The sequence below is a fragment of the Pholcus phalangioides genome, unplaced genomic scaffold (assembly GCF_987345545.1).
Source record: "Pholcus phalangioides strain wild (caught in Gottingen) unplaced genomic scaffold, Ppha-v1.0 ptg000004l_1, whole genome shotgun sequence".
Taxonomy (NCBI): domain Eukaryota; kingdom Metazoa; phylum Arthropoda; class Arachnida; order Araneae; family Pholcidae; genus Pholcus; species Pholcus phalangioides.
In genome coordinates this window covers 36,399,856-36,529,028 of record NW_028301597.1, presented here as the reverse complement: position 1 = coordinate 36,529,028, position 129,173 = coordinate 36,399,856, and the positions used below count along the sequence as shown (strand labels likewise).

Below are 129,173 nucleotides of genomic sequence, written 5' to 3'. Positions count from 1 at the left end.
ATTAAAAAGGCATTTTAAATTCATAAAAATCGATTGAAACAGCATTTAAAGTTTTTTTTTTTTCGAATGTTACATTTTTTTACAATCTTTTGTTAATTTCTGATCATTTTGGGAGAAGGAGGAATGCATCGGGTTCCGTATCCCCCTTCTGCGTGTCTCTTAAAGAAGGGGACATCAGGGATTTTGTATTAGTTAGGAATAACGGAAAAAAATTTGGAAACCACTGGTCTACTATGATCATTCAGTCCTTGGGTTTTATTTCTTATGGGTCGTTCAAGTATTACGTCATCACCGATGGGGGGAAGGGGGTTTTCGATTTGCTGACTTTTGATGACAAGGGGGGGGGGGGGGTTCGGATAATGCTTACGTCAGCAACCACTCTTTATGAAAATATGAGTTAGGATTCAGAGGGGCAGAGCTGATGACGAAATTTTGCTGACAAGGGGCGGGGGAGGGGGTCAAAAATGGCTAAAAATTTGCTTACGTAATACTTAAACGGCCCCTTAATGATAAACACTGTCGAGTTTCATTTGAAAATAATGAAATCGAAAAGCAGAATCCTCTCCTCCTCATGAAGATGAAAATTAGGCGTCTGAATAAACATGGCCAAGATCGCCGGGCTTCTAATTTAGTATGTTTATACTGTAATCCAGTGTTTCCCAAAGGGGGCAATATCGCCCCTGTGGGAGATGGAACCACACCCTTCAGCAATTTTAGCAGTAATTAGCAAATTGCATTTAAAGTAATAAATTCATTTAAATCAATAAATTGCATTTGAAGCAATAAATTGCATTTGAAGCAATAAATAGCATTTGAAGCAATAAATAGCATTTGAAGCAATAAATAGCATTTGAAGCAATAAGTAGCAATTTTGGCAAAACTTTGTTTTGCCAAATTTTGCCAGCAATTTCCTACATTCTCCTCGATGGTGTAAGATGAACCTAAGAATGAATGAATGTATAATTTTATTCAACCCGTATGGATATTACTAATATTAATTGCAACGGATGAATAATTTTATCAAGTCTGCCTAAAGACCATAGGTTGAGAAACGTTGTTATAGTGGAAAAACGAGATTTCTAAAAAATGACCCGGTAAACGGAGTGTCGCGTTATCCGGATGACCCACTAACAAGGTTTGACTGCATATGGTATCTTAATCAATTTCTGTTCATTTAAAATGCTTTCTGAAAGTTAGTAACTAAAAATTTCTCTGAAAGAGGCTTCTTATGCCCATGGGCCCACTTAATGGATCAAGACCCCTAGGCTGAGATTTTTGACGTTCCCCCAAGAAAGTCTTTTCACGGATCCTTCTATAGTAAATTTATGGTATGAGAAAAAGCGAGAGAAAAAACAAAAAAAATTATGGTAATTTTGTCCCGGGACAAAGGGCTTGAGCCCTGTCAGCCCCACACTTGTGGAGGCCATGCTTCCCCCCTTCTCAAAAGGTCGATCTCGCATACGCCCCATCTAATAGTTGTTGAACCTAAATTATAACAAATAATAAATAATCCTAAATAAGGAGCAATCCTATTATTTTTTTACCTTTTCCAAGATTTTCCTTGGGGGGCTGTACGATTGAGAGGGGGGGGGGGCACAAGGAATATCTTTCAGAGGAAATTTTTAGTTAACCTTCAGAAAGCATTTAAATCAACAATAACTGGTTAAAATACAAGAAAAAGTTATATATTTTCTTTTGATATTTTAACCATTTCCCAAAAATATTAAAATATTAGAATTTTGGTCTTCTGGGGAGGACATGAACCATCTATACCCTCCTTCCGCACACGCCTCTGGTTCTTAGGACTGCAGTAGGTATCTGTCCCACCCTGCCCAAATAAATTTCCGGCTACGGCCTTGCCATGGTGACAGCAATAGATATTCCACGGAATTCTTGAGGTTTTCAACCTGACTGATAAAAAGACAAACAGAGAACTTCTATGTGTTTTTCTTTCATCCTCATTCAGATACTACTTGGAAACCTTGATGGGGGGGGGGGGGAAAGAAACCACACCGGAATTTTTTTTTATTTCACATATCCTTTCATATCTTATAAATCATATTTATCTCAATGATGTCGAGAACCAGAGTAAATACGTAAGAAAATGAAAAAAAAAATATATATATATAATAACGGTGTAAAATACGCTACTCATAATACATCTACACAAGGCTTGGATTAAACGGGAACAAACGCCTTGTCAGCGCTTATTTGCGTCACCGTCATCGAGCCAGCCAGCCAGCCAATGCAAACACAGACACTGACTATTCTCATTTCCGTTTGCAACTCAGCATAAAAAAAAAAAGAAAGATTCATTTTTTCCTATTTTATTTGATAAATATGTTATTTTATTTTAACCCGTGTAATGTACGAAAAAATAGGAAAAAAAGGATGAACACGTGAAAGATGTCCTGATTTAATGGGTCAACCTGTTCGCAAAACCAAAAAAAACCTGTAGGAGAGAGAGAGAGAGAAATAGAGACAGAGGAAAACCTTGACGTTACCTCATTACTACTTTTACCATGTGGTCGGTATAATTTCGTAATGTAACATAGACGACTATGGAATATTCATACCATGACTTAGTGGTATGTTTGCGCGAAATTCCTGCCTTGTTGTTTTTTTTTGGTTAGTGAGTGAGTCCGTGAACTGTGGTTTGTGAGAGAACTCGAGGGCAAGCTCGTCTTGCTTAAAATATTAACAGCACATGGTGGCTGTTCGAAAGAGAAAGAAACGAATTTTTATTACAATCCCTACTGCTGGGAGTTTCCGTATAATTTTTTTTTTTTTTTAACGATGTGCAATTGAAATGAGGAAGTTGTACGTGCCGAATGTCTGCGTGTAATAGGTTATTTTTAGGGTCGGTATAATGTCTGCGGTTGGATGTTGCGACACTGGTTTAAAATTAATCAGTCATCTGGGTATTACGGATGTAGTCCTGTGTTATAAACCTGCGATACAATATTAAAAAAGAACTTTTCACACTATTTCTTTCTCAAGAAAAGTTTTTTTCTTTTGTGAAAGAGAGAGAAATTGAGCCGAAAAATGATTGTTTGCAGTAAATTTTATAGCGCTGTAATATTATGCTATAGGTCAGGGTTTCCCAAACTTTTCGTTCCATAGTCCTTCTTAAATTTTTTTTCCTCATTGTCGCCCCCCCCCCTCCAAGATAACCCATAGAATCCTTTGTTATGCTCGTGGCTTCTATACCTTCTACCGCCCACCCCCATGGATCATTTCATCTCCCCTTCCCCACTAGGCGGTATTAGGCAACTTTAGGAGAAACGCTAGTGAAGGTTATTCGTATATTTGTAGTTGTTTGCTGCTCATGGCCTCCACGTCCTGAGGCGGGACTTTTATAAGCTCTTCTGATATTGATTCTGATATTGAATTTACAGTGTAAAAAAAAATTTTTAAAGAAAATTCCTCGTATGTATAATATATATAACAGTACCTATTCTTGAAAGTGCAGTGAAACTCTGTAGACCAAGAAAAAATATCGTTATAGTGGGATTCGTCGTTATATCGAGTATCGTTGTAGCGAGGTTTCACTGTATGTGCATTAGAATGTTGGAATGGAAAGGTTACAAACGTTAGCGTAGGTACTGCAGGAGTTCTCATAACCTTTTTCAGCCGCGACCCAACATCAATAACATGTGATCAGCTTCATGACTATTTTGAATTTAAAAAGGTTTATTAAATGTTCTAAAATAAGAAAATTTTTGGTTTTTCGAACTTTTAAAACCAATCATTGGGGTATTTACGGCTGTAAGAACGGGGCTTGAACCACTGCCCAGAATCAAACAGGGGCCAAAAATTATTGAAAACTTGCGCTGTTTATTATATATTACTTTCATTAATTTTAAATTTTCGTCAGTTCTGTGAATCTTTAACAAATTTTGTTCAGATTGTTGATATTTATGAGATATGATCCCGTTTATAGACTCGTGTCACATCCGGAAACTCGGAAATTGTGGGTTCATTTTGCGCGAGCGCAGTTTGTGACACCCGGGTGCTTTGAATGTCGAAGTGGTACTGGCATAAATTTTCATTTTTTTTTTCTCATTAAAAAGGAGATCAAGATTGTATTGCTATGTTAATTTTTTGCGCGTTGAAGTTTGAAATTTCTTCGACAGAAACTGTCGTTCAGTTAGGTTCTGTTGTTTTTCCACCCGACATATATTTTAAGGACGTTCCCACGGTGAAAAAAATTGATTTTTTTTTGAAAGAGGGACGTATGGTCCAGCGCATTTTGTTAGTTAAGGAATGGTGTGCAGCTCCAGACGGGTAAAAAAAAACTATGTTTATCCCAGAGTCACCATACCCTATCTATCACGAGGTATTAGCAGAGGGACCACGACCAAAGCCTCCTAGATACTACTAGGTACTTCTAGGAGGCTTTGCCACGACCCATACTTTATCACGAGGTATTCATAGCAGAGTGACCACTGGAAACATACTCTACAGCTGTGTTTCTTAACCTTTTTTTGCCCGTGGCCCCCCTTTGGATCATATTTTTTATTTCTCGAGGCTCCCCGTCTTACCCAGAGTCTTCGACCCTCATACAGAAGAGAGATCCTTCCTACGTACTGAATTGGTTTTTTCCCCTTAAATTTATACTGAACAGAAATTTTGTAACTAAGATTGGTCTCCGGTCCACTGGGCTAGAATTTATTGAGCTTCCCGCTCAGTCCGAGTTCTTCTCAGGGCCGTCTCAACATCATGAGCCTTTAGGCAAAGTAATGTCCTGGTAGCCCCATACATAGCCAGAAGTAGCAGGCAGTGCCATTTTAACTCATGGGCCCACCCGAGAGCCTCAAGAGAATAGGGCCTCAGAAAAATGAAAAGTAGTTAATTTTTTTGAGAATTTGCCACAGAAAAATCACTTGGCCCGAGGGCCCGTGATGCTTTTAAGACGGCCCTGGTAGCAGGCTACTTAATTACTACTTATTTTCAGAATTTATTGTACTGTACGAAATCTCATGAAGTGGGCTCACTTATGGATATGAAACTCCCGGGCATGGCCCCTCACAAGAGTGAGACTGACAGAGCCGCAGACCAGAGGCCCGATGTGATTCTCATTATTTTTTGTTTTTTCTCACTATAAATTTAATGTAAAGAGAGTCCATGGAAATTCTGGCCGGGGGCCTGCGAAAGACCCCATACCAGAGAACCTGCTACAAAGTATAGGGAGTCAGGCCGGGATGGGTCCAAGATAACCCTGGTTTTGTGGGTGGTTTTGCTGAACTCTGTCAGTAGTCCCACTTTCCCCCCCCCCCCTATCATATTTCACTTAAAAGCTTAACTTCTTCACACTTTAATTTTCCTTTTCAGCTCTCGTGGCCCTCCAAACCACCTGTCATGGACCTCTTTCTACTTCATTTTCTCCCGTGGCCCCCTTGAAATATCCCAGTACCACAAGGAGGCCATATGGCCCCCGGTTGAGAACTTCTGCTCTACAGGACCGGGTGTGGTGCACTCGGGCACCTGACCAAATGCCCTTTGATAGTGAATTGATTGCAATCCCTTTGGAAAGGGTTAAAAGGGTAAAAGGATCTCTGTAACATTAAGGGGGAGGGGACCAAAATGCGTTCTTCCACGGGCTAACGGAACAAGCTAGTTGAAGCCCTGCAACCAAGGCTATCTTTATATATAGTGGGCGGCATATAACGTTTTGCACCGGGGTGGGTCCAAATATAAGCTAGTTGTTGAGTGAGCTAGTAGAAGGCACTTCAACTTGGTGACGAGGGCATGAAAATATCAGGTGCTATCACCAAAAAATAGGTTCTCACGGGTAGAGGTTTTTCCTAGAGTCACCCCTGTCTCTGTATATTTTAATAATTTATTAGTGCATGTTTCGTTGTTACTATTACACCGATAAGATAATAAGCTATGTTTTGATAACATAGACTGAGTAACATCGTAAACTCATAATATCTGCTTTTCAGTAAAAACTGAAGATGACTAGTAATACCGCTAAAGCACACATGCACCTCGTCTGCATTCCTCTGCGGAATTTCTAACGAATTGGTGCATGTTGGAATGTGCGTGTACGTGTTGTGAACCTAATGCGGCCCTTTGCACTATGACTGGGTCCAGTCATCCTCCTCGGGCATCGGGGAAGCAATAATTTACGGCTTTCAATAAAAAGGCCATATAATAATGACGGAACGGAAGGTTTTCTCCCCCACTAAGCGTCTTTGAAATTTCCGCAAAAGTAGAGGAAAAAGTGACGCCGGTTGCGGTTGCCGATGGCATTTTAGCGTTTTACCTTTTATGTCCAACAAAGACTTTTTATTACCTTTCACCTTAATTATCTGACCCTGCGTCGGGACCCAGTCATAGCGAGAAGCGTGCTTACCCTGAAGTTTGTTACTGAGTAATGCTTGTTATGTGTGTGTAGTGCTGCCACCAATTTTTCTACCTATGAGTGAAGTGCAATGATTGAATAATTGTACCGTTGTAGAGACCTGTTGCTCTCTGTGGCGAGACTTTTTTAAAGAGGGGAGATGGGCTCACACTCACGCCTCGAAGTTAGGAACCACAGAAAACCAACTTCCGCCGACCACCACTGTGGCAACGGTGGGGTTCGAGACCGGGTCATCGGGATGTGAGTCCGTCACTATGACCACTCGACCATCACAGCGGCTAAGTTGAAGATACTGTTGATCTGAACATAGGATGTAAGTTAGCTGACATTTTTCACTTGCTACATCAGTGATTCCCAACGTGGGCGTTAACACCCCCTGGGGGCGATGGAATATTCTAGGGGGGCGGTAGAAGCTACAGGTATAACAAAGGATCCTATGGATTAGATTGCGTTGGTGGCGATGGAAGAAAAAAATTTGTGTAGAAGGGAGCGATTGGACAAAAAGGTTGGGAAACTACGTGCTTCATAAACGTATATTTATAATTACTTGGTTTTTTAATTGCATCTGAAAGTACTTTTAAAGTGTATTTTATTAAATACAAAAAAGTACCTTTGGTTACTATTATTTTTCATTTATCGACTCATATGGAATTAGTTCATACAAGACCATCTTAATAGCACCATGGACCTACAGGCAGAGGATGTATCCTCGGGGGGGCCTCTAACTAGCTGAAAGTGCTGTTAGGGATGTTAGGGGAGAAAAAAATGAGTAGTACTCTGAAGGTTGGCTGTGTTTCTGATTGATTTTTATGATAATTCAAATTACCTGGACGGATCATGTTGATCCCTTATGAATACGTGAAGATCACGTTATTTAAAATTAAAATTTAAAAAATTAATTTTGGCAACTATATATATATATCACGGGTAGCCCATATTTAGACCACCATTTGAAAAACTACGATTTTCGCAACTTTGGTAATTACATTTGTTATAAAATATAGGGAATAAATTTTAAGCACGTTTTCATCCTTACATGCTTTAGGTTGTGCTAATGTATAATAATCTTGAAAAGAAGACTGTAGCTAAACGTGCAGCTAGCCAAACCTCGAAATAAAACATGTAGCCCATATATTTGAGAACCTCCTCTATACTTTCCTTGACCTAACAGTTTCTATCGAGCATAACAAATTCGTTTCATCAACTTTCCTTGATGTTATTTTTCATACATCGCATCATGTTAATCGTTTTGTTTTCTTTCACAGCCTTTTCTGTTTTTATAAATTTTATTCGCCTTCTTGTATGTGTATACATATAGCGTGTAGGCGTGTGCGTGTGTGTGTGATATATCCCCCCTCTCTCTCTTGATACTCTGTCAATGTCACGTCACGGTAACAGATCGTGAAAACATAAAAAAAAAAAAGAGAAGACGGAGCGAAAGAGAGAGATTGTGTGTGTTAAAACAATGATGTGTGTGTGTCTGATACACGATTGTACAGTTCCTTTCAGAAGCGTTGAGAATCGATTCTGTTGTTCTTGCGTGTGTCGCGGACTTACATAATGTCAACGAATAATAATGAGAATTTATCTCAACGTAGGCATTATTTCCAAACGAGGAAACGTTGTCCTAATTTTCGATCATTTTACCCAGTCATTCCCCATGCATCCGAGTTATCCTAGGAGCAGGTTTATTTTGCTCGGCGTGAACCGAATCGGGCTATTTGATTGTGAGCAGAAACGTACAACTTTATGACGCTGCGCATTTATTTTCATAAAGCCTAATCCACACCCCTAAGTGTCACGCAGTTTTCATCAGCAGAAAAACTGGTTTTGAAGTATGGCTAGCACAGTGTGGAGATTTTAATTGTCGATTTTGCGTAGCCACGCTTCAAAACCGGCTTTTCCGAGGTTTGAAGCTGCGTAGCGCTCAGGTGTGGATTTGGCTTTGCAAGGAGCATCTGCTTTTTTGGTCGGACTCATACTACCATTCAACTGCTTTACAATTTGAGTTAAATTTCTGTGAAGAAACTTCTTTTGGAATTTGAAGAAATTTTTATCCACTTATACAAGAAAATACATAAGATATTATAAAATGAGGTGAATATGAATTGACATACAAGGGGTAACTTGGCTACCTATACTGACAACATACAATGTAGCTAAAATTAGAAGTCATCAAAAAAATTAGTATTACTGTGTTAAAATGCGGGAAAATGAAAAAAAAAAAGGCATATGTGTAAAATAAAATATATTATGTGAACAGTGAATATCGAAGAAAATACATGAACTAAGTATTAAAATGAAGTTGGTAGACACACACAGGTATTTATTTATAATAAAAAAAATAAGCAAATCGCTTTGGTGAAGCGCAATCTGTTTCCAATCACAATCAGTATAAATTTATGTCTGAGTATTAAATAAACTTCAATATTTGATATATTAGTAATGTATTGTTGAAGTCGTTTTTTAAAACCAGGAAACGGCGTTATATTTTGCAATTCAGTGGATAAAGTCTTATAGATATTAGAAGCGGTGTAAAAAAAAACGTTTGCAAAAAATATCTTTTCTATGTGAGGGAATTTCAAAGACCTCACGAGGTCGTCTCTAGGAAACATTCATTTTGGGTGGCAAATGTTTTGGTTTTTGCGCAGAAAAACTATTGCCTTATAGAAGACAAGTTTTTGTAAGTTTAGGATACATTTATCATATAAAGAAATATTTGAAGTTGAGTAGCCTAAAAACTTGAGAAATTTGTATTGAAAAGTTATAATTGGTAATAAGTTAGTCTTATGTAATCGCAGCCCCATGTAAGTAGTCCGTATCGTTATGATGAATGAACCTAGGCATAATAAACAAAGCGCAAGACAGTGTGATGAACAATTTTTCGCAAATGATAAAGCCCATATAAGAAAAATCTGAGTTTTTCGTGAGGAATTCCACATAAGATTTCCATTTCATATTAGAATCGACATAGATACCGAGATATTTCCACGGGGAGACTTCATTTAGACATTGCCAATTACAAGCGTGACGTGAACAATCTGGTGCATGAGATTTGAGAACAAGATTCGATCTGGAGCTTCCCCTGAGGCAAAAGTGAATAAATTTCGTTTTGTTGAGGTTTAATCTCACATCGTTCTGTGGAAACCAATCGTTAATAGTTAGATGATCTTGTTCAACCTGAGTTATCAATGAATTTTGATCGTCGCATGAATGAAGAATTACAGAATCATCAGCATATGTAAAAATTTTACCGAAAATTTTGAAAGTAAAAAAAATCATTGATGAAAATAATGTGAAAAGCAATAGACCCAAATGGATCCCGAGGAACTCCTCTATCAATGTTCGAGTAAGAACTGAATGAATTGTTAATTTCAGCATTTTGTTTTCTATTTCTTAATTATGATCTGAGCCAAAGAAGCGATTCACCTATTACGCCAGCACGATGACGTTTACTAATTAAAATATTGTGATATACGGAATCAAATGCCTTAGAGATATCAAGAAAAATAGCTGCTGTTTGTTAATTGACATCGATGCCTCTATAAGTGAATTTTCAAATGTTTAGTAAAGCATATTCAGTACTACGTCCCTGCAAAAATCCATATTGATTATACGCAAAGGAATTGTTTTCAAGTAGAAAACTATCATGTTATATATGTATATATATATGTACCAAACTATCATATATATATATATATATATATGTATCAAACTAACATGTTACATGTCTGATTTTCGTTGCGGATTCTATCAGTTAAGAAAAAATTGGTAAAATTAAAATAGGATAATATTTGCTCAAGTTATTTTTTCCTTCAGATTTGAAAATGAGAATCACAGTAGCATATTTTAGTGAACAAGGGAAGCTATTACGGTTTACGGAAAATTCACCGCCAACATTTCATCGACAGGAAATTCACCCCTGGAAAAATCCACCGACTAACAATTCACCGATAACAGTTCGACACGAGTCAGTGAACCAATAAGTTAGCGAGGGATGAGCGAGGATACAGTGGTTAGTGAGTGAGTGGGCGAGCGTCATAGTGAGCGACACAGTGGTAGACTGAGTGATCTATAGTGAGTGAGCGAGTGACAGAATGAGTGACTTGATGAGTAAGTGCATGAGCTGGTGATTGAGTGTGCGACGGAGTGAGCGACTTATTCACCAAAACAGTTTAATCTGCAATCGCCAGTGAAAAGACTGAAGATCGAAACGAATTGGTTAAATTGAGGATTTTGACCAATCCGTGTCGATCGCTAATACTTTAACCTGCGATTGTAGTTTAAACTCTGTCGGTGAATACGGCCATTAGTGAGTTTGTGATAAAATGAGCGATCAAATTTAAATAATAATTAATAATTTAAATAATAATAATTAATAATTTAAATAATAATAATTAATAATTTAAATAATAATAATTAATAATTTAAATAATAATAATTAATAATTTAAATAATAATAATTAATAATTTAAATAATAATCATTCTGTGTCTCTAGTCACAGAATGAGCAACCTAGCTAATAGCTAATGAGTAAGACAGTGACTTAGGAAGTAAGTGAGCGACATTGTGAGTGAGTGACCTAAGAAGAGGGTGATCTAGCGTGAGTGACCTAGTAAGTAAATGATATGCGGCCGTATTCACCGACAGAGTTTAAGCAACAATCGCAGGTTGAATGATTGTAGATCGACATGGATTGATTAAAATCCAGAATTTAACCAATCCGTGTCGATCTCCAATCCTTTCACCTGCAATTGTAGTTTAAACTATGTCGGTGAATACGGCCAATAATGAGCAACCTAGTGAGTGACTGACAGACCAGTGAGCAAATGAGCGAAACAGTGAGTGAGTGAGCGACAGACCAGTGAGCAAAGGAGCGGAACAGTGAGTGAGTGAGAATTAGAATGTGACAAGTAGAATGAGCTACCTAGTGATTGAGTGAGTGACCTCTCTCATTCGTTCATTCATTCACTGACTTTCCCACTTGATCATTCATTCCTGGAGGTCGACACGGATTGGTTAAATGCAGGATTTTAACCAATCCCTGTCGATCTCTAATCCTTCAACATGCGATTGTAGTTTAAACTCTGTCGGCGAATACGGCCGTTTGTGATCCACAAATTACACTTCAATATTTAAAAAAAAAACACACCATGAAACATTAAGCCCTGTTTTCCTAGGAGCAGGTTTCTACAGCGCGTGCAGCGTGAAACGCTGATTGGTCAAGAAACCTGAATTTCATGTTTTAAACCAATCATCGTTTTCACACTGCACGCGGCGCAACAATTTTGGCCCGGCTTGACTATTTTCCTACAGAGCGCAACATACAGTGCTGTTTTAACGCATGGGCCCACCCGGGCATGGCTTGGAGGCCTCAAGAGAAGAGGGGGTCTCATAAAAATGAGAAGTTGAATTTTTCGAGAATTTACCAAGTAGGGCCTTTGGAAAACGGCCTTTAGCCCGGGAGGCATATGATGCTCTTAAGACGGCCCTGGCAACACGCCCTACGCCAGCGTTTTACATCGGGAGCGATTGGCTGACTTGTTCTGAAGGAGTCAAGTGCGTCGTTCGTACGCCGCACGTTTCACCATTTTTGTTATGTTTAGTTTGGTTTTTATTGTGCAAAATATATGGCAAAAATACGTGGACATGCAGACGACACAACGGCTGATGCGTCGTCACGTTAGGAAAACACAAACGCGCAGCGGGATAGATCTGCACGTTTCTGCCAACCTGAAATGGTCGTATTCGGTTCACGCGGCGCAAGAAACTGGTTCCTGGGTAAATACGGATTTACACACGTCGGAAATATATGTACAGAGAAGATCCATTATATAAAGTGGCTGCGTACGTCGCAATAGTCTCTAGAATCAATAGAGTAATCACGTCCGAAAAAAAACGTTGGGGATGGGACGTGTTGCCAGAGCCGTGCTTGGGAATGTGCGACAGGTGCGGTCGCACCGGTCCCCGCGTTTGGAGGACGGGGGGTGCTCTTACTGTGATAATAATTTTATGGAATTCGAATTTTATCAATTTTGGACTAATTTTTTCATAAATTCTGAATTTTTCCAGTTGTCAAATTGCGCATTTTCATCTAGAAAAAAATATTTCTGGAATTATTTCTTTCATAAATTCTGAAGTTCCTTGAATTTAGGAATTGTTTCTGAATTTTCATCAGTTCTGGAATTCGGAATTTTTATCCATTCCATTTCTTTCATTTATTTTGAATTTTCATAAATTTCTGGAATTATTTCTTTCACTTATTCTGAACATTCTGAACTTACTGGTCTGTCAACTATTTCTCTTATTTTCGATTCATCGATTCTGAATTTTCATTAGTTCTCTGACAATTTCTGTCATAAAGGTACGACATTTTGTGTGATTGGTTGTGGAATAATTTCTTTCATCAATTTAAAGTTTTCTCTAGTTCGAAATTTTTCTTTAATATTTTTCGTTAATTTACATTCAATTGTGTTCAAATTTTTTTGTATGGGAATTTCACATCACTCTTGTATATGTTGTAATGTATGAATTTTCGGATTGATTTCCCTCTCCTACAGAATATATAAAATTGGGGCTGGGGGGGGGGGCGGCGAAATTGTCAAGATGCTTCTGGCACCACCATTGTTTTCGCACTGGGCCCCGTGTCTAGTATTGGTGGCCCAGCGTGTTGCGTTCTGTAGGAAAACAGTCATTCTAGCTTTCCCATTGGCGAGTAGACAGCGAGTTTCACGTTTTACGCAGGGGCGTATTTATGGGAGGGTGGCACTGTTGCCTAAGGTGGAAAGTTCAGAGGGGCGTCAAAGTTAGTGGAATGGGGGAAGGGCGGCAAAATTTGTACAGCCCATGGGCGGTAGAATCGTAAATCCACTGCCTAGAGAGTGAGGGGGACTAGGTCAGTGAGCGACCAAATAAATGACCAAAAGAGTAAACTATAGATCGAGGAACAAGACCAGTGAGTGATAAAAAGAGTGACTTAGAAGACAAGCGTATTTCATGGGGGCAAGAGCCAAGCGGGCTTTGCGCGGGCTTAACGACCTTTCCCCAGGGCCACAAATTTGAAGAATGAGCGGGTCAAGGAAATTAGATAAGGATGGGAGAATAGCGGCAAATTTGTGTAGGGGCCCCTGGGCGGCAAAATCAAAAATTCGCCTCTGATTGTACCAGGCGCAGAAAACCTGCTACTAGGGAAAGCACGGCTTAGGAAAAAAAAAAGTTTAGAGAAACTTCTCTATCTCTGAGCATCTTTTAACATTTCCTATCCAATGGCGCGATTAACCTATAAAAATATTCAAAATTCAGGATAATTCATAAATATTTTATTTCTTGGATGAATGTTTTACTCGTGTTTGTGTCCTGAGTCTTATCTTAAGACGCATAAGAAATATGTGTAAAGAAAATCTAGATCAGAGTCGGCTGTAGATCAAGATTATAGATTGATATGCCTGTCGGGGAACGGGTAAGTACGGGAACATTGACACACAGACAAAACAAGAACCTGTTTATTTTCCTGCTGATCGTATTAAAAACGATTATTTGGTTGTTTTTTGGTTTTTTTTTATATTTGAAATTCGAGTCTGATGGGAAATTTACAATGGTGAAATGGCATTTATGCACGTCGGGGATGAAATCGGTAATACAATCACGTACGCACGAGACATGAATATATCTTTACGGCAAAAACATGGAAAATATCTCGTGTACTAATTGCTGTGTCGTAATATTACACAAATGTTTTCCGAATTTTTTAGAATATTTCTCAGCAAAATTATAATTTGTTGAGAAAAATATTACACTATATATATAAAACCCCTCTTAACGGATACCCCCTCGAATGCGGTCATCCCTCTTTTACGGCCAAATAATAATTTTCCTTTATATTTCAAAAGTATGCATTTCAAACCCCTTATTAACGGTCACCCCCTATATTATGGACAAATTTTTTTTTGTCCCGTCGGTGTCCTTAAAAGAGAGGTTTTACTCTACTTAATTATTTTTCGAAAATTTGTATTTTTTTACAATTTTTTATCCTTGAAAAATTAAATTTTTTTTACAATTTTCTAGTAATTTTTCCCACCACTGATTTAAACAGACGTACGTTTTACTACAATTTCCTACAAGGGAAAGAATTATACAGTGGATCCCGCTTATTTCAAAACGTTTTTCAAGAAATTGTCATGAATAAACGTTGTAAGTGGGAAAACACTTTACAAGGGAGTTGAGACCACGAAAATAAGTCGTACTAAGAGTGGAAAAAAAGCGGCATCGACTGTAAATAAAAAAATATGATTATGATAACTATATTGAAAGTTCTTCCTAGATTATTCGTTGTTTTTTTTATGAATACATTCTGTCAATGAATATGAAGGATAGTGTTGGTTTTTTTTCCTCTTAACCTAGGTTTATCAGATAATAAGTCTTGCCAACTACAATGATTGACTAGCTAAAAATATTCTTCCGAGAATGATTTGGTTGATAGTGGTGCTCTTTTTTGCAGAGCCCCCTGTCTGGCTAAAACGACCAGCCCTTATCAATTTACATACTGTCTGAAATTATGGTATTCGATCTCATTATCAGGGTACGTCCATGTATATGAGGCCCTGACCCACTCCGGGTGAGGCTATGCATTAAGGCAGCGGTTCTCAATCTTTATTGGCTCGCCTTTTTAGTATATAATTTATATTGTGGGGATAGGCCTCTTTTTTTCTTTATTCATCAAATTTGGATTTATTTTAGTTTTCCTCGAATGGCTGCGAAGCACCCGGGAAATACATACTGAGCCCTGGAGGCTCCGTGGAGTACCAGCTGAGAGCCGCTGCATTAAAGGTGGCACTGCCAACATTGTTTCAAGCAATTGTTTGGGAGAAAATAGTTTTTCGACAATGAGTCCCAAACAACGTTTTTCCCTTGATTATTTTGATAGTAATGGACTTACCAACAATATAGTTTGAGTAAAATTATTTTTCTAGTAGAAATTCAAGTAAAATCCTCAGCAATGATCAGGGTAATGTCTTTCCTCTTCCTTCCTTCCAAGAATGACTTGCAACTGAAAAAAATCTCTCTTGAATTGAGCAATTATAAAAAAATATTTTTCCAGAAATTAAAAAAACATAGTTTCCAATAAAAAAATTTCTAACAACCAGGAAAAAAGTTTTTTCCTGAAAATTTGAGTAGTTTGTGCCTACACTTAGGAAAAAAAATTGTTTTTCAACAATTAGGGGAGAAAATGGTTTTCAAAAATTGGGAAAAAACAGTTTTAAACAATTAGGAAAAAAACCATTCACAAAAAATTACGAAAAGAAAAAAAATAGCTAGCAACTATTAATAAAAAAGTTTTCAACCAGCGCCACAACTAGATGCTTGGTCAATAGGGGCAAGTGCGCATTTTTAGCGCCCCCAGTAATGTTGAAGGAGATGTTTGTTGAAGATGTGTGAAATTTGTGCCCTCTCTGGTCCGGTACCCAGAGCACCAGATCCGCCTGCTTCCCCCACCAGTTGCGGTCTTGTTTGCAACAATTAAAAAAATAGTTTTACAGAAACTGTGGAAAAAGTAGTTTTAAAACAATTAGAAAAAAAATATTTTTCCACCCCAATCAAAAAAAAAAAATTTTAAATAAATAAAACCCACAACAATCACAACGGATTTTAAATTGTTTCTCATCAGTGATTCGGATGACAAGGCGTTGTCAACAATCATTCAAGTGAGACTGGCTTTCGAATAAAAATTCAAGTAAAATTCCCAACAACGTGTGCGTGATTTCGGCAATTACTCTCTCCCAGCTTTTGAAAAATAAAGTTTTCGAGCAATTAGGGAAAAATAATTTCAATAATTGAAGAAAAATAGTTTTCAACGTTTGGGAAAAAAATTGGTTTACAACGTTTGGGATAAAAATAGTTTGAACAATTGGGAAAAAAGTATTTTTTGACAATTTGGGCGGAAAAATAGTTTTTGACAATCAGGGAAAAAAAAAATAGTTTTTGATAATTAGGAAAAAAAAATGTTTTTGACAACTAGGGAAAAAAAAAAGTTTTTGACATTTAGGGAAAAAATAGTTTTTGACAATTAGGAAAAAAAATAGTTTTTGACAATTAGGAAAAAAAATAGTTTTTGACAATTAGGAAAAAAAATAGTTTTTCAACAATTAAAAAAAGTTTTTCAATAATTGGGGGAGAAGGGAGTTTAGGAACAATTATTAAAATAAAAAAGGTTTTCCAGCAATTAGGAAAAAAAGTAGTTTTCCAACCATGATTTGCCACTTAAACCCCACAACATCAACAGATTTGAGTAAAAATTGTTTCTCATCAAATCAAGCTAATAACCTTGCCAACGTGACAAAAAGCAAGCCTTCGTGGGGCTCAAGCCTTCATGACCTCATACTTGAGATCATACCACGAGCATAAGTTACAGGTCATATGGTGCAATAAATCATTAATCATGAATTAAAACAAGTGTTGGAAGTATCAATCCAAGTAATCAAACACTCGAGAGGGGAAAAAAAAAATCTATTATAAATTAAAAGTTCCATATAAAAAAACAAGACTCCACAATTCAGCACCCCATCCAATCTCTCCCATATGCACTGTTATATATAGGTTACGTCCTTGTTCCCGAATTTATACGGGTAAATAACTCACATCTATCTTCCAAACGCTGTATCAGAGAAGACAACAAAAAAAAGATAATGACAATAATATAACAATAATGATAATGCGCGCATATTTACGTAACCAACACGCGGAAAGTTCGGAAGCCAGACAATTCCGAAATTAGTATGTTCTGACAAAAAAAAAAGGTGAAGGCAGCTGAAAAGTTTATTAGCCTTCATAAAACGCCGCAAAATAAAGAAAATAAGTGGCACAAAAATAAAACAAACAGACAATATATGCTAGAGGACGTGGCGGCCATCGAACAATGAGTATATTCGTGACAGAGATAAAAAAAAAAAGCTGATGGAGTTAAGAGGAAAAAAAATGTCGAATAGTCGATTTTTCAACACGTTCTATCATTTTCGATGTTTCCTCGTCATTGTGTGGGGGCGTTAAGTGAATACATAAGCCACTGAAAAGACAAAAAGAAAATCGTTTCCTGTTTTTCATAATCATTATTTTGGATGGAGGCGTAAATAATCAATTTTCCTCTCTTTTTTTTTTTCTGAAACGAGACATGAGAAAAACATTACTAATGTTTTTCTCATGTAGGACTTTTCTTGTAGGAAGTAAGAAACATTAATTCTCGTAAAAAAAAATTACGATCATAATTATATCTGCTAATTGGTAGATTGCCGTGGAGTAGTTGTTGTAGTAGGGTCTTCACTGAGCTTGAAACTTTTGTCTTCAAGTAGCTATTTTTGTTATATATAACTAGTCTTATTTTTATTTTTCCATTCACGTTAGCAATTTTCATTTTTTGTAAAACTTCTATACTCACTCATTGAAGTGTTTTGCTATTAAAAAAAAGGAGGTAGCTTCACCGTCTTCAATTTTTACTAGGGCTGGTAATCAATTAAAATTTTTAACTGGTTAATCGAAGAATTAAAATCGATTAATCGAATTTAGATAGAATATAGTCGCAGGGCCGTCTTAAGAGCATCATGGGCCCCCGGGCCAAGTGGTTTTTTTTTGAGGCCCTACCTTATAAATTCTAGAAAATTTCAACCGGATCTCATTTTTGTGAGGCCCCTCTTCTCCTGGGGCTCCCGGGCCGTACCCGAGTGGGCCCATGCGTTAAGACGGCACTGTACAGTCGTCCATGGTGTATTTCGTGGGGAGCTACGTTCCGAGGATGGCAGTGAATACGGAAAATCCGCGAATAACGCAAACCAAAAACTTATGCATTTTCAGGCGTATTGTTTATGCAGTATCTACTTTGCGTGGAAGAAGTATAGGGGGAGGAGGATCCGGTGATTCTAGGCGATGTTTTCTGAAAGAACAACATGATGTCCGTCAGGCGTTTCTTCTAAATCCCAGTTAATTTTTTAAAGTATGGTAACAAGGATTCCTCTACGAATTTTCCTACGAGTGAAAAACGTTCCATAAATGGGTTTATTTCATGGAAACAATCCAATGTCAATTTAAACTTACGAAGCCCTGTCCCTGTTGCTCATAATAAACTTGTCTTCCACTTCTCAATATTTAACAGCTTCATGTTAAGAAGCGTCATTCATGTTCGGTTTCAAAAGCAGCCAGCTCGATTTATGCTTCTCTAATTTCTTCTATGTCTACATCAGTTAACCCTTTCTCTATTAACAATCCAGAAAAAAAGTGTTTTCGTAAAGTTTTTCTATTGTTCTTACAAAATACTGGGAGATGTGACTTATTCTTTCTCCCAATGCTCACGGATTTGTAGATTCAATAATGACGGTTATGTATCGCATAACTTTCATACCCTTCGCACCCACAGAAAAACAGCACTTTCTACAAGAGAGACATGTGGATGAAAGAGCTACATACAGTAGTAGTAGTAGTAGTTCTATTTGCAGCAACGGCTGATCAAATTTTAGGTTCTTATTTCTTGATATATTTGACTGTAGATTCATTGATGCGTAATAACGGGAAACCGTAGCAATGAAGCTCTAACCTTTGTCAATATTTCGGGATTTTTCACTTTCAGAAACATTTAAACATTTAGTCGTTTAGAAACATTTTCAGAAGCACCGGGAAAAACCTTTAGGAGATATTTTTAACACTGCAACCGATATTTTGTTCCGATTACAAGAATTAACATGGGCAATATTGGTTTTTAGAAAACTGGGGGAAAGAACGTGAATACCGAGGAGCAACTGTATTTTCAATTAAATATTCAAATACTATTACTTCATAACAAACTTATCAGGTAACTTTTTTTTAATTGATTGATACCACAAAAGTATATTTTATTAATTTCACTAACTTATTCGCTAGATATAAACAAATATTGGAATAGATTAAGAAACTAAGGCTGGCTCAACATTTTTGTCATCCCCGAATTTCTTTACTAGGGTCTTATCGTTTTTTTTATCGGCACTAATTTCATAACTATTTTTGATCTTCGTAATGTTGCTTTCTCCCTAGAAATTCCTCCTGAATGGTGCTGGGGAGCGGAGAAGGGGTGATTTTTTTCCCGTATATATACGAAAACTGCTATTCACAGTGAAGACAACAAATTTTGGTCTTGTCTGCTAAAACTTCCATCAAACCCAATTCAAAACTGCAATCATTGCCAGTTGAATCGACTTGTATTTCCCCCCGCCCCCCCCCATGTCGAAAAATTTGATAAAAAATATTGACTCAAGTATTTTTAAATATGGTCACTCATCTGAAATTTTATGTCTAGATATATAATTTAAGATATCTCTAATGGGTTTCGTCAAACAAATCAATACTGTATATATTATGAACTTTTAAATAAAAGTTTTAATCTAATTTTAATCTGATTCGATTAACTCAACTAAAATTTTTAAATGCAATTTACAATTGATCGATTAACCGACCCGATTAATCGATTCAGCCCTAATTTTTAGTAAACCAAAAAAAAAAAAATTAAAAAAATTGAATTCAAATTTCTACGTTGTGCCAATAATTTTTTCTCGGTTACCTTTCGATGCTTTTCATTCGACCTGGATCTATTAGCATGAAAAAAATCTGTAGGTCCCTGAGTGAATTTTCTAATTTTTTTTCCTACAAATTTAGGATTAATCATTTTCTGGAAGAATAATTTAGCATCAAAATCTCATAATATACGGAGTGAAAGTTCTTATGACAATTGGTTGATTTTTTTATTAATTTTTAAAATTTGTCCAGGACTTCTGACCACAGGCTGAAATGAACAGTTTCGCCACTGGATAAATGACAATCTACAGGAAAATGAGAAACTGAATATGTTGTTTTTATAATAAATTTCATACCTTTCGGGCTGTTATGCCGTGTTCCAGACTTCTATGAAGCAGACGTTTCGTCCACTACTGCGGTGAACATCTTCAGCGCTGTTTTTGACAAGGAGGAAAGGACGAAACGACCTCCTTGGACGACCGTTGTCCACTGACGCTTTTTGCTGAAGATGAGGAAGGATCAACCGCGTCGTTGTGACGTCGAGCAAGTGGTGTATTGATGTTGATGAATTGATGAAACGTGGCGACTTCTGATTGGGGGGTTGTGGGGAATCGGGGTCTTCAAATTTGATGGGGGGCTCGATATCCTTCAGCACTGAAGATGTCCACCGCAGTAGTGGACGAAACGACTGCTTCAAAGAAGCCTGGAACACAGCATAACAGCCCGAAAGTTATGAAGTTCATTATAATCTCCGGCCGTGAAAGCCTTACTTCCCTTTTTGAATACCGTTTTATTTTGCACTATATTCGCAACCCAGTCGGTTTTCTTAGGTGTCCTCTTATGGAATCTGGTCACAGCTAATTTACGTCTCATACATGCAGATGGAAAAGATATTCTCCTAGAATATCAGAATCCTAGAATGTTAAGTCTTGCAGTGAACGGAGAATGTGGGCACTTAAAACATTCATTCGTGTCTAGGCTCTTATTTTTTCAACCTTCCAGTGGGTAGCGTATGTAAGAGATTCGCGGATTAAAGGAGATCGCGTATCTTCTACAGACACACGCGCCAGCTGGAAGGTTAATGCATTTTTTTGCTGTGGAAAATGAAACACACACACAGGCACAAGCTAAAAACATTGTTCTGATTTTCGTGGGCTTCTCGAAACGTAAAAAAAAGTATCTTCGTAGAAATTTTATAAGATACCGGACCCCACGGGAACCAATAACTTATAGCAACAGTATAATTCCAGTGTGCTACTAGGAATCTTCATTTGTGCTGCAGTCTTTATATAATACAGCACGATGCTGACAAAACATGAAAATTCAAACATGTCCATCTTTACTTCAGAAAATGGAAGCCAGATAGCAGCATGAACACGAAACAAGCGCAACTCGACAACATAAATACGTTAGGGCCCAGCATACACTCAGTACACACATCCCGGCATGTGCCGATTTGTTAGAAATTCCGTAAATGAATGTGTACGATGTGCATGTTCGGTTTAGTCGTAGTATGTAGACTTTATATCATCTGGTATTGGTGCCTGGTAAAGTTAGATCTTGCAACTTAAACCATCTCTTGTTAGACCTTATAAAGTTTGCGCGTTGTGCATTTGTGCTGGATGACCTGTAAAAAAAAGCAGCGTGGTAATATAATTTCTTTGCGCTGTGTGTGTAGTAGTCTGTTTGCGGTTTGCATTCTAGTTTGGATAGTCGGCTCATGTGTTATGTCGAGCTTTTTGTGATGCAGCACCCATGGCCCCCCCACAAAGGTGGGGCTGACAAAGCTCCAGCCAGGACGTTCGGGACGATTCTTATCATTTTGTGTTTTTTCATGAAATAAATTCACTACATTGCGGGCCCGTAAAAAAATCGAACAACGGGGCCCACCAAAGATCCCAGCCTAGGGCCCCTGCCGTAGGATGTGGGAACTACAGCAGCACCATCTGTGTTGAAATTTGAAGTTTTTTTTTATTATTTATGTTAAAAAAGCTCAAGAGTCCTCGATAATTTTTTTTTGGTGCAAGCCACACCTTCTTATGTCAGTTGGCTGATTTTTTGAATTAATTTTGAAAATGTGTCCAGGACTTCTGACCGAAGGTTGAAATGAACGGCTTTGCAACTGGCTAATTGACAATGGACAATTTGTCCTTTTTTTTATAGCGCTGTTTGGTGTTTTATAAAACTTATATTCAAATTTTGGGCCGTACATGCAACGAATTAAGTGTTTGGCTAACGAATGTGATTCCTTTGTTAGCCGAGATATGACTGTATAACGACTAGAGTTACACTAAATTTCTGAGAAATCTGTTAGATTTGTCTCATAATCGAAGTAGGGAAAACGAACTGAAGATGGAGAGGGCAGAATCTAAAATGACATCATTATCTCTGAGAATGCGAACTAGAAAATGAAAACCACCAAAAAACATCCCGGGAGGTCTTCTTTCGTTGAACCGTAACATGGCAGCTGTTGAATCGAGGGCAGTGAGTAGTAATATGAGAGAGTCCCCTTTCAGTAAAAAACTAAAGCTTTTAAAGCATCCGGATTCGAATTAGTTTATGGCTTTTTCTCTTCACCGTGAAACTGAAAACTTTTCTCATGGATTTCTCATTTTTCTCTTCTTTTCTGTTTAGGATAAAATAAACTATCGATGAATTAAAAAGGAAGAAGAATAAAGGTTTATAGTGGAATCGTGAAAGTTAATGAAAATCTATACCAGAAACGAATCGAACCCTGGGTTTAGGGTTTCACTTTGGCTGATGATTGCCTTTATTCTCAAATTTCAACATTTTTCTCTAATCTTTCAACAGCTTATCACAATGGGGATGATCAACTCTTCCTTATCGTAACACAGGAGGAGGGGGGGGGGGAAATCATAATAACAATTATTTTTTTTCTGATTTTCCCATTAGCGTAACCTCGGTTATAGGCAGGAAATAACGATGTTTCAGAAATACCGAATGATTGATAATTATGTGTGTGTGTGTGAATTCCCACTGTGAAGTGAAAAGAATATAAAATCGCATTTTCTGTGAAAGAAAGGGTAGATACTTTTTTAAAACCAATTAGAATTCAAGTTTTATCGTTCGAATTTTGCGAATTTCAGGCAAAAATACTCTTATTGAACATTTCAAAACTCGGAGGAATATACATTATGGTTGAGGAAATTTGGAAATTTATGAATGATGAAGTTTAACAACTTTCACGATAATATAGGGCAATGGTGACCAGATGTCCCGGTTTCAAGGACGTTTTCTACCATTTCTACCTGTCCCTAAAGAATATTACATAATGCAGGCTGTCCTAGAAATTGTTTGCACAACACATATCTCTGCACTCGTTGACTTTAGAAACATACTTTCAACTACAAAAAGTTTCTAAATGTCCTACGGTTACTTAAAATCTCAAAATTTGTTCGAGTGGTCGGGTTCGAACCCCACAGAGGTGGTCGGCTGAAGTTGGTTTTCTGTGGTTCCCAACTTCAAGCCGCAAATGCGAGCCGATCTCCCCGTTAAAAAGTCTCGCCACAGAGAGTAACAGTCCTACAACGATAAATCATTCAATCATAACACTTCACTCATGGTTAGAAAAACTGGTGGCAGATGGCAGCACTACACATAACAAGCATTACAGAGAAACAAAAAAAAAACTTCACGTCAGGTTTCACTACACGTACACTCACATTCCCGCATGTACCGATTCGTTGGGGGTTCCGCGGAGGGGGGGATGTGTGGGCGGGGTGCATGTGTGGTGTAGCAGTAGTAGGTAAGGCCTCCAAAAAATGGCTCGGGGATCCATGATGTTCTTAAGTCAGCCACCTCATTGGGCAATTTGCCTGTTGTGGCGTTGTATTTGTATTTGTAATACATAAAAAAAATAAAGAAATTAACTTTTTATACAATGAGTCCCAGTGTGTTAAAACTTCCGATTATTCAAATGTAGATCTCGCTCTGGAAAGTCATTTGCGAAAAAAATTCATATTTTCAAATACAATATTTATGTATCGAGATATCAAATATGTAAAATCACTTTGTTTTGGCAACTTAACACTGTGCAGTTGCCAAGTATAACATAAGTAATTAACTTACTTAACTTACGTACTTACTTATATACGTATATATATATATAACTCAAGTAAGTTAGTAAGTTAAAAAGAGTTTAAACTTAATGTTTATAAACTTTAACAACCTTCAAACTTTTAACCAAACTTTAAACCTTTAAACAAACTTTAAACTTAAGTGACAAGTTTTCATTTCTTCAAAATTTGTTTTTTTAAAATGACTGTACACTAATAGAATGAACTCAACCATTTTATTTTTTACTCACAATAAACAACTACATTTTTTGACAATTACAGAATTTTTACAACTTCGAATTTAATTTGCGTTTCGCAATTTATGAACCACACCTTCAGTCATTGGCGATAAATGCTGAAAACTTCAGTCAAATATTTCCGTTAATAATGCATTCAAAAATATGAAGTTTTTTGTAAATGACTTCTCAAAGTCGCATTTATATTTTAGTAATTGAATGTTTCAGCACACAGGGCCTACACAAAAAAAAAGTTGATTTTTATATTATTTTGTATGACCCCTTGGGAAATTTAATACATTTTGAGTAACCGCATGTAACTTGAAAATATTTTGCAATTGAAATTATGTTACAGAAGTCAACGTTTTCAGAGATATCGCTGTGCAAACAAGTTGGGACAGTCTGTATACCCTGGCGGTGGTACTGATTGTTAACAGCCAATATTTGGTGAAAATTAGAGATGGTTAGCAAGAGCTAGCAGTATTTGACTGGAATAGACTTTTCATGTTCCGGCTTTATGACATTGAAATTTAGTCGCACTAGTCACAGTTGAATCCGTAGGTGCCGGAACCTAGGGGCTGAAGTCATTTGATCCTCCCCCCTCAAATAAATTTTGTAAGGAGGGTATGAGGCACAGTTATTTAGGAAGAAGCAATGTATGTATTCTCCCCTCTCCTGTGTACGTGACTAAGTCCCGTATATACGGGACGACCAGCAACTTTCAGCCCTCCCAATGTTTTCTTCATGTCGGCGTCTCTGGTTGAAGCATATAACAGAATTGCCTTACGGTTCGGGTACTCTTCTTCTGATGTTGCGTATAAATTTTGCTTGCGACTCAAAATAGGAAGACTTCCTGTTCGGAGCCGTCTTAACGCATGTACTCATTAAAGCACAGTCCTTAGTGTATGAATAATATATACTATATGTAACCTCACAAACATTGCATTGTAATTTGTATTAGTTTTGACAATCTTATACGGTCCCCAGCGTAGTGCTTCACCCAAGGTTACGTTAGTGATGCCTCTACCCTTGTCCTGAGAAAATCTCTCCTATATGAAACCATAAGCGGATACAAGCTCTTCGAACGGGGCGAGTGGGGGTATTTCCCATCCCCACCCGTCCGCCTTTGCTAATGATACAAATATTTTGGGGAACGGGGGAGGATCACCCCTGCCACCTATGTATCAAATACATATCAACAAAGTGGAAATGAGAAAGATGAATGTTGACAGTTCGATATTGCTCCAAAAAATATATATTTGCATGGAAAGAACTAGAAAGTGGAAAACAGAAATTGAACATCAAACCAAAACAACAACAACAAAAAAAGTATAAAAACGCACAGTAAACGATAAGCTTTCGTTAAGACGTTTGATTTCACATTACACCCAGTAGGCCTACTTTACGGTTTTGGTGAACTGCTAGTGTTTTCACCAGAGAAGCGACGACAGAGTTCATAACGTCTGGTCTCTTGGTTCTGATGGTGTTCACGATACCGTCCAGGTGATCGCCGAACCTGCAGGCGTTGGTACAGAAGTAGTTCAGAGCACTTTTCTTAAGACTTTCGATACTGTAAGTGTCGGCGAGAACGATCATGTCGGCCACTGTACCGTCGTCGACGGATTCCAGGAGATACGACGTACACAAGTCCTTCAGAGTAGGGATGTTGTACTTATCGGCTATGCCGAGGAGTTAATGAAAATCTATACCAGAAACGAATCGAACCCTGGGTTTAGGGTTTCACTTTGGCTGATGATTGCCTTTATTCTCAAATTTCAACATTTTTCTCTAATCTTTCAACAGCTTATCACAATGGGGATGATCAACTCTTCCTTATCGTAACACAGGAGGAGGGGGGGGGGAAATCATAATAACAATTATTTTTTTTCTGATTTTCCCATTAGCGTAACCTCGGTTATAGGCAGGAAATAACGATGTTTCAGAAATACCGAATGATTGATAATTATGTGTGTGTGTGTGAATTCCCACTGTGAAGTGAAAAGAATATAAAATCGCATTTTCTGTGAAAGAAAGGGTAGATACTTTTTTAAAACCAATTAGAATTCAAGTTTTATCGTTCGAATTTTGCGAATTTCAGGCAAAAATACTCTTATTGAACATTTCAAAACTCGGAGGAATATACATTATGGTTGAGGAAATTTGGAAATTTATGAATGATGAAGTTTAACAACTTTCACGATAATATAGGGCAATGGTGACCAGATGTCCCGGTTTCAAGGACGTTTTCTACCATTTCTACCTGTCCCTAAAGAATATTACATAATGCAGGCTGTCCTAGAAATTGTTTGCACAACACATATCTCTGCACTCGTTGACTTTAGAAACATACTTTCAACTACAAAAAGTTTCTAAATGTCCTACGGTTACTTAAAATCTCAAAATTTGTTCGAGTGGTCGGGTTCGAACCCCACAGAGGTGGTCGGCTGAAGTTGGTTTTCTGTGGTTCCCAACTTCAAGCCGCAAATGCGAGCCGATCTCCCCGTTAAAAAGTCTCGCCACAGAGAGTAACAGTCCTACAACGATAAATCATTCAATCATAACACTTCACTCATGGTTAGAAAAACTGGTGGCAGATGGCAGCACTACACATAACAAGCATTACAGAGAAACAAAAAAAAAACTTCACGTCAGGTTTCACTACACGTACACTCACATTCCCGCATGTACCGATTCGTTGGGGGTTCCGCGGAGGGGGGGATGTGTGGGCGGGGTGCATGTGTGGTGTAGCAGTAGTAGGTAAGGCCTCCAAAAAATGGCTCGGGGATCCATGATGTTCTTAAGTCAGCCACCTCATTGGGCAATTTGCCTGTTGTGGCGTTGTATTTGTATTTGTAATACATAAAAAAAATAAAGAAATTAACTTTTTATACAATGAGTCCCAGTGTGTTAAAACTTCCGATTATTCAAATGTAGATCTCGCTCTGGAAAGTCATTTGCGAAAAAAATTCATATTTTCAAATACAATATTTATGTATCGAGATATCAAATATGTAAAATCACTTTGTTTTGGCAACTTAACACTGTGCAGTTGCCAAGTATAACATAAGTAATTAACTTACTTAACTTACGTACTTACTTATATACGTATATATATATATAACTCAAGTAAGTTAGTAAGTTAAAAAGAGTTTAAACTTAATGTTTATAAACTTTAACAACCTTCAAACTTTTAACCAAACTTTAAACCTTTAAACAAACTTTAAACTTAAGTGACAAGTTTTCATTTCTTCAAAATTTGTTTTTTTAAAATGACTGTACACTAATAGAATGAACTCAACCATTTTATTTTTTACTCACAATAAACAACTACATTTTTTGACAATTACAGAATTTTTACAACTTCGAATTTAATTTGCGTTTCGCAATTTATGAACCACACCTTCAGTCATTGGCGATAAATGCTGAAAACTTCAGTCAAATATTTCCGTTAATAATGCATTCAAAAATATGAAGTTTTTTGTAAATGACTTCTCAAAGTCGCATTTATATTTTAGTAATTGAATGTTTCAGCACACAGGGCCTACACAAAAAAAAAGTTGATTTTTATATTATTTTGTATGACCCCTTGGGAAATTTAATACATTTTGAGTAACCGCATGTAACTTGAAAATATTTTGCAATTGAAATTATGTTACAGAAGTCAACGTTTTCAGAGATATCGCTGTGCAAACAAGTTGGGACAGTCTGTATACCCTGGCGGTGGTACTGATTGTTAACAGCCAATATTTGGTGAAAATTAGAGATGGTTAGCAAGAGCTAGCAGTATTTGACTGGAATAGACTTTTCATGTTCCGGCTTTATGACATTGAAATTTAGTCGCACTAGTCACAGTTGAATCCGTAGGTGCCGGAACCTAGGGGCTGAAGTCATTTGATCCTCCCCCCTCAAATAAATTTTGTAAGGAGGGTATGAGGCACAGTTATTTAGGAAGAAGCAATGTATGTATTCTCCCCTCTCCTGTGTACGTGACTAAGTCCCGTATATACGGGACGACCAGCAACTTTCAGCCCTCCCAATGTTTTCTTCATGTCGGCGTCTCTGGTTGAAGCATATAACAGAATTGCCTTACGGTTCGGGTACTCTTCTTCTGATGTTGCGTATAAATTTTGCTTGCGACTCAAAATAGGAAGACTTCCTGTTCGGAGCCGTCTTAACGCATGTACTCATTAAAGCACAGTCCTTAGTGTATGAATAATATATACTATATGTAACCTCACAAACATTGCATTGTAATTTGTATTAGTTTTGACAATCTTATACGGTCCCCAGCGTAGTGCTTCACCCAAGGTTACGTTAGTGATGCCTCTACCCTTGTCCTGAGAAAATCTCTCCTATATGAAACCATAAGCGGATACAAGCTCTTCGAACGGGGCGAGTGGGGGTATTTCCCATCCCCACCCGTCCGCCTTTGCTAATGATACAAATATTTTGGGGAACGGGGGAGGATCACCCCTGCCACCTATGTATCAAATACATATCAACAAAGTGGAAATGAGAAAGATGAATGTTGACAGTTCGATATTGCTCCAAAAAATATATATTTGCATGGAAAGAACTAGAAAGTGGAAAACAGAAATTGAACATCAAACCAAAACAACAACAACAAAAAAAGTATAAAAACGCACAGTAAACGATAAGCTTTCGTTAAGACGTTTGATTTCACATTACACCCAGTAGGCCTACTTTACGGTTTTGGTGAACTGCTAGTGTTTTCACCAGAGAAGCGACGACAGAGTTCATAACGTCTGGTCTCTTGGTTCTGATGGTGTTCACGATACCGTCCAGGTGATCGCCGAACCTGCAGGCGTTGGTACAGAAGTAGTTCAGAGCACTTTTCTTAAGACTTTCGATACTGTAAGTGTCGGCGAGAACGATCATGTCGGCCACTGTACCGTCGTCGACGGATTCCAGGAGATACGACGTACACAAGTCCTTCAGAGTAGGGATGTTGTACTTATCGGCTATGCCGAGGAGTTCGACGGCAGTTTTGTACGTCATGTCCGGTTTACTGCCCGCGTACATGAAAGATATCATCGCCTCGACGACTTGTGGCTCGAAATCAACAATGTCTATTCGCCCTTCGAGGTTCTCCTTCATGTCACGTTCGAACATGGCCGCAAACACTGGCGAGTGAGTTGCGAGAACGATGCGATGCGCAGGAATCGACTTGCTTCCGACAACTATTCGCATGTCGCTGAATTTCCTGTTGTCCAGGTAAGGTGAGAACGTAACGAAGTTCGGTCCGGATTTCCTCTCTTCGACATAAGCTTTTAGGACGACCTCCACTTCTAAAATCTCTGTAATCTTCGACTCGCTGGTGTGGCTAGACATGTAATGCCAGGGCGATGACACTCCAACCTTGAACTTGTGCACGCCCGTCACGACCTTACTCTGCGGAGCTAAACCGGTGACAGTCCTTGTCGTCTTCAAACTGTAGTCTGCTTCGACTAAATCTACAGCCAATGGACACGATTTCAAAACGATCGCGAAGGTGCTGAGGTTTCGTTGTTCTATGAACCAGTAATTGAACGTGTGACCATCCTTCCTGGGAAAGACCGGACTGCGAGTTGCGAAACAGCCATCGGCATTCTTCGTTAGTTTCCAGACGTAGGAGCAACGCTCGAACAAAACTAACGAGTGCTTACCCTTGATATCTTCTGTTTTGATCTTTTTCTTCGGTGGCATTATTTCGAGACAAATTGCAAATTCGTCGGGCGTCTTAGAAGCACAACCAACTTGCTCAGAAGTCTCAATCTATCGTTTTTGACCACAGTGTTCTTAGACGAGAAGGTCAACTTCAGTCTTTTCAAATGCCCTCATCTTCTGTGTTGCTACGAAGAAGTATAAAATAAAAAAATCGTGAATTCGTGAGCTCTTTTGCGACGAGGACACAATAGGTGTCATCACGAACGCTTTATGGAGTTAGTTAAACACAGGCAGGCCCCCCCCCCCCCCGTAGCCAGAAATTTCGTTCGGGGACGGGGGACGGGGGATGGACCACTTTTATTTCGGGGGGGGGGGAACCAAATAGATTTGGAAATCTTTTTCCCTTTTTTCGGTCATTTTTTCACATTTCAGGAGGGAACAGACCCCCAAGCCCCCAAGTCTCCCCCCCCCCTCCACAATGGCCTTGAACACAGGTGTTCTTGACCTTTTTCAGCCGCGACCCAAAATCAACATCTCGGTAAACTTCGCGACCCATCGGTCCATTTTATTTAAGAATTGTTGTTAAATATTCCTGATTAACAAAATGTTTAGTTTTAGAAATTAGTGATGCTAGTCGTGTGTTGTCAACAGGTGATCCAATAGGGCCTGAGCCCAGAGCTCGAATGGAACAGTTGGCCCCAAATTATTGAAAGTTTTCACTAATTCTGAAATTGATTCATTTTATTAATTCCGAATTTTCTGAAATTATTTTAATCAATCAATTTTCAATTATTTTTCATTAATTTTGGAATTATTTCTCATTAATTTTGGCATTATTTCTCATTAATTTTGGAATTATTTCTCATTAATTTCACTAACTTTCCATTAATTTCACTTAATTTTGATTACTTTCACTTACTTTTCATTGATTCTCGAGAATTATATATTTTTTTTCATGTGAAGTTCAAATTCTCATTAATTTTTCAATGTGTTTATGTTTTTGAATAGATTTTTTTTCAGTATTCCTGTGCATTCTGCAATAGTGATATGCAATTTTTGGGTGCCGACCTATCCCAAAAAAAAAAATATTGTACATAAAAACCATGGCTCACAAGATGACCTCCAAAAATATTTGGGACCCAGCCTAGGACGTCGAAATCGTTTCGACCCCTGAAACCAGTGACGCAACATATGAATTTATAATTGCATTGTTAAGTGGATTTATACGACCCATTTCAGGAGACCCTGAAACTTGGGTAGCGACCCATAGGTTAAGAACCCCTGGTTTAATACAATCAGGAGAAATGGAGTTATCAATGATATAGTTGACGGCTTGATTTTACGAACCTTCAATTTACGAAATGCACGTTTTACAACCCATTATACTTTGAACGTCTTTCCAATTTGCAAATTTCCGATTTTACGACCATATATCATTGAAACTGAACCGGGTTAATCGGCCAATCGTTATCGCTTATCGTCAGCCAATATTGTAATGAAAATGAAATTACGCCAAGAGAAAAAAAAATCTAATTAAAGACAAAAAACGAGCCAAATTTTTTAATCAAGTTTTTTTTAATTTCACTTCGTATCATTCATTTACAAATGAAATTGTGAAATTGGTATATTTTCAGTTTTATTATTATTATGTTTTTCGATTTGTGCGATCGATTGATGAACTTGATATTTCAAAAAAAAAAGAAGAATAAAAATACTCATAGGAGCCGGAACCTAATGGCTGAGACCATTTGAGTCCCCACCCCCAATAATTTCTGAAAAAAAGCAATGCAATGCACCTTCCTCCTCTTGCGTACGCGCTTGAATCCCGTATATACAGGACGACCAGCAACTTTCAGCCCCTTCAATGTTTTCTTCACGTCGGCGCCTCTGAAAACACTGACGTTTAAACTTATACGGTATGGATATGATACGAACACGATTCCTCAAAACACGGATGTATGGTAACCCTACAATAAATCGATCTCCACCTTACAAAACCCAAATTTCTCTCATCACATCATGAAAAATTCACAGATCCTATCAATGTAAATCTATCTAACGTGTTGATTGAACTTTTTTTTGTTTTTACAAAATGGATGTACATTAGTACTCTTGGCATATTTTTAATTTAAACAAAACACATCAACTCAGGAATTTAATTAATTAGAATTGGCTTTTTTTTAATATTTGATCATTTTTGTCGCACCACGGTCATTTTCTGCACACGAGGGCTAATTAGACTGAGACCTACAATTTTATTGCCGATTCCGAACACGGTAGCCATTTTTATACTCACCGAGAGGCTGGTGCACTAACCCCTGGATTGTGAAATGTATTTGTACGACCCATCTCTCGGGAGTCTCTGCAACCTGAGTTTGAGTTGCGACCCATGGGTTAAAAACCTCCAATGGCGTATCTACGGAGGGAGGTTAGTGGGCTACTACTTCATCAAACACCAACTCTGGCCATATCGCTATAGTGCAATTTACTGCCATTAGTGAGATGGGTTGGAAGTGAAGGCGCTGTCTATCGGTGGTCGCCTCGAGTTCGTTAGGGAAAATATCTTATCAATATCCTCCTCCCTTGGGTTCGAACCCGGGACCCTGACAACAACCTTCACGATGGTAGACGAGCATCTTACCACCTGTAGCTCAGGGAGACAAGTTCGGGGTGGGGCATCAAATATGTCGAATAAAAGGGTGCAAAACCACAAATCCACCATTCACCTCTGCCTGGAGAGTGAGGGACCACGTCAGTGAGTGACCAAATGAGTGATCTAGAGCATGTGCGAGCATGTGAATGAACCGAAAGAATAATCTAGAGAGAGAGAGAGAGAGAGAGAGAGCGATAAAAAGCATTACTTGAAGCTTGTGCAAGCATGTGAATGACCAAAAGGGTGATCTAGAAAGCTAGGGTCAGGTCAGTGAACCACCGAAAGAAAGACCTGGTGTGTGTGCAAACACGTGAGTGGCCAAAACAGCGTGCAAGCATGTGAATAACCAAAAGAATGACCTAGAGAGTGTCTGAACAAGGGAATAAGCCCAAAAGAGTGCGGAAGCATATGAGTGACCAAAAGAGTGAATTAGAGACGCAGGTATATTTACAGGATCAAGTTGCCAAGTGGATTGTAGTTCAGGGCAGGGATTTCAAGAAATATACAGACAAGAAAGTTAGACTAGCACGAGAGAAGGGCGTCAAGATTCGAGTGGCCCACAGGCGACAAAACCGCGAAACCGCCTCTGAGACCCTTCTGTGCTGTGGCATTATATTGAGAATTCAACAAAAAATTCGTAACACAGTATACTATATATATTACGGCAACACCGTCTTCTTTTCTTCTTCGAGTGCCTTGAATTTTTTTCACTTTCAAGTTATTTTTGTCCTCCGTAAAGCAATGAAAAAAGAAAGAAATTTTTTTTTACGTTTTTTTCCTTAAGTATGAAGAAAGTTATTTTCATATCCACTATCACTTGAAAGGAGTGTAAAACAAAATATATATCCGCACACATAACCGAAAGCACATACAATGTTGCAAAGCGACGCCGCACATAAACCATGAAAGTTTCTTTTTTTTGTTTTTGTCATTCATCCGCAGAACATAAATGAAAGTTCTTCCGCTATCTCTGGTGTAAGAAGAAAATATAGAGAAAAAAATTAATGTACGTCATTCCATTAAGGATATTATAAGAGAATAACGCGAAGGACATCTTTGAGGAAAGACAATGGCATTCGAGTTACGGAATGAGACACAGATGTATTGCGTGTGTGTGTGTGTGTGTGTGTGTATATGTGAAACGAAAACCGTGTTGTAAATTACATCTCACGGAGTTGAATGTCTTAAAAAGAGAAAGCGTAAAAAATATACTTAGTCACTGAATGCTAAATTTGTTTTTCAGTAAAAAAAACATTTATTGTTAACTAATTTTATCGTTTTACTAACATTCTTTTTGTTTTGGGCCGTTTCAACGAGTCCTGGGGGGGGGGGGATTGGGTTCCTGAATTAAAAATGATATCTACAGGGGAACTTCGGCTAACGAGTAATTGACATAACGAGCAAAAATTTTGAAAAAATTTTGATTCGATTAACGAGCAACTATTCGCATTACGACAAAAATTTTTTGCGCATTTTTTTAATTTATTGTCACGTTTTCTCACGTTTTGAGCCGATGGGTTTTCATTTTCGTCCACACACGTACTGTGGAACTGTGGGTTGTATTCCCCCCCCCCCCCCTACATTTTCCAGTCAGCGTGCCTTACTCGAAAAATGAACACCCGCGTACGGGATTGATTGCCAAACTAGATGTCGTATTGTAAACACGCGTATGTGAGCGCTTGAATTTTTTTTTTTTTATAAATTATGCTTATCTAGAATGTGACTGTAGACAAACTGATGGACCTTCATCGCCTGCAACAGCTAGCAAGATCTTATGGAGGGTCTTTTCTGAGGAAAAGAGAAGTGCCTCACTTCAAATAAGGTTAGAGAGATGTGTAAAATGCAGGAATCTGTGCAAAGTTCTGTGGAAAAGAACCTGTGAAATAAAGCTGTAGCACACAGTGTGCAAGAAGTGAATCTGTCCAAGAAAAATACAAATTCACCATTTTTGAGAAATCCTAAAAAGGAGACAAAAACAAGTGTCATTCGATACGTTTTTTTTCAAAGTCGAACAAAAAGAATAAGTTTATTATTGTTTTATTATTGAATGAAGCCATTTTTATGTATCAACATTAATAAAATTCTTGGTTAACTTGCGATTAGTGTTATATCCGAAGAAATAATTTTGCGGAGAATAATTTCACTCCTCTTCGAAATTTAGAGGGGTATTTTTCTGAAAAGAGGTTTATTTATTTATTTATACAATATTGTTTGACCAATGCTTATACAAGAGGATGAGGTGATGGGATTTGACATAGGCGATGGATGCTACATGCAAAATCAGAGATTGAAGTTGATTTCTAAATGAAAAACAGAGAAATAACTCTATTAAAAAAAATTACCTCAAACTTCCACTTCTCAATAAAATTTCGAGGAGTAAAATTGAATTTTGATACGTGAGTCACGCATCTAGATACGTATTGACGAACACTACTTGTGATCACTGTTCAAAACCTTAAATAGCTGAGGACCTGGAACCATTAAGACTGTTCCTGTTTTGTATTAGTCAAATTCGACGAATCAAATCCCTTTATTTTTTGAGACCGCTAAAGTAATGCAATATAGACCGTACACATCTGTATTTGCTTTTATAGTGTATATATCATTTAGCCTTTTTTTTTAGTCCTTAGCTCACAGGAGCAAGAACTTCAGCCCACGGGCCAATCTAGCCCTTTCAAAGATATAATCCGGTCCGTGAAATTATTTCGAAAAATATATATACGAAGTAGAATTCAATAATTTCCATCAGCAATAAGATGATGCATAAAAGTTTAAGGACAACTGAAAAACCGCCATATCTTAAAAACTTGTGTTTGTTAGATGCAAATTTTTAGAGTGATAGCTACAAATGGAACTAAGTATTTTCCTCTGAAAATAATTTTTGATGAGCACTGCATTTTTTCAGGAAAAAAAAAAAAATTGTTGAAATTATAGTAAAGGTCAGAACCCGGAAGAATGCATAAGGATACGCGTGTTTGCTGATGCCGAAGGAAGAAATTTGCATTTTTCTCATGTTGGCGTAACAGTAGAGACTGTTTTGATCAGTCATGCGCTGCGAAATAAATTTTTTTTTTCTGAAATTGCGAAGATGCCAAAGACAACATATTTATTGAACATTGAAGGGGATGAAAAGCTTGCTCTTAGAGAAAACTTGATGCCTGGTCATGAAATAGCGAAAAGAATAAAAAGATAGAAGACTGTTGGTTATAGTTTCATAAATGAATCCGAGAACTACAGACTAAAAGCTTGAACAGGCTTCCTTCTCTTACCATTTGCCTGAAAAAGACGATTATTCATAGATTTTACGCGCAAAAAGTCTCTTTAATGAAATTCAAAAGGAATAAATTTTGTCTTGCACACGTCGAACTGTGCCTAATGTGACAAAAAAAATCCAAATGTCTAGTATTCAGTACCGAAAAATGCAAACCTCTTTCCCTTATAAAACAGCACAGACAAAAGCAACGTGAATTACCAAAAAGCGTGTATCTTTTGATGCTGAGTGGGATGAGTATGCGTTCTTTGATGAGAAGCTATTTATATTGACTTGATAGTATAAAATATTACTGACCTATGCAATGACAGAGCAATATTTTGCATGTACAGTCAGGACCGCAACTGGGGGGGGGGGGGACAGGCGCATCTGGTGCGTGCCCCGGGCCCCAAACCAGAGGGGGCGCAAATTCCATCCTTTCATCTCTCCTCATACGAGGGAGCGCCGAAATGTGTGCTTGCCCCGGCTGTCAAAGAATCCAGTTGCAGGCCTTGGTATAGGTATATCAAGATAGTTTCTGTAGAATTTCTATTACTTGAGTCACCTCTCAAAACTTTTAGCCAGTTTTTATTCCAACAAGACAATGCGTCTGCACATATTTCAAAGTCTGATAGGTGGTGATTTGGAGCCAAATCAGTGGAACAACTTGAGTAGTCACCGAGAAGTCCTTCTCTCAATCCTGTAATGTACAATTAAAATTAAAACACACTCTTATGTATCATTTTCACTCACGAATCGTATAGAAATGGCATTCTATACGAAAACAAGCATGATATTATTGCAGTGATCAAACGAGCTTGGAAGATGATGGCACAAGTTATAAATTATTTCCATCAATAACACCCCGAACGGTAAAGATTATACAGAAAAAGGTGCTTAAAGCAACGTAGCACTCATCTAAATTATTTTTACTGGAACAAGCTTAGTTCCGCTTGTAGTTATTACTCTAAAATTTCCATACAAGCACAAATTTTCAAGATATGGCAGTTTTCGGCTGCACTTATCAATTTTTCCCCCACCACCTTAATACTCAGCTGCCTGGATTTTCTCTGTACCCAGAAGATCGAAGAAGTGTGAAAAAATATTGGAAAAAGATAAGCACGTTGAGAAACACACACATTGTTTAGAACAGTTGTTTCTCAACCTGGGGTCATATTGTCCCCTCCCAGGTACTAGGATATTCTAGGGGTCTGGGGAGGGGGGGGGGAACAGGTGAACATCACACGGAAGGGAGATCCACGACAAGTGATGAAGGGGGCCATAGAGAGCTGTGTGAATAACTAAAGCTTTCAAATAAAATATTGTGGTAAAAAAAATGTGAATTCTTTCAGAATCCAACAGAGCTGACCATACAACCAGGGCCATATTAACCCGTGGGCCCATGTGGGCATGACCCGGGGCCTCATATCAATGGAGGGGGCGACACATTGAGATCTGGGTACTGTATTTTACAAATGTAATTGTGTAATGTGTAAATATGTAAGCTGTTACTTGAGCAGCTTAGTATTGGGTCCGAGAACATCACTCTCCCCAGGGGCTCACAATGTTGAGACGGCCGCCAGCAAGCTCACTGAACTGTAGCCGGGGGGGGGGAGGGCACTGCTGTGGTGGTTGAGTGGTCAGAGGGACGAACTCCCATCCGGTTTAAACCCCACCGCCGCCACAGTGGTGGTCGGCTAGTTGATTTTCTGTGGTTCTCAACTTCGAGGCGCGAATGCGAGCCGATCTCAACGTTAAAAAGGTCGCGCCACGGAGGCAACAGGCCTACAACAGCACAAATATTCAAACATCACAATTTCACTTTGAGTTTGTAATATAGATAGCACCTAAAAATTCACACACAACACTATACACACACTTGGACTGTTAGGTACAGAAGAGAGGCTGACGAAGGAGTTCCATGATATATGCCCGCAAGCAATCCACATTTATTCTAGGATAAGAACTTTTATCAGAATTAAAAGTTTGAATTGTAAGGGGCCGTTCAAGTATTACGTCATCATCGATGGGGAGGGGTTTCCAATTTGCTGACTTTTGATGACAAGGGGGGGAGGGGGGGGGGTTGATAATGCTTACGTCAGCAACCACCCTTTATGAAAATATGAGTTAAGATTCAGAGGGGCAGAGCTGATGACGAAATTTTGCTGATAAGGACTGGGGGGGCCAAAAATGGCTAAAAATTTGCTTACGTAATACTTGAACGGCCGCTAAGTAATAAATGTCTTTTGATATTGACATTCAACCTGATAATAATAATGATAACTTCAAACATTTTATACTAGGATTTTTTTTACACTTACTTCCCATGTTTTTATGTTGCAGCTGCATTGTTAATAATGAAGTCCAAGTCTTTTAAAGGCTACACCTAATTCAAATTAAAACAAAAATAAAATAGAAATAATTAAAAATTTATTAATAGAAAGTCCAGAAGACCATTCAAATTATCTGTCTTGAGTTGACTTTCAATCAATGCAATAAAAATTAATGTACGTGCTTCCACTGAAATGACCCCGAGAAAACGACCTCATAAGCAAATGCAAAACTTCTTATTTGAAATGTTTAAATGGCTGAACGAAGCAAGCCAATAAATAAACAGACACTAATGAAAATAATCTAAAGGATAATTTTGGAACTAATTCAGTAAAATGGGCAGTACTGCAATTGTGCAAACTGCTGTAATTAACAAGGTAACAAGCCGAGAGCACTCGGTTCTGCAGGGGAATGACGTCACGCAGGGGGTAGCGACTCCAGCCTCCTCTCGAAACAGCCCTTGTTATATGGCCCTGGGTTCTATGGGCAGTTCTGCTAGATTTCGAAAGTTGTCACCATTTTTTTACAGGTTGTCATAATATTTCACTTAAAAATTTTATTTCTTCACACCTAAATTTCTTTGTTGCCCTTTCAGCCACCTGCAGGCTCCCTCTTCCACTTGGTTTTGGACCAAAATCTAGAGTCAGCCTATTATCTTCTTCTGTATATCGGCCAAGCATTTCGTTGTGGGCTAGAGGGCCACAAAATTTTCTCTGTCCTGAGTCTCCGACCATTTCGTCCGTGGGCAATAGGTATTGCATACATGGCTTAGAGGGTGGGTCGCAATGAATTTCTTAAAGAGCAGTTTTCAGTTAGCCTTCAACTTAGTCTTCAAATAACATTGAAATCAACAGAAATTGATTATAATAACGCGTATAAACGTATTTTCTTCCGAAATTTTAATTTTTTAAATCGAAAATATAAATCTTTGATCTTCTGCGGCACGGGGAGGGACACGAGCACCCTATGCCTCCCCTCGCGTATATCTCTGAACCCAATACGCGTTAGGAGGTCAGGGGAAGTGCTAACGAAATTTTGCTGACGGGGAAGGGGGGTCAGCATTTTGGTGACTTTTGCTGACCAGGGGGTCAAAAATGGGTAAAAATCTGCTGACGTAATGTTTGAACGACCCCCTAACTCTCAGTCAAACACAGGAGGTCCTCCCTCTGAAAATTTACCTTCAAATAATACTATAGCATTGTAAGTTGTTTTGAAACTTAAAACTCATATAAAATAAGTGTAAAAATGTACTTAATTTAAAACAAATAACTACTTTGCCCCCCCCCCCCCCTAATCCGTCATTAATGAAAGAAAACATGAAATATAAATTTTTCCGTTGGTTTCGATCCCAGATGAATAAAAGTCAATGTCAACTGTAGGCATTATGGTCTATCCACCATTGAAGACAAAAAATAATAATTCCTCATAAGATTAGTTAAATATAATTTCCGAAAAAAAAACTTAAAAATCAATAATAAAATGTTATTGAAAAATATTGAAATTTCGTCTATAATTAAAAAAGAAAACTTTTCATATAACTCTGAATAATAATAATATTTTTTTTTAATATATATTTTTTTTTTAGTTCTCGGGGTGTGGCAGCACTTCTCTCTCTTAACTCCATTGCATATCATCTGCTTGAGGGCGAGTACGGCCATTTTGTCCTTTTTCCCCCTATCGGTGTTTGAAAATTTCTGTGTCAGTACATTGGAATTTCGTCCTCGTTATCGGTGAGTAGAAGCGATCGTTATAATGAATTAAATAATTATTTGAGAATAGTTAATATCGATAGCCACGAGATTTGATTATTTGTTAGTATTCCTGTGCTCCCCCCCCCATGAGGTTGATAATGAATTTGGCCCGCCTAATTTTTTTTTCCCCTTCTTCCCATGAAGGTGTGGAGGATTCTTTAAGCCCTTAGAGAATCATTTAATTGAGTTTAGTTTAAAAATAATTAGTATTATTAGTAAGTTCATTAATTAATGAACGTAATATAGATAACTAGGGGGAGTTGTAATCGGTATAGAGGCCTTGTTTTTCCTGTTGAAGGTCTTGGTGTTTGCCGCGTCAGCCGGGAGTTAACACACCTTGTGGCTCTTTTTTTTTTTTCCTATTAGAATTAATATTGATATTAGAGTTTGTTTTTAAGGATCAGGTAAATATTTTAATGTTCTTTTATATATGTTACATTAATATTATTCGTAATATATATGTATATATATATATTTGTTGACGTCATGGGTTGATATTGCGCGACTTCCGGCACATAAACAAATGTTAAAGGGTTAAGTAATGGAGGTGGGAGTGTTGATTCTTTCTGTCCCCACTTCCATTGTTGGCTTGTTTTTAGATTGTGCCGGAATTATATATTGTAGTCGAACCCCGTTATAACGGACTTCGATGGACCGAAAACTTCGTTCGTTATATCCGAGCTGATGAGTGGGATGGGTTCAGAGATTTCGTTCGTTATATCCGGAAGTTCGCTATTAGCCGGGTTCGATTGTACGTTTGAATTTTGCTTGATTGCCTAGTGGCTTTTTATTCTTTTGTCTGTTACGGTTCTGCAAAATAGTAAGTGCCGAATTTCTTAGGAGCTAAGCATTATTTTGTTCCATAGGTGCTACAACCGGGTTCCTATGGGTGGGGGGAGGGGTGCTGTAATATATGAGATAACAAACTTTCAGTCCCCCTCCAGCTACAACACTAGATGCACAGACTGTTGAGTAAACACTCACACTTCCGGCATAACTCAGTATGGCAATAGACAAGTTGTGCTCGGTGTTTGGAAGAAAGCTCCAGGTGGCGTGGTGGTAAGATGCTTGTCTACCATTATGAAGGTTGCCGTCAAGCCCAAGGTTTAAACTGGAAGAGTATGTATCACATGATATTCTTCCTAATGAGTTTGAGTTGACCACCAATAGATGTCGCCATCATTTCCAAATGCATCTCATTAACAGCAGTAAAGCAATATGGCCAGAGTTGGTGTTCGGTGATGTAATTCTCAATGGCGCCTCTGTTTTGATCTAAAAGAACTGCTCTAACTGCAGTGAAACCTTGATGTAGCGATACTTTGTGGACCAAGTACAAATATTGTTGTAGAATTTATTGTAGAGGGATTATCGTTATATCAAAAAAGTAACGTAATCATCAGTCCCAAAATTTATGATGGCAAAGTTGCACAATATTTCAGGCGTACCAAAGGGATTGCATGCAGCTCTGAAAAATATTTCTTTAAAGAAAATATATATATATATATATATATATATATATATGCATTATATATAGGTCATGTAAAATGTAAGCAAATTCTATTTCTTAAAAGAAAAATATGGCAATCGGGAACGCCCCCACAAGATAATATGGACATTGGCAATTGTCATAAAGAAAAAGATGTTGCCAAATGTTAACTAAGTTGATATTTATCACTCAAATCACTGAAAAATCTCCAACTGCCAAATATGAAGCGCTACTGCAAATCACTGCAGATTAATCTATGATTTGTATGATTATAATAAATTAGTCTTTCGTCCCGGGGTTGACAAATAAAACATATTTTGATGCCTTTCTGTTCTATAATTGGGAATCAGTTTTGGCAAAGTTGATTTTTAAAGTCGGTGCAATGAAGGTTTTTTTTACATTAATAACAGTTTGTATTCTGAAACATGATTGGATGGACATATTTTAATTTATTCTGTTTTAAGGAGATATTCAATGATTTTTTTTGTGTGTTTTTAACATTAAATTTTTACATTGCTCTCTATTTCTTTTTTGCTAGGTGTGTAAAAACCATCCATTCATCATGCCGAAGCCAGTAAGTTTTTTCTTTTCTGAATAATTTAAGCTGCTATTTCATTTAAATTTATGTATTGGCCCACTTCCTTTAACTTGTTTATGTGGTTTTAACGTTTATATTTTGAACATTATTTGCTTTCAAAAGCATTATTGGCCTACAGTTGATGGATATGTTTCAATGATGTAATATAGATGTTAAGTCGTCTAGATTTTCCAGGAGGCTCCCAAATTTCAACCGCGATTGTAAAACTCCTTATTTTTGGAGGGGGGGGGGTTAAGATATTTTCAAAGAAAAGGAGGGGACGATGACAAAATTCGTCAAACAGTCAGCGTTAATACAGCTTTTCGACATCCAAAATAGGAGATGTCTTTCATCTGCTGATCATGTGTTCCTGTTGTGTCTGGCCTGTTTTGGGCCTTAGGATTTTTTGTACACGAGATCTAATGCGAGTAGTAATGACAGTAATTTGTAAATGTCTGAGGTAATTTAACCTACTAGTTTGCAGTGATTGGCGATTCGGTGTTAATTGTGATGGCGGGAATGACGCCATGTTTTTTACAAGGATAAAAAATTCCTATATTGTTTTCTAAAAGAATGTTTATATTGTTTCATGAATTTCAATCCATGTGAAAACCCTTAATTCCCATTATTTAAAGTTGGCATCTATGATGTAATGTCTTTAGGGCCTGTTGTAAAATTTTCGTGTGGGTTTATTTATGTGGGTCAATGTTTCCTAAACTGTCCCTTTCACGTTCTCTTTAAATCTGCAGTTTAAATGTCTGTTTGTTTATGTGATTTCAATATTTATATTTTGAACATTATTTGTTTTCACACAACTGTTATTGGCTTATTTTTTCTGTGTACCTCTTATATAAAGTTATGAATACAATAAAAAATTTTTTATGTACTCAGAGTTGTCACAACTGCTAGAAATGGCCGCAATAAACTGCAGAGTTACTGGAGACACTCATTACTATGGAAATTGGTTTTAAAAAAATCAGATCTTTGAATTTCTTGTGTTTAACTGATTTTTATTTTTTTTTAAATTTCCTTGATCTTGACCATAATGATGAATTCATGTGCACGTGTGAGAGAAGAAGATAGTTCGAGAGAAGACAAACTCAGAGCCGATCTGTTTTGTCTGTGAGTGGAAGGCAATCTGTAAAGCCGCATCTAAACCCGCCACTCTACTCGATGACCGAACGTGCAAAAACCTGTTTTCTGTCAAAATCATCCCATGCTGCGAGTTAAAAACATGTTTTTTCATGGTAGAGTGCACAGTTTTTCGCATTGGGTCTGGATCCAGCTTAATTTGCATAGTGCATGGTCGAGCTCATGGAACTTGTGTCTGAAAGAATCTTTCGTTGGAGGTGCCGTCAGAGCTCCAATATAAAGAAAATAGGGAGGGGTTCTAGGGTTGCTAGATATCCGTATATATGACCCACAAGAAAGGGGGAGGGTTGCCGGTTGGAATTACATTGGATATTCATGATTAATTATTAAGGGGGCTCGGACAAGCTTTAAGCCAATGTTGGCATGTCTGTGTACTTGTGATGCTGGAACTTTCATGAAGTTTTCAAAAGCAACTGCTTGGTGGAGAGAAACAATGTTTCATGATCAGCTAATGGTTGATGTCGCAAGAGAAAATCGCTTGGAATTTGCTGTACCATGTTATGTGCCACAGCTATTTTCCTTTGCTTGCAAATTTTGTATCGTGGCTTTTTTTGCCAGTAAACAATACATGGGAATACATTTTTGGTAGAACTTTTTTGATGCATTTCACTGTTGAAGAAAGACATGGTTCATGCTGTGATATTTTGCTGGGAATATACGTTTTTACTGAGTTTTGTAAGTTTTTGATACTATATATGTTGAGACAAGTAACTGAAAGCCTTGTATAATCACATTAAGTCTTTAAATGTCACCCATATTATGTCTTTTTTTCAATGTATGTTTATTATTTTACACGTAAATATTAAAAGAGATTGGGGAAACATTTTTTTCTACCTGAAAGTTAAAGTTAAAAAGTTCAATTTCCTTGAAAAAATTAACAGGAGTGAAAATGAATTTTGATTTGTGAGCTATGTATATTGGTGAATGCTGTCCCTCCTAGACATGTAAAATTCTCGGTAATAACCTTTTGGAAGAAGTATTCTTGAGAATATTTGATACATTCAGAGGCGCTCGCTGGGGAAGGGGGGGGGGGTGCGTGTCCCCAAGCTGACCAAAAGTTTATTTCAGTAAAAAAATTAAAACTATATAATTTCAATTCTCACGAAATTGATCTAAATAGTGTCCCCAAGCAGTTTAAATATTAAATATCTTTAACATAAAATTTTTTTTCAATCATTTTCTATTTATATTCCTCTTTCTAAAAAGTCGCCACTCTACTTTTAATTTTTTCATAAAGAGATTTTTAAAATTAGCTTGAACAAATTTTTACATTTGTTAAAGAAATCTTTCTCCTTGCTGTCCCCAGCATACTTTCGAAATTTTAAAATTATAATTTTCTATCTTAAAACAAAAATGTTCTTTTTTCAACAATATGTATTTTTAGGACCTTTTAGGTACTTTCATATTTAACTCTTATTAGTTTTAAATATTTTTTATCAATAGTTATAGTGAAATGAATTTTCTGTTCTGTTTTTATTTTCTCTGTTCATGACATTTGGGAATGATTGGTTTAAGTCCTATAACGCCAGTTGCCACTTATTAAATTTTGTGCTGAGAAGGTTAAAAAAATTTAGCCACTTGAGCCTTTTTTCAAATCAATTAAAATTGCAAATTAATTCACAAATGAGCTTATTCAGGAAAAAAAAACTTTTTATTAAATGTCTTTTTTTCTGGGGGCTATTTTGTTTGTGATAAAATATATAATTTAAATTTTTTACTTTACCATGTGTTTAAGTTCAGCCGTTTATTATTTCTGAAAAGCACATTCTCAACATGCTTAGTTTTTGATCTGTGTTGCAAAACATGTAAAAATGTCTTTCTCCTAGCATTAAGTAACCAGAAAAAAAGGTTTGATCATTAGTTGGGGGTGGGGGGAGGAAGTAAGCAAATTTCTTGGTTGCAACATCAAGCTGCAGTCCCCAAAGCAGAATATGCTAGACATGTCGCAGAACAATCTGGAAGAATATCGCGAAAAACGTTATTATGGGAATTATTTGTCGGAACTTTCCCAGTAAGCAGAGGGCTCATTGCAGAACAATGCAAAACATTCAGCTTTGGGGGTTGTAGTAATGTTTCATCTAAAAGCTTTGCTTTGAGAACGTAACTCGTGCTCTAGAAAAATGGACAAATTTGAGATCTACTGTCTCCGCAAGACTGATGGGGGGGGGGGTAAAGAGCTGGAAACAAAAATAAATAAAAATGCAACCAATAAAAAAATCATGCGATGCTTGTCCAAGTTGAAAATAAAATACCAAAATATATGGAACATGTTGCGAGTGTCAAACATAAATATCAAATTTAGTGCTGAAACAGGCAAATCCAACAAAGCATTTTGCCTATCCTTTAACATGGTTAAATTAAATTTTTTCATCATGGATTTTCTACAAACTACATTGCTGACTATATTAGCAGGTTAAGAAGCGTCCCTAAGAATTCTTTTGGTAACCTTTTTTTGTCTATTTTTTAAGAATGACTATTGAAAGAAAATACCTTTTCTAAAAACCAGTTTCTGTGCCATTAACCATTTATTTTAACTATTTCTGTTAATTTAAATGTTTTTTGAAGGGTGGTAACTACAAATTTCCCGGGAAGAAAATTTTTGTGCCCCCAAATCTTTTTGCCCTTCCAAAGGTTAATGCTACATACGCCCTCGAATGTATAATACATGTTCTCTATAAATAGAGCTTGAGAATACTCTCGTGGAAGAAAATATATTTAGGGAGGACTATTATTATAAATAACTTTACCTCAAAGGGTTTTGCTTGTGAATAAATAACATTTTATAAATATATATTTTAAATACATTAGGAATAAAGCCTGCATTTGGAAAAATAATTTATACAGTGAAACCTGCACGAAACGGAACCTTAAAAGACTGAAATAATCTGTTTTAGACAGATTTCCATTTTTACAAAGGCGCAAATCGAAGCACTAGTCATTGAACATACTATATTTTGATTTTGTTCTAAACACGTTTCAGTCTCATACAGTGTTTGTCTTAGACAGGTTTCACTGTTGTAGTTTGTCACGATTGATTTTTGTGTAATTACTGTGCAAAAAGTTTGCCTCTGAGAATGCACATTCTCAGAAGACGTAGAACTGTTGAATGTAGAACACTGTGAATCTAATTATATTCACAATGGTATGAGTAGGAATTAATATTTGAATTATAGATTGAGGTGTAATTTGGCCACATGTCTGAAAAATTTGTATTTTGCAAAGTCTTATTGTGAAATAGATTGAAATATATAGTGTGTGTGTGTGATTATGTATGTCAAACTGACAATCAGTATTGTTGCCGATTTTTTTTTTTTTTTCTGAAATTAACTAAAGGCTTGCGAAAACTTTCACCATCTTCATTCTTGAAAACTTAATTGAAAATAATATTTGAAGCTGTATAAAAGAAAAAGTATGATGTGAATTTCAGCACTAATAAGCATAGATCAGAATTCATTAATCACTTGACTACTGTAGAAGAGAATTCTTATAGAATTGCCCAAATATCGAGAAAAATGGTACTTTTCTTCCTGGAATTTATTTGCCCTTATCCAAGTTTTCCATTCTTTCATGAGAGGGTCAGTTTTGAAATTGGTAGGGTCAGGCGAGGAAAAATGGTCATAAAAAGATGTTTTCATCTTTGAAGGGGTATAGCCATATGAATTTTTCAAAAGTAGGATATCTTCTGGCTGATATTTTACATTACATTCTTAAAGAGTACATTAGCATATTTTTCAAAAGTATTTTTTTGAGTAACTTTTTTTCAGCAACTTTTTAAACCTCACTTTTATGACCATTTTACCCCACGGGGTGGGGTAAAGTGAGTAGTGCATGGAGTAAAATGGTCATACCAAATAATGAAATTTTAATAAAAATAATCAGTGGACATTGAAATTTTATGTTTGACACATTTATCAATCATTCTGTACTTTTAAGTTTGTAACTTTTAATGTACCCTATGGTTAGAACTTGGCTTCATTAGGATCTTCAAATACAACTGACTCCTTATTTCATCTATGTCCTCATTTTCTAGTACATCATAAAATGTTAATTTCAAAACAACTGCATCAAATGGCCGGTTCAAGAATTAAGAGGCCGAATGGACAGTCACAATTTGGCAAATTTGATCTTTTATTTATTTGCCAAATGAAATATTTTGGCGCAATGGTGATCGGTAGCAAGAACCCTGTCTATTCATGAAGTTGATTCTATCTTTATTTTCCTTGGTCATGAATTGTGAAAGTTCAATATCTACAAAAAAAAAGGGGGGGGGGGTTTGTTCATATTGAGCAAGAGATTTCAAGCTTTCAATACTAGTCTTCTTTGCATGTTAACCATGATTTTCTTCTAGAATCCTTTTCTTGACTTGTTAATGACCCATCTTTCTTAAGTGATATGGAATCTCGAACTTGTGTTCTTGCAGCTCACATGATACTCTAATGCTCTTTTCAACAGCTAGCAATGCTAACGGAAAAGTGTCATAGTACTGTTGTGTATTCTTTTCACATATAGGTTCAAACACCTATTTATCAAGCACATGTTTGCTCTGGAAAAGAAAAAAAAATGAACTGTATTAAGTAAAAAAAGTAAAGTAAAAAAAATTTACAAATTTAATTACATGTTAGGTGAAATACCTCGTAGCAAATAGGTGTTAAGCCTAATGCTATGACCACTTTACCCCATGTTTAAATTACTATAAAATATGAAGTATAATGATTATAACTTACCAGTGAATGAAATAATGTTCTTGAGTGTCCTACACAGCCAATCTATAAAATGTTTGAGCAACTAAAATGGTAGGGAGAAGTTATTCAGGCACTCAAAAATGGAACACAAGCTTGAACAACAAAAAATCTGTTTATTGCCATTAAAATGTTGCTTGACATAAAATTTTAAGTGAAAAACTTTGCTACTTGCAAGGGAAATTTAAATAAATTTGGTAGCAATATCAATTGCAAATCTGAAGTTATGTCATTTTATGTTCAGTATGACCATTTTATCCCACTTGACCCTATTCTTTTAAGACCACCCATGTAATCCTGCATGTTACACTGGATTTATCTTGAAACCATTCCAGAATGTGGTTACAGCTGTGTATCTGTATTTACATTGATTCCTTGAGATACCGGTTTTGTGCAGAACTTATTCGAGTTGATGTTAGTTTATTAGGAAAAGGTTATTACAAATTAGTCAATATCACTTCATATCGAGTTTCGTTTTCTCAATTATCAACTTTGAATCTTCACATAATGTGAATGACCTTGTCCTTAAGATGAGGAAATGTGCTTGCTTTGTCATCTTGCTCTGTGTAAATGCAGTTATCTGATCAGCATCATGTGTGTGTATACAGTATGTGTGTGTGTGTACAATACAGTTTCATAACATATCTATAAATTTATTTTCTTTAAATTAGGTGAATGTCCGGGTGATCACTATGGATGCAGAGCTGGAATTTGCAATCCAGCCGAACACCACTGGTAAACAGTTGTTTGATCAAGTGAGTGTGATGTTTTACTTTTTATTACGTTTGATTGAAACAATTGAGAAATGTGTATATAAATATTTAAGGTTTTTGTGGCCATCATTTGATGAAAATTGTCTGTTTGGATTCAAAGACTGTCGTCGGTTTGAGTCAGTTCTTAATGTTTCCCAACACTAGTGGTTGGCATCTTCAAAAGAATCTATAAAACTGGAACAAAAGTCAAGTTTTCCGGAGTCTTTGGTTGTATTTATGCCCTCAAGTGGCTTGGCCTATAAACAGTTTCTTCTTTTCTTATAACTGTTTTTGAAAAACAGCTATATTAGAAGGGAAGAAACTTTGAGATTGAGCAGATCTTGGACCCCAGCTCTCAGAAGAACAAGAACCTTCCCCTTCAAGATCCAGCAACAGAATTTCGACTACAGCCAGTCGGATAACTTTTCATCTCTCTGCCAATCAGATTCTTCCAACATAAGAAACATTTTCAATTCGCCACCAGCCATAAGATCAACTGACTAATCAGGAAAACAAAAGTGTAGGCCAAGACACTCAGGCATAAATACAACCTAAGACTCCAGGAAACTTGTCTTTTTCATATATGGAAAGTGGATCTCCCCCAGATCCCAGAGTCGGCGAGGATCCTGGAGCTCAAAACCATCGACCATCTTAAGATCAAGATTGAAAAATTCAAGAAAAAGAGTACACATAGGTTCATCATCTGTAACCACTGTCAACAATGGTGACACCATAGCTCTGGATGTGAGGCGCCTGTAAGATGTGTCAAGTGTATTCTCCCACATCCATCCAAGTCGTGCCCCAACGTACATGGAGGGGATAAACCACAGTGTATGAACTGCTTGTTGTACCACACAGCTAATTACCGGAAACGCTATTTTTCCCATAGCAGGGAGTACAAGAAAGCCGAAAATGAGGCCCAGTCTGCTCAAGGACCCTCCACCAGGCCTAAGGACACCTGCAACCCCAACTGATGTGGGGGAAAAGTCAAGAAAGGAGTGTAACTGCCCAAAGAAAATAGCATCGTCTAATTATTCACCGGGAACAAGCGTGGAAAGTAACGTTGACCCAGTTGACGAACTTGCCACTGAAATACAGCCCTTTATCATGAAATTTATAGGTGCAAACAGTGAACTAAGCCAAACTGAACTGGTTCAGCTGCTACAAGCCAGTGTTGTAAAATCTGCTTCAGTTATTTAGAAGTTGATGCCAGTAATTATGATGGACTAATTTTCTGAAATCAAGGGGTTTTTTTTTGCATTACAGCCCTTAAGGGCTGGTTTTTCCCCTTTTTTCCACCGCAGAACAAGGGATTAATCGACTTGAATCGAGGAAATCAAGTCATGGTGCTCTCTAGCCAATGAACAAGCTTCTGATTTGGACCAATGAGGAAGCTCCTGCTCTGGCGTCACATACTTCTCGAAGTGTTGTGGCAACATTTTTCCTCTGACCAAAATTGACCTTTCTTGACTTTGACAAAATTTTTCATTTTTACACAAACATGCACGTATTTACTGACAATTTTCTTCCCTCCTTCATAGGCCTGTCTTGGGCCCATTCTTAATCTCACAAACAGTCCCTTTGGCACTGGGCATAGGGGGTATAAAATCTGATGCTGGCTGCTGGACTTGTCGTCTTCAAATAATGTCCTAATGGGACAGTTTGTGACATGCCACCACCCTTTTAAGTGTTTTTTTTTAATTAGGACCCTCTTATTGACACCTTGAGCTCTCTTTTTGAAACCAGATAACTTACCCAAGTATGTGGGCACCTAATTTTTAACCTAGGCTATATATTTTATCTTTAGCACTTATACTAACCATTGTGTTGTGTTTAATGCACTGTCTCTTGAATGGCAAAGAGAGGATCCCAAGAGTATGTACTGTTTATTTGAGACTGGACCTCTGGGCAAAATAATCAAAAACTGGTCTTTTATTCTAGTTTTATCAATTCTCCTGAAGATAACCACTAGTGTTGGGGAAACGTTGAGAACTAACTCAAATGGATAACAGTCTTCAAACAGACAATCAAATGTGTATATGCTGAGATAAAAGTGAATATTATATAAATGTAGTGATTATGTTTAATAGCAGGTCTTTTTTGTAAGTTTGATAAATTTTGTTTAATTTTGCGGCTTTATCATATTAGCCAATGCTGTGATAATGCATAATCACAGGTTTATCCCTTTTACCACAATATATGTGCTCAAAAAATTTAGCTAAAATGTGAATGGAGCCAAGGAGTAACCTGTAATATTTACATAAGATGAAACTTTTTTTTGGAACATAATTGTGCCCCTAGTCATCTTAAAACATTCAGATATAATCTATTTTGGAGTATTCTTTCTTGACATCAGTTGAAGAGAATCTATTATATAAGTGTATTCAATAAGCTATATAGATCAATAAATAAAAAAAAGCATCTGTGCCTGAAATTTTCTATTTGCAATCACTAAATTGGTGTCTGAGAATGCGACAGAATTTGTTGGAATTTTGTTTCAAGTGTGTATTGACACAGCAAGCAGGCAACCTAGTCTGAAAAACATTATTTTGGATATTTAGATTGATTTTTAGGAAAGGTATTTTCTTTCAATAGTCATTCTTACAAAATAAACAAAAAAAGGTTACCAAAAAAAAAAGTCTACCAAAAGAATTCTTAGGGACGCTTCTTAACCTGCTAATATAGTCAGCAATGAAGTTTGTAAAAAATTTATGATGAAAAAATTAAATTTAACCATGTTAAGGGATAGGCAAAATGCTTTGTTGGATTTGCCTGTTTCAGCACTAAATTTGGTATTTATGCTTGACACTCGCAACATGTTCCATATATTTTGGTATTTTATTTTCAACTTCGAACATTATTTTGGCCTTATGAAATTCTCAAATGGTTCAGATTGGCCCATAGTGTATTGTAGTTTATGCTTTTATCAGAGCTGCACAAATCCAGAGAAAATCTAGGTGCCAAGCATGCCTCAAAGCAGAATGTGCCGAAATCTGCGACGTAAAGTCGCAAGAACAATTACTGCTATTGCAGAACAATTTGGAAGAATTTTAAGAAAAAGTGCAAAAAACGATTATATGTAGGAGAATTTTTACCGCAGAACATTTCCAGTCCGAGGGCTCGTCGCAGAACAGTGCTAAACATTCTGCTTTGGGGCAAGCATGTTTCTTTTGCCTGAGCTAGTATGTGTATAGAAAGGTTTTCTGCACCAATACCAATTTTTACCAGTGACCTGGCACCTGAGATAAAGCCCTACTGGCTTAACAAATGCTCATTTTTTGTTTCAATAGTAAATTCTCTGTTGAAAATTCTGTTTTAGTAATCTCATGACTTGATATCAATGTTTTCGTAGGTGGTCAAAACCATAGGATTGCGAGAAGTTTGGTTTTTTGGTTTGCAGTACACAGATTCGAAAGGGCTGACCACGTGGTTGAAACTGAGTAAAAAGGTATATATTCATCAATGGAGTTCATTAGATTTTTTTTCATGAATAAAACTAACATGATGTATTCCACCAAAGCAGAATTTGCCAAACATCAGTACTGGTGCAGAATGATCTTGATAAGAATTGAGAAAACAATCTTTTCTATGTAGAGAAATATTATTATAGGAATTTTTCTGCAGAACAATGCAAACAATTCCGCCTTGGTGAATAGGGGAGACTGCTCTAGTTATGGATAAAATTTACATTTTAAATTTTCCCAGCCGCTGGGAAATATATTTTCATTTAGTAAAATGTTCACTGGTTATGCTTTAAATCTTCGTGAATAAAGTTGTATTTTTTTAAAATCTAAAATTTTGAATAATGAATTTTTCAAAATTTGGAGATGTAATTTTTATCCTTGCCTACAACAACCTGATGTACTTATAGATACATTTGGATTTACCTAGGGACATGCTGCCACAAAATGTTTAATCAATTTTTTTTCCTCTAACAATCACAGCAATTTCGTGTGTAAAACCTCTCTTGCAGGTCTATAACTTCTTTAACTTTTACAATCATGTTATATGGTTTTTACAGAAAACCAAAAATAGAACAGTATTTTGTAGGGAAATTTGAAGAAAAACCAAAAATAAAGTACTAATTGTGAAAATTAATTAAAAAATGGACAATGTATTTGCAGACACAAAATGATTGTCTCCTAAGTTATATAGTTTCATTTTCTAAAGAGAGCAACAATTAGGTTAAGATTTCAATGAATTTAAAATAAAAATTAAATAAGAACCTTGATGATAAACTATGACTCTGGGACAGATAATCATAGAAAAATTAGAGGGAAAGGAAAAAAAGATTTAAATGAACAGATTTATGAAAGTAGAAATCCACTAGAATATAGAGGCTGGAACAGAATAACTAATTCTCATTTTTATAGTGTAGAAACAATGCAGGGTTAAAAAGTGTTTTTTATTGCCATGAAAATAACTTGACACATTGAATGATGGACTTCGTGATGTCGAATTTTATAACTTTCGAAATATAGGAACGTAATAATATGAAAAGCCTTTTATGTGTTAAGTATAATCTTGAAAAGTTTCATTGCTATCTGTAGGAACATTGATGTTGACAACAGGGATTTTTAATAACAGATTCGAGATACTGAAATTTATCTTAAATAAAATCATGAATGAAAGATATATATGTTGAAACATGTTCTTTGATTCTCTTTATGGACAAAATATTCATGAAAATAACTTAAGTGTGGAATGATGAACGTCAGTCTGTTAATTAGCAGGATCGGGTAAGCTGATTCATACATGATATTGTTTGTGTTAATGCATGCACACAGAAAATTCAGCATGGTCATCAGTATATATGGTCTGCAGCAAGTTTTGTAATTTTTGTCTGATACAATCTTTTGTAATTTTTTATTTAAAAAAATTTTCCCCCCTTTCCATTGTCTATTTCTCATTCTTATTTTTTCCTTATTGTAATGCACCTGCATATGCCATGAAGACCTTTCTCCAGAGAATGATGGTGAAGTTATCACTTTATTAATTTTTTTTTTCTTTTGTAGAAAGACTTTCATTTTTTCTATTGATGGTATTGAATGCATGCATATTGTCGAGAACCAGTGTATAATTTGATTTTGATAATCAAACACAATATTTATTTTGAGAGGCGTTATTCTGTAGTATCGAGGCATTGTGAAGTGATTATCATTATTTTGTTTTGTGAAAACTTAATTTCTACATAAATTTATTAAAAACCTTAAATTTATTCTTGGCATAGCAGATTTAGTTACATGTTTCATTTTCAATTCTCAATCTTAGTCATTCACACACTACATTCACTATAACAATCATTACACAGAAACAAGCTTCACATTAGGTTCACAACACGGATGCTCACATTCCAACATATGGAAGGTTGGTCGTCGAGCCACCTGTTGATGAAGAAGCAATCTCCACGAACAACGACATTTTAGAGGGCGAATGGGTGGTCGTGGATGAGGTAGATAGGGGAAGGGGATAGTGATAGGGGTTTAATCATCGGCGATTCTATGGTTAGGGAACTTGGGAACCGAGTGTGTAGGGATTTTCGGGGTTTCGAGCGCTGTTGTCTTCCTGGGGGGAAGATTGGCAACGTTCGAGACGTTTTTCACCGCCGAAAGTTGCCCTTGCGGGTGATTCTGTGGGTGGGAACAAATCAGGTAGGAGCGAATATTAGTGAGTCTCTGTCAGAATACCGGGATTTACTATTATCCGCTAGGGAGGGGGGTTCAGATGTGGCAGTGATTCCAGTGCTGCCAAGGGGTAGTAGGGGATATAGGAGTAGGATCCACCAATTCAATATAGGCCTGAAGGACATTTGCTCCTCACTTGGGGTCACGTTCTTGGAGCTTCCCGCATTTACCGATAGGTGGCTTCGTTCGGATGGGATCCATCTAAATAAGAGAGGGGTCTGGGAGGTTTACGATAGTCTTAGGTCAGGTTTTTTACTCCCAGACCACGTAGTCGGGAATGCGGGTTAGTTAATGATAATCACAACAGTACTGACGGGGAATTACCCACCTCTGACTTGGATGGCTTCTCGATTGACAACAAACCACCGGGCAAATTAAAATGTGTGTTAATAAATGCCAGGAGCTTGGGTAACAAGAAAGATTTTTTAGAAACTATGATAGTTGTGGAGGACTTGGATCTTATAGCCATTACAGAATCTTGGGCAAGCGATGGGGATGAATCTTTCTTACACATCTCCGGATACGATACTTTTTTGAGAAATAGATCTGATAGGAAAGGGGGTGGAGTGTTGATATACGTGAAATCATGTTTGAAGGCTAGAGAGTGTAACGTGCAGAGAAGTGATATTGAAACCATATGGGTTGAACTTGAGAACAAAAGACGTCATAAGCTTATTGTTGGGGTTTGTTACAATCCACCGAATAGGGATCAAAACTATATCGCCAAAATGCATGATGAAATTTCCTACATGTGTAAGCGAAAGAGGGTTCTCATACTAGGGGATTTCAATTACCCGGGTATTGATTGGGAGAACCTTTCATCTGGAAATCAGTATGAAAGAGACTTTCTTAAGTTGGTGCTCGAAAATTTTTTGTATCAGCATGTATCAGAAGCCACTAGGGGTACTGCTATTTTGGATTTAGTTCTTACTAGTTCTGAGGATCTAGTTGAACATGTTTCGGTGGGGGAAGAGTTTTCTTCCAGTGATCATCGTATCGTCAGATTTCTCTGTAACTTTTCCTCGGGTAAGGTTGATAACAAAAGATTGGTTCCTTGTTTTCGGAGAACTAACTTTGATGTTTTGCGAAGAAGGTTAGCGGAAGTTTTCAAAGACCGGTTGGAATCAGTAGGGGTGGTAAGTCAATGGGAAGAATTTAGTACGAAGCTGTCCTCTGTTTTGCACGACGTCATACCCTTTGTTCGAAAAAAGCGTGTTTGTACATCACACCCTCTATGGTTCACGGATAGCGTGCGGAACCTTTATCTTGAAAAGAAAAGAGCATTCAGAGAGTATAAAAGTGGACGAGGTGACCTATCATTGTTTACTGATAAAAGAAGACTGTTGAAGAAAGCGATAAGGGATAGTAAAAAGCAAGTTGAATCTAGGTTGGCAGATAACATTGGCTCTGACCCAAAATCATTTTTTCGATACGTCAATAATGGATGTAAGGGGACAGTTGGCCCCCTCTCGATAGGAGGCTCAAAAGTAGAGAGCAATGTAGGCATGTGTAGTGCTTTCAATGACTTTTTCGCGTCGGTTTTTAATGGAGATAATGATATTCGATATACGGGTGTTGCATGGGGTAATAAAACGCTCAACGATATTCAAGTGGAAGACGTGGAGGTCCTAAATCTTCTAAGAAATGTATGTGCAAGCAAAGCACCAGGACCAGATGATATCTATCCCAGGGTTCTCAGGGAAGGTGCTAATGAATTGTTGGGGCCAGTCGCACAGATATACAGGAGTAGTGTTGCTGAGGGTATCGTCCCGAGAGATTGGAAACTGGCTAACGTTGTTCCGATATTTAAGAAGGGTAGTAGAGAAGTGGTGTCTAATTATCGTCCAGTGAGTTTGACGAGCTCCCTCTCAAATTTTGGAAATTATCATCAAAAGGCAGTTTGTGAAGTGGATAGACGAGAATAATGTATTGTCGGATAATCAGCATGGGTTCAGGAAGGGGAAGTCATGTGTAACTAACCTCCTTTGCTTCTATGATTACGTGACTAAGGCTTTGGGTAAGAGCAAAAATGTCGACGTTGTTTACCTTGATTTCCAGAAGGCATTCGATCGGGTCCAACATGGCAAACTCTTGAAGCGTTTACACGAGATTGGAATAGGGGGCAACTTGCTGAATTGGATAGAATCGTGGTTAAGAGACAGGTCGCAACGAGTTATGGTGAATGGGGAATTCTCTGGTTGGACAGACGTCACAAGTGGAGTTCCTCAGGGAAGTGTCCTTGGCCCCATACTTTTTTCACTTTTTATCGATAAACTCGATCAGGGTATCGATGGAATTACTAGCAAATTCGCAGATGATGTGAAGCTAATGAGGGTAATCGGGAATGAAAGCGATAGGGAGTTGCTCCAGACCAACTTAAACAAGATTGCAGCATGGGCAAATGAATGGAGCATGACGTTTAGCGTAGATAAGTGCATGGTCGCTCATTTTGGTTCGAACAACCCACGGTTCTCTTACGAGTTGAATGGTGTCACTATCCCGGATGCAACTAGAGTCACCGATTTGGGAATTCTCATTGACGAGCGACTTAAGTTTTCTGAACATTGTTCAGCGGTGGTCAAAAAAGTGAATAGAATGCTTGGTCTCATTTTCAAAAAAGTCTCTTCGCGTTCTCCTAAAGTCATTCTTCCGCTTTTTCGAGGCTTAGTTCGTCCTGGACTAGAGTATGCTGTAAGGTTTTGGAGACCATACCTACAGAGGGACATAGACTTGGTTGAAGGGGTGCAGAGAAGAGCTACGCGTGTCCTTATTGGCACACAGGGCTTGAGTTATGAAGAAAGACTTCATTTTTTGAATATGTTTACATTGGATGAACGCAGGTGTCGAGGAGATATGATCGAAGTGTTCAAAATTTTCAATGGGATGGATAGGATGGACCATGAACTTTTAGTACACCGCCAATCGACTGCTTTTACAAGGGGACACCAGTATCGATTGGTGAGGGACAATGCAAGGTTATGGTGTCGCAGGGAATTTTTCTCCAATAGGGTTGTTAATAAATGGAATAGCTTACCCCCGGAGGTAGTAAATTGTAACACAATTGACACGTTTAAAAAGAAATACGATAAACATGTTGGGGTAAATCGAGAAGCTATCCATTCTTAGAATAAGACAACCATAAGTATTCTTTATGGGCATTGTATAATATTTTATCATGTGTATATATTTGTGATGGGTTCAGGATGGGTTTATATATTTGTGCAATTTGTGTTAATTGCATTTTTAATTGGGTTGCTGTATTTTTGAAACATATGACAACCATATTTTTATGGGCATCTTTTTATCAGCCGCCTCGTTGGGCATTTTGCCTGTTGTGGCGTTGTATTTGTATTTGTATTTGTATATATATCAATTCATTAGAAGATCCGCAGAGGAATATGGATGAGGTACATGTGTGGTTTTGTAGTAGTCATTCACACAAAACTCACTTCTATGGTTAATTTTTCCCCTCTTTCCCATCTAATACAGGGCTTGACAAATCAAATATGTAGGCACCAGCAAAATTTCCTATGAGCCAGAGCATGATTATTCCTGAAATTTTTTTCCGATTTAATGGCCTCTATTTATGTTAAATGACACACTGCAATCAAATTGGAAAATTTGTATCCTCAGACTATTTAGCAATCGCATACAGAAAATTTTAGGGGTCAATATTGATTTTCTATTGGCCATGGAAACCTCACGGTTTGGTTTTGTCAAGTTCTGTGATCTAATATATTAATATTAAAGGCTCAATTACATTAGGTGAATTTATTATAGAGCTATTCTCTGGCTAGTAAATTAGCCAGCGAGAGTGAACTGGTTTTATCTATCTCAGCAAGTTTCAATTATACAAGCTGGTAAAATGACCAACTAAAAAAAGTGAGCATCTTTTTCTTTTGTTGTGAGCTGATGGAAGTAGAAAGAAAAGTAAGATTGCATCTGAGAGGTATCAAAAACACCAGCGAGAAAAGTAGTCTACCTTTCGAATACTTCTCAACTCTACTCGCACGATCTGCTAAGCAGTGAGTTTACTAGATAATGTTATTGTACAGAGTAACGAGTAGCAGCGAGTAAAATTGCCCAATGTTATTGAGCCTCAAATATAAAGGGAGTAACAAACACACAAGACATATCTCTTATGATAAAAAATAATTCAACATTCAGTGTCGCAAGTACATAAAATTACTCTTTTGCGCTAAGACGTAATGTTGGGACGTAAGACAAGCAATTTTTAAAAATTGGTTTATTTTTATTTTTTAAATTTTATGTGAATCATTTTACATATTTTTGATAACAATGAGATTATTGACCTCCATAGTGTTGCTTGCCAAGCTAACTAATTATAGTATTTTTATTTGCTGGGAGTATAAAAATTTAACCTGGTAGTGTTTCATTAGTTGGCATTTTCCTTTGTTACAGTGAAATCTGTGTATAACGATACTGTCCATAACAATAAACCTGCTTATATTTTCTCTGGTGCTGGTGGAATTCCTATTGGAAATAGTACAAATGCTTAAACTGTCTGCGACGATAACGTGTCTGTAACAATATTTTTTGTAGGTCCCTACAGTATTGGTATAGACAGGTTTTACTGTATATTTAAACACTATTTTGGTGGATTGGAAAGATTTTATTGTTCTTATGTTTATCAATTTTAGGATTCTGCACTGTTTATTAATTTTTTTTTGTTCGAACACCAAAGCCTCTGTAGGGTTGTAGTGCTTTTCTTTTCACCCATCTTTTTATTTCACATTTTATTTCGTATTGGTATAAATTTTTTAAAATTTTGCACTCTTTAAATTTTTTATTCACTTTTAGATTTTTTTCCCAAAAATTTTTGTTTTAAAACTTGTTTTATATTTGATATGAAACTTGAATGTTAATATTCTTAAAACTTTCAGGTTCTCAACCAAGATGTGAAGAAAGAAAATCCTTTGCAGTTCAGATTCCGTGCCAAGTTCTATCCTGAAGATGTTGCTGAAGAACTTATTCAAGACATCACTGTGGTGAGTGGCAATTTATATGATGTTAAAATCAAAATTAAATCATATTTCTAAAAATACACATAAACATCAAAAGTGTGAAACCAAGTTATAATATTTATGCATGAAAAATTTCAAACCTTCCTCAGAAATTAATTTTATATTTACCTGAATCAAATGTACATCTTCAAAAATTGAATTACGTTCTAATACTGATTACGTAGTTAGAATCTGCAAGAATTCCTCAAAAATAACACAACAAATATATTGCAGTAATATTTTTTATATATGTTCTCTGCTATAAGAAAAACTATAAGAAAAATTTGGAGTGCAAACTTCAAGGTTAAAAAAAAAACATTTTAACGAATTAGCAAAATCACAGCCACACATGCTCTGCAACAAAGAGTTCGTCATTAATTGGGACATCTACCAGCAAATTCATATGTGCAAAGGCGATGCTGAATTTTTGTTTTCAAACTGGCTGTAGTAATGAACGTTAAAAAAAATTTACATGTATGCAAAGCTACGCATTAAAGTGTTAAATTTGGGTGTTTGTTAGATTAAATTCAGTATTTTTTAACCGCGTTTTATCTTGTGTTGTATATTACAATCAAGTTATTGAAAAGGACTAAATTATATATTTGATTGATGGTTAATTTATTGTGGAGTCTTGGATATCTGTAAGAATTGCTATAAAAAATGAACCCTCTATTGTATACCCTGTGAAAACTTATTGTATTTTTTTTTTTTTAATGCAGATGTAAATGGGGGGTGATAGCATATTTTTAATTGAAACAATACACAGATCTGCCAACTCTCCGGATTTTTCATCCTACCTCCTGACCTCTGGATTTTGGCTGAAAATTAGATTTTATGCGAGCTTTCACGTTGTTGTGGCGTCAATGACTGCCGTTGTTGTTAGGGAAAACACCCACAGAGGACAGCCGTGGTCATTTCCATCGAGTACCGTATATACTCGTGTATAAGCCGACCCCCCCTACTTCAGGACCACCAAAACCGCAATAAATTGAAAACCCGTGTATAAGCTGACCCCAAAAAATCCGTGCATTTCAGGAAAAAAAAAATTCTTATATTTCCATGCAAAATGAATAGCTTACAGAAATTTACAACAGAAAACGATTCAAACTTTTTAAACCGTTTCTTCTGAGTCTCCAAGCTCATCGTAATCCATGAGATCATCATAGAGGGTGCGGCATCGCCCCTATGAAGGGTACGCTGTCATCGCCATTATCACTTTCAAAGAGGATATCATCTTCAGTTCCGTCCATCGCATTGCTGATGCAACACTTTTTGAAGGATCGGATGATAATTTCGGTGGAGACAGAATTCCACGCCTCATGTACCCATTGGCACACTAGGCCAATGTCAGGTTTCTTCAAGGCACCGCCTTTTGTGGTTTCTTTATCATCGGAACTCATCCATTCGATCCACAAATTCCTCAAACAGTCTTTGAAAGGCTTGTTGATGCTGACATCTAAAGGCTGTACAATCAATGTTAGCCCATCTGGTATCAAAGTCAATGATGTTTTCGATTTTTTTGCCTCGTCTTTGACATTTTCGGGGGTTTGACCATATCCCATACCAATAATGCCGGTTTCTCGAACACTGCTACAAAAATGACTACTGATTGTGCGGGGTCGATATTTTCTCATCAAAAACTGACCCGAGTATAAGCCGACCCCCCCACTTGAGGAACGAATTTTTCCACAAAAAATCTCGGCTTATACACGAGTATATACGGTAACCGTAAAAAAGTCTTGGTGACTGCATTTAAGCAACTGGCAAAGATGTCACTGCTTACGTAGCGTTTATTTGCAATCATTTATCAGGTGTCATGACCTTGGTTACCGAAATTCCTGTATAATCGTTATTGTATTTCATTAACAGCCGTGCGGTAAACACAAGTTTTTCGTTAGCAGCTTTGTATTTTGAAGTTTTTAAGTTGTTTCCTCTGATTAAACATGTCTTCAGAAAGAAAATATAAAACTTTAAGCTATATGAAGCTAAATATAAAGCTTTTAAGAGTTAATATACCCAAGATTATCAATCACTGATAGCATCCACAAAAGGAAACACTTATGTTTTATGAACAGTATGTAGATGTGATTTCTCTATTCTACATGGAATTGTATTCTGCTCAAGGGCAATGCAGAACCTGCCTTGGGGGAGGGGGAATGGAACTTGTTCTTAATTGATAAAAAAAAAATTCAAAATTGTTTGAATTTTTTTAAAAAACCCTGGCGCTCAGACTCGTTCAAAAAAAAAGTTCACAAAAAAAAGTTCAAATATATTTTTTTGGGGGGGGGGGGGGCTGGGGAGAATCTCCGGATTTCTGGATTCCAGAAGTTGGCACGTCTGAATACATCTGCACACCAATTTGAGTGTATTTTTAAATTGGCTAAAATTGGTTAATTCAGTTAAATACTCGGTTTGCCTTGATTTTAAGGGGATATATAAGCATATTAAAACTTGCTTAGCAAAGTTGAATAGCTTTTACCTTGTATTTTATTTCCAATTCTTTCAATTTGATGCTATTTCATAAATATCTGAAAATGTAAAATTTCATCTTAGATAAAAGACTAAATATAAAAAAAAGTATTGTACTCTTATATATAGCCATATTTTATACTGAAATGACACTAAAAGATGTACTTTCTAAAGTACCAAAAAGGTTTAGAAAAGACATAAGTGTAATGGGTTTTTTGCTTGTATGTATTTGCTATGTATATTCAAATATATACTGGACCACAAGGATTAAAACGGACCATAGTGGGTTAAAATTAGACATTCAGACATACCATATATTTGATTATGTCCTCGGTTTTAGTTTCATGTATTATTTTTCAGTTAAAAACATATTACTGGATAGAAACAAATAGAAAAATGGAACCCTAGATGTTTGTATTAAATTTGTCTTTTTTTTATTTTATTAAAGCGTTTGTTCTATCTGCAAGTCAGAAATGGAATACTCAGCGATGACATATATTGTCCTCCAGAAACTTCTGTATTGCTCGCATCCTATGCTGTTCAGGCTAAACACGGCGATTATAATACAGAGGTTCATAAGACTGGATGTCTTTCAGATGAGAGACTTCTGCCTCAAAGGTTTGTTTTTAGTTTTTAAATCTCTAATGAATTTAAATGATACATTGGGTTTTATTTAAAAATTCTAATTCAAAACATAGAATATTTAAAGGGGGGGGGCAGTGTTGAAATGTTTCACTGGTTTTTTTTTTGTTATATGTATCTGTAGGGCAGGACTTGACAAATCCAAAAAAATAAGTTTCAGCCAAATTTAGTGTTTTTTTTAAAAAGACTAAAAAATAAAATCTGGAACAGACGATTCAGTCTAAAACTGTTTTTCTCAATCTTTCTGAACCCAATTACCAGTTAAATGTCTGTTACAGTTCGGTGATCCACTTTTTTCCCATATTACAAGACATTCCTCTCTATTTATTTCTTAATATAGGTTGAGAAAATCTGGTCTAAAAGAAAGTTTGAAATAAGAAATTGCATGAAAACATACTGAATGAAAAAGATGTACATTAATGCTGTTGTAGGAAATGTGTTGAGACCATAAAAAAAATTATGTATGAAAACTAAACTAGGGTTCCACTGTAGTAAAACTAATATAGAGATAATTTGTTTGAATTTTTTTTTATATTTTTATTTCTAAAACACTTATTTTCAACAGAGTTACGGATCAACACAAACTTACTAAAGACCAGTGGGAAGAACGAATAATCAACTGGTGGACAGAGCATAAAGGAATGCCAAGGTGATTTTTTCATTAGCATTACATGTGTAATTAGTGAGAAGAGTGTTTATGTTAAATTTGTGAAAGAAATACTGCTCTAAAGAGTCTACTTGATGCACAAGTATTAAAAATACAGTATTTTCATATTGTACTTGAATATGTGTTTATATGATATACATTTGGCCTAACCTACAGATGTCAACTTGTGTGTAATCAAAGTTACGAGAAAAAATTTACTAAAAATGCTATAAGTTGTGTGTGCTTGACTACAATACCACTACTTAATTGCACATACACCTCTTACTTTCTTCTGCAGAATTTCTAATGAATTGGCAATGCTGGAACATACTGTGTGTGTATATGAAGCCCTAATATATTTGTGTTGTCAGAGTTATGCGAATATTTGATTAACAAGCATGAAATGTATACATGTTGAAATATATATTTTTCTAATATGAATTATATAAATTTTTGCAAGAAAATTCAAAGTTAAATTTTGAGAAAATTAAAACAATCACTGCTAACAATAATAGAGAAAGGAATATTTTAATGAACAAGAGTTTTTTTTTAGTATGTTATGTACATAAATAGGATGTAAAAATGTGGAATTTTTTTTATTGAAGCATACAATTTTTTTAATACTAGGGAAGATGCCATGATGGAGTACCTAAAGATCGCTCAAGATCTTGAAATGTATGGTGTGAATTATTTTGAGATCAAGAACAAAAAGGGAACAGATCTGTGGCTTGGTGTAGATGCTTTAGGCCTGAATATATACGAAAAGGATGATAAGTGAGTTTGATAAGTTTGAATTTTGTAGAGAAGTTGTGTTTTTTTATTAACATCATTTATTCATATTTTAGTTTCGGATAATGGCACTTTGAGACACTTAAATGTCTTGCAGCATATTTCTTGTTGAAGATTGCTGAATTCCCTTATCCTTACAGCTAAGTCCTCATTTTAGTCATTTTTAAGCACCTTATCTTTTTTTGGGTCATATTTTATTGCAGTTATGATAAACAATTTGTAGAAAGCCTTTATTTTTGGATGAGGGAATCTGGTCATCTTTATCATGTCATTTCTAATGGAGCACATTAATTCATTATATGGTATATTCATCAATATATACCTATATTAATCAATAAATATCTTATATTTATCACATCTCTTCCCATTATATGGTGTCAACTCATGTGCATGCACTTGACAAAAGTCAAAATTACATGCATTTGTTGGAAATGGTTTGTTTTTAAATTCCAATTTGATGCTAATATGTATACGCCAGTGATTTTATTTTTAATACGAAAACTTTAATCTCAATCATAATTATCTCATCAGTCGTTTCTATTAATCTACGCTGAAAATCACTACTTCTGCAGTATTCAATGTTTTGAAGAGATTTGATTCAATGATTTCTCAGCCTGGATAAATTGATAAAAAAAACCTTGGATAGAAAACATTGTTTTTCAAATTGTCTAAATTATTTATGAAAAATATTTTTTGCAGGTTGACACCAAAAATTGGTTTCCCGTGGAGTGAAATAAGAAACATTTCTTTTAATGATAAGAAATTTGTCATAAAACCTATTGACAAGAAAGCCCCAGTAAGATGTTTCAAAATCTTTATTTTTTTTAGTTTTCTTTATCTTTTCTTATCTTGTATATTTCATGGGAATGTTTAGTATTAAATTTTATTTTCATCATGAGTATTTCTTAACTTTAGTTCAAAGGTAATGAAAATTCATTAGATTACCTTTTATATTAACTTGATTATATAAGACATTCTTTTTCTCCTCCAGGACTTTGTATTCTTTGCATCAAGACTAAGAATCAATAAGCGTATCTTGTCATTGTGTATGGGTAATCATGAATTGTACATTAGGCGTAGGAAACCGGACACGATTGAAGTTCAACAAATGAAAGCACAAGCCAGGGAAGAAAAACTTGCAAAGCAGCAAGAAAGGTTAGCCATAAAAAATTTCTATTGATTTTTTTAAATGAAAATTTGTTTAATTACAATCTAAAGAGTGAATTTTTTTGTTAATAAATTTACTGGCTAATTAAATTCTGTGTCTATCATCGCTTATTGAAAAATTGCATTAGCGATGAATCTTTAGTGAGGCTGGAGCCAGAAAGAGAAGTTGTCTCCTTTCCTATATAAGGATTTGATAAACAATGTGTGACAATGTTGAAGCGATATCTCAAGAATTACTCTTTTCTGAATTTGTCTTTATTGGCTTCCAGTGATCATTAGAATAATCAAATAATAAACTACATGCCATAAAGCCCACACCCGGCCATCGGTTTTCGAGCTGCAGGACCAACCCCAAGGAGGAAGTTCTGCTTGCCGAGTTGCACATAGGGCAGTCGCCTCACACAATCACTTCCATTATGAGAGTCAACCAGAGTGCCCACATTGTCGAAAGTCCATTAACCATTACTCATGTTTTTACTTGTTCATATCATTTTATGACTGCTTCTGGTCAAAGTTATCTTCCACTTTGTGACTTTTTAAATGACAATTGCAATGCATCTCATTTTTAAATGCATAAAGCCATTGGTTTTTACAACAAGTTAGTCTCTTACAGTCAATTATTATTTTTAATTGGTTATTTGTTTTGGTGCAATTTTACTTAATTTGTTCTTGTGCTACAAAATCTAATCCAATTAATTTCCAGTTTCACTGTCAATTTTGTTATTTTGGAACATGCAAATCAACGTAAAATAAAGAGTTAATTATGCCACATTTTATTTGCAGTGAGGTTTTTTAATATGAAACAACCTAATTGGGGTGAAATTGTCACACATCCATTATTTTCAGGGAGAAATTAAGGCGAGAAATGGAAGCCCGTGAACAAGCTGAAAAGAAACAGCAAGAATATGTAGAAAGAATAAAACAGATGCAAGAGGAAATGGAAAAACGACAGAAAGGCAAGTAAACACTGTTATTGTGATCAATTTGTTTTTTTTTTTACTTGCAATTCTTAAACTTGGACAATTCATCTGTAATGAATTTTATATTTCATTTGGAAATTTTGTTTTTGCAAAAATATTTTTAAAGCCAAAATCAGCTGTTTTGTTCTCATGCTTGTAATTTTTATGAGAATTTCTTCTCCATTATATCAGAATTACTTGAGGCCCAAGACAATATACGTCGTTTGGAAGGCCAGTTGGAGCAACTGCAGAAATCAAAAGATGAACTTGAGTTGAGACAGAATGAGCTCACAGAGATGCTGAAGAAACTTGAGAATGACAAAGCCATGGAGGTAGAAGAAAAAACCAGACTGGTATGTGTTGGAATTAATGTTTGTGAATGTAACACACACACAAATCTTTCTGAATTAAAACCATTTAAAGGAGTAAATTATTTCATGTTTTTAAAAGTTGAAGCTGATGAAAAAAATACCCAGCATTAAATTCTCAAATTGAAAATTTAGGTGCGACTGCTGTGTAGCAATCTGGTTTTTTTTTGTGGGAATGAGCTTATATTTTAGATCAAGCTAGACTAGTGATGCTTAATCTTTTTCTTTTTTTTGTCTATGTCCCCCCCCCCAAGCTCATATTTCCTTTTTGTGTCCCCTGTCCAGCAAACCCATCAACGAATGAGACCTGTTCTTGAATTTATTTTTTTCCTAGAAAATTTAGTGAAAAAAAATAAAATAAGGTGGGTGTTTGGACCACTGGCCTGGGGTTGTGTGGGCTTTCTATATTTTATTGGTTTTATGTTGAACAGTCTTGACATCATGGAGCCCTGAGAAAAATGTTCTGGGTCTCCTCGAGTTAGGAGTAACAGCTTACATATTTACATCCATACTCTTGAAAAATCAAAATTAGATATCGTTTGTCTTGTATGGAAATGAGGCTCCCCCCATACCTTAGCCAGATAGCCCCAGGCTTTAAGATGGCCCCATTTCTGTGGACAGTTCTGCTTGATTCCAAAAGCAGTCTCACTTTTTCCTAGCGCACTTCACACTCAACCCATTTATTTCCTTACATCTGGATTTTTTTCATAATTCTCCATGGCCCCTCTCCCTTGATTTTTCAAGTGAGGCAGTGTATGGCCCCAGGTTGAGTACCCTGCGATATAAACTATAGATCAAGTAAATGACTAGAAGTGTATCAGAACGATCATAAAAGATAGATGCTCCGGAACCAGTCGGCGAAGCACCCAGCACTCGTGATTATCACGACATACTGTGGGGCGGAGTATACTGGCGACTCGCCAAGAGCCAATCTGCTAAACTTTTACATGAGAGATGAACAGATGAAGAAATACAATGTGATTGGCAGGATTGTGAATACTTATACCTGAAAATAGGGATGCAGTACAGTCCAAATCCAGGGACCGACCATCTCAGAAAATTTGTATCGGAACATGACCAATGAAAAATTAGCAAAACAATTTTGCATAACTGAACAATAACAAATTTTATAGAAACTTTGTAATATCAATATGGCAACAACAATCAAAATGGCGACATGATCAAGATCACACATTTTTTCCATTTCATGAACAATGAGAATATCACTGATTTTCACTAACTGTGCGTATATCACATAAGGTAAGATAATTTGTATATAAAAATGACTAGTCTTGGACCCTTTTCCGCCAGATGCGACTAAACTGTTGACTTTTGTAAACATTTTAATGAGGTCATTTATGGAGTGCAAACAAATTTAGTGTTTCAAGCCTTATAAATTTGTAACAGTTTGATAAATGATTTTTTTTTTTTTTATAACTCATTTTTGATTTTATTTCTTTCTAGGAGGATGCAATCAGGTCAAAACAACAAGAGGTCTTGCGCATCCAAGAGGAAGTCAATGTAAAAGATGAAGAAACCAAGAAACTTCAAGCCGAGGTTGCAGAAGCTCGCAGAAGGCAAGAGGAAGCTGCTGCAGCTCTGTTGGATGCATCAACAACTCCACAACACCATCATCTTCACGAGGATGAGCATGAAGAGAACGATGACATGGTTAATGGTGAATGTGGTATGTACTGCCTTCTTGTAGTTCTTTTATTGAATACATACAATATATTGGGTGATTCAGAAAAACATCGCCAAAATGAAAGGGCAATTCACAGGCCAACGATAACAAACCAAAATGGCACAGGAACATAAGTGCGCAGACACCACCCAGAGCTGCTACAGGGAGTTGTTGTGTCAACACTTTAAAAGCAATTCCGAACTCAGCAAGCATGAAGTCACAATTCTGACGACATAAATACATTTGGGCCATGCATACTCAGAACACACGTTCCGGCATGTACCGATTCGTCAGAAATTCTGCAGAGGAATGTGTATGAGGTGCATGTACTGTCAAGTAGTCGCAAACATGCAATCCATGAAGAATTTTTAAGAAATCAGTATTATATCAGTGACAATATAGTATATGTCAGTGTGTGTTCTGAGTATGTGTGGCACCCCTAACGTATTTGTTTTTAGAATTGCAACTTCATGCTTGCTGTGTTTGGAATTGCTTTAAAAGTGTGTGTGGTGCAACAACTCCGGGTGGCATTTGCACACCTATGTGATTTCCTATGCAATTTTGGTTTGCGTAAATCTCCCTTTCAGTTTGGCTATATTTTTCTGAATCACCCTTTATGTTCATGCTTATTCAAGAGATTGATTTCAAATACAACTATTATATCAAACTTTTTAAGTGTGAGTAGTTTCGGAACCATAAAAAAAGGGTTCAGTTCAGTATAGCGTTAATTAGCGTCTGTGTTTGTAGTGGCTTCCTAAAATAAGTTGTCTCTTATAAGAGGAAATTGGGATTTTTTCATAAATTTTAACAATGGAGCAAATATGCTGAAATAAGATTTGACTATGGTATGTCTTTTATAATAGGGTTGAATGTCAGTCCTTTAATCCTTTCCACGGTTTTATAAATTTCACTGATCCACATGATCCACATTATAAATGGCACAGTGGAAATTACTATGCCCTCTGTAAAATGTTAAATCTTATTTTCAAGAAAGACTTTCTTCTGATTTTGTGTAAGTGATAGTGTTTCACCTTCACCTGAGATTATTTCTGTTCTGGGGCTGTGCCATTGTCTCACTGGAATCCCGTTGGTGGGCTGAAGTTCGTTTTTTTTCTGCAGTTTTCCCAACTTTGAGGTGCAGATGCAAGCTAGTCTTATTTTTGAAAGAGTCTCTCTGCAAAAAATAGGCAGCCCTTTTTGACACGATATTTACATAAGGCTGGTATTACATTATAAAAGTTTTTAAAAAGTTCTTTTATAAAACATGAAAATGCAAGAAAAAGTTTATCAGTTGCATTTGCTCAAATGTAAGCGATGCTCTTATTCAAGAAAAAAAGCAAAAACCTTCGGATACTCTTATTGGTTACATTTTCCAAGTTATATTAAAAAGCCTTTACATAACTTTTATAGTGCCATTTGTGTTATGCTGACCTAACACAAATTCAAGCATGTTCTCTTCAAAATATGGAAGACATGGCATCGCTTGTAATGAAACTAGTAATTCCAACAAATATGTTAGGGCTTTGCAAACAGATTCCTGCATGTACTGATTCATGAAAAATTCAGCAGAGAAATGTGTGTTAGAGATGCATGTGCAGTCAAGTAGTTTTCATCTGGTTTCATTCTCTTACCTTTTTTTATTATTTAACAGTTTACATATTCTCTTACCATAAAAAGGGAAAAAGATTTCAATCACTTTCTTTTCGTTATCAAAATGTGAACAAAAGTAAAAGTTAACTCTGCACACAAGCACCTGACTAGTTAAGTGGGATTGAAAACATGTTCGAATGAGAAGCCTGTTTTATTACATCTTTAGACTCGTCATTGATGAAATAAGAGGTTTTTAAAAGGAGACGAGATACTTCAGCATTGCCAAGACACAAAGCATCAGGTTAGGCTAGATATCTTGTAAATGTCAGAGGGAAGTTTATGTTGACAAATTTAACTTAATGCACATAAGCTTATTTTTCCGGGGGTTTCCCCTATGAAAATTTATTAATGGAAAACATGGTTATCTCTTTCATAAAAGCTTGAAATGAATTAATTGGGTGTTTCCCCCTTTTTCTTATGTCCAAAATGTTTATTTCACTTTTTAATTTGTGAATCGCAAAGTATCCTAACATTTGTGAACTTTGAGTGGTTCAATCTTTAATATAGCTTTAATCTTTTTTATAAATATTACAATGTATAAGGTATATACTGTATCTTGTTTAGGTGCTGACTTGTCTAGAGACGATTCAATCAATTTACCGAGACCAGAAGAAGAGCGCATCACTCAAGTATCAAAAGAAAAGCATCTTCAAGACCAACTGAAGGTATTATATTCTGATATGCAGGAAAAGTTCATTTAAAATTGAATTTATTTTGCACAAGTTTTTTTCCTAAATTACATTTATAAAAAATAAGTTTTTTCCCTTTAATGTGTCAGTATGTGTAAGGCTCACTTTTGATTGAAGTCGGTGCCAAGAAGAATTGCTCTTTTATAAATTTACTGTTTAAAAAACTTGTGTTTTGTACACGTTGGATTTCTATTGTGCTATAGTATTAGTTCACCATAAATTATTTCACAAGGGCTGAATAATTCACATTAGGTTGGTAATTTTTTTCACTTGAATATACTCATCATTAGAGCCCAAATTATATGCAAATGCCTCCTTGCATTTGCATATTTTGGCCTTTTTCAGTATTAATGCATATAAATGCATAAAGTGGGAGAACTTTCTGAGTAGAGGCATATTAAGTTTTACAAAAGCTCAATTATATTTTTACAATTTTGCAAATGAATATTGCCCATTATATGCACATAACATCTGCCCCCCCCCCCCACACACACACACACACACACACACATTTGGTACATTAAGCGTGGAAAATTTGGTGCTCTCTTCCATAATAGTTTGATTAATACAGAGAGCAGTTTTTACAGTTTTGTTAAATGCCAAATGTCGATAGAAACATTGTCACTTTTAGCTGCTATTTTTATTAGCCCGCTACTTCAGCTATTTCGGTTTTTTACTGGTGTTACTTCATTTCTCTTCATAGCAAATTTTGTTTTCTTATTTGTGTAGAGAGACTAGAGCCCTTTAGAGAAATTCCTGAATGAAAAACCTGAAACTTGTTTGCGAGATCATTTTTTATTTGCATGAGAGAATTTGAAAATGATCAGCAATAAAACAAATTTTGTATGTCTTTATATTTATCTAGCTCTTTCCATAAACACTGCTTTTTAAATTTGTCGAGCTGACCTTGGCATGTTCTGAACAACTTGCAGACATGTCTAGACTAAGCAAATCTTCTGCATAATGACATCATGGATAACTCCTTGGGTAACCTGCTGTCTTAACCAAATGAAAAACTACAGGGTGTACCAAAACACCGCTAGTGAATTTTAAGAAGTTAAATTCCAAAAATTATTTGGTGCTAAATTACAATGAAATTTCAAAGGGTATGATCTTCTAGGGCAGAGTTCTACAATCTTTCTCTAGTCATGAGCACTGCCTGTACGCTGCTATCTATCATCAGAAGAAGAGCACCCTCATGGCAAATTTGACATGAATGCATGAGATCAAGATTTCAATCCTTGAATATAACTTGTTCAAGGTGTTTAATTGGAATGTCAACAAGTGCTCACATGCATGAAATCGAACATGGGGTTGGGGAAACAAGCGATCAGTGGGTTGAAGATGCATGTTCTAGGGCAGTGTTTCCCAAAGTGGGTAATATCGCCCCCTGGTGGGCAATGGAATAGTCCGGGGGGGGGCGATTGAAGCTACGGTTATACCATTGGATTTTATGGGCTTGTTTGAGTTTGGGGGCGATGGAACAAAAAAGTTTGGAAAACTATGTTCTAGGGTATAACGATGGCTTGTTGCTGCCTATCTCTTTTTGGATATCGTGTGACCGTTACATAACTGCTATACTGTTTGGTCGATTGTTGAGTTAGCTAACGCATGCTGTTCAATGAAATTGTCACGAAACACTCATTTTATCTTTTTGATTGGAATTTATTGTTTACTTCAATAATGTAACAACACTGATCTGGGAGAAACACGTTGACCCACACTTTTGAATGTTTTTGACACTATAATTAAACTAAGTTTACTATGCCGATTAAGTCACTCGTATTACACACTTCAGTGTTGCATGTGGCGCTTTTTGAAGTTTCTTGCACTTATCTTACTAGAATACTAGAAGATTATATATATTATGCTAGAGATTATTTAAATTCCTACACTAATGGCTTTTGCACAGGGTGCAGGCACCCTGTACAATCTCAACAAGCCTGGGCTTTTTTAGCATCTAATTTTTTAAGACTTTTTGAAGTCTATATCGCCTTAAATCTTTGATTTCTGCATAGTGTTGTTTTTAGTCTTTTACCATTTATTTTTCCTACATTATATTCCAAGGTGATTTCTGTGGAGTCACCATTATAGATTTTTTGTTTTTATTTCTTTTCTCCTGGCAGCTCAAGCCTCTTATATTTGTTACTTGAACTTGCTTCAAGTGATAAAGATCCTTGATCAGTTGATTTCGATTGATAAGTTTTATTATATAAAATATATTAGCTATAATAGCTGGTGCTGCGCTAGAGTTTTCTCAAGATACTGGAGACATTGAAAAAGTGACAAACCATTGCAAAAGCATAAGCATGTCTGAGACTTTGGGAACCACGGTAACCAAAGTAAACATTCTAAAAGTTGTCTCTGAGACCCATGATCCATTGTTGCCCGGTGGTGTTTCGCCTATTTTGGGCACTTGCCCTGCTCTGACGAAATTTTGAAGCAGTCTGTCTTTCAATCATGGACATGTTTAGCAGGGCTGAAAAAATCTCAGGTCACCATGGCGAATAAAAAATTGGTATTGATGCCTGAAATTTCCTTTATGTTATTAAATTGTAGGCTGAGAGCAGCACAAAATGTTTGGAATTTATAGCAGCGCATCTGCTAACATGAGAGTCACACTACGCCTTTGAAAGGTCAAAAGAAGTATTATTCTGGATCTTTTTGGGTAATTTTTTTGTGTCTAAAAATTTCATTTTGATCACAGAAAACCAAATTTAAATATATTTCAATGCCTGCATTTATCTATTTTTCTTAATTTTTCCCTTTTGTTCAGGCTTAAACTGTAAAATGATTTTGAAACTAAAATGAACCTTGAAATGATTTTCTTCTTAGGAATTGAGCAAGGAGCTAGCAACATCAAAAGATGACACGAAATTGACACGTAACGATCTGTTGCATCAAGAGAATGTCAGGCAAGGTAGGGACAAGTACAAGACTCTGCGAGAAATTCGAAAGGGCAACACGAAGAGGAGAGTCGATCAGTTCGAGAACATGTAAAATGGGCTGAATTCGTTACATGGACTTGCATAGTTTTTTGTGACTGAAGGAAATATGATTTTTTTTTTCAAGTTCTTATATATATATATTATTTTTTTGCAGTTTTTTTCATATGCAATATTTTCTGCTGCGTAACAGAATGGCATTACACATAACATTAGTTACAGACATTCCAGTTGTCCCTATTAGGATAAAAATTGTTTTACATCAATTATCAAATTTTATAAAATTTTTCATTTCAAATTCCAAGAATCGGTTGAAGGTTAGTGTTGTCACAATGCATCTCAGATCTGAATTCGACTGGTGAAATCTCAAAATGTGTATTAATCAAATCCACACGTAATTACTTCAGTTTGTTCTTTCTGTAAGCTGCGCGTTTGTTTTTTAAATTCCCAACATCCACAGTGGGATTGAAGTTTAATGCCATTCTAACATACTGATATAAATCCCTGTGTAAAATTATTATGGTTCCCCCTTCTCTAAAAAAAATGGTGCCTTTTTTTTTAACTTGAATGAAATTTTTGAAAAATTTTATGAGGTGTTCGTAGAATTTTATTTCTATATCGTGCTTGTGTAGTTTCTTTTTGCGAAACTGTCTTTCAAAGAAATAATTGCTGTGCAAAAAAAAAAAAAAATTCTCTCGTTATCTAATTGAATTAATGTTTTTTTAAAAAAAAAAAAAAATTTGTAATGAATTACTGAGTCAAACTTCAGTCATTGAAGTTAGATTTTTTTTTTTCTTTCTCGAATGTGCTTCGTATACATTATGGTTGGTTCTGGAGATTTGAAGAAAAGACTCAATACTGAACATGTACTTAATTTCCTTGTGCCTTGATTTTTTTTATTTCTTCTTCCTCAACGTGCATTTATGCCTGTTTTACAAAAAGTATTATTTTCATTGCTTCATTATTAAATCAGTATTAGTTTTCTTCGAATCGTAACACAATAGTACTATGTGGCTTGGGGTTTTTTAATTTTTTTCCACCTTGCCCTCGTATATATTTCCTATCCAGTGATTTTGTGTGCTTCGTGTAGTGCCAAAATGATAAAAAGTTCGAAACATGCAAGTGAAATACTTGAATCAAAAACATTTTAAACTATATATTATATATACATATTATACTTGCGGTGTTGCGAGAAGGAATATGAAAAAATGTATCGGCTTACATAAATATTGAATGTAAAGCGGGGGTAAATGGCTAAGTAAGTTAGCTTAGTTGGTTTTGTGAACTATATATGCTGTGCAGTTTATGTACAGCTCATGTTTGTGTGAGCTTTTGTGCCTTATTCATAGAGAAAAAAAAGAAAGCAAAAAAAAACATATCTTGTGAATGCTTCTATGCCATTTTGCCCGTTTTTTGAAGGTTTGATAGAAATTTTGCCGCTTTTCTAAAAACAATTTTCTTGACGGTGCTGTCCATCATTTTCCTGACATTCCATTAGCTGTCTGTGCATTATAGCTTTTTTCCCCTTATAATTTCTGATTAGCATCAGTCTCTCTGTTAAAATATTTTTTGATAAATTTTGTTGATTTTCGTTTCGCCTTTTCTTTCCATCCATTTTATAACTAGGTGCTGAAAATGAACGTTTTAGAGCTTCCAATTCATAATCTGTAAACTCCCCTCTCGAGTGATGTTATCTTTCACCCCTTCGGAAAAACAAAACTGGTGATTATACTGGATTTAACATTATCATTCATTGTTTTTCTTTTTATTTTTTTGGTTTGAACCAGTGAATATATACATATAAATCTTTTTTTTTTTGTTAATATATATAGTGAAGCACACTGTGCAGTAATTAATTGCACCTTATGGGATTATTTGCTATGTGTTGTGATTTTTTTTCTTTCCTCTTTGTGTCTTTTGCCTCGTGTCGAGTCATGCAAGAAGCCTACCTGTATAATATGATTTTTTTCCTTTGATGTATTGATGCATATGATGGCTTGGGTTTTTTTTAAATAGTATAAGTTGAGCTTTTCCCTCTTGTTTCTCTTTCCCCCTCCCCCATTAAAATCTCTAACTGTTAGTCCGATTTACGAAAGTCAAATAAACTTTTTACAAATTCTTACAAAAAACCTGATGTTTGTGTTTTATTTCTTGTGTATGAATTGAATTTGTTTGTCGGAATCACACTTACTACTACTATTTCACTGTACATGGATCTCTTGCACATTCCTCTACGGCAGTGGCTCCCAAACTTTTTGAAGCACAACTCCCTTTTGACCAAAATTTTATCTTGGTGACCCCAGCATATGGTGATTATATGTCCTGATTTACCAGGACTTTCATGATTTTTGGTTAATGAATGTTTTAATTTCCATAATGAGTGGTTGAATGAAACCAAATTATTTTTTCAATATTTTTTTGGAGATAAACATGAATTCACTTAAGGTTTTAAAAAAAAATTTAAGTCGGTTTAATTACTCTCCATCTCATGCATGACAGACTCATAGGGTAAGTCGCCATCTGGTGGCAGTGTCAGCAATGTGAGCTTTGGTGTGAATTAGGTCTGCCTGTCCATGTTCGGCCCCGTTCAGCCAACACCATTTATAATAAAATGCCTTTGCGCGAAGCTCGTGACGTCACTGAAGTTCATTTCACCTATAGTCATTGGATATACTGCAAAAAAGTAAAGATATCGCATGCGTCTGCCTGCTATATCAAACTGTTACATGTGAAATGGACTTCAGTGACGTCAAAGCATTGTGCAAAGGCCTTCTGCTAGATAGTATTGGTTCAGTGCGCACAAGCTTAAGGAAAGAGGATTCGTTGGCTTTATAGTTTATGGCTTACTCCGTTTAATGAGTCACTCCGCTTACTAAGTCATATTTTTGCTCTCCCGAGTGAGATTCATTAACTAGGTTTGACTGTATATACATTAGATCAGTCGACACCACCTTTGAGGCTGGAGGGGGGGGGGCATATCTCCGCCCATGCTTGAAGGCTTGACGTAGTGTTATGAAGAGAAATTTTTCCCTTGAAAGATGTGAATTTTTTTTAGGCCGGGACACTTTTACTCTATATAACACTTTTACATTATAAAAGTGTTAGGCCTGTATTGCACTATAAAAGTTTTCTAAAAGTCCTTTTATAAAACTTGACAAATTCAACCAATAATATCAGTTGCATTTGCTCGAATGTAACCTATGAGCTTCATTAGTTGGATTTTTTAAGTTTTATAAAAGGGATTTTATCCAACTTCTATAGTGTAATATCGGCCATAGAAAAGTTCATTGATAAAACTTCAACAATGCAACCAATTAGCGCATGAGTTACATTTGAGTGAATGTAATCAACATTCTTATTGGTTGTGTTTTAAGTGTAAAAAATATTTTATCGAACTTTTATGGTGTAATACCAGCGCCACTATTACACTGTGGAAGTTCGATAAAAGTTTTTTGATAAAACTAGAAAAAATGCATCCATTAACCACAACCAATAAAATGGAACCAGCGAATGTAACCCGTTGGTTACATTTGCTCGAATGTAACTGATGCGTGCTTATTGGTTGCAATTTTTTTAAAGTTTTATTAAACAGCTTTTACAATTTTTTTTCATAAAACATGCAAAATTCAACCAGTAAGGTTGTATTTACTCGAATGTAACCGATGACCTTATCGGTTGAATTTTTAAAGTTTTATAACTGAATTTTTATGAAACTTTTATAGTGTAATCCCAGCTTTTGGAAGAATAAATAAAATTTTCAAATTTACCTCCATTTTTCCTCCTCGGAGATATAGGCATTATCATTGAAAATTTTTTCATCTCGATTTATGTCTTCAGTCTAAAGCCGGGACTACACTATAAAAGTTTGATAAAAGTTATTTTGTAAAAGTTAAAAATGCAGCCAATACGCTTATCGGTAGCATTCGCTCGAATGTAACCAAAATCAAAGCGCTTTTACAAAATTTTTCAAGTGTAATACCAGCCTAAGGCCGGTATTACAATATAAAAGTTTTCTATAAGTCATTTTATAAAACTTGAAAAATGCAACCAATGAGCTTATCGGTTGCATTTGCTGGAATGTAACGTATGAGCTCCATTGGTTGGATATTTCAAGTTTTATAAAAGGGATTTTACCAAACCTTTATAGTGTAATACCGGCCTAACGCCGGTATTACACTATACAAGTTTGATAAAAGCTCTTTTACAAAACTCGAAGAAATAACCAACAGGCCTACTGGTTGCATTCGCTCGAATACAAGCGTTATGCTCATTGGCTGAATTTTTCAAGTTTTATAAATTAATTTTATCAAACTTTTATAGCGTAACTTCGGCGTTAGAATGAATTTTTGACGTAAGTCGGGGCGTGACTGCATTTCGTCGTGATAGAAACGCATGTATCCTCTAGGATATTTGGATAGCAATAATGGTGTGAAACAAAGGAACTGTCGAGGTAAATCTTCAAAAGTAAATTTCGTCTAAAATCTATCAATATTCAAATTTTCCATGTACAGCAGAGGCGCCTCTGCTGTACATGGAATAATAATGCCATTGTGGTTGAAATCCTGACGTTGCAGCGTCAGGATTTCAACCACAATTGGTGGGGAAAAAATGCTCAGTATATAAAAAAAAACGAACCATTAAAATTTGAAAACGGATGCCAATTTGAAAATTGCAAGGCCAGTGCTGCCATTTAGGTTTACCTGGCTTGCAGATAGATGGCAACAGGAGTTCTGCATCGATTTTGCTTACTTTTTATTTTATGTACAATTAGAATTCCTCTAAAAACTACACGTCTTCCTGAAATTACATTCGGTAAATGCGAGACACGAATCGAGTGAAAATACGTGGATTCAAATATTTTAGATCCTGAGTTATTCTTCGAAGCATTTTGAAATTTAAATTTGGAAATTGTGTGCTGGGGGTAAGACTAATTTTTCGGGAAGAAAATTAAAAAAAGCGATACATATAAGAGCATCTCAAATGGGCGGCAAAGTCAGTAGTGACTAGGGCGGCGACATCCTGAAGTCCGTCTCTGTTAAGAGGGGACCGGGGCAACTGCCTCCTTATAAATACACCCCCTTTCCTGCCACAAAAATCAAAATCTAGTTTATTATTTACGTGGATTTCCGGACATTACATTTATAAGTAAGGCTGGGATTACACTATAAAAGTTTGATAAAATTTCTTTTTGTAAAATTTAAAAAATGCAACCAATAAGCGTCTCAGTTAAATTTGAGCAAACGTAACCGAGACGCTTATTGGTTGAATTGTTCAAGTTTTATCAAAGAGCTTTTACAAAACTTTTATAGTGTAATACCGGCCTTAAGAAACAGAATTAACTTTCGAGTAAGCTTCAGTGAAAAAACGGGCCGTTCACGAGCTTCCGCAAATTTGAAATGTAGGAATGAGGGGAAGCGGGAGTTCCTTTTTCTCAATTAGAATTCCTTTTTCCAAATTAGAACTTTTATCTGTTATATTTTTCCTTGAAATTAATAAAAAAACAATAACGATGCTCACATAGAGAGAGAGAGAGAGAGGTAAAAATTGAATAATTTCAATTGAATGGACATCTTACTATTGGTTTGATATACTGTCATATTTATGTTAAGTTTTCACAAAACTGGAACGACTGTTAATTGTAATGAGACTAATGACTGAGTATTTTCTATGTTATGTTATCGAAGGAAAAACGGCCTGTAGCGAAAGTGTTTGTGAAATACTGAACTAGTCATCGTCTCATCGAAATCGATATGATCCATATGATCATTGATCATATTTTAAATATAACGGATAATATATTTTCGCCCTTTTTTACTCAAGTTTTTATACTACCGTAACTGTCTTTGAAGTCTAGTGAGGAAACAGCTTGTGTCAAATGATGTGATGGGCTGAATTTTAAATATTGTGTTCTACACAGGAACTTTTTGGTGTGTGTGCGAAAATGTTAAGTTATGAAAAGAATATCTGAATAAGTCAGCGGCAACAATTTCTGATCTCTAAGTACCCTAACGTGACATGCGACACATCGTTGGAAACTACTGTCGTAATTGATATTACAGCCACACTTCGGTATAACGTCCCCCCCCCCCTCGGGACTGAATAAAAATGACTTCATCAACGGGGTGACATAATAACGAATAAAATTTGTTACAAACTGTACTATCAGGACCAAAAAAAAATAAATAAATAAACTGACGCTGTAGGCGGGATGACATTAAACGTGGTCAACGTTATACTGAAGTCTTTAATGCATAATGTTACTCTCAAGATGTTTCGTATCACCCTAAAATACAGCGGCTCCCTTTTTGAGAACCCTGCTAGTCTATTTAATATCAATTGGATATCCAAGTTTTCGTCTCGATGAGCTAAATTAGTTCATACGAGTTGAACGGTATAAAAAAAATATATAAAAATGATTTTAAATAGACTGGAAATTTTTCTTCCATCACATCATCGCATACTAAATTAAATGTTACACAATTTCTATAGTAGATGGATTACAGAAATAGAATAGCAATTCAATTAAAATGCCACGACATGAGGGATGGTCCCTTGTTGTGGGACGATTTGGTCGCACAGGGCACCCTTAAGAAGGCCCCGAACAGATAAGTACATAGTATAGAATAACAATGAAGACTAGACCGGAGGTAAGAATTGTGGGAGTAAATATCTTGCAATTGTGATTTCATTCAGGGCCATATATAGCAAATCTACAGAGAGGGGTTATTCTCGAGTCTAGGAAATTTTGGTTTATCGCGGCACTAGAAGGAAGACTCCTCATCTACTTCATTTTGAAAGTCCGAGTCAAACATATTTTTGATATCGATGATGGGTTGTCGGTATTCATCTTGGATCTCCTCTTCAAGTTCCTCGCTCTCTTGGTCTTCGAGGATGTGCAAGTCAACAGGAATATATATTCTAGAAACCTTGAGGAAGACTATCCTTATAGATTGTCGTCTCCGCGGACGGCCGTGGCAAAGTCTATGAGAATGACGCTCCCTTTCGCAAACGCCTTTTGTCCTGTTGTTGAAAGCATCAAATGCTTTTTCGCAGAGGGCGTAGCCTGCATACTGTAGAATTGCCTGGTACATGGGGACAGCTAGGTCCATGCACTTGCGGTTTATTGTTCTTGAGCAAGAGTTTCTTGCAATCTGACCGCTATATCAACTCAGGGGCTTTTGAGCTCGCTGTCGATGCTGCTACTTGTTTTGTTGAAAGCGGGGACGGACCATCTTCTGGAAGATGTCGTTTGTGGTCGCCTGCTTGACTCTTCTCCTCGTGTTGAGACGGCAATGTTAGGTTCGAGCTCGTGGTCGATGCTGCCTTAACTTTTTAACTTCGACGATGACGACTCTCCTCGGACGGCGTGTGTCTATAGTCGGATGCGTTACTCTTCTTCTCGTGGGTTGGTGTAATTTGGGTTTTGAGGAAGTGGGAGGCCAACGAGAATCGTGAGATTCTGACAGAATTTAGAAGACAGACTTATTCCAGCCAAATGAAAAACCCTTCTGATGAGATTTGTTCGGAAATTAACTGTTTTACTATCACTGTTTGATCTTAGCATTGTTGACGTTGATCATCGAATAAAAAAAGCTATCCCAACAATGCATTTACAAGGCACCATTTTTAACTGCTTGGATTAACCTTTTAACGGCCATTTTCAAACGCAAGTGAAAGAAATTCCTTTCAAATCTCCCCCATGAACGAAATTATTTTTTCCCACCCCATTCTTTCCTTACTCCAGTTTAGTGATCCCCTGGACAAATGGTTCTCAAATTTGTGCACATTTTCGTGAGAATAGCACGTGTATTCAAGAAAATATAAATGATGCTTTCTATAAATATTCCAATTTTTACCGCATGATTTTTGCTTATAACATGCGGAGTTTTCAACCAATTTTTATGAAATTCGCGAAAAAATATTCTCTATGCACTTGGTATTAGACATTTAGAATTTGATAATTACTAATTCAATGAGATACGAGTATTTAAATTAATGATTTTTAATTGCGCATGTGCAGGAAATATAAATATTTTAGTTTTTTTATAATTTAGTTTGCCAGATGTATAATGTAGCTTATGTAAAATTTTCAGTTGAATGTCATGGAGTTACAGCAAGAAGCGGGGGGGGAACTGCCTCAGGCGGAAAAATTTGGGGAGGGGCGCGGAAATTTTAGGTGGGAACAAAGAACACCATTGTAAAATTATTGAATTTTAAAGTTTTAGGGGGGGGGGTGGGTGGCGGCAAAAATCCTAGTTACGGCCCTGGTCGGAGTGGTACAATTAAGCTGAATATAGGGTCAGTTGGAATTATACTAACACTACTTCGACCTACGTAGCGCTCGTGATGGTGGATGCATTTCATTGAAGCTTTATATATACGTTATTTGGACCATGGGGGAAAAAAATATAATGCGATAAAAAAAGTGCCACTTTTTCACCTGGTGATCAAAAATTGAACAATTTTTTTTACTTAATCTTTCTTTTCCCCCATGATCCATATATCCTACTACTAAACCACATGCACCTCATCCATATTTCTCAGTAGATTTCTAACGAATTGGTACGTAAGAAGAGATGGTATTTTTTCGGCCTGAAATATACTGAGAAATTGAATTTTCTGGATGTTATGCCGAAACTGATATTTGGAAAGAAAAGTGACGTTGTCTCCTCCGGGAATCGAGCCCGGATCCCCTTGCATACCGGGCTAGTGCGCTAACCAATATACCAGAGACACACTTTTCAACTCCTTATGACACGCATTAGTAGCGTGAAGAACTGGGGCGAAAATTGCTGTAGTTAAGGCAGGCTGCCGTGACTCCACAAGGCGCTTCACGCTGCTAATGCGTGTTAAAAGGAATTGAAAAGTGTCTCTGGTGTATTGGTTAGCGCACTTGCCCAGTATGCAAGGGGATCCGGGTTCGATTCCCGGAGGAGGAGGCAAATCACTTTTCTTTCCAAATACCAATTTCGGCATAACATCCAGAAAATTCAATTTCTCAGTGAATTGGTACGTCTTGGAATGTGTGTGTGTACGTATAGAGAACCTTCCAAAAAAAAAATTGTTTCTGTGTAATCCTTGTTATGTGTAGTGCTGCCATCTGCAATCAATTTTTTTAAACTATGGGTTTTTTCTCAACTCATAGTAAGTGAAATGTAATGAATGAATAATTGTACCGTTGTAGGCCTGTTGCTCTCTGCGGCGAGACTTTTTAACGGGGAGATAAGCTCTCATTCACTCCTCGAAGTTGGGAACCTCACAAAACCAACTTCAGCCGACCACCACTGCGGTGACGGTAGGGTTTGAATCCGGGTCCTCGCGACGCGAGTCCGTCACTATGACCACTCGACCACAACAGCGGCTATATCCCATATCATCAAAATACCTGTATCAGAATGAGTGCCACATTCGTCTGAATATAGTTCCTGTTTATTTATAACCACCCTGTACAGTAGAATGAATGTAAGATGGGATTTCATTTTAGGATGGAAAGTTTTCTTAATGTAGAATTTCTGGTTTTCTTTCTTCAAAAATCGTTTCTTGGTAGAAGGAAATCAACTTCTCATCTTCAGAAGTACCTTTGAATTGAAGCGAAAAAAGAATCGATTAGTTAGGCTTGACTGAATTATACTGTAAAATTATATGCAAGATATACAGAAACCTGGATGTTGTGAAGATATTTATTTTTTTTAAAGGAAGGAAAACATTCGTCTCGGCCTCTACCGGGAGTCGAATCCGGGGTCCTTGTTTGCCGGACGAGTGCTCTCACCACTACAAAGGAGATAGAGATTTTTCCTTCATTGGAGCATATATATGAGCTATTAGCTGATCGTGTCAGACTGTCCACTGTACGGTCTTGTTCGGCATATAAACGCTCCAATGAAGGAAAATCTGTATCTCCCGTGTAGCTTATAGTGGTGAGAGCACTCATCTGGTAAACGAGGGACCCGGGTTCAACCAGCATCTCCTAGAGATAGAAGGCCTCCGCAGTCTGCTTGTGGCGTCAGTAAGTAGTCCATTTTCCCTCAGAATATTCAGGGGAAAAAAATTCTCTGCTCGTGCTAGTACCATCGTTGCGAGGGAAAGAAGTGATCGGACTCAGAATTGGCGATTTCTATGCCCCACATCCAATCACTATGCGGTATTTGTGAACCAATCGGGAAGATTCTACGCCAAAATAAGAAGAAACGAAACAGGACGCTGTGTTTTAAAATGTGGCAAACTTGCTAGGTAGTCTGAATGACGTTTATAGCAAACACTTCAGAGGCCTTCTATCTCTAGGAGGTGCTGGTTCAACTCCCGGTAGAGACCCAGATGAGTTTTTGCTGTACTGAAAATATTTACCTCATACTTTTTGAATGAAAGTTGTTATGAAAATTTTATAGTTTTTGTCACTTTTTGCGCTCGAAAATAACCAATCATCAAGAGTTTTTCAATACAGTGAAACTTCGATACACCGATACTCTGCGGACAAAGAAAAATATCGTAATAGAAGGATTATCGTTATATCGGGTATCGTTGTAGCGAGGTTTCACTGTACGAATTATTATCCGAATTATTATCTAGGGTAAAAGAGTGGTTTTTTGGTACGTTATGTTCAGAGTCCATGTAATGACAGCGGTAAAAAAATATATGGGAGTGATTGGGCCAAAAATCGGGGATTACTAAACCGTATGTTACATATACAAATACAACGCATGTTAATGTGATAAATCGGTTGTTATACATAGTAACCGATTATTATGCCTATTTACCACTCCCCTTGGTAAGTTTGATAAATCTATCACTTTTATCGGTGAATATATATAATACCCAAGAGTCGTTGATAAATTTGGTAAATACTTGAAATTTAACACCTTTATGTGTGAATATGCATAATACCGTAGTGTAATTGATGAATTTGGTAAACATGGAAAAAAAATTCTAAATGAGTCTAGTATGTGTGATGAATATAGTCGGACCTCGTTATTATGATAACAAATTTTACGATCGTAAGCCGATATAATGGTACAATACATCAGCGGTTTTCAACCGGTCATCCGCGGAGCCCTTGGGGCTCCTTGTGCACTTTCCGGGGCCTCGACGGCCGCTCGAGGAAAGAAAAAAAAAACAGTAAAATTTAAAAAATAGTTATAAATATTTTTAAATAGTAAAAATAAATCAGTAATTTTTTTGAATAATTAAAAAATGAGCCTACGGGGCTCCACCATGGAATTTTTTTTTACTGGAAAGGGCTCAGTGAGTCAAAAAAGATTGAGAACTGCTGCAATACATGTACGAATTATCATATAAAGAAAATCATATTGTACGATTCCTCGTGTTTACCAACGACGCGGCGCTTGGGTACAAAGTGAGCATAATCGCCGGTAAATGTGATTAATTTAGAGAAATTTATCAAACTCACGAAATTACATGGTGATTATGCATAGCAACTGGATTTATCACATTTACCGTGTAACATATACCTTATATCCTTAAAATATTCCGAAGCTAGAGTTCTGGCGTTTATCCATTACGGGTATTTCATAAGTGACTCGACTGTATTCATCATTCAAAAATCACTTTTTACTGATACGTCGAGGCTGAATTCGGGTTTCAAAATCGTTCATTGAACTCATTACGATTTCTCACGGAACCTCCAGAGAAGTCTCATGAATTTTCAAGGTTCCTTGGATAGGATCTATGTTTGAGAGAAACACTGACATAAACAAACGGGAATTGATTTTTTAATACAAGATATACAGAAGACTGGATGTTGTGAAGATATTTATTATTTGAGATGTTAATTTTTTTTTTTTTAAGGAAGGAAAAAACTCATCTCTGCCTCTACCGGGAGTCGAACCCGGGTCCCTCGATTGCCGGACGAGTGCTCTGACCACTAAGCTACAAATATAATATTTGTTTTGTTTATATTTAATATTTGAAACTGAAACTTATTAACATACACACACATACAATACATAAATACACAAAATAATTACAACACGACACATATACGAACATACACTGTTGGGCCTAAGGGATCAGTGCGATCTGCCCAAGGCAAAAATAGAAAGCATTTGTCTACTCACTTCTTTCAGGTCATTGTCTGTAAGGCAACAGCCTTCTTGAAGAGTGTCCGAGCCTGTTTCTCTAAGTTTTCCAAGAGGTATTTGATCTTGTAACTCATCTCGACCCTCATATTCGTCAGCTTCAATTTCAGGTCCTTCATCTGTATTCATTAAAATAACGTAAAGGATAACATCAATGGCGGTTTTTTGTTTCTTAATTTATGACGTTCATGTTTGCGCTCATTTTGTTTGCTTATACACCTGAGTTCTTCAACCTTTTTCTAGTCGCGAGCACTGCTTGTACCCATCATCAAAAGAAGAGCACCCTTACGGCAAGTTTGACATACGAATTATGATTTCAATCTCGAACGCAATTTGTACATGGTGTTTAACTGGAACGTTCAAGTGCTCGTGAGCACGAAATGGGACACGAGCATCGAGGACACTGGGTACTTCAGGGAGCACCGAGGTGTTCGCGAGCAATGGGTTGAAGATGCCTGGCTTATACAGTCAGCGCTCGTTGTAACGACCCAGATCGTCTCATCAAAAATGGACGTTATATCGAAAGTAAAACACATAGGATAGTCATTATAAAAAAAACATTTGTGTCTTTTCCTACCAGTCGTTGTAATAGTGGACGCTATAACGTGGGGTCGTTATAACGAGCGTCGACTGTATTACGCAAAATCACCTTCAACTTCTTCATTCTCTGCCAAGTCTTTGCCAACAAATTTTTATTACATCACTATTTTATGAACCGGTGATAAATCTGGCAACCTTGCCGTAATCTAAGCAAACGTTAGAAAAAGGAAGAATGAGAAAGAAAAAATAAATAGTAAAGTGTATGTGTAGATGAGAGAGTATACAATACATTTCTTTTTTCACCCTCACCATACTCGTGTTCTATTTTGCTCTTACATGTATATGGTAGAAAGATACATTACAATATAATTATGTGGGTAAAAAAATCACTATCAGGAGTATAGAAAGAACGAGGAGAAACATTTTTTTATAGGGTTACAATAAGTCATCGCGATGGTGAGGAGAGAAAACAAAGAACTGGATTTAATTTATTTCACTACTACTACTTTACCGCACACTAGGGTTACCAGATTCAAAACTAAGAAAAGATGACACGTGCACGTGCACCTTGGTGACATCACTCTTCCCAATTTTGAAAACAGATGGCGACACTATACTGACTGACCAAAAAAAACACCGGCCATCATAATTCTTCTCTACTAAAACAGAACCGTCAAAAAAACGCAAAGACGGAAAAAAACACTGACCCATCTTCCTTCGCTTATAACGAATTGTTCAGCTTTATTGCTTTTCGGCATTTGCCTGGAGCGTGGCGAGATTTTGTTTGGCTGAAAACCTTGTATTTTGTTACATTTATTGGCATTTCTGAAAGCATTTATAGCCTTGTTTATTGCATCCTATTTTCTTTATTTCTGAATGAAAGATGTGATATCTTTCTCTCCATTTCAGTATACGGGATTTGCTGTTGGTGAACAAACAATAGTAGTTTTAAAATAGAGATTGCGTTTTTCGGACTGTCTCTTTTAAATTATACTGGGGCAAGTAGACCATGGTTAGAATAGCGTCTGTCCTGCTTGGTGGCAACTTGGCCACTTGTATTCTTGGAAATTCAACAGCGATTGGTCAAAGTGTGTAAACATGTGTGGACAAAAACACACGAAAACTCTCATATCAATGAAGAGATAATATGTTTCAGAGTGAAAAATTTCGCCCCCCCCCCCGGAAAATAAAACATTCCAAAATCCGGAAAAGGAGGAAAAAAAGGATAAATTTTCCGAAACGTCTGATAACCCTTCCGCACACCAACTGCGGTCATATTGCCATACAGCAATTTCCAACCAGTGGAGTTGGATGGGAAATGAAAGCACCATCTATCATTGGTCGCCCCAGGTTCGGTAGGATAGGAACTTATTTTCGATGTCCTTCCTCGGATTAGGACCCGTGAACTTCGACGGCAACCACCTTCATGATGAAAGACGAGCATCTTACCACTCGGGCGTTAATTTATTCCACTGGCTTTTTTACGAAATATTTTGTACGTGATCATCAAGAAGATAAGAGCAAAAACAGAAGGTGGGGGGGGGGGAGTAATTGTTATGCTGTTACCTTATTGGTGAGGCCGCTCATGTTCTTGATATTATTCAGGTATTCTCTCAAGAGTGTGTAAAAAGGTTCCCTCAGTACATTATTATCTGCCATCTCTTCTTCAGCGAAGTCCATTGTCTTCTTCAGGTTTTCGAAGGTGACTCCCGCGTGAGCGACGTCTCCGGCGACACTGAGCTCCAGAACCTTGACGAGAAGTTGTTTTGCTTCTTCTTTGATATCATTCAAGATTTTGTTCGTCTTAGCGTCGAAACCTTTCCCCTTGGGCTTAAACTTTTGCATAAGAACCGTTACCTGAAATTGAATGAACGATATGAAATCAGATTCGAAAAAATCGCATTTAACCAATCGTCTTGGCATGACGCCTTTCTTTACAAGGCATGGTTGTAGGGTGTTCTCTGGTGTATCGGCTACTATACTACTTGACCGTAGATGCACTTCGTAAACATTCCTCTTTGGAATTTCTAACGGATTGGTACATGCAGGATATGCTTGTGCATATGCGTAGCCCTAACGTATTTATGTCAGAACCAGGTTCGTTTCGTGTTATACTACTTTTACTGCACACCAACTCCTGTCCTATCGCCATACGGCAATTTCAAACCGGTGGAGTTAGGTGAGAAGCGAAGGTCCTATCTATTGGTAGTCGCTTCAGGCTAAGGTTGGTAAAAGAACTTTTTTTTCAATGCTCTTCCCCCCGGAATCGGACACATGAACCGGTAACATTCATGGTGGATGACAAGTATATTATCACTGAACCACTCTGGCGCTTTCGTGTTATATTGGTGCTGCCACCTGTCTTCCATATTTTGAATTGAAAATTTGCAAGTACCCGAAAATTCGTGTTATGTGCGTATCACTTTGAAGGTCTGCCTGCTCTCGGTGGCTCACATTCGCGCCTCGACATTGGCGTACGCATATTGGGGAGGTTCCAACCCCCCCCCCCCCAGGCCCCCCTGGATTTTGAAAATACACTAAAAATGGTATATATATATATATACACACAAATATATATATACATACATTTTGAATACATGTGCTTTGCCCCCCCCCCCCCCACTACTTGCCTAGAAATTGGAAAACCGCGGAAACCCAACTTCACCCGACCACCACTGTCGCCAACGGGGTTCGAAGCTGTATCCTCACCTTACATGTCCAGTACGATGTTTACAGCACTGTATCGCGGATGACCAGGTATTGACTGCATGCGTTGATGCCACTACTACTTTAATGCACACGAACTTCGGTCATATTGGTGTACAAGAACTTACTACGAATTAAGTTGGGTTAGAAATGAAGGCATCACCTATCGGTGGTCGTCTGATATTCGGAGAGCCCCTACCTAGATGAAAGTGTCTGCCTAAGGAATTCAAATGCTTACAAGACATTATACTCCTGAAAATCATAGTACCAAATTTCATTATCGCTGGGCCCCTTTATACACTTGAGGACATCAAACCATGCCCGGAGGACCTAGGCATTAAGATGACCATGGGTATGACCAGGTACTGGCTGTATGCTGGGATGTACAGCTACACAGGTTGCAGAGAGAGCAGGCAGACCTCCGGTCAAGTGGGTAGCAGTACTATATCACAAGCATTTAACATCTTCACTTCAAAATGTGTAAGACAGATGGCATCACCAGTAGAACACGATGCACCCATAAATCTGGCTTAATACGTCAGGAAAAATAAAGAAAAATTTGGGGAAAAATCACCATAACTAACGGAAAACGCTTTTTTCCCCTTATTTATGATGTTTTCCCCCAACTTCTCTTTTTTTTTTAAATCCAAATATCTCAGCAATTGGAAACGTAGAATTTTTCGTTGTTGACCTCAGCAGAGACAGGGCAACAACTTTCCAATCGGTTTTTTGAGCAGAGGGTGTCCGTGTAAAAAGTTATTTTCTATATTTTTTATGCGTACGACGTTTCAAGCAAATAACGTCATTTAAAGAAGCAGCTTGTCATTTGGAAGCTTCTTGTAATTGGATATACAGTCGAATCCCGTTTTAATGAATACCGTTATAGCGAAAATCTCGTTGTAACGAACACTTTTCTAATCCCTCAAATAAGTATACATATAGGAACAATGTGTGCAGACAACCTGAAATTCCTTTATAACGAAATTTCGTTGTAACGAAGTGATTTCTCCGGTCTCTTGGAGTTCGTTGTAAACGTGATTCGACTGTACTTCTAAAGCCAGCGGTTACAGAGTTAGTCCTTCGAACAAACATTTTGAATAACTCCGCAGATCAGGGGTTCTTAACCTTCCCTCCCCCCGCACCTTCGGTGAAAATTAATTTTCCATTAGTAATTTATTTTTGTAATCAATTACATTAATTAATTAATTTTTAATTAATTAACTCTTTTAGCAATTGCTTAATTATTTTTTCCGGCTACTGTTAATGTTTAATTTCTGTTTTTTAGAACGAAACGATGAACCTTTCCGCTAATTGCACGAAGCACAGGTGACACTGACTGGATACCAAGCAAAAGATAACTTGGCGGTGCTACCGGACGGACAGAGAATCAATGTTCCAGAAACATTTGGATGTTTTGCGCCGTACTTTTGCATTTTTCGTTTGGCAACAGGACATTGGCAATTTTGAGGGGATCTTAAAATTGGCGAAGAGACTTAGAATTGAAGGTTGGCGAAGAAAATCGCATTCTGCTTTTTTCCGCCATTTTTTCGTTTCGCTTGTCGTCGTTTTCTTGTTGCTTGTTTCCTGCTATTTATTTTTTTATTGCCGCCCTTGTTATGTCATTCGATGATAGAAATAAACGGCCCTTATCAGGGCCAAATATCTCTTCTGACGCGTTACAACCAAGTACCTCGGGGTAGAACTCTTTAATACATATATGAAGGCGTCTTACCTCGGGGAATCGCTCGGAATTACGGTACAATTTGTGCCAGTCGGTGTTTTCCTGGGCGAATACTTTGAAAAGGCATATGCGAACAATCCATTCAATTTCGGATACAGCCGTTGGAAAATTTAAGTGCTCCGAATGCAAGGGCGTAGCCAGGGGGGGGGGGGACTTGGGGGTCTGGTCCCCCCCGAAATGTGAGAAAATGACCGAAAAAAGGGAAAAAGATGGCCAAATCCATTGTTCTGTCACTTTGGTCCCCCCCCGAAATGAAAGTGGTCCCCCCCCCGAACGAAATTTCTGGCTACGCCCCTGTCCGAATGTGAGGCTATGTCAAGAGTCCATGCGATAAGCTATTTATTGTGGTAACCTTGACTGGAACTAACGCAAAGGATTCTGGGACTGTTTTTTCCTGAGAACGATAGGCTCACTTTACTCTGCAACGGGTCCTTAACAAATTATGCTACGATATTTTCCGCAACATGGGGTTACGCTCATTGGCCAAGATTACTATTACGTCACTAAAAGACGAGGCGGGGCTGAAGAGGCAAGGGGTTTAAAATGCTTTAGTATACAGTATAGTATGTAGTATACAGTAGAGTTACGGTGAATGCGATAAATCAATTTTTTTCATCGCCAATCGCCAATCTCCGTAAGTTTGATCAATTTATCACTTTTACCAGCGTTTAGGCATAGTCTATAATACTCAAGCATCGGCAGTAAATTTGATAAATACTAAAAGAATTATCATTTTTAAGGATGATTTTGCATAATACCCCAGCGTACCTGGTTAATTTTATAAATAGTTCAAATTTATCGCTTCTACCGGTGATTATGCATAATACCCTTGTGTTGTGAAGTTCGACCTCTTCAAACTCTCCTCCTAGAGCCGGTTTCTTCTCACAAAACGAGCATGGCGTTGGGCTGACGACGGCCAACGTTGGTCGCACTAACGGCCACTTGGCGAAAATGATATACATCAAGGAGCCCGTTGACGGAGAGCGCCCGTTATGAAAGGCTCTACTGAGAGGGCCCTCACCCTTTTGGGAAGTGCGGGTTACTTCATTAGTTTGGAAATGCGTCGCTGGGCCCTTGAGTCATCTGGAAATGTGCCGTGGGTCACTTGAGAGATTCGGAAATGTGTCGCGGAAAATTTAAGTGATCTGAAAATGCGCCAAGAGCCGCTTAAGTGATCTATAAAAAAGCAAGAGGCGGCTTAAGTGAACTGTAAATGCGTCGAGGGCCGCTTAAATGATCTGTAAATGTGCTGCGAACCGCTTAAATGATCTGTAAATGTGCTGCGAACCGCTCAAGTGATCTCACAGCATGTTGCTTGATCGAGTGATCTGGAAATGTGAGGGCGAGCCACTTCAGTCATTCAAGCGAACTGGAAGTCTGCCGCAGGTAAGTGATCTGGGCATGCACCGTTGACATAAATGCTTTGAAATGTGGCCGCTTAAGTGATTTGATAATCTTTCGTGAGCCATTTGAGCGATTTGAATGTTTGTCGCGGACCACATCAGATGACTCCGAGGGTGACATTTGGTCCACAAGTTGAGCAAAAAAATCCCGTGATAACAATTTGCCTTCTTTCCCCCGTGACAGTGTACACAGATTCTTATAAATAATGTAATAGCAAAAGAAAAGAAAAAAATAATTATTTCTTACTTTATCCATAGTATTAATGGTCGATTCAAAGATGTTCACGGAACGTTCCAAGAGGTTCTCGAATGAGGTTAACAGTTTTCGTCTAGCTTCGTTCACGATGCTGCTCCCTTGGGCAGGGATCCTAAACCGAGATTTTCTAGACGTTACTAACAGTTTTGATCAGGGGTGCACAACCTCCTGCCCAGGGGCCAAATGACGCCCTCCAAGGGGATTCATCCAGCCCGCGACAGGTATTCCGAGAGAAAAGTATCAATGCACGCATCACGATAAGTACCTAGAATGACCATATTTTTCCTTCATAAAAATACGAGAAATTGGGATCAACACGGGACAAACAATTGTCAAATGCAAATAAAGTTGGCAAGTACTAAAAAAACACGTCAAAGGTAAGTAAAGTTGCCAATTGCAGCCAAAAAAATTGTCAAAAGCAATTTGAAGAGTCTTATGACGATATACAAGGGAAACAAAGTATGTTAACCCAAAATAAGTTAGACGCGTTTCAGAACTGTATGAAGTTCTTTCTTCAGTAGTCAAGAAAAATTGTTCGACTCTTGGTCTTGAACAGTGAGTAACTCCCCTTATATGGAGTATTTGCATTTTCGCTATCTTTCAATTTTTCTTGGCTACTGAAGAAGGAACTTCATACAGTTCCGAAACGCGTCTCTAGCTGTTGTTCTCTTCTTATTTTGGGTTAACATGCGTTGTTTCCCTAGTATATTGTCTCACCTAAAAGGTAATTTATTTCAAGTCCAATGACGGCAAAAAAAAAAAAAAAAAATAGAGGTAAGTAAAGTTGACAAATACAGTGGAAAAAGATTGTCAAAGGCAAATAAAGTTGCCAAATACAGTGAAAAAGATTGTCAAAGGCAAATAAAGTTGTCAAATACAGTGAAAAAGATTGTCAAAGGCAAATAAAGTTGCCAAATACAGTGAAAAAGATTGTCAAAGGCAAATAAAGTTGCCAAATACAGTGGAAAAAGATTGTCAAAGGCAAATAAAGTTGTCAAATACAGTGGAAAAAGATTGTTAAAGGCAAATAAAGTTGCCAAATACAGTGAAAAAGATTGTCAAAGGCAAATAAAGTTGCCAAATACAGTGAAAAAGATTGCCAAAGGCAAATAAAGTTGCCAAATACAGTGGAAAAAGATTGTCAAAGGCAAATAAAGTTGCCAAATACAGTGAAAAAGATTGTCAAAGGCAAATAAAGTTGCCAAATACAGTGAAAAAGATTGCCAAAGGCAAATAAAGTTGCCAAATACAGTGGAAAAAGATTGTCAAAGGCAAATAAAGTTGCCAAATACAGTGGAAAAAGATTGTCAAAGGCAAATAAAGTTGCCAAATACAGTGGAAAAAGATTGTCAAAGGCAAATAAAGTTGTCAAATACAGTGGAAAAAGATTGTCAAAGGCAAATAAAGTTGTCAAATACAGTGGAAAAAGATCGTTAAAGGCAAATAAAGTTGCCAACTATCACTAAAATTGCTGAAAAATCGTCAATGACGGGAAATTGAGGCAAAGTTGCTATGGGTAAAACTCCCCAAAAAAAAAGAAGTTTGACAAATATGTTATATATGTTATATATTTTTGTGACTGTAATTATATACAGGGTGGATACTATCGACCATCCAATAACTACACACATGATTTCTTGTGAAAACTAATATAGAGAAGTGTTTTCCGTTTTAGGATCGGACGAATACTTAGGGAGGTGAAACGTTTTGAATTTTTGTGACGTGTCATTTTTCTAACGGTCAATTATGCACCAAACACAGGACGAAAGTAAATTTCTCCCTCGTCAGGTGGAGGGGAGTTGCCACTTTTCGAATATGAACTGAAATGTTCAATCTTCTTAAGAAGCCATTCGATCATCTTCTTCCACGATTGGTGCTTTTTCCTCTTCGTGAAGAATAATGTTATAACCTTGTTACAGCGTGATAATTTCGCCTCCCCTCCCCCATATTGGCAAATGTATCACCAAATTTGTAAAGTGTTAGCCACCCTATTTGCAAAATTGTTTAAAAAAAAAGTTTTCCCGAAATCAACACTTTTTTTGCCAAAACGTGGTGGTAACTTGTTCTCTTTCACTGTCAAGTCAAATTTTTTTTGAGGGAAGATACATATCAGCGCATAGTGTATTTCGATCGTTTTTTGATTCGATCGTATACTGCGCGATCGTTTTTTTACGCTTATATAAGGGGCTGCTTACCACGGGTCCTATTAGCAGTGACGGACATCAGGCTTTTGCCGTCCTAGGCATTACTGATTTTGTCGCCCCTTTGAGAAGCTCATGTGTTTCGTTTCTTTACTCCCCCCCCCCCCGAAAAATCATGATCCCCGCTTTCCCCCCTTATATATCAATTTTTCAAAAAAAATGAAAGCCATCTCTTTTCTGTTTGCTCCTCTAAATATGGTTTTGAGTATTGTTTCATACACACACTCTCTCTCATAACATGAATGAAATGCCCCGTCCTCCACATCTAGCGCAGGGCCACTAGACTGGGATTTTTTTTTCGTTAAGTCAGACTTTTCACGTGCCCTTATATAGTGAATTTATAGCATGAAAAAACAGAAATGGTGATAATTGTATCGAGCCCTAGGGGTGGAACGCAAACGTTTTGTGCATAACGACTGTGTTAATTTTTCGGATGTTCATGTTCAAGCTGAAGCATTGTCATTTTTGGGTATAACGATCGCGTAACACACACACATAGAAAAAAAAAAACCTGCTCTTTTTTGCTTTCTTTGATTTATCTTAGGGTAAATGGATTATATTATCATTTTCAAAATCTCCAAGTTATACGTTTGGTGAATTTGGCAGGATTATGAAGTGACGTAATAAATTTTTCTAACTCCTTAATTATCGGTCAAATCAAAAAACTGAAAACACTTTTCGATATTAGCTTTTCGCAAGGAATCACGTGTGCAACTATTGGACGGTCGATAGTATTCACCCTCTATTAGATAATAAAATCATATATTATAATAATTATGACTAAGTCATGAAAATAATCTTTGTTCTTGATTTTGAAAATTTGAGTAAGCCTTGTTGAAAATAAAGAAAAAAAATTGGCCAAAATTACGAAAACGTCTCGTAAATGAAGGTCATATGGTCACCCTATGTATATATTACGGTAAATGTCATAGATTGGTTATATCATGCATACTCACCAATCGTCTTGGTAAGTTTTATAAATTTATCACTTTCCATCGGCAAAATAAAATATTGCAATTTGCGAATTGCATAATTCCCAAGTTTCGTTGGTAAATTTGATAAATACTGAAAGCAGTATTACTTTTACCGGCGATTATGCATAGTAACCAAGTGCCGTTGGTAAATTTGATAGATACATTTTTTTTATCGCCTTTATCTGTGATTATGTATAATACCCTAGTGTAATTAGTGAATTTGATAAATATGAAAAAAAATCCAAATGAATCTAGTATGTGTGATGAATACAGTCGGAACCCTATATAATGATAACAAATTTTATGATTACACCCCGATATAATGATACAACGATACAACGCATGTATGAATTATGTATAGTACATACATATAATATATATATAGTACAATTCAACATATTTACCAATGACACGAAGCTTGGATATTATACATAATCACCGGTGAAAGTGATAAATTTAGAGAAATTTATCAAATTTACCAAAATGCTCGGCGATTATGCATGATAACTAGAATTATCACATTTACCGTAACACCAGAGCTGTATCTAGGATTTTTTCTGCCCCCCAAATCATATTCGAAAATTTTATAGTGGTGTGGTGTTCTTTGTTCCAACTTAAAAATGTCACCCCCCTAAATTTTTCCGCCGGGGCAGTTGCCCCTCCCCCAGTTCCGGCCCTGTGTAACCCACACAAGTTTTCGGCCCGCTACTGTCAGAGATACCACATATCAGGCCCGCGGACTAAAAAGGTTGCGCACCCTGGTTTAGATATAACACATGAAATTATTTACAGAATCATGGGAACTTTAAAACAAGAAATTGATAATTACTTAAATTCTTCTTCATTTCTGGATCTAAGAGATCGTATCTGAGATGCTTCAATGTCCGCTTCAACCACCGGATCCTCGCGCTTGGCTATATCGCCGCTGGTCTGATGCAAGACTAGATAAAGGAGATCACAAGCAATATAAAGGTGGAAGAACCAGTTTAACGTATGGGATCACTCGGGCACTGCCAACACCTTCTATAGCAGAAAGCCTCCGCGTGAAGCTAGTGACGTCACTGAAGTTGTCAAATTCACCTAGTCATTGGGTATACGAAAAAAAAGGCAAAGATTTCGCATTCGTCGGACTACTATATCCAATAGTTACAGGTGAAATGGACGACTTTAGTGACGTCCAAGCTTCGCGCAGAGGCTTTCTGCTGTAGAAGGTGTTGGCACGGCCCGAAGGGGGGGGGGGGGGGCTCAGAAAAATCAATTTCCCGGGGGCCCATCTTAACACGACAGATAAAGAATTTCTTTTAATTGATATTTTTATTATTGTTCTTTGAGATGGGCGGAGGGGGGGGGGCATAAGCACCTGCTTAAAAACGGAAGAAAGTATTCCTCTTGAAAAAAATGAAAGATGTGGCATTTTGCAGAGGGTTTAGTGATTTCCATTGCGGCAGTTATAATGTAGATCAGAGAAATTTAAAAAAAAACCCATCTTAAACGGTTAAAAGAATAGGGAGAGAAAGATATAGCATGAGAGAAGTTATGAAATGCACTTACCATCGTCTATGAATGTCGTGGCAGTGGCGTATCCCACGAAGAAGAGCAGCAATGCACAGGGCTTCATAGCTAATTCTTGTTAGGGAGAAGGGGGGGGGGGAAATTCCGGTTAGAAATTATGACTTTGAATCTGTAAATACAAGATTGATGCAAGTTTGATACAAGTAACTACAGCTTCCTCATAAGGGTTTTTCCCCCTCTGTAAAATTCTAGAGCAGTGATTCGAAAATAATATGCCCTGTAAACGCACCATGAGATTACAAAGAAATGTAGAGAGACTGATTGTCGACGGACCTATCCCGTACCCGAGATCTCTCGCAGCCCAGATGTTCTTTGCTTCTTGGCAGAGTCCGGAAAACTTGTGTTTACTGAATCAAAAAAGAAATAAATAAAATACAAATAAAGTCGATCCCGCTTATAGCGTTTTCCCTTCTAGTACGACTAATTTTCGTGAATTTAACTTTTGTCCTACATCGATAATGTTTACTTTTCGCCGATACAACGTTTAAATTTTTTTGCTATTTCCGCTTACAACGTTCGGAAAATTCACATCGGGCTTTTTACCGCCCTTGAAATCAGCGTAATTTTTCACCTTTTTTTCATGTAAAGAAATGAAAATGGTGATTATGTGTGTGTGCGTGCGTGCGCTAGCGATTAACTATTACGTGAAAACGAGAGATTTTTAAGGCTATTTGGAATAATTATATTTCCGCATGTAAAATCGATTAAAAAGTACGTTTCTTCTCTTTTTTTTTCAAGGTTTAGACATAACAATAATACGAACTTTTTTTGCTTTTACCACTGTCCAAATGCACAGTGGTTGATTAAAGTTTTGTTTCTGAACAGGGAAACTAACTTATAAGTACTAGAAAAAGTTCTCAGAAGAGGATATTGTTCGTTCCTTTGAGGTCTTATTAAACTTTTCCGCAATAGAGAGATCAGTTTCAAAAAATGAATCTCCTAATAGTAGTGTTATACTGTAGACCAGTGGTTCTCAACATTTGGAAAACCGCGGCCCGGTTGATTTGAGGGGAAGGCTCTGTCATACACACGACTAATAGCGAATAAATGGAGGAAAATGAGACAAAGAGTGCGTGTGAATCATTCACGGCCCGGTTTGATCGATAACGAGGTCCGGTACCGGGCTGCGTCCCAGCGGTTGAGAAACACTGTTATATATGACTGCATATGACAAAGGAATAAACGTCGATCTTTCTCATCCACTACTGTATCTATTGATACAAAATCTCAAGCTACAAAAGAGTGACATAGACACAAAACATAAACAACTTGATAGATTTTCAGGTGTTAACATCAAATAGCATTTAAAAGCGGTTTTTTTCTGTGAAAGAAACCTGGATTTCCCAACTTGGAATTTAATTCTTTACACAACAGCCAATACTATGCTTTCAGGACTTTTGAAATTTCGGAAAATGAAGCAGTAAAAGTGTTAGATTTTTGCAGAGCACAGTTCAAGTCAAAACGTCTCGGAGCAAGTTTAAAAGAAAAGCACCAAGATTAGAGAAAAAATAAAATTTTCAAATTTGCAGATGATTACTAGTCACCACACTGGTTGCAACGTTTGCAGAAGCAATTAAAGGTCTGTTTTTTAGACGTGGAAAAAACTCACTGAAACGGAAAGAATTTTTGCCCAATTGCAAATTTTTTCCTTTGATGGGAAAAAATTAAGTCGTGCTGATTCCCCTTTTTTGTTAGAGAAACTTTATTGCTTGGAGGAAACGATGAATGCTTACTATTATATTTGAATTGTTTCTAGAAGTAAGAAGCAGATGGAAGCAGATTTAATATTGTAATGGGGAATTGGAAAAATTAAATAAATTTTGAACCATGTATAAATGTTGCAATGATCTCACACATATACATGTAGGTGAAAAAAAGTGTCATTATCATCATTATTTTTATTATTTTGAGATTTATGTTCCAGGAAAACTGAAGGAACATGGGTTATGATTATTGTAATTATCACTCGTTTTTCTACACGCATACGCACATAAATACTCCCTATTCTAATATGTGGCCCACATTTAAACACTACGCGACCATTAATTACTCGATCATTCTTATTTATTATTATTATATGTTTCATTGAAGAGGAAAATTGCCATATTTTTTGTTATTATTTTGAGATTGACAAATTCACACATACACACATAATTTTCACCATCGTATGTATGTAAACCCCACACTAACAAACACTTCACCTAATTACTAATTAGTATCATTATTGGGTTTTTTTTCTCAATGAAACATATAATAATAAATAAGAATGGTCGTGTAGTGTTTATTTTCAAGTGCGGGCCACATATTGGAATAGGGAGTATTTATGTGTGTATGCGAGTAAACGAGTGATAATTACAATAATCGTAACCCATATTCCTTCAGTTTTCTTGGAACATAATTCTAAAAATAATAATGATGATGATAATGACACTTTTTCCACCTATATGTATATGTGAGATCATTGCAACATTTATACATGGTTCAAAATTTATTTAACTTTTCCAATTCCCCATTACACTATCCAAAACTTAGTAAAAACTTGTTTAACATTTCACTTATGATGCAAATAATGACTTTTGTTACAAAACACTCCGGTTTCTTAGAAAAAATGTTGATAATTTCTATTTAAACTAGTTCGGGAGAGGAATGGGGGAAGATAGACTGAATTAATATTCATAATTTTAGCGACACCGTATTTTAACGGTTCATTCAGCGTAGATAGAGATGGCCCCGCCCGCAAGAAACACGTCTTGGATTTGAAAACAAAACTTTGATCATAGGGGCTACAGGAAAAGCAAAATTTAAGTGTTACAGAGAGATGTGAAATAGTTCACAACGTTATTACTTGTTAATCTCATTGTGACTGTTTTTAAAAAGGTATGTGATTTTTCATTTTTTATTTTTATTTTAAATACAGTCCAATCCCGTTTTAACGAATACCGTTATAGAGAAAATCTCGTTTTAACGAACACTTTTTTAATCCTCCAGATAAGTTTACATAGGAACGGTGGAGAAACCTGGAATTCCTTTGCAACGAAATTTCATTATAACGAAGTGATTTCTCCGGTCTGTTGGAGTTCGTTATAACGGGATTCGACTGTATTAAAGATTTTTTTTCACTTTTGACAAAAGTAAGTGTTCATTCTATTCCTATTAAGGACAACGTTTTACATTGAATTTTAACAATTAGCGAACTAAATATGAAATTTCAAATGCATAGTAATATGAAACAGGAAACGTGAAAAAATTCAAAATAATAATACAGGCGAATCCCGTTTTAACGAATACCGTTATAGCGAAAATATCGTTTCAACGAACACTTTCCTAATCCCCCAAATAAGTTTACATAGGGACATTTATAAATAACCTGGAATTTCTTTATAACGAAATTTCGTTACAACGAAGTGACTTCTACGGTCTCTTGGAGTTCGTTATAGCGGGATTCGACTGCATACATGTAAAAAAAACTTCGTAATATACTTATACATGTCTCTGTTTAATACTCGTTGGTTTATAGTAGTTAGGGTGATATTCTCAAAATCCAAGTTTCACAAAACGATAGAAATAAATCACTGTATATATATTTCGGTGTGCACCTTTATAAAACGGAAAATAGACGCAGTCTATTGACATTTCGTTTAATACATTCTTTTCGTTTAATACTACCTTCATCTTAAACTTCACCAAAAGCACCGTCCTCGTCACTCATTGCGATCAATTAAGAGGCGCTTATTCCTCCCGCACTCGTATCAATGTAGGGTTTGTAATTTTGCTTACAGGCATACCTGAATGTGGTGTATCGAACTGTCCAGGTATATCTGCGCGGGCACATCTGAACATGTGTAGCGGGCTTAAGTAAAGTTTATGTACTGAAAGCTGACTTACCTCTCAGTTTTCTTCTATAAATAATAAATATTCAAATTATCTGTCACCCGAGGTTTATATACACAGTAAACGAAGGACTTTGCTTCTGAGACGTGTTCGTCTTCGATGTCTCCGTGTTCTTTCGATTCACTGTGGAAAAAGAGTTTGATACGTAAGAGGAGTACATAATAAAAAATATGGAAAATCAAGTGATCGATGCTATACGTAAGTCGGAAAACGAAAATAAGATATAACGGTTATACACACACAAAATGTGCTCAATTTTTTCATTTACGTTATCAGTTTCAGCTTGTGTTTCTTAGTAGGGAATTTCTTCGTTATTACCTCGTGATTACCTATGTATATCACAGCATGTCGAGGGGCAGATGATACGAGAACAATACACTCACCAAGAGAGAGAAATAGATATGATACGTTTTTCTACCGAAAAAAAAAAACAAAAAAAAACGGTCAAATTCGGTTATTACGACACGATTCCGTGAAACTTTCGCCATAACAAAAGTGTTGCTGTAACCGAGTTTTACGTCTTCAAAAACTATTTTTCACGAAATATACAGGGTGCTCTGTAAGCTCTAATGCAATCTTTATCTCATGAACCCTTCGTCATAGAGGTATATAATTTTAATTTCAAAAATGCTCAGAAATCCCTTAAAAAATTACCCTGTACCAGTTTCAAGAGCGGAAATACAGTGTGTCACAAAATAAACCTGTTCTTTTTTTTTCTTTTTTTTTTGTCAGCAGCACACCACAATTATTTATCGTGAAGAATGTTCGTGACTATACGTCCTGCTTTTAAAGCAGGTTTTTTTTCTTCTGCTTTTTGGGCTCAGTATTATTTATCGTTCTTAATAATGCCAGATAACTTACTTCTCATAGCAGCACTTATTGATAAGCCATCATAATTTGCACTTATCCTTTAAAGATGATGTATAATGAGGTTGATTTTTATTGCTTCAAAAGTGTTTCTGGGACTCCAAGATCGAACAAAGAAGCCAACTTTTTCCTTTCCCTTCATTTGACCGTTGTGGAAAAAATAGTAGGTAGGGAACCAAAATGCATATTTGCTTTCTTGTGATAGAGTACAGGGACTGTTTTTGGGCCATGCGATCCATTGCGGTAGCACGCTGCCGCGTTTTCTTAACAAAAAGGTTTTTTTTGCTGGGTTAAATTGTGAGGGTGGGGCTGACAGGGATCCAGCCAGGGATTATTCTTATCATTTTTTTTCCACGATAATTAACATTTAGAAAGGCCCCATGAAAAATCTGGTTTGGGGCCCCGCGAAAGATTTCAGCCTAGGAGCCGATGCAGGATGTATGGGACCATGGGGAGGGTATAAGCAAGAAGCGCAAAAAGTAAGTCCCCGCACGGGTAGAGATTCTGTCTCGAACCACCTCTTGTAGATCGCATTTTTTTCCCTGGCACCACGGCCCCAGTCACAGTCCATTCCCTCAAGTTTTCTCAACATCGTTGTCGAGGTACGGCTCAAAAATGTGGTGTGAATTTTTACTGTGTGAAATTTTTAAAAGTTCTGGACTAAACTAAAGTCTACGTTGCTGCCCGGGTGCACCGCACCTCTTTCAATCTCGCTTAAGCCGCCCCTGCGATAGAGCCAGGCCATCTCAATGCAAAAGCCCATTCGGACATGGCCCGGGAGCATTAGGTGGGTCGCCCACCAGAAGCTACTACGAGTGAAAACAAGTCGCGTGTTTATGTGCAAGACTATAAGGCCGGTCGTCCACTGGAAGCGACTTGAAGCCGTAAACAAGTTGCTCCCAGATGGCTGTATCCGAAAGACTGATCCAATCGCACAGAAAGTACGAGAACCTCGTCCATTGGCAGCGATCTTCAGCTAGTGATTTCCGAACTACAATAGCAGATCACAAAAATTTTTCCCATTCGAATGGGATCGCACACAACGTGGCGTATCTACGTAGGCGCAGTGTGTGGTTGTTTACTTTTTCCTCGCAAAATTCGCTCCCTTTTTTCTCCTCCTTTGATCTCTCTCCCCTCTGAACATGGAAGCTGGAAACTTGGTAATTGCCGTTTATGGGTTGTGATGGTAAGTAGTAATCGATTAAATACATTTATTCGTTTATTTACAACATCGTTTCCCAAACTTTTCGTTCTATCGCCCCCTTCAACAGAATTTTTTTTCTTTTATCGCCCCCGATTCAAGTGAACCCATAGGATCCTATGTTATCCGCGTAGCTCCTGCCGCCCCCCCCCACCATTCCAGATATCGCCCACTTTGGGAAACACTGATTTACAACAAGAACGCTTCTAAGTTTGTGTCAGATGTCTAATTAATCTAATTAAGTATGGACTTTAATAAATAAATTAATAAATATTCTCAAAAATTTTAGTTTTTCAATATTTTCTCAAGATTGTTTAACGAAGAAGCAAAGTGGAGATAATAGGCGAAGTGGACGACGTGAGACGCCCTTTGTCGTCGGACTCAATATCGGCCGTTGCCGCTCGTGTAGCTTGCCACATGTTATCGCTTCCGGTGGACGACCAGCCTCATGCAATGGTCTTGCGCAAACATGAAATCGTGAAAACTAACGAAAATTCAGAATTAAGGAAATGCATATTTACGGAATTAATGAAAATTCAGATCTAATGAAACACAATGAAAAACTCGGTTATAACGATATCGAAGGTTCCATGAGATTTTGTCGTTATAACCGAGGTTGACGCTTTTAAGACATTTTTTCACGAAAGAATAGATAGAATTAGATGGAAAAATAAGGAAACATTCCCTGTATGTGTGATCATCACTAATCTTAGGAATTTCTTAGGAAAACTTCATTGAAACAGAAAAAAAAGTGACAAAAAATTGATCGTTACATGCTGTCGGTGATTGTTTTTTATTGACCTTATAAGCAAGGATCTATAGCATTATTCCCTATAGGAATCAGTACGGACAGCAAATTATTGACGTTATAGCAGAGTTGCCGTTACAACCAAGGTCGTTATAACCAAGTTTGACTTTAAATGAATTCAAAACAATTGAAAATCCAGAATAAGAAAAAATTCAGAACTAATAAAGTCTTCAATAATTTGAGAGCTCCTGTTTGTGTCTGAGGACCATCATTTCAAACGAATCATTTTTAGTACATAATGTTTCTTTTTATTTCAAACCTCTCAGGAAAAAAAAAATCGGCAGATAATACGCAACTGCCTATAATCTACGCTTAGGAATCGAGATTATTTTTTAACGTAGCCGTGGATTTATTCGGAGAGAAATAACGGTCTATATCAGCGTTTCTCAACCTATGGTCCGTGGACAGAGGCGGTCCGCAACGATGGCATAGGTGGTCCGCAGGCGCAGACTTGACAATTTGATTCTAACTGAATTAGAAGTGATTCATTTGTTGTAATTTGTACTACTAATATCCATATCAAATAAAAATTGCACCTTACCATACCTCATCAAGGAAAGTTCGGGGCGTTGCGATTCTAAATATGGGATATCACTGATTGTAGCCAAAAGATACACTTTATGGCAAAATTTGCTAATTTCTGAAAAAATCGGTGAAGAGTGGGGGGGGGGGGAATAAAGGACTGCTACAAACCATAGTAAACAAAAATATATTTGATAAAAAAACATACACATTAATAGATGCCCATATTCCATTTAAAAAAATAAGGGGAACTGGGGATCTTATATACGGTAAAATACGGGACGTCACCAGTTGTTATCAGAAACGTTGCCGTAAGTCGGAAAAATCCGTAAAGTTAAAATCATTGAAAAATTGAGGGAAAAGAACGTTGTACCTGACAAACACGTAAAAAGAATATTTTTATTTATTATAGCCATAATTATTATAATAATTATGAAAACATTGTTTATTCACGATTTTAGTGAATTGAAAAGTTAAATAAGCATCGCTGAAACTTGTCAAATGCATAAAACAATTCGGAACAACTGAAAACACTGAATGTCCCGTAATACGGGACACAAGTAGTTCGTCTAATTCAGCGGTTCTCAACCTTTTTTGACTCGCGGAGCCCTTTCAGTGAATAAATTCTATGGCAGAGCCCTGTTTAACTCGAGGAGCCCTTTTTAGTACATTATTTATATGGCGGTACCCTTTAGGCCTCTTTTTTTTTTTTTTTTAAATCAAATTTATTGATTTATTTTATTATTCTCGAGTGGCAGCGGAGCACCGGTTGAGAACCGCTGGTCTAATTGTTTCTAATATTTTACTGGTCCTTTGGTTCAGAAAGGTTGAGAAACGCTAGTCTATGCAGTTTCGCCCGAGTGGCGCAGTGGTAAGATGCTCTTCTTCCACTATGAAGATTACCGCCAAGGTCCATATGTTCGAATCCAGCCAACAGAACATCACACACACACACACACGCATAAAGTTCTTTACCTATCAAGCCTAGGCAACACCACCTATAGAACAAGGCTTCCGCACGAAGCTCGTGACGTCACTGAAGAAGCCCATTTCACCTGTTGCCATTGGATATAGTATTCCGACTCATGCAATATCTTTACCTTTTTTTTTTGCAGTATATCCAATAATAGGAAAAATGCCCTTCTTCATTGACGTCACAAGCTTCGTGCGGATGCCTTGTTCTATAGGTGGTGTTGGCCTGAGGCGACCACCGGTAGATGGCGCCTTTATTTTTTTATCCAACTCCATTTGTTGGAAATTGCCATACGGCAATATATGACTGGAGTTGGTGTGTGGTAAAATAGTAGTCTACAGTTTGAAGAAAAAACAAAGAAACTTATTTGAATTACGTTAACGCAGTGCATAAAAAGTAGTCTGGTGCTCAGGGTTTTCCCTAAGTATAAATTATAGCTTAAAAAAGAGAAATTCTGATTCCAATGACGTCATAAGCAAGGAAAATGACATATTTATCAGAAATTTTTAGTTAATATAAGGCACACAGAATTCACATAAAAATACAAAATGAAAAAATACAAATGTTTCAAGATCGAAAGTTTCTTGAAGTAGTTTGTCGAATCTTTTTCTCGAAGGCTGTTTTTCTCAGTGTAATTCTTCATTCTTTAAAGACAACATTGAAATAGGGGGGGGGGGAAACAAGGGAGAGATCGATTAGTTTTTGAATTGACTGTGAAAAATATATATGATAATCATAAGAAATATAATTGAAATTATGTAAAAAATATAATTCAAATATACAGTCTTTAATCTAAAAAAAAAATGTCACTTGATAAAAATACCGTTTTTTTTGTAGTTGTATTGAAAGAAGTTTAAGCCGCACTGTTTGGAGGAAAATTCGCCGAGATATCAGCAATGAAAATTTTCGATGTTTGCTACCCTTTTGGCGTTAAAATCAGCAATTCTTAAACCATTTTCAGCATTTCGACAAGGTCTAAAATTGGCCAAAATCAAGAATTTCCATCTCAGAATATCTCCGCGGATTTCCATCCAAATATAAAAAGGCGTTAAGTTCTTTCTCTAAAATGCACAACTGATAATTTTTTTTTTTATCCCACGGGATGCTCAGAGTCAAACAGCCCGTCCACAAATCATTAGCGATTTTCATTCAACCCCACTTTACTACTAAACCACACGTGCACTTCGTAAATATTCCTCTGAGGAACTTCTAACGAGTTGAGGCGTGTCTGAATGTGCCGTTTATGTGATCTGCATCCAACGTGAAGTTTTGTTTCCGAGGAATGCTTGTTATGTTTTAAAGAGGTGTGCTGCCATCTGTCTCCCGAGTTCGGAAAACAAACAACTCGGCAGGTTATTCTGACTGCCGTGTAATGCTTGAATTTCAAATGTTGTAGGCCTGATTGTGTGCTTCCTGTGGAGAGAGTTTTTTACCTCCTCACGTGCAGGCTTTTGGCGGCAAATCTGGATGATTTTTGAACTATTTGAGGTAGAGGCGGTAAATCTGGTAACCTTGTCCTAACCGCATGTTAGAAAAAAGAAAAGGAGAAAAAAATAGGTAGAAAAAAGGGAAAAAACAGCATAATACAGTGTTTCTTAATCAGGGGTGCGTAGCATATTTCAGGGCGCGAGATCCATAGAAAAAATTGTAACAGTTTCACCGATTATTCAGGAGATTGAAATGATGAGCAAAATCGAACTTCCGAATTCTTCAAAACAATGTGAATCACAGCGACATTTTGGCACCTTATTTTTTGACTCACGCTGGCAGAAAAATGTGTCACGCGAAATTCTAATCCTCTCAGTGTGAAGCCAATGCCATTGCCATTGTACGTGATTCGAAGCACCGGTTTTCACCGCATCTTCTTCGTCTTGGGAATTCATATTATGAATTACTGGTAATTAGACAGTGTGAAGCGATTTAGAGCACCCACAATGATTATCTCTCATATTGGTCCAGTCAAATTATACATGGTTCCTTGCAAAAGGTAGAGTATTCTGCATTATATTGCAGTTCCCAGTTTTTTTGGTTTTTTTTTTGCTAAAGGTTCTTGTTCTGAAATTGAATTGTCTAGATCAGTGATTTCCAATATGGGCGTTAACGCCCCCTTGGGGGCGATGGAAAGTTCCAGGGGGCGGCAGAAGCTACGGGTACAACATAGGACCCTATGGGTTCGATTGCGTCGGGAGGCGATGGGAAAAAACAATTTCTGATGAAGGGGGCGATGGGACAAGAAAGGTTGGGAAACTATGGTCTAGATAGATCTATTTTTTTTTCGATCTTGATTCTATGAACGATGGTAACTTATTAAAAAAATAATGATTTTTTTTGGAAGGAGGCGCAAGTGAATTAGAAAGGAATTTCAAAATTCTGGTTTAGAACATTTCTGGTGTGTTGGAACCATTTCCGGAACTAGCGAAGACAGTTTGGCAAACCCATTCGCGACCACCCCCTACTCTGCTAAATACGGTTTGCATAACAATTCGCCCATGAAAGCAAAAAAGAAAAAATGGAGCTCACTTGAATGTAAGTGATGATGTATTCAAGTGGCCTTTTCAAAAAAGAAGAAACTAAACTTAAAAATGTTATTACGAAAACTCAATAGCAAATTAATTATTAAAATCAACATGTAAGTTTAATTTTGTTGGTTTGATATAATACACTTGTGCGATATTCTTTCTTCAAAAAAATAATTTCGCTATTAAATTTCATGCAAGACATACAAAAAACTGGATGTTGTGTGGATTGGATTTTAATTTTAGAATTCAATAACAACTAATTAGTGGATAATTGATTTAATTATCAAAAAGATCTAACAAATATACAGTCAATTATACGAGGGGGGTACAGGAATATAAACGAAATTGCGCGAGAGGTGTGGAGGTGTAAAGGTTAGAACCACTAATACAATAGATAAATAGATAAGAGAATATACAGCAGATTTCTCATTCACCTTCATCCAACGTGTTCTCTTGCGTTCGTACATAGAGACACTTTATATATGGGGGGAAATCAATAACAGGAGTATAGAAAAACAGGGAGGGAAAAAAAACCTTCGCTTCATAGGGTTACAATAAAGCTTTGCGATGGTGAGGAGAAAGAAAAGGAAACACAGAGAACTGGATTGAATTTATTCCACTGGCGTTTGGATGAAATATTTCGTCCGTGATTGTATAGAGGTTAAATATCTAACATCACCGTCATCAAATATTGTAATCTGAAATTTTTGCTAATCCTAACAGGTTCTGGTCCCAATTAGCATGGATTAGTAGAATTCTATTGTGGTTCCATGTTCTAGGGCACAAAATGTGACCTTTTTTAGATTAGTCTGTCTCTCTCAGAGATCTCTTTAGAACTAGAGCTAGAAATAATAATATAACTTTCCGCCAATGTTACTAATAACCATATTTCTCACGGATCACCCAGTTATGTGTTTGAAACCCTCAGGGTTTCGTGGAAGCAAGTCGAAAAATGTCTATACATATAAATGAGGAAATTATAGAAAGCATTAGCGAACTTACGTCTTGGAAAAATTCTCAGTTCTGAATCAGAGTTCCTGTAGGCCAACGGCCTTCTCGAGGAATGTCCGAGCCTGTTTCTCGAACTTCCTCAACAGATATTTGATCTTATAACTCATCTCGAAGCCAAAATTCTTCATCTTCAACTTCAAGTCTTTTATCTGTAATTAAAATCCCGAAACGGAAATATCTCAATTGGTTTCTTTGATTCACGGTGTTCATCGAAGCTATTTCTGTGTATAAATTTTGCTTATTTTTTATAAATAATTTTGAAACGTGTAATCGTATCTGAAGCCGAGTTTTCCTAGGAGCAGATTTTTAACGCCGCGCCTTCAACGTGAATCGCCCAGCGCGACACGCCGTCCACTCACCAATAAGAAAAGCAGTATGACTGTTTCCTTACAGAGAGCAATACGTCTCACGACAGCGCTTTACGTCGGGCGTGATTGGCCGTGCTTCTATAGGAGTCAAATACGCATTTCGCCGATCTTCTGCCGAGACCATAATTTTATAGCCACCCTGAGCTGATGCGCCACGCTAGGAAAACAGAAACGAGTAACGTGATAAAGTTACTCATTTCTGCCGACGCGAAATGGCCCTATTCGGTTCACGCGGCGCAGAAAAACCTGCTCTTAGGAAAACCCAGCTTTAAAGTTGAATAGAAATAAGCTATTTGTTGTTACCTTATCGATGAGGCCGCCCATGGACTTAATAGTACCCAGGTATCCTCTCAAGAGTCTGTTAAATGGTTCCCTCAATACACTATTGTCTGCAAACTCTTCTTCAGCGAAGTCCATTGTCTTCATCAGGTTCTCGAAGGTGACTCCTGCATGAGCGACGTCTCCGTGGATCCCTCCGACAGCACTGAGCTCCAGAACCTTGATGAGAAACTGTTTTGCTTCTTCTTTGATCTCTTTCAAGATTCTGTCGGTCTCGCCATCCAAAACGTTCCCCATTAGCTTAAACTTTTGTTTAAGCTCCCTTATCTGGAATTTGATTAACGATATTAACGATATAGAATCGGATTCAAACAACCATATTCAACCAGCCTTCTTGGCATTACGTCTTTCTTAACCTGCAACGGACTTTACAAATTCTGGGGTTCTCCAGCTTGAGCGTATGAATAGTGAAATAAATAAATTGTACCTGCAATGGTTGCATAGCATGCGTGCGTGCTCAATCCATATCCCGCGGGCTGAATATAGCCCAAGCGGTAATCTGGCCCATGACATCAAATCTACCTACTAAATAAATTAAGCGGTACATTCACAAATCACTGAAGTGAACCGCGGTGCAGCTCCACATCACTTCAGTGCCCAGCGGCACATTGTGGACCAATAAATGGACCCGTACTGCCTTAAAGGTTGAGCGCCCTTGTTGCAGAGAAGGTTTTTTGAGCCGGTGTCCCGCGAAAAATTTCAATAGAAAATGACTAAATTAATTATTAAAAATGTCCAAAAATCATTTTATAACTTTCAAAGTTTTGTTTCAGCAAATGTGTCAATCACACACCTTTTTAATTATAATAGCAATAAATTGCTGTAAAGCAAATAAGTTCAACTGTCGACTCAAGTGTGATGCGAGTTAAGAAAAAGTGAAAAAAACCCCGTTGTTGTAGAGTATGTTGTAGTGCTGGGTATGGGCAATGCCGTCTTATGCGTGTGAACTCACCCGTTTCCAAGTTCTAAAAACTTATATTTTCCCATGAGGAAAATATAAGTGAGCTATAGGAAAATATACGTCGCCCGAGTGGCGGGGTGGTAAGAAGCTCGTCTAGCCCCATGAGTGCTGCTGTCACGGTCTCGGGTTCGAACCCGTGGGAGGTTATAGATAAGATATTTTCCCTAACGGAACTTGAGGTGCCCACTAATAGACTGCACCTTCATTTTCACCCCCTCTCATTAATGGCAGTGAATATAGCGATATATATGATGATGGTGGTGGTGGGGCAGAGTTCGTAAAGTAGCCTCTAACTGTGTAGGTCTGGGATCGAATCCCGGGTCCGGCACCAACTATTCACTGTCTACTAATGAATTCCCTGGACAGTCATACGGATCTCTTGGGAGTACGTGAGAATCACGTTTCTATTATAATTTAAGAAAATACCGATGGATGACTTTAAAATATCACTTTTTTTGTTGACCAAGTATTTAAAAATAACAAGGATCCACAAAATGTCACACACACACACACACATGAAATATGTATCTCAACACGACAAGGATTTATTGGGTACACAGATTACGATCAAAGCTGCGAAAAAGCAAAGGTTGTCCCCTGTATATACTCCCTCACCCACGCCGCTGCCGGGTTTTCTTAATATACAGTACTCGTATACATAAAGGAAGAAACATGTCTCTGAGACGCATGTTCACTTTAGAACCCCGGTAGCCAAAGTAAACATTCCAAAAGTCATTCCGACTATTTTTTTTACCCGTTTCTGGCATTTTTTCCAGCTCTGACGAACTTTTAAAGTAGCCTATCGTTCAAGTCAGGCCTAGTTTCGCATATATATGCAAAATTTAGTGACTATAGGTCTAAAATTGCAGATTTGTATAGAGAACAACCCAAGCCCGAAATTTGTAATTTCGAGAGGGGGCTGGCCAGTTCGCGAGTTTCTGGTGATTTCTAGCCAAAGTCCGATAACAAACGGTATGAATGATTCCAGGTCATCGTCAAGTTGCCACATTTTTTCGTGATAGTTATGCCTATTTTAGTTATAGCAACCCATCAAACCGCAGTCACGATGTGGTAATTATCTTTCTCCAAAATTTTGTGGGGGAAAAAAACTGCATGTTTATATAATTATTTTTATTGTTTTTCTCTCAAATTTCACTTTTTTTTCTCTTGTCACATGGACTTAATCAAATACAGCTGCTATATATACAGGGTGATTCAGAAAAGGTTAGAAAAACTTTAAGAGGTGGATAGTACACACCAATACAAACAATTGTCATCAGAGAATGCATGGTCTAACATGAAACGCAAAAACGCGTTTCGAAACGGCCGCTCCGCAAACGTCAAAACGGCATTCCTGTTGAAATTTATCGGGAGAAAAAGAACACACCATGCGTTCAAATGTAACCTGGGGGGAGAAGAAGAAACCGTATGCAAATCTGCGTCAAAGTGAATAAAAGGCACGGACAAGTGAAGTTATTCCAGCGTGCAACCACGCGCGCGCGTTCTAACAGTTGTAATGTACGGGAAAATGGCGCACTTTAGTAATACTGAGTTCATGCCTTTTATTCACCGTGAGGCAGATTTCGGGCTGTCTTACATCAGCACATCTAGATTTGGCCCGGGATCTCCAGTCACTTCGCGAAGTTCCCGGCCAAAGTTCGGACTTCGGTTAAACCTCTTGGCCAATTCGCGAAGTGGCTTGCCCCGTCACGAATTGGCCACACTTTCGGCTTTGGCAGTAGCATATATATAGTTAGACTGAGGGACAATTGACATGTGGCTCCGGCTTCCCCCTCAAGGTATGCTTTGGTCATGCCAAGATGAGACTGGTTGATAAATTCCTTAAACACTCATACATAGTAGTAAAATAGCAAAAAAAGTTGATGGGTTGATATAAAAGTCGATTTCTTACTCTATCAATTTTATCAGTAATTGATTGAAGGATATTCACGGATCTTTCCATGATGTTCTCGAATGAAGTGATCAGCTTGTTTTTAAGATCGTTCTCGATGCCGGCTTGGGTGTGGATCCTAAACCGATATTTTCCATACGTTACCAAATGTTTAGTTTTAGAGAATACATGAAATGACTCACAGAATTATAGGTAAGTTACTTTATAAAACAAGAAATTACTGATTACTTAAGTTCGTCGTCATTATCGGTTCCGAGAGGTCGTGTCTGAGATGCTTCAATGTCCGCTTCAACCACCAGATCGTAGAGCTTGGCTATATCGTCGCTGGTCTGAATCAAGACTAAATAAAGGAGATCAGAAACAATATAAAAGTGAAAGGAAACCGGACAGAAAATGCAAATAATTGCCAATTGTGAAAGTTCAGCGTGGAATTTCCATTCATAAAGAGATTGAATGAGGAAAACTATTTAGTGTTAATTCGATTTGTTCGGTTAATGCCAACATTATATTAAACTATACATGCTCAACCCCTGACGCGCGAATCAAATGTGACCCGCTACTTCAAACCTAATTTTGTAAAAATAAACTAAGCGGCATATTTCCAGGTCACTAAAGGGACCCACATTATATTTATAGATCACTCAAGGGGCCCCGCCGCATATATGCAAATCAATTGAGTTACACGCGGAATAGTTTCAGATCATTAAAGCGGTCCGCGGCACATTTACAGATCACTTTGACTCGCGGTATATTTACATATTACCCCGGCACAGTTCCAAAGCATTTAAATGCAAGGGGCAACTCGAGAAAAACAAATCTCTACCCACATGGGATATTCTTTGGCGCCCCCGACCATGTTTTTTTACCGACATTTTTTTTTATGATTATTTTGCATTCTTTTAACTCGGATTTGACATCCTTCCTAGAGCGGAGCCCCCGACTGCACGGGTCGCACGACCCTGCTTAAATGACCTGCGGCAAATTATCAGATCACTTTAGTGACCCGAGGAACATTCCCAGATCACTCAAGTGACCCGCGACGCGTTTTCAAAGCGATGAAGTGGCTCGCACGATCCAAAAGGTTGAGTACCATTGCATTAAACTGTCAAAACAGGCCAAAGGTGGTTTCTCCTGATAAATTTCAACAGGAATCCCGTTTTAACGTTTGCGGAGCGGCCGTTTTGAAACGCGAGAGCGCGTTTTTGCGTTTCATGTTAGACTATGCATTCTTTGATGACAATTGTTTGTATTGGTGTGTACTATCTACCTCTTAAAGTTTTCCCCACATCTTTTCTGAATCACCCTGTATAGAATGCAAATTGATGAAATGCACTTACCTTCGTGTATTAATGGCGTGGCAGTGACGTATCCCACGAAGAAGAGCAGCAATGCAATTGGTTTCATGGCTGATTCTTTTGAGAGCAGGAGAAAAAAAATAATTCCTGTAAGAAATTGTCGCTGTAAGTACAAGTTTGATAAAAGTATGGAATTATGCAGATTCTCCCCTGGAAGGCGTGGAGATGGTAAATATGAAAACGTGGGGGGGGGGGGGGAGGGCTCATTTGGGGCCCTCGTTATTGTTGCCGCACTGAGCTCAGCAAGGATCTGCAATGTTAGAACTTAACGAAATGGTCCTGTGATTTGAAGTTGTTTGATTTCAATTATAAGATACCAGGAGTGCTTAATCTGTGTGTCACGACCCAAACTCGATTCGCAGGGGCTTCCGAGATGGGTCATACGAATCCACTCGCAGCAAAGATTCTTGAGATATGAGTTAAGACCCAAACATAATTCGCAGGAGCTTAAATAAATGGGTGTACAAATCTACTCAAACAGGGAATCTGGAAGTACGGTTTCACAACTCAAACTTGATTCGCAGGAGCTTCCGAGATGGGTCTTACAAATCCACCAACATCCAGGGATTGCTGAGTTTGAACTTGAAATATCAGACAGAGATATCCACGTTCATATGGGATTCTTGAGTTGTGGATCAAAACCCAAACTTGATTCACAGTGGTTTCCGAGATGGGTCTTACGAATCCATTTACAGCAAAGATTCTTGAGGTATGGGTCACGACCTAAGCACAATTCCCAGGGCTTTTTCGAGATGGGTCCCACAAATCCACTTACGGCCAGGGAATCTTGAGCTGTGGGTCACGACCCAAACCTAATACGCAGGGGTTTCTGAGATAGGTTGTGCAGTTACAGTCCTGTTATAAATGCATTCAAAAAACAAACAAACAGTGGCCTTAGGTCGCGAAGCTGATCTTATTGTTGATTTTAGGTCGCGGCTGAAAAAGTTTAAGAATCCCTGGCTTTTACTGTTAGATGACTTACCTCAATTTTCTTTTACGAAATGATGTACGGATATACCGAAGCTATCGGTCATCCGAGGTTTTTATATACAGCAAGCGAGGGACTTTGTTACTCACGTGTTCTCTTCTATCATTATAAACCGTTCTTTCACTTCACGGTGGTAATATAATAATGATATCATGGAAAATCAAGCAAAATCAATACATAAATAGGAAAATGAAAATGAGATTATTATATAAAATGCACGCTATTGGTTCCATTACGTTTTCTTTTCCAACTTGTATATCTTAGATAAGGAAATTTCTTTAGGACTTAATCTTATTTTCTCATGATGATACGAGAACAATACATTCAACGCGAGAGGGAAATAGATACAGTATGATGCTTTTCTACCAAAAAGAAAAAAAAAATGCTGTCAAACAAACAAATACAAAACACAATCAAATTCGGTTATAACGACATCGAAGATTCCATAAAATTTTGTCGTTATAACCGAGTTTGTTGTTGTCAAGACCCTTTCCCGTGAAAAACAAAATCAGACAAAATCGCGTTAATCGATAGTTTCATATTTACGATCCATATCGCTGTGATCGATAATACGATCGATAATGCTGTGTATTAATCGTTAGTTTTATATTACGATACGATTTTAATCGATAAAATTACTAGAAATTCGGATCATAAATACGCGACATCGCCAATTCTCGCAAAAAATGTTGCGTCACCAAATATTGCTCGGGGCTAACGAGAAAGAGAGATCTTTCTCGTTAGCCCCGATATTGCTCGTAAATGACCCTTGGCGAGAAATATTGTACTATGGCAGCCTTGCAGTGATCAAAAAGGGGGAGGGGGGGAGAGATTGAACAGAGCCAAGGTATAAGATTTTTTTTGCCGTAATTATCATCATATAATTTATAAATTGAAGGAAAAAACATGAAAAGGAAACAGAATAATACATAAGTGTAGATAAGAGATAGAGATAAGGGGGAGTGTAGTTATATACGAAGTAGATTTCTATTTTCACTCTCACCCAACAAGTTCTCTTTTGCTCTTATACGTATATAAAAGAAGTATACATCATATGTGGGAGAAAAAGTCATTAATAACTGTATAGAAATAAAAGGGAAGTAAAAAGAACAACTTATTAGGGTAACAACAAAGCCTCGTGATTATGGGGAGAGAGGGAAGAAAACAGAGAGCAAGGTTTGACTTTAATTCCACTGGCATTTGGACGCAATATTGCGTGCGCCCTTGATCGTAAAATGGTTTTAAAGTGTATTTCACGGCAATTTACGCCGATTTAAATCACTTGATTTTTTAATTAAAAAAATCTGATTTAAACCACAAAATTTAAATTTCATTTTTCTTTTATTCAATTTCAATAATATTGAAGTAAAAGTAACCTGGTATAGTATGGTATGCATGTTATTGATGTGTGATAAAGTTCGTGATTAAAAGAAGTATAGAAGATCTTTTTTGGGGGTAACTTTACATTTTACTTTAATCCCTAGATATAGTGCATATTTCATGCATTTATATTCATTAATGCTAATAAAGAACAAAATATGCAAAAGCATATGCGTACATACATTTCCATATAATCCGCGGGCTCTAGTTATAAGTAATATGGTTTCATAAAATAACATTTATGAAACTTTAAAAGTTTTAGAAAAGTTATACTACGAAACTTGCTACGAAAAATGTAACCATAACCAATAGGCTTATTAAAAAATTGTAAAATATCTTTTACTAAACTTCTATAGTGTAATCCCGACTTAAATCAAATTATGACCCTCTCTTTGTTGTAAAATAAATAAATATTCTTTATTATGTATTATTCGACATATTTGAATTGATTTTTTTCTAAGGGACACTTCAAAAAGGGATAGATGTCCTGATCTGTGTCCCTTTGAACAAGAACTTATTCACCTCTGAGTATAGGACACCTCAAAATCTAGTCCTAGGGTATCCTTTAATGAGAGTTTTCACACTGTATATAACAAGTTTTTTTTTTAACAAATTCCAAATATCTTCCAAAAATTCAATCGAAAATTTAAAAATCTTCCAAAAAATCTACATACGAAGCAGGGCCGTCTTAAGAGCATAATGGGCCCCCCCGGGCCAAGTGATTTTTCTGAGGCCCTGCTAGGCAAATTCTCGAACATTTCAAAAATATATCATTTTTGTGAGGCCCCCGGGCCGTGCCCAGGTGGGCCCATGCCTTAAGACGGCACTGATACGAAAGGAATTCGAAACCTCTCTTTTGTGGATACCGGTGGGACAAAAAAAAAAAGAGGGGGTGACCGTTAATCAGGGGTTTGAAATGTATACTTTTATTATGCAAAGGAAAATTTTTATATGGCCGTAAAAGAAGGGCGAAAACATCTGAAGGGGGGGGGGGTGTCCGTTAAGTGGTGTTTTACTGTATTTCTAAAATGGTGAACATATATCCAGCCAAAAATTTTTAAATTTGGCGAATTTAACTTGAATGTTTTTTCAGTATATATTTAGTTATAGTAATAGTATCTACTATCATCTGTTGCAGACAGAAGCAATTGAATTTTGTCGAAATTTCCCGAGTAGCAGGAACGAATATTCATGATCGTCGGTGCTGCCGTCTATATTTCAAGTTGTTAACTATCTGAGATATATGTCTCGTATTTAAATTTTTAAAATGACTTCTCAAGAACTTGTCGGAAGTCATAATAAAATACTCAAAAACATTTGTGTTTAATAGGTTTGCTTTACTTTTTTTATGATATTGAAAGAGAAAGCCGTATTTGCATAGGTGAAGATAGACGTGAATGTCTGGGGGGGGGGGGGGGAGCATGATGACGATGATGATGTCAATTCATATATACGCATATACATTAATCAGTAGGCACCATCTTTGACGCTAGGAGACGCAATTCCCCCCCCATGCCTATTTGTCTTCTCCCGAGCACCCCAGAGAGTTTAGGAGTTTACACCAGTAAATGAATTAGATGCAAAGAAAAGAGTTTTTTTAGTGGAAAACGCCGTTTATTGATTACTATTAACGATGCAGTTCACAAATGTACAGTCACATCTTAATATTCCTTGCGGTTGATAACTTCCTTGACAGCCTCCTTGACCTGGTCCCAGAGCTCGCCAAGATCCTCTTTGTATGGGCGGAGGAATTCAAGAGCTTCTACGGCGATTTCTTTGCTGACATCCTTGGCGTGCTTCTTGAACTGCGGGCACAGACAAAGGAAGTCAAATCAATGATAGCAATGACCATAGCATTAAAAAAAAACATTTGTTTCTGGGTTTTTTTAGAGCATAGGAGAAATACCAATACAGTCGATGTCTTTAAACAAACGGCAAAAAGTTTCTGCTTTGCTAGAATGGCATCACCATGCTCTGCGGTCGTTAACTAAGAATGTGCAAAGTGAAGAAAATGCTTTACCTCAATGGCAATAGCCTTGATGTTTTCGAGCTTGGTCTTGGTCTTGTCGAGTCCCTTCTTGACAGTCTCCTTAACCCATTCACCGAACTTGGCGAATTTCTCCTTGAGGTCAATGTTGAGGTCCTTGAAGTAGTTCTTGACCTTCTCCCACATGTCCTTGATGGAGTGTCTCTCAATGCTGAATTGTTCCTCTTCTTCATCTTCCTTCAGGATTTTGTCGATGATGTCGAGGATCTTGTTCTTTCCCTTCTCTCCTTTCTCCCTGAGGAGGTTCAGGAGTTGCTCAGCGAGCTGGTATAAGACAAAAGTAGGATAATTTAGCCATATTGGAAAAACCTAACTGATTCTTTCATTCGTTATTATTTTACTATATGAGTGTGAAGAAAGAGTTGTTTAGGGAACATCTGAATCAAGACCGAACTTGAGCAGGTGCGAAAGAGTGCTGCCACATCGGACCGCTATATTTTTATGGCCGCAAAAGAAAAGAAAATATTTGATTGAATTTTGACTTCAACTTCTTAAGCAAAAGCAAAACCTTAATTAAAATTCAGTTCAAGGTGGAAAACCTCTGACATTCAGTCATTGAACTACCTGTCCCAAGGTTTGACAGACCCCCCCCCCCTCTCCCACCAGCCGTGAAGGGTGGTGCAGATGGATTTAAGTGTCTTAGGCGATGGACCAGAGGGGGCGCTAAATTCTTCCTTAACTATTTATTCAAAATTACATGAAGGAGGCTTACTGCGTGCATACCTAGATGAAAGACTATCCAGTTAAGGTAGATAATCGGTATTCTAGCCCCGACAGCCCCAATCGTTAAATACTTGGAGGAACATTTGCAATTTTCTCGCTGGACAGCGGAACACTATTGCTCGTATGTAGCTACTGACAAATGGATTTTTTATAACCATCAAATAGTAGTTTTACAGTCACTCTGGAGCCAATTTTGAACCTGTCAGGCACCAGGGTACCCATGTACACGGTGACATTGGGAAATCATTGTTCAAAGGGTCGTAAAGCGTGTTTTGCACAGGCCAATACTTTGCAAAATACTTAAGCTCGTCACTGATCTGGATTCATTCACAGCGAATATACAAAAGTGACCAGAACGTACCTCGCTGCCCTTTCCGAAGAGCTGTTCAATCTTGCTCTTGAGTTCTTCCTTGTTGATCTTTCCAAGAATCTATGAAAAGAACAGAATTGGTTCAGCCACAATAACAGAAATACTGGAGTAGAGTGATTCCGTGTTAATAATTCCTTCACCCAATACAATATTGTGTTCTTAAAGATGAATCCAAGTACACTTACAGCCTTCTTCAGCTTCTTGAAGATGTTCTTGATGCTGAATTCAGCGTAGGCGAGCTTTTCGTCCTTGCCACCGAGGTCAAGTTGGTCGAGGATCTTCTTGAGGAAGTCCTTTGCCTTATCCTTGATCTTGCCGAGGAGGTCCTTAGCCTTCTCGCTGATGTCGACCTTCAGGTCCTTCATCTTCTGCTTAAGGTCCTTCAGCTGAAATACACATTTTGTAACAATGATTTTTAAAAATAATTCTGCTTCATCAAAGTGTTATCGATGTAATTTGTTGAATAGAGCCCATTGAAAAATGAGAAATGCCATTATACCTTTTCGATCAGGTCACCCTTGACGGTCTTGCCCTGTTCGATGGTATCCTTGACCTTTTCCAAGAGCTTGTCCAAGGCATCCCTCAGTTTCTTACCGAGTTCAGTCTTGATGTCTTCTTCAGCAAGAGCGCTATACGTGTGTACACAAAGTATTAAAGCTTAATGAAAGCAGGGGAAAAACAACCAATACAGCAGATTTTAAAAATAAGAATCAATTTTCGAATCAATGATGACAAAACTTACAAAGCGATGTCGGATTCCTCATCATCTTCGAATCCAAGGGATCGTTTCAGGGAGGGAGCGCTGTCCATGCCAACCATGAATTCGTAGACGATTTCATCGGCAGCCTGGTCCAAGACTGATTCACAAAGACAAAAATATTCGAATGAATATTCAAGAAAACATCACGAAAATCTGGTTTAAAATTTAGAAAAGAGGAAAACTTCCAAAATTTTCCTTCCCATGTTAGTCATTATTTTTATAGCTTTTATTTCTGATTAATAAATGCAGATTTTATATTTAATAGAAAATGCTTGGAAAAATCAGCTTCGCCGAAGCTCGTATCCACCAAGAAAACAGTCGCCCCGCTTAATCGGATAAAAAATAAAATTATTCCCGCTTAAACGGATAAAACCCTTTTTAACCAAAATTTCTTCCATAGACACAGTGTTAAAGTTCCCCGCTTATCGAATAAGTTCAGCAACTTTTCCCCCGCTCAATTGAATCTATATATGTAATATTTTATTGGACAAAACATTTGTATGTTACCAGGTTAAGGACTAGACTTGAGAGTGGCTACTATCCTCAAAGTATCTAAGTTGTCTTCAGTAGGTATATTTAATTATTTCACTTTTGTTCCCTGTTGAGCCCATAGAGAGCGCTAACTTTCGTAATGAAAAATAAAAATCTTATGTATTTTATGAAAAGGATACCAGCTTTGAACACTGAGAAAGGAGGACGCCTGCGCGTGCACCTTTAGTAACGTTGTTTTTTCCAATTTTCGCAACAGATCGCGTCACTATTCTGACCGGCCAAAACAAAATTTTTTCGCAACTAACCGTCAAAAAAGCAAAAACAGAAAAAATTCCGGGAATTTCGATGACTATTGGCCAATGAGTGGTGAAAAAACACACAATGTAATTATATAAATGTCATGTAATAATATACTGTCATATATTCATATAATGCATCCCTTAGAGCAGAAACGAGCAGAAAATGAGGCGCAAGCATCGAGCACTCCACTCTTGAATGCTTCAATATGGATAATACAATGATCGCAAACAACAGGCGGTGCTCAAGACTTAAAAAAACTGTTGAAAAGTCATCTCGTTGTTAATTCTTTTCCTTAAAATCATCGATTTCCATGCATTTTATACCACCGTTGCAGCATTTTACGAAAGATATATAGTACTGTTTAATTTAGTTTATTGCACTGTAAAAGACTGCGTAATAGTCTCTACCGAATTATCCTTCATTTTGAATATATCAATATACGGAAAATAAGTCCTACTAAAACATTAGATTTCATTAATCTACCAATAATAATAATAACAATAGGTTCATAGTCTTATAACCAGGATTCTAATCCATATAAATATGCATTTAATAATTCAACTATACACTTAAATACTCGCAATGAAAAAAAATATATACATGAACTCACCATCGTAGAACGATGCCGAGGCAGCGGCGTATCCCACAAGGAAAAGCAGTACAAGAAGCTTCATAATGAATTCCTATTAATTGAAAATGAAAGTAATTGGACACACCAAGAAACTAACATTGAAACACTATGAGCGTTTAATGACAAACTGTATATAATTTCAATTTGATGTAGAAAAATATTCTTTCGCCAAAAATGGAAAAATTAAAGCCGTATTTTAGGATAATTTATTTTTTTCTACTACAAAATACACATATTTCCTAAGCATGTACTGTCTTAAAGCGAACAGTAATTTAGCGCTGTGTTGAAGTAAATACAAATAAGAATACTTAGAGATAAAAGAAGCAATTAATATCTAGATAAAATTTAGGAATTTTAATTCTAAACTGTGCCTCCATCGCTCAGCGCATCCACAGATCTATCAATTAATTTACCAACGATTTACCGAGCACAGGCGGGAAATTGAAAATTTAAGACTTTCATCGTTTAGGCACAAAAATTATTTTCACTTTATAGATGCTAATTTTTAATAAGAAAATGAAATAATGATTAATATATTAAAAGCAGAATTTCATGTTACAGGATTTTTCTGTAAAAAACAATTTAGAATTACTGTGAAATTTCTAGAATTTCACTAGAAATTTCTTTTGTAAGAGGATGTTATACCAGAGGATGTATTCTAGACAAGTTGAGACTTACCTCACTTCTAGCAAGTGTGCTGAAGATGTGCTCCCTCGGGATTTTTATACGAATTTAACAAACGGACTTTGCCTAACACGTACATACACTGTGTATATATTTATCGCATAGATTTATCTGTTATCAAGGGATGTTGCATGAAATCATTGGTATCCGTAGTATCAATTGGTACAGACTGTCATTTTCCCTTCGTGCACATAAAGCCGCAGCTGACGATTTCCCATCCGGCGTAACTTTTTTTTTTTTATCGTGAGAGATTCTATTCTAGAGTTCCTGAAAGATAGCTAAGAAAAAAACTGAAATTTCAAATCAGGTACTAAATCTCTTCTTTAATGGCATTTTTGCATTACCAATGGATCAGTCATCTTCGAGATTATGAGGTACTGTATTAAGTCCCTTTAATACCCAACAAATGATTCTTAATTTAAATTATTCATTACAGAGAGAAGTGACTTTCCTCAACTCAACTCACAGTATATCAAGGAAAGATACTTTTTTTCGATACTATGCCGAGGTGAACTTGGAAAGAGATGCCAATTGGTCTCCACCGGGAATCGAATCTCGATCGTCTCTTCAGTCTGATCAAGCGTGCTATCCGTATACACCGTGGGAGACACGATTTTGCTCTCCATAGTTCACGTACCGAGGCTGACACACAACACCGAAGTAGAGGCTTAGCGTCCTCCTTTAACTTCAGCAAATAACCCCCAGCTGGCGGCTGCAATGGCAGTAGTGAGATTGTTTGTCTCAGTCCAATACATTAAGGGAAGAATCTTTTTCTGGATATAATGTGCACTAACCAAACGTCACCTTCAGCGCGTCACGCCACTGTGTGTTATAAGGAGGCAAGGTCGGGTCTCCCATGGTGTATTGGTTAGTACACTTGCCCTGGTTCAAAAAGAATCGGGGTTTGATTCTCCAATGAGTCTATAGACTTTTCTTTCAGAGTTTACCTCGACATAATTTCCCGAACGTTTATTTCCTTGATGCAAATTATTCATGTTCTTTTAAGCAAACACAAAAACAAAAAAACGATGTGATACGGTATATACTGTATCTACGAAGCTTTTTCTGAACAATGAGCATTACTGTTACAATCATTGCTGCTCATCGCAACGCCATTCGTCCATTCAAATGAGTCTGTTCGCAGAGAGCAGGCAGACACTTGCTACACGTAAGTTCAGGCATAACCCATTTTCATTTCTGATATGGAAGACAGATGGCAGCACTTCTGGTGCACGAGACACGAATAACTCAATACGTTAGGACCACGCAAATACACGCACAATGCTTTCTTGCATGCACCAATTCGTTTGTAATTCCCAAAAAGGAATGTTTTAACGGGGTATGTACGGACTTAGTAGTGGCAATGACCATTTGTGATTCTTCATTTGGTAAAAAAAAAACAAAACAAAGTAAACATTCGTCAATGATGAAGGAGCCGCAACTGAAAATAAAAATGTGCTCGGTCACCAGAAGCGACCATGTTTTTCGTTATAAAGCGTCCGAAAGGGGATAAAAATTCTGCGATTGATTCCGAGGAAATTGTAGAAAACATATATATTCATGCCTCATTTCTCTTCCACACGAAAATATCCTTCACAAAAATATGCTGCCATCTATCAAATAAAAGTTGAACTATCTGATATAATTTTTAGGTAAAGTTAGTATCAAACCAACATGCAGCATGAAAACGAACGGAATATGCTATGATACCATATTTTATTTATTTTTATGCTGCATACGGTGTAAATTTTATGTGCTGAAATACCAGTTAATTTAGTTTCAAGTTTTCCACGAGATCACTTCTTATAAGTAACTAAAAAACATAGTAACCGATATTTTTTGGAGCATGAAATTTACACCGGTGTGCAGAATATTAAAAAAAAGTTATCATTTCATACCACATGTTGTTCATTTTTATTCTGCACATCAGTTTAAAACAAACAACCATTTTATTTTGAGAATTGCAACAGATAGTTTTGATTTTATTCAATAGGTGACAGCAGGTGTCCATAGACTAAAGCGGTTTCAAGTATTTATAATAGCTCAGTATATGAAATACGGTAAAAAAAACCTCCTCTTAACGGACTCCCCTTAGATGCGGTCATCCCTCTTTTACGGCCAAATTATAATTTCCCTGTGTACGTACATACAATAAAAGAATGCATTTCAAATCCCTGATTAACGGTCACTCCCTCTTTTACGGACGAAATTTTTTGTCCCGCCAGAGTCCGCAAAAAAGGGGTTTTACTGTATAATGTCAGAAAATTGGAAATTTCCCTCCGATTTTTTTTTTCACCGGTTCAAAAGTTTTATTTCTCCCATTTATGCCAGTTGGCGAAAATTTTCCCCTTAATCTCTGTGAGAAAAAGGTTGAAGAACACTGAACTAAACTGTACAAGGGGTCCAGGCTATCAATGCCAATCGCTTGTAAGCTGATCTCCCCGTTAAAAAGTCTCGCCACACAGAGCAACAGGCCTACAACAGTAAAATCTTCAATCATTACACTTCACTCATAGTTGGAAAAATAGGAGGCAGATGGTAGCACTATAACAAGCATTACACAGAAAGAAGCTTCACAACATGGACACGCTCATTCCAACATGTACCAATTCGTTAGAAGTTCCGTAGAGGAATTATGGACGAGGTGCATGTATGGTTTAGTGTAGTGTCAATAGGTAGTTTTATCCGTTGCCTTACAATATGACACAACAGTATAATTTATTCGGGGAAAAAATTTTTTCTTTCATGATGTCCCGGTTTTTTTCAGGATTTGTCTCAGTTTCTCAGTGGCATGATCTATCAACCGCTATGGTGGTCGAGTGGTCATGGTGACGGACTCACACGAGTTCCAGCCCCACCGTCACCACAGTGGTGGTCGGATGAAGTTGGTTTTCTACGGTTCTTTCCAAACTTCAAAGCGCGAATGCGTGCCGATCTCCCCTTTAAAAAATCTCGCCAAACAGAGAGTAACAGCCCTACAAACAGTACATACATTCAGTCATTTCACTTCTGAATATAGATGGCAGCACTGGAACATCAGACACAACACTAGATATGCACTCGGACTGTTAGGTACACACACTTACACTTCCGGCGCAACTCATTACGTAGTAAATTGGCAATAGCGATAGACCTGAGTTGTGATCGGTTTTTGAAAGAAAGAAAGAAAATTATCTATCCTACCGTCGCCACAGTGGTGGTAGATTGAAGTTGGTTTCTTGTGGTTTCCAACTTCATGGCGCGAATGCGAACCGATCTTCTCGTAAAAAAATTTCTCGCTATAGAGAGCAACAGCCCCCCCCCCCTACAATGGTACAATTATTCAATCATTACACCTGACTCATAGTTAGAGAAATGGCAGATCGCAGCACTGCGCGTAACAAGCATTACACAGAAACAAACTCCACGTTAGGTTCACACAATACGTAAACGCACATTCCAACATGTAACTTGTTAGAAGTTCCACAGAGGAATAATGCGTGGTTTAGTTGTCTGTCGCATGATCTGGCCACCCTCTCCTAAGCCAGCACCCTGCCATCAGGTCCCTTGCCGTAAATCGGCTAAGATTCTGTAAGCGCTTGGTGACTTCTTTTCCGACAGTAAGGGGTCATTCAAGTATTACGTTAGCATCGGGGGGGGGGGGGTTCGGATTTTCCGACTTTTGATGACAAGGTGACAAGGGGGAGGGGTGGTTTGGACAATGGTTACGTCATCAACCACCCTTTATGAAAATATGAAATATTTTTAATGGCATCTTAGTCGGTGCGCTAAAAACGAGAAAAACCTTTCGATAGTTTGTGGACACTTGAAGTAACATTTCCCCCCTATTGTTAAGTGCCCTACAGAGCCACTTTAGGGATCTCTAAATGTTTCGCGGATTGAATTATATGCCGCGGATCAATTAAATAATCTCAGAATGTGCCGCGCGTAACTTGAGGGATGTAGAACCGCACTGGGGGCCGCTTAAGTTCTCTAATACTACGCCATATGTCACTCAAGGGATATATAAATGTTTCACGGATCGCTTAAGTGTTCTGGAACTGTGTCCCGGGTCATTTAAATGATCTGTAAATGTGCCACGAGCCGCTTAAATGCTCTGGAATTGTACCACGGGACACTTAAGCGATCTGTAAATGTGCCGCTTAGTTCATTTTTACGAAATTAGGTTCGAGGAGGGCAGGCCGCATCAGATAACCCACAGGGCCATATTTAGTCCGCGGGCCAAGGGCCTTCATGCGATTTATCATTATATGGCTTAGAGGGTGGGTCGCAATGAATTTATTGAAGATAAATTTCATAGCTTTCAAAGAACATTGAAATTAACAGAAATTGATTATAATAACATATAAAGGTATTTTCTTCCCAAATTTCAATTGAAAAAAATATTTTTTTGCATTAAAAAAATTAAATTTTTGATCTTCGGGCGGAGGGGGAGGCACGAGGCCCCCCCCCCCCCCCGTGTACGTCTCTGATCCCACCAATATGCGTTATGATTCAGAGGGGCAGAGTTGATCAAGAAATTTTGCTGATAAGTGGGGGGGGGGGGTCAGAGTTTTGCTGGCAAGGGGAGGGGGGTCAAAAATGGTTAAAAATTTGCTGACGTAATACTTGAACGGCCCCTAACAAACAGAATGCCTCCAAATCGATTATTGCAGCAGTATGTGTTCCGCATGACCACACCACCACAGGGGAAAACACATTGTAGCCGAGTCATTAATCAAGCAACGACAGAGTGCAGCAGGTACACATACACGGTTTGCAACGGCGAACTAGTTGTAGATTAGGAGCGCAAGTTCTTATAACCATCTCATTTGCATATTTCCACCGAAGTCGCTCGTACTAGCGCCACCTATCGGCAATTTTTTATTAACACCCCCCCCCCCCCGGTCTTAAAATAATTCCCGTGACCTTAGCGATGTTAACCCTGCAAACCGTTTTTTATTTCGGTTATTTTTCCGGTTTTTACTCATTTTGAAAATTTCTACGGACTTTTTGCTCACCCTGTACTTAAGATTATTCTGTGGAGACCCTGGCCCCTTCACCTTATTGATACAAGAGATCCGTTGAACTAAAAAGTTCAATAACTTTAATAATTAATAACTCTGCGAATAATTAATTATTAATTAATAAATAATTAATTAATAGTTAGTTATTAACAATTAGTTAAGTTAATAATTGTTAATTGCTAACTTGAAAAATAAAAGTTGAGAAACCCTGGAGTGAATTAAGTGCTCAAAAGATGGATTAGTGGCTGTGGTGTCATAGCCGAAGGTGCTGAGGGTTCCCTCATTAGTGCTCTCATACATCGAGCACTGTCAGAATCGATGAGAAATGAAATATCCAACATAAATCTTCAACGTCTCATGTCAACGGGCTCTCTATGCTCAATAGACCCAAATAATTGAAGATTCGTGCCCGTTCTGTGAAGTTTTTTTTATTGAAATCGTTAACTTTGATATATTTCATTTCATTTAGTTTTTCAATTCAATGTTTTACAGCTGACAGACATTTTTTTGCAGAAATTGAATAGCATAAAATGTCAAGACGGAACCGGTTGCTTTATTTTAGCATATGAACGAATTATCCTTCCGACACTTGGACTGCAACATATCGGGACCCAAAACATTTTCAAAGGAGAATCGGCAAAGATATAGAAATATATGAAAAAACAAAACCGGTGTTTCGTTTCAAGTTAGTTCAACAGAGTTATACAAGTTTGCTATTCAAAGTATTAGCATGGACCAAACATATACGGGGTGATTACAAAAAAACTATCCCGACATATGAGCCCCTAACTATCATACCATTCACAGAAACTGAATGAAATTTTGGCATAAGGTATTTTGAGGTATGCGCTCAAGAATGATATGGAAAACAACAGTGTCACTCTAACAGTTACGGTTACAGTGAGAAAATTTCGAAAACATCAAATGGCAACACCAAGTTTTTTGTATTGGAATGCGATCTCCATACTGAAAAACACTAAATAGCGTTGGAATGGCACCTGTAGCACGAAAATCCCCGGAGCTAGGCAAGGAAAAAGTAAAAAGGACTTTGCCGTGCACCAGAGCATTAATGTTCGTTTCATTCGTCACACCGTTTCTTCGGCTGAGATCCCAGCCTGATTAGTCCTCCACAAGGTCATGTGGAAACACAATAAAATGCTTTATTTTATGCTGCTTCTCTGTCCTTATTGGTTGTCCTCACTTTTAGCCTATCTACCGCCGGTGATTTTCATGCTACAGTGGCCGTTCGAACGGTATTTAGGGTTTTTCACAATGGAGATCACATTCCAATACAAAAGACTTGGTATTGCCATTTGATATTTTCGAAATTTTCTCACTGTAACCGTAACTGTTAGAGTGACACTGTTGTTTTCCATATCATTCTTGAGCGCATACCTCAAAATACCTTATGCCAAAATTTCATTCAGTTTCTGTGAATGGTATGATAGTTAGGGGCCCATATGTCGGGATAGTTTTTTTATAATCACCCTGTATTTACAGAATAGTGCCAGCAGTTTCAACAGGCATATTTCCTAAGAATTTAGCAAACAAATCGCCAGGCAAAATGTCTCATGCCCGATGTCTAACTCGTGCTAATTGAATTCTACGTTTGTACGTTTCGATGGAATCTCCTTCTGAAAATTTAATAATTCTAGCAACGTATGTTGTCAAGTTTTACGCTCCAACTTGGTTTGCTATCAAAACTCACTCTTCCTGTAAAGATGGAAACACGGCACCTGTTCAAGCTCATCGCTGCAACTAGGTATTTATACCCGCAGAACTGAAAGGCAAAATATATCCCGCAATTCTCAAAGAAGCACTTACTTCGCACAACTTGAAAATTCATTGATCGCAAATCTGAATCACACATCAGTGAACTGGCAGCCCGCTGCATTCAGAAAAATAGTCTCCGACTGTCTCAACTTCCTATTGTAAAATTTTGTGTATCACCTTACATCTGTCTCATTAACTGGCAGAAGGGGAATATGTATATCTGATCCACCAATATTGAAATTCATATCTGACGAAGATATCCAACTGTTTGTCGTCCAAAAATCAGAAGAACTGCCTTTACTACTTGTCTGCCATGTCACACACAAACTGTTTAAAAGGCGGTCGAGACTGATACAGAAACTTCAGCCACATTGTGCAAAAAATCTGAGAGAAAAGGTTTCATTAAAAACCAGAGTCTCTAAAAGCTATTCCACTCACCACACCTTACTGTATATAACAACTCGACAAAAAGAATTTTTTTCTTCAAAATATGTATTCTTTAAAGTCAATCCGGCGGCAGAAGA

At 37.2% G+C, this 129,173-nt stretch overlaps 4 protein-coding genes across 5 annotated transcripts; 1 reads left to right on the top strand and 3 right to left on the bottom strand.

Annotated features, from left to right (window-relative positions):
• Positions 1 to 39,718: 39,718 nt before the first annotated feature.
• On the top strand, positions 39,719 to 75,060 carry Moe (moesin). Its single transcript, XM_089231437.1, has 15 exons — positions 39,719 to 39,840; positions 41,886 to 41,921; positions 48,487 to 48,570; positions 51,920 to 52,015; positions 59,156 to 59,260; positions 62,193 to 62,362; positions 62,952 to 63,035; positions 63,660 to 63,806; positions 64,521 to 64,617; positions 64,813 to 64,976; positions 65,835 to 65,944; positions 66,140 to 66,300; positions 67,780 to 68,002; positions 70,214 to 70,314; positions 73,174 to 75,060. Exons 2-15 carry the CDS (start codon positions 41,910 to 41,912, stop codon positions 73,336 to 73,338), a joined length of 1,719 nt encoding a protein of 572 aa, XP_089087563.1. The 5' UTR covers positions 39,719 to 39,840; positions 41,886 to 41,909; the 3' UTR covers positions 73,339 to 75,060.
• Positions 75,061 to 82,694: 7,634 nt separating this feature from the next.
• LOC149087366 (uncharacterized) lies at positions 82,695 to 100,983 on the bottom strand. 2 transcript variants are annotated; one of them, XM_089231436.1, is made up of 9 exons: positions 100,900 to 100,983; positions 100,654 to 100,782; positions 96,998 to 97,115; positions 96,748 to 96,822; positions 96,026 to 96,137; positions 92,013 to 92,133; positions 87,482 to 87,772; positions 85,355 to 85,494; positions 82,695 to 82,861 (listed from the first exon to the last, which is right to left on the bottom strand). In XM_089231436.1, the coding sequence occupies exons 4-8, from the start codon at positions 96,812 to 96,814 to the stop codon at positions 85,360 to 85,362; spliced, it is 726 nt and encodes a 241-aa protein (XP_089087562.1). In that variant the 5' UTR covers positions 96,815 to 96,822; positions 96,998 to 97,115; positions 100,654 to 100,782; positions 100,900 to 100,983; the 3' UTR covers positions 82,695 to 82,861; positions 85,355 to 85,359. The 2 variants fall into 2 exon arrangements, with proteins under 2 accessions (XP_089087562.1, XP_089087561.1); XM_089231435.1 differs by lacking the exon at positions 96,998 to 97,115.
• A 4,516-nt stretch (positions 100,984 to 105,499) lies between these two features.
• LOC149087365 (uncharacterized) lies at positions 105,500 to 114,612 on the bottom strand. Its single transcript, XM_089231434.1, has 7 exons — positions 114,478 to 114,612; positions 113,478 to 113,582; positions 112,369 to 112,480; positions 112,141 to 112,258; positions 109,232 to 109,534; positions 108,552 to 108,709; positions 105,500 to 105,674 (listed from the first exon to the last, which is right to left on the bottom strand). The coding sequence occupies exons 2-6, from the start codon at positions 113,542 to 113,544 to the stop codon at positions 108,578 to 108,580; spliced, it is 732 nt and encodes a 243-aa protein (XP_089087560.1). The 5' UTR covers positions 113,545 to 113,582; positions 114,478 to 114,612; the 3' UTR covers positions 105,500 to 105,674; positions 108,552 to 108,577.
• A 2,843-nt stretch (positions 114,613 to 117,455) lies between these two features.
• LOC149087364 (uncharacterized) lies at positions 117,456 to 121,240 on the bottom strand. The gene is made up of 7 exons (XM_089231433.1): positions 121,166 to 121,240; positions 119,746 to 119,860; positions 119,503 to 119,632; positions 119,189 to 119,389; positions 118,995 to 119,063; positions 117,884 to 118,174; positions 117,456 to 117,668 (listed from the first exon to the last, which is right to left on the bottom strand). The coding sequence occupies exons 1-7, from the start codon at positions 121,227 to 121,229 to the stop codon at positions 117,525 to 117,527; spliced, it is 1,014 nt and encodes a 337-aa protein (XP_089087559.1). The 5' UTR covers positions 121,230 to 121,240; the 3' UTR covers positions 117,456 to 117,524.
• Positions 121,241 to 129,173: the final 7,933 nt, after the last annotated feature.

Bases quoted from the DNA above. Each gene is read 5' to 3' on its own strand.
- LOC149087365 (XM_089231434.1), bottom strand. From the start codon at position 113,544: ATGAAACCAATTGCATTGCTGCTCTTCTTCGTGGGATACGTCACTGCC. The intron at 112,481-113,477 runs GTAAGTGCATTT...TCCTTTATTTAG, and splicing joins CACGCCATTAATACACGAAG to TCTTGATTCAGACCAGCGAC. The intron at 112,259-112,368 runs GTAATCAGTAAT...ATATCGGTTTAG, and splicing joins GATAATGACGACGAACTTAA to GATCCACACCCAAGCCGGCA.
- LOC149087366 (XM_089231436.1), bottom strand. From the start codon at position 96,814: ATGAAGCCCTGTGCATTGCTGCTCTTCTTCGTGGGATACGCCACTGCC. The intron at 87,773-92,012 runs GTAAGAAATAAT...ATTCAATTTCAG, and splicing joins CCATTAATACTATGGATAAA to GTAACGGTTCTTATGCAAAA. The intron at 85,495-87,481 runs GTAACAGCATAA...TAATGAATACAG, and splicing joins TGAGCGGCCTCACCAATAAG to ATGAAGGACCTGAAATTGAA.
- LOC149087364 (XM_089231433.1), bottom strand. From the start codon at position 121,229: ATGAAGCTTCTTGTACTGCTTTTCCTTGTGGGATACGCCGCTGCCTCG. The intron at 119,861-121,165 runs GTGAGTTCATGT...TTTGTGAATCAG, and splicing joins CTCGGCATCGTTCTACGATG to TCTTGGACCAGGCTGCCGAT. The intron at 119,064-119,188 runs GTAAGTGTACTT...TTCTTTTCATAG, and splicing joins TCAAGAAGCTGAAGAAGGCT to ATTCTTGGAAAGATCAACAA.
- Moe (XM_089231437.1), top strand. The intron at 48,571-51,919 runs GTGAGTGTGATG...ATGTTTTCGTAG, and splicing joins GTAAACAGTTGTTTGATCAA to GTGGTCAAAACCATAGGATT. The intron at 59,261-62,192 runs GTGAGTGGCAAT...ATTTTATTAAAG, and splicing joins TTATTCAAGACATCACTGTG to CGTTTGTTCTATCTGCAAGT.